Source organism: Ovis canadensis, chromosome 2 (genome assembly GCF_042477335.2).
Source record: "Ovis canadensis isolate MfBH-ARS-UI-01 breed Bighorn chromosome 2, ARS-UI_OviCan_v2, whole genome shotgun sequence".
Classification (NCBI taxonomy): Eukaryota; Metazoa; Chordata; class Mammalia; order Artiodactyla; family Bovidae; genus Ovis; species Ovis canadensis.
This window is the reverse complement of record NC_091246.1, coordinates 123,663,177-123,805,982: the sequence shown is the minus strand read 5'-3', so window position 1 is coordinate 123,805,982 and position 142,806 is coordinate 123,663,177. Positions and strand designations below refer to the sequence as shown.

General features: G+C 51.6%; 1 protein-coding gene, 1 long non-coding RNA gene and 1 other non-coding gene across 39 annotated transcripts; 1 reads left to right on the top strand and 2 right to left on the bottom strand.

Annotated features, from left to right (window-relative positions):
* Positions 1-28,123: 28,123 nt before the first annotated feature.
* TRNAC-ACA (transfer RNA cysteine (anticodon ACA)) lies at positions 28,124-28,195 on the top strand. The gene has a single exon. It is a non-coding gene; the product is annotated as a tRNA-Cys (tRNA).
* A 33,849-nt stretch (positions 28,196-62,044) lies between these two features.
* BIN1 (bridging integrator 1) lies at positions 62,045-117,276 on the bottom strand. 36 transcript variants are annotated; one of them, XM_069576970.1, is made up of 19 exons: positions 116,816-117,226; positions 88,883-88,963; positions 83,326-83,380; positions 83,033-83,127; positions 82,255-82,350; positions 81,241-81,348; positions 80,421-80,513; positions 76,656-76,741; positions 76,393-76,468; positions 74,949-75,031; positions 71,614-71,761; positions 70,242-70,370; positions 67,192-67,299; positions 66,683-66,706; positions 65,793-65,900; positions 64,967-65,035; positions 64,637-64,747; positions 64,310-64,411; positions 62,045-62,674 (listed from the first exon to the last, which is right to left on the bottom strand). In XM_069576970.1, the coding sequence occupies exons 1-19, from the start codon at positions 116,897-116,899 to the stop codon at positions 62,567-62,569; spliced, it is 1,764 nt and encodes a 587-aa protein (XP_069433071.1). In that variant the 5' UTR covers positions 116,900-117,226; the 3' UTR covers positions 62,045-62,566. The 36 variants fall into 36 exon arrangements, with proteins under 36 accessions (XP_069433071.1, XP_069433072.1, XP_069433034.1 ...); XM_069576971.1 differs by lacking the exon at positions 80,421-80,513 and having other exon boundaries at positions 116,816-117,241; XM_069576933.1 differs by lacking the exons at positions 66,683-66,706; positions 67,192-67,299 and adding an exon at positions 73,669-73,713.
* A 12,789-nt stretch (positions 117,277-130,065) lies between these two features.
* On the bottom strand, positions 130,066-142,134 carry LOC138433778 (uncharacterized). 2 transcript variants are annotated; one of them, XR_011254459.1, is made up of 2 exons: positions 141,642-142,134; positions 130,066-130,569 (listed from the first exon to the last, which is right to left on the bottom strand). It is a non-coding gene; the product is annotated as an uncharacterized lncRNA (long non-coding RNA). The 2 variants fall into 2 exon arrangements; XR_011254460.1 differs by having other exon boundaries at positions 141,935-142,121.
* Positions 142,135-142,806: the final 672 nt, after the last annotated feature.

Genomic DNA, 142,806 nt, shown 5'->3' with positions numbered 1-142,806 from the left:
CTTTTGCCAGTGTTTGCAGAGAACATTTTACAGTTTTGTGCGCACTCACTCAGGAAGCACCAGGCATTGAACCAAGCTCGTTACTGTATCATCCGACTAAACTCTCATGACAGCCCCTTGTGATGTTTATGTATTAAAAATATCATTTTCTCCATAGTGAAAACGTGGAATTTTATACTTCTTTTGTGTCTTTACTTTATCTCTTTAGAAACAAAGACCATTCAAAAAACAGAGGGCAAATGCATTTTTTTCACATATTATTTTTGTGTCTAAATTGTCAATATGTTTTAGCAGACAAGAGAGTAATCACATTCTCTTAACTTCACATTTTCCATGGACTTTTGAGAGAGGATGGATGAGGGACCAAAGACCCTTCCCCTATCATTGGAATTTTGTCAGGAAAAATCAACTGTAAGGTAATGCTTAATATCTTTGCTCTAACTCAAGGTTTGATTGGGGGGGCTACTGAGATAAGAGAGGAAATGTGCTGTTATTATTTTAACTTCTCTCAATTTACCACGATATACATGCAGCACAATTCTCAATGCTTTACTCAGAAAATAAAGGAATCTATGTTTAAATAAATGTATAGCTTGTGTCTCTAAAAACCTATTCTTCAAAAACTAGGCAGGAAAAATTTAGAGATAAAAATAAGAAGAAGAATAAAATTTAATGTATAGGTTTGTTTTGAAGATAAGTGAACAGAGCTTTCAAGTCACAGTAACGTATTTTTAATATGCATGCACTGTCTCGGGAATCCGCCTGTCTCTAAACCCTCCTGGATGCCCCCACCTAATGTCTCGAACACACTCCCATTCTCAGCTCTGTGAGCTCATGCCTTTTCAATTGTTCAGTCATCCCCTCAAATTATTACCTTTCAGGAATCCTTTTTTGTATTAACTTGAAGCGTGATGGTAATTTCCTTTAGAATATGTCTGAAACAATCTTTTCAGACTGCGTTTTCTTCACTTGTGAAATGTGAATCTGATTAGGTGTCATCCAGGTCTAAACTTTATGCGTTCCTAGTTGTTCAGTTGCCCAGTCGTGTCTGAGACTCTTTGCGACCCCATAGACTGCAGCACGCCAGGCCTCCCTGTCCCTCACCATCTCCCGAAGCTTGCCCAAGGTTATGTCCATTGCATGGATGAATGCCATCCAGCCATGTTATCTTCTGACACCCTCTTCTCCTTCCAGTATAATGCATAATGTTTCTAGTATAATGTCTTAAATCAACAAACATATATTGAGCACCTACTAATGTCAGGCTCTATATCAGAAACTGAGGGAACCAGCATGCACTCCTTCCCTGCAAACATCTTATTCCGTAGCAAAGGGGAGAGGCTCAGAGATGGCTAATTATCACTCAATACTGAAAATGATAAAAATCAAAGTATGTGCACAGAGACGGAGTGATTATGCTTAAGTAAAACACAAAGAACGTGGCATGCAAGCTGAGCCTTGAAAGGTGAATTAATGGGCCCGAAGATGAAGGAACTTTCTAGATAGAAGGCACAGCACAAGCAATGGCACGGGAGCATGTTGATACATGGGAAGAGCCCAGAGGGCGCGGATGAGAGGGGCAGTGGAGCGGCAGCATGAGGCCCGCATCCTCCGAGAAGTCAAAATCGTCACTGTTACTCACCCAGAGCTGCCGTACAAACGTACTATGACTGGACGGCTTAAACAACGAAAGTTTATTTCCTCACTCTTCTGGTGGCAGGAAGTCCAAGACCAAGCAGTTGGCAAGTCTGGATTCCCCCGAGGCCTCTGTCCTTGATTGGCAGATGGCCATCTCACCGTGTCCTCTCATGGGGCCACTACTGTCTCTTCTTTGGATTAGAACCCACTCTTACTACTTCATTTAACCTCCACTACCTTCTTAAAAGCCTTATCTCCCAATATAGTCAGGCGGCGCCGTAGTAAAGAATCTGCCTACCAGTGCAGAAGACGCAGGAGACATGAGTTTGATCCCTGGGTTGGGAAAATCCCCTGGAAAAGGAAATGGCAACCCGCTCCAGTGCCTGAAAAATCTCATGGACAGAGGAGCCTGGCGGACTATAATCCACGGGGCGCAGAGAGTCAGACACAGCTGGGTATGCACACGTGCCCAATACAGTCACATAAGGATGGGGGGCGGCACTGCTGCTGCTGCTAAGTCGCTTCAGTCGTGTACAACTCTACGACCCCATAGACGGCAGCCCAGCAGGCTCCTCTGTCCACGGGATTCTCTTGACAAGAATACTGGAGTGGGTTGCCATTTCCTTCTTTCAGGGGGAGGTACAATTCAGTCCATAACATACTGCTGGCTGCACTGTTTGGAAAAGAGCAAGAAAGAGCTTCAGGGCAGTCAGAGTGGGTACCACCAGGTACATCAGTGACCTCAGTCATAAGAGAACCCTTATGACGGCCTCACCCAAATGACTACATGCGTAATTTCCCATTCAATTTTGGTTTGTTTTGCTACTTTAGAACTTTCTAATTGAAACTTAGTGTGTGGGAAGCCTCTGGGGGAGACATCAATAAGAAGAAGAAATGGTTACTGACAGATAATATTTTTCAAAGATGGTCCCAACAATCTTTCCCACCCCCTCGCCCTCCTGCAGAGTAACCTCCTCCCTGTCCCCGTCCATAAGGAGGCTCTAAATCTTGTTTCCCTGAATTTGGGGCTGACCTCATGGCTCGCTGTTGCTATTAGAATGGTGTTTTATGGTTTCTGAGGCCAGGAGAAATGCCATGAAACTCCCGCCTGTTTCTTATCCATTTTGGGGCTTTCTCTCTCAGAATCTAGTCACCATGCTGGAAAAATCTCAAACCATGTCAAAAGGCTGTGTGTAGGTGTCCTGGACGATAGTCACAGCTGAGCCCAGCCATCAGCTGTCCCAGCCCAGGTGCCAGACAGGTGAGTGAGTGATCACAGAGAGAGCTCCTCCAGCCCCAGCTGCTTTAGATTCCAGCTACCGAAGTCGCTTCTTGTCGCCGAAGTCTTCCTAGCTGAGAGGCCAGACACTGTAGAGCAGAGAATGCCCTTTTGTATTTAGAATGTCCCTCACGCCCTTTCCAAATTCCTGATTCACAGAATCTGAGAGTGTAATAAACTAATTTTTTTATGTCACTAAACTCTGGGGGGCAAACTAAAGTCTGGTGTCTAGTGCCTAGGAAGACACAGGGCACCATGTTAACACCTGGAGTTTCAGCTCCTCCACCCCTCCTGGAGACCCCTCGGTCCTCTTCCCACCCCTCAAAGGTTCCCGCCCTACAGCCCTTGCAGCTCCATAAAGGACCCCTGTTAGCATCCATTCTAGGGGGCTGGGCCCCCAGCTTCAGACAGGTCAGGTAAACGTGCCCTCCCAGGTATTCCCTTGTACAACTCAAGACTGAAGGAGGGGACTGTTGACTGAAACTGTATCTTTGCTGATCATATGACTATATGCAGGCAGTGTAATTACAGCTGGGGATGTGGTTAAGATTCAGTTCAGGACTTTCCAGTTGTCCAGTGGTTTGGACTCAAGAGTTTCCACTGTAGGGGCACAAGCTCGATTCCTGATTGGGGAACTAAGATCCCACATGCCACAAGGCACAGCCAAAATAAATAAAAGAATAAAAATAAAATTCAACTCAAAATATATGATCCGTACCGTCCAGAATTTATAATCTAGTATCTAGTGGGGAAGACACAGGCTCAGACATTTCTAGCTAGCCATAGTCATTTCTGACTATAGACGTCACATGTTAGTCTTTAAGAATGAGTGAAGTATGACCTGGGGCATCTGGAGGGAGGCCATTGTTTTTGATACTGTGGAGGAAGACAGATCTTACCTGACTCTCAATTTTGATAAATGGTTCTGATTAGAACAGCTAATGCTATGAACTGTAAAATGCTTTTAATATAATAATTCTAATAGTATTTAAGTTATTGGATATACACAATCCAATGTCCTAAAATTCTATTATGCTATGCAGTTGTCTGCTTTTCTTATTTTACCCTTAGAAAGAGCCCTAGAAGTAGGTACTGTTAGTAGGTACTCTGTTTTACAGAGAGAGAAACTGAAGTTTAGTGAAGTGACTTACCAAGGTCACATAATTAGAAAATGGCAGAGTTGGGATAGCCAAAGAGTCCAGGATATTTCAAACTAAATTTTGCACTGTACAATGTCAGGAAAGTATCTGGATTCTTTGCCTCCACAATATAATGATTTGAATATTTAAATATGTTTTTGTGGTCTAGTTTCCCCTTACCCTCAAGAAGAAAAGAAATTTAACACAAGCCTTAATTTATAACTCAAGACCTATCCAATAGAGCATTATCTATATCTTTAGATCTACAACAGAGTATTAGTTGTCCAACAGCTTTTCTAGTTAATTGCTAATTAATTATATATTTCAAATTGCTTGTAATATGTTTGCTTTAGAGCTAGAGAGCTTCATCAGTAGGTTACAATTATGAGATTATACAGTTCCCACCACTGCTTTAAAAATGATTAACGGAGGCTCGTATGGCTGCTAGAATAACTGACACAACCTCGAGTCTTCACAGTTTCTCCTGTCCTTCCTACCCGGGACTGCATTGTGCGGTAAATCACTTCTCTGTAGTCAAGGGCTTGGCAGTAAACAGATGTTGTTTAATAATCATCAGGACCAGGGGGCCTCTATGATCTATTAGTTCCAAAACAATGATGAAAACCTTTGCTAACGTATTCCTGATACCCACGAGACTAGTAGCCCATTCATAAACCTTGACTTAGGAATGCATGTCCGGCCTCCAAGCACCTACTTCCGCACCCTAAGTTAACTACAAAATTATCCAACAGCCCCCCAGGGGTGAGGAATGCAGCTGCAAATGCTTCCAGATCGTTGTCCACCTGATCCAATCCCACCTTGTAAGTTACGGTTTTTTAGTTACTAAGTCCTGTCTAATTGTTTTGCAACCCCATAGACTGTAGACTGCCAGACTCTGTCCATGGGATTTTCCAGGCAAGAATACTGGAGTCGGTGGCCATTCCCTTCTCCAGGGATTGAACCCGTGTCTCCTGCATTGGTAGATGGATTCTTTACTGTTGAACCAGGGAAGCCTTTGTGAGTAAGTTACCGTATAACAAACTTGATCCATTGATTATGTGGAGCTGCCTGCCTCATTTTTTTGGTCTTTCGATGCCTCCTCAGTTTGGTGGATACTTTTGCTCCTTTCCTCTCCCAAAGAGGCTCAGGTTTCAAAATAGCAAGGACATTATTTCAAAAATGTTAATTTCTAGTTCACTGGGGGCAGCAAGAACCTTTTCAGATATTTTATCTTCAAAAGTGTCAAAATTTCCTATACCAAAATACACAGACCATAATTTTTGAGCAAAGACTTCTATGGTACACTAGTGGCTCAGTGAATTATATATCATACCTTATCAACCATTCCACCCACGTGGAGCAGAAACAAGGAAGCTTCTGTAGCTTGTATCAATATTGCTTTCTTTGAAGCCTAGGGGATCATAATTTCCTCTCCATTTGAGAATAGAATTATAGCCTTTATTCAGTAGATTAGTTTATCAACTGATCTTTGGTTTCCAAATTAATCAACAAATACAAAGTAGGGCTTCCCTGTGGACTCAGTAGTAAAGAACCTGCCTGCCAGTGCAGGAGGCATGGGTTCAATCCCTGGGTTGCGAAGATCCCTTGGAGAAGGAAATGGCAACCCGCTCCAGTATTCTTGCCTGGAGAAGCTCATGGACAGAGGAGCTTGGCAGGCTACAGTCCATGGGGTCAAACAAGAGTCAGACATGACTTAGTGACCAAACAACAACAATACAAGTAGGACATAATGCCCGGGAAAAAACAGTGCAAATGCATCTGGTATCCCAGACTGGATTAAGCACATTAGGTGTGCGCTTAGGGTACCACGAAAAGTTAAAACAGCAGATGAGCAATCATTAGCAGAGAGAAGTAGACTTACTGAATATATTACACAGCGTTTATAAATCAGACTTAAAAGTTTTCTGGAACAGGAATGAGAGGTTGAGGGGAGCTGGGGGCATCGTAACCTTTTCAGAAGTTGAGGCCACAAGGCGCTCAATCCCTCTTTATAGCTCAGAGTACAGCAGTTTGGCATAGAATACAGTTGCTCATCCAGAATCCCTCCAAACTCTTCATTTGTAACAGATCCTGGAAACTTTTCATGTAGTTCACAAAATAGTTCTAGTCAACAATGGCATCTGTTCCTAAGTACTTGTCCTTACGTGGCCTTAGTGTTTCAACAGTGGGTTGTTTTGACTGAGGTTTCTATAGAAAAAAAATTGTGGACATGCTTCAGTGGATGGTAATTGAATGAATGAACTAGAACCAGTAGAGCTGGATTCAAAACCCACTTTTTAAAAAATTTCTGACCTGTGACCTTCAATCCCTTGCTTAGGTTTCTACATCTATAAAACGAAAATCATTCCATACTTCAAGCAGTTGTTATGATGCTAAAATGAGACGTTGTGAGATTATCTAGTTAAAGTAGTTGAATCTCTAATTTGGGGATGGAGGGATTAGAAATGAGACACTTATTTAAGGAATTGTATGAAAATCCATCATAACTTCCCCATAATGATTCATTCCTTCAAAGCATATAGAATACCTACATGTCCAGTATTAGGTACAAAGAAGCTTCTATGATAAAACCTTAAGGAATCAGATTTTTTATGTCCATTTGGACAGAGTTTACAAACTACATAGTCTTTGATAGAATCTGCAACCATTGATTGTAGTTTCAATCTAACCATCTCTCACTGGTGCCTCCTCTCCTCTTTGAGAATAAAAAAGGGAGTGCGCTGCTTCCCTGGTGACTCACTGGTAAAGAATCCTCCTGTCAATGCAGGAGACACAGGTTCAATCCCTGATCCATGCTCCACACGCTGTGGAGACAAAGCCTGTGTGCCATAGGGCCTATGCTCCAGAGCCTGGGAGCCACAACCACTGACCTCTCGAGCTGCAGCTACTGAAGCCTGTGCTCCCTGGAGCCCACGCTCTGCCATAAGAGAAGCCGCTGCAATGAAAAGCTTGTGCACCGCAGCTGGAGAACAGCCCTTACAACCAGAGAAAGGTCCTCGCAGCCACGAAGCCCCAGCACAGCCAGAAATAAAATAAAGAAATAAAATTATTTTTTTAAAAAAGAGAGGAAGTGAGAGTGTCTGTTTTAAAATCACCTAATTATTTTCAGAAATCAAAGTTTAATGGCTTGGTACTTTGACAGTCACAATACAGGTGCAAATGTCAAAACTGCCCACCCAAAATGTCATCCCCTCCATGACTCAAAATGTCATATCCTCTTGAAGGCACCCTCCTCTCTGGTCTCTAAGATTTCACAGAGGGCTGGATGGTTCCTCTGTCCTTATTCCCACTGTCTCCAGTCTAAACAGAGGTCTTTCTCACCCTTATACTAGGGTATTAAATGAAATCAAGTTTGGTTTTTTCTTAACTGGAAAGATCATTTAAAATGTATTAGTAGTGGAAACATTCATTCACCTTTGAAGTCAACTCTTTTGCTTCAGGAAAATCTCTAGAATAATTTCATACAGATAACAACCACCTATTGTTCTTGGAGAAAAATGTTAGGTCATCTTTAATCTGAAGGCTAATACTTCAGACAGAGATGTGAAATGAGCCGTGGACGGCTGTACATTTTGTTGTCTTGAGAATAAACTAAACATGTCCTTGAAGAGACAGATAATATTGGTGTTTTTTTTTTCTAACTATGTATTTAATCTTGACCCTGAAACCCAACCCACCCCTGACCTAGGAGATGTGTATATCTTTTATATAAGAACTTTTTCACGGATCGATTTAGAACAGTCCATATCAAGCCTTCACTTCATATGTTGGAGTAAAGATCTGAAATGGCCTTATGGCTGAAACCACGGGGGTTTTTTTAAACTGAATAACCCAGACTTTGAAGTACGTCTTTTAAACCATTGCATTGTCTTGTCTGTTGCCCTAAGGCTAAAGAGAACTCGTTTGGTGAGGGTGAAGGAACTGGGTGTTTCCACTGTCAATCATCCTGGGGTGAGCGAAGAGGCAGGCTTGGGCTCGGACTGGCAGACCTCTTCCCAATTGTAGACAAAGGGGAGGGAAGTGTAAAAACTGCCCCGTGCATGGATGCCTGGGGTGACTGGCCACATGAAACACTCTGACATACAAAATCAATTTTATATATTTTATATACAATATTTAATATTGGTGGAAGATCCTAAGAGCAGAGAGTCACTTTTAGTGGCAGCTGAATTATAAGCACTTTCTATGTTGTGCTTGAGTTATCCCTAACCCGTCAGTGAAGGGTTGAGTATTTCAGGAGACTTGGCTGTGCTCTGGGGAATTAGGGAAGAACTGTGTGCATGTTTCTAGTATGGAGCAGAGAAGAGCAGCAGCGCTGAAAGGCATTTACAGGACATCAAGAATAAGCTGGAGTACAGAGCTGAGGCGTCTAGACCAGGATGTCTGGTCAGCTGGTCAGAGATCATCTAGACGGACTGTGGAACATGGAAGTGCTCTTTGCAGATTTACAGAACTTATTTGGGAAGGAAATCTGGGAAAAGAACAGATGTCCCACAACTCCCTCTGAGGGCTATTGCTATTGTTGGGGGAAATATTGATAGAAAAGCATGTGATTTTTAAAGATTAAAAAGCTTGAATTGCATCCTTCAAATTCACTTTGTCTTTTCTACAAAACCATCGATGTACTGATAATAAGGACTGTGGGTTTTTTTCCTTAAATCTTTACAACATCACAATTTATAGAACAGTGTCTGGAATATAGTGAGTGTTCAAAGATATCTGCTGAGTTACACGTGCAGAAAGTCTGTCACAGAATTTTCTTCAACATGATGAGATGACTTGGGTCAACAGTCATTTAAAACTGGTTTTGAAACCAGAAACTGAAAAACTCAGAAGAAAACACAGGCAGAACACTCTTTGACATAAATCATAGCAATATTTTCTAGATTGGTTTTCTGAGGCAAAGTAAACAAAGCAAAATAAACACGGGGGACCTAATTAAACAGAAACACTTTTGCACAGCAAAGGAGACCACGGGCAAAAGGAAAAGACAACCTATTGAATGGGAGAAAATGTTTGCAAATGATGACCAAGAAGAGGTTAATATCCAAAACATACAATAGCCCACACAACTCAACATCAAAACCCCCAAACAATCCCATAAAAGATGGGCATTAGATCTAAATGAACATTTTTCCAGAGAACACATACAGACGACCAATACATGTGTGAAAAGATGCTCAACATTGCTAATCACTAGAGAAATGCAAATCAAAATCACAATGATATATCACCTCACACTTGTCAGAATGTCTAAAAGACCACAAATAACAAATGTTGGCAAGGATGTGGAGAAAAGGAAGCCCTTGTACCCTGTTAGTAGGAATCCAAATTGGTGCAATTAATATGGAAAACAGTATGGAAGTTCCTCAAAAGGCTAAAAATAGAACCACCATATGCTCCAGCAATTCCATTCCTGAGTATATATCCAAAGAAAACAAAAACAATTTAAAAAGATATACGTATCCCTATGTTCATAACAGCATTATTTACAACAACCAAGATGTGAAAGCAACCTACGTGTCCATCAACAGAAGACTGAATGAAGATGTGACGCAAACACACACACACACACCTGATGGAATGAGATACCACGTAGCCACAAAAAGAATGACATTTGCCACTTGCAACAACATGAATGGACCTGGAGGGTACTACCTCTAGTGAAATAATTGGACAGAGAAAGACAAACACTGCCAACCGTATGCCACCTGTATGTCACCACTTGTATGTGGAATCTAAAAAATAAAGCAAATGGATGAATATAACAAAACAGAAACAGACTCACAGACACAGAGAACAAACTAGTGCTCACCAGCGGGGAGAAAGAAGCGGGGAGGGGCACGGCGAGTGTGGGCGGAGGGGCGCAAACTACAGTGTATTTTGAGCTACTGTGTTGAACAGTTCAGTTCAGTCGCTCAGTCGTGTCCGACTCTTTGCGACCCCATGAGTCGCAGCAGGCCAGACCTCCGTGTCCATCACCAACTCCTGGAGTTCACCCAAACCCACGTCCATTGAGTTGGTGATGCTATCCAGCCACCTCATCCTCTGTCGTCCCCTTCTCCTCCTGCCCCCAATCCCTCCCAGCATCAGAGTCTTCTCCAAGGAGTCAACTCTTCGCATGAGGTGGCCGAAGTACTGGAGTTGCACCTTTAGCATCATTCCTTCCAAAGAAATCCCAGGGCGGATCTCCTTCAGAATGGACTGGTTGGATCTCCTTGCAGTCCAAGGGACTCTCAAGAGTCTTCTCCAACACCACAGTTCAAAAGCATCAATTCTTCGGTGCTCAGTCTTCTTCACAGTCCAACTCTCACATCCATACATGACCACAGGAAAAACCATAGCCTTGACTAGTCGGACCTTTGTTGGCAAAGTAATGTCTCTGCATTTGAATATGCTATCTAAGTTGGTCATAACTTTCCTTCCAAGGAGTAAGCATCTTTTCATTTCATGGCTGAAATCATCATCTACAGTGATTTGGGAGCCCCCCAAAATTAAGTCTGACACTGTTTCCCCATCTATTTCCCATGAAGTGATGGGACCGGATGCCATGAACTTCATTTTCTGAATGTTGAGCTTTAACCCAACTTTTTCACTCTCCTCTTTCACTTTCAACAAGAGGCTTTTTAGTTCCTCGTCATTTTCTGCCATAAGGGTGGTATCATCTGCATATCTGAGGTTATTGATATTTCTCCCAGCAATCTTGATTCCAGCTTGTGCTTCTTCCAGGCCAGTGTTTCTCACGATGTACTCTGCATAGAAGTTAAACAAGCAGGGTGACAATATACAGCCTTGACGTACACCTTTTCCTATGTGGAACCAGTCTGTTGTTCCATGTCCAGTTCTAACTGTTGCTTCCTGGCCTGTATACAGCTTTCTCAAGAGGCCAGTCAGGTGCTCTGCTATTCCCATCTTGTTCAGAATTTTCCACGGTTTATTGTGATCCACACAGTTAAAGGCTTTGGCATAGTCAATAAAGCAGAAATAGATGTTTTTCTAGAACCCTCTTGCTTTTTCGATGATCCGGCAGATGTTGGCAATCTGATCTCTGGTTCCTCTGCCTTTTCTAAATCCAGCCTGAGCATCTGGAAGTTCACAGTTCACATACTGCTGAAGCCTGGCATGGAGAATTTTGAGCATGACTTTACTAGCATGTGAGATGAGTGCAATTGTGCGGTAGTTTGAGCATTCTTTGGCCTTGCCTTTCTTTGGGACTGGAATGGAAACTGACCTTTTCCAGTCCTGTGGCCACTGCTGAGTTTTCCAAATTTGCTGGCATATTGAGTGCAGCACTTTCACAGCATCATCTTTCAGGATTTGAAATAGCTCAACTGGAATTCCATTATCTCCACTAGCTTTGTTAGTAGTGATGTTTTCTGAGGTCAGGGGTGGCAGCCGGGAGGAGCAACCCCACGGCCAAGGAGTGGTGGCTGCGTAGGCGCAGGAGGGCCGAGAGGAACTACTCTACGTTCAAGATCAGGAGGGGTGGCAGTGAGGAGATACCCCTCGTCCAAGGTAAGGAGCAGCGGCTGTGCTTTGCTGGAGCAGCCGTGAAGAGATACCCCACGCCCAAGGTAAGAGAAACCCAAATAAGACGGTAGGTGTTGCAAGAGGGCATCAGAGGGCAGACATAATGAAACCATAATCACAGAAAACTAGTCAATCTAATCACACCAGGACCGCAGCCTTGTCTAACTCAATGAAACTAAGCCATGCCCGTGGGGCCACCCAAGTCGGGGGGGTCATGGTGGAGAGGTCTGACAGAATGTGGTCCACTGGAGGAGGGAATGGCAAACCACTTCAGTATTCTTGCCTTGAGAACTCCATGAACAGTATGAAAAGGCAAAATGATAGGAACTCCCCAGGTCATTAGGTGCCCAATATGCTGCTGGAGATCAGTGGAGAAATAACTCCAGAAAGAATGAAGGGATGGAGCCAAAGCAAAAACAATACCCAGTTGTGGATGTGACTGGTTATAGAAGCAGGGTCCAATGCTGTAAAGAGCAATATTGCATAGGAACCAGGAATGTTAAGTCCATGAATCAAGGCAAATTGGAAGTGGTCAAACAAGAGACAGCAAGAGTGAACATCGACATTCTAGGAATCAGAGAACTAAAATGGACTGGAATGGGTGAATTTAACTCAGATGACCATTATATCTACTACTGCGGGCAGGAATCCCTCAGAAGAAATGGAGTAGCCATCATGGTCAACAAAAGAGTCCGAAATGCAGTACTTGGATGCAATCTCAAAAATGACAGAATGATCTCTGTTTGTTTCCAAGGCAAACCATTCAATATCACAGTAATCCAAGTCTAGGCCCCAACCAGTAATGCTGAAGAAGCTGAAGTTGAACGGTTTTATGAAGACCTACAAGACGTTTCAGAACTAACACCCAAAAGAGATGTCATTTTCATTATAGGGGACTGGAATGCAAAAGTAGGAAGTCAAGAAACACCTGGAGTAACAGGCAAATCTGGCCTTGGAATGCGGAATGAAGCAGGGCAAAGACTAATAGAGTTTTGCCAAGAGAATGCACTGGTCATAGCAAACACCCTCTTCCAACAACACAAGAGAAGACTCTACACATGGACATTACCAGACGGTCAACACCGAAATCAGATTGATTATATTCTTTGCAGCCAAAGATGGAGAAGCTCTATACAGTCAACAGAAACAAGACCAGGAGCTGACTGTGGCTCAGGTCATGAACTCCTCATTGCCAAATTCAGGCTCAAACTGAAGAAAGTAGGGAAAACCACTAGACCAATCAGGTATGACCTAAATCAAATCCCTTATGATTATACAGTGGAAGTGAGAAATAGATTTAAGGGACTAGATCTGATAGACAGAGTGCCTGATGAACTATGGAATGAGGTTTGTGACATTGTACAGGAGACAGGGATCAAGACCATCCCCATGGAAAAGAAATTCAATATCACAGTAATCCAAATCCGTGCCCCAACCAGTAATGCTGAAGAAGCTAAAGTTGAATGGCTCAGTGAAGATCTACAAGACCTTCTGAAACTAACACTCAAGAATGTTGTCCTTTTCATTATAGGGGACTGGAATGCAAAAGCAGAAATTCAAGCGATACCTGGAGTAATGGGCACATTTGGCCTTGGAGTACAAAATGAAGCAGGTCAAAGTTTAACAGTTTTGCCAAGAGAACATTGTCCTAGGCAGGTGGAAATGTCTTTTTCCACTCTCTCAACATTCAGAAAATGAAGATCATGGCATCCGGTCCCATCACTTCATGGGAAATAGATGGAGAAACAGTGGAAACAGCGTCAGACTTTATTTTTCTGGGCTTCAAAATCACTGCAGATGGTGATTGCAGCCATGAAATTAAAAGACGCTTACTCCTTGGAAGAAAAGTTTTGACCAATCTAGATAGTATATTCAAAAGCAGAGACATTACTTTGCCAACTAAGGTCCGTCTAGTCAAGGCTATGGTTTTTCCAGTAGTCATGTATGCACGTGAGAGTTGGACTATAAAGAAAGCTGAGCATGGAAGAATTGATGCTTTTGAACTGTGGTGTTGGAGAAGACTCTTGAGAGTCCCTTGGACTGCAAGGAGATCCAACCAGTCCATTCTGAAGGAGATCAGCCCTGGGATTTCTTTGGAAGGAATGATGCTAAAGCTGAAACTCCAGTACTTTGGCCACCTCATGCGAAGAGCTGACTCATTGGAAGAGACTCTGATGCTGGGAGGGATTGGGGGCAGGAGGAGAAGGGGACGACCCAGGATGAGATGGCTGGATGGCATCACTGACTCGATGGACATGAGTCTGAGTGAACTCCGGGAATTGGTGATGGACAGGGAGGCCTGGCGTGCTGCGATTCATGGGGTCGCAAAGAGTCAGACACGACTGAGTGACTGAACTGAACTGAACTGATATTGAATTGTTTGCCTTGGAAACAAACAGAGCTCATTCTGTCATTTTTTAGGCTGCATCCAACTACTGCATTTCAGACTCCTGTTGACTGTGAGGGCTACTCCACTTCCTCTAAGGGATTCTTGCCCACCATAGTAGATACATTGGTCATCTGAGTTAAATTCACCCATTCCAGTCCATTTTAGTTCACTGATTCCTAAAATGTTGATGTTCACTCTTGCCATCTCCTGTTTGACCACTTCCAGGTTGCTTTGATTCATGAACCTAACATTCCAGGTTTCTTTACAGCATCAGACTTTATTTCCATCACCACTCACACCCACAACTGGGTGTTGTTTTTGCTTTGACTCCGTCTCTTCATTCTTTCTGGAGTTATTTCTCCACCGATCTCCAGTAACATATTGGGCGCCTACCGACCTGGGGAGTTCATCTTTCAGTGTCCTATCTTTTTGCCTTTTCATACTGCAAAGAGATCAAACCAGTCCATCCTAAAGGAAATCAGTCCTGAATATTCAGTGGAAGGACTGATGCTGAAGCTGAAACTCCAATACTTTGGCCACCTGATGTGGAGAACTGACTCATTGGAAAAGACCCTAATGCTGGGGAAGGTTGAAGACAGGAGGAGAAGGGGATGACAGAGGATGAGATGGTTGGATGGCATCACAGACTCGATGGATAGCAGTTTGAGCAAGCTCCAGGAGTTGGTGCCAGGACAGGGACGCCTGGCATACTGCAGTCCATGGGGTTGCAAAGAGTCAGGCACAACTGAGCAAATGAACTGAACTGAGGACAACATGTTGTATTAGAGAATAGATCTCCATAGAACTGTACGATCAGCAAGAAACATGATCATTTGACCTCAGCCACCAGGGACATTTTTACCTATGGTGTATGTCCTCTTTGTTCAAAGTCACCCAGGAGAAGTATTTTTTATTTTCTTTCATTATGGGTGGCTGGTGGCTCAGTTGGTAAAAAATCCACCTGCAATCTGGGAGACCTAGGCTTGATTCCTGGGTTGGGAGCATGCCCTGGAGAAGGGAAAGGCTACTACTCCAGTTTTCTTGCCTGAAGAATTCCATGGACACAGAAGCCTGGAAGGCTGCTGTCCAAGGGGTTTCAAAGAGTTGGACACAACTGAGCGACTTTCACTTTTATTTTTAGTCACACTGCTGAGAACATTGTTTATTTAAGCAATTTAATGTTTAACTGCTGTCTTCCATGGAAATGAAGAACAATGAATAGATTAGATTGCCTGCTTACATATCTTTTTTTTAGTTGTGGACTCACAAATTCGAAACCTAACCTTCTCTCCATTCAGTTCAGTTCAGTTCAGTTCAGTCACTCAGTCGTGTCCGACTCTTTGCGACCCCATGAATCGCAGCACGCCAGGCCTCCCAGTCCATCACCACCTCCTGGAGTTCACTCAGACTCACGTCCATCGAGTCAGTGATGCCATCCAGCCATCTCATCCTCTGTCATCCCCTTCTCCTCCTACCCCCAATCCCTGCCAGCATCAGAGTCTTCTCCAATGAGTCAACTCTTCGCATGAGGTGGCCAAAGTACTGGAGTTTCAGCTTTAGCATCATTCCTTCCAAAGAAATCCCAGGGCTGATCTCCTTCAGAATGGACTGGTTGGATCTCCTTGCAGTCCAAGGGACTCTCAAGAGTCTTCTCCAACACCACAGTTCAAAAGCATCAATTCTTCAGCACTCAGCCTTCTTCACAGTCCAACTCTCACGTGCATACATGACCACAGGAAAAACCATAGCCTTGACTAGATGGACCTTAGTCGGCAAAGTAATGTCTTTGCTTTAGAATATGCTATCTAGGTTGGTCAAAACTTTTCTTCCAAGGAGTAAGCGTCTTTTAATTTCATGGCTGCAATCACCATCTGCAGTGATTTTGAAGCCCAGAAAAATAAAGTCTGACACTGTTTCCACTGTTTCCCCATCTATTTCCCATGAAGTGATGGGACCGGATGCCATGATCTTTGTTTTCTGAATGTTGAGCTTTAAGCCAACTCTTTCACTCTCCTCTTTCACTTTTATTAAGAGACTTTTTAGTTCCTCTTCACTTTCTGCCATAAGGGTGGTATCATCTGCATATCTGAGGTTATTGATATTTCTCTCGGCAATCTTGATTCCAGCTCGTGCCTCATCCAGCCCAGCATTTCTCCTGATGTACTCTGCATATAAGTTATAATGAGCAGGGTGACAATATACAGCCTTGATGTACTCCTTTTCCTATTTGGAATCAGTCTGTTGTTCCATGTCCAGTTCTAACTGTTGATTTCTGACCTGCATATAGGTTTCTCAAGAGGCAGGTCAGGTGGTCTAGTATTCCCATCTCTTTCAGAATTTCCACAGTTTATTGTGATCCACACAGTCAAAGGCTTTGGCATAGTCAATAAAGCAGAAATAGATGTTTTTCTGGAACTCTCTCGCCTTTTCCATGATCCAGCAGATGTTGGCAATTTGATCTCTGGTTCCTCTGCCTTTTCTAAATCCAGCTTGAACATCAGGGAGTTCACGGTTCACGTATTGCTGAAGCCTGGTTTGGAGAATTTTGAGCATTACTTTACTAGCATGTGAGATGAGTGCAATTGTGCGGTAGTTTGAGCATTCTTTGCCCTTGCCTTTCTTTGGGATTGGAATGGAAACTGACCTTTTCCAGTCCTGTGGCCACTGCTGAGTTTTCCAAATTTGCTGGCATATTGAGTGCAGCACTTTCACAGCATCATCTTTTAGGATTTGAAATAGCTCCATTGGAATTCCATCATGTCCACTAGCTTTGTTCGTAGTGATGCCTTCTAAGGCCCACTTAACTTCACATTCCAGAATGTCTGGCTCTAGATTAGTGATCCCATCATCATGATTATCTGGGTCATCAAGATGTTTTTTGTACAGTTCTTCTGTGTATTCTTGCCACCTCTTCTTCATATCTTCTGCTTCCGTTAGGTCCAGACCATTTCTGTCCTTTATCGAGCCCATCTTTGCATGAAATGTTCCTTTGGTATATCTAATTTTCTTGAAGAGATCTCTAGTCTTTCCCATTCTGTTCTTTTCCTCTATTTCTTTGCATTGATCGCTGAAGAAGGCTTTCTTATCTCTTCTTGCTGTTCCTTGGAACTTTGCATTCAGATGCTTATATCTTTCCTTTTCTCCTTTGCTTTTTGCTTCTCTTCTTTTCACAGCTATTTGTAAGGCCTCCCCAGACAGCCATTTTGCTTTTTTGCATTTCTTGTCCATGGGGATGGTCTTGATCCCTGTCTCCTGTACAATGTCACGAACCTCATTCCATAGTTCATCAGGCACTCTATCTATCAGATCTAGTCCATAAATCTATTTCTCACTTCCACTGTATAATCATAAGGGATTTGATTTAGGTCATACCTGATTGGTCTAGTGGTTTTCCCTACTTTCTTCAATTTGAGTCTGAATTTGGTAATAAAGAGTTCATGATCTGAGCGACAGTCAGCTCCTGGTCTTGTTTTTGTTGACTGTATAGAGCTTCTCCATCTTTGGCTGCAGAGAATATAATCAATCTGATTTCGGTGTTGACCATCTGGTGATGTCCATGTGTAGAGTCTTCTCTTGTGTTGTTGGAAGAGGGTGTTTGCTATGACCAGTGCATTCTCTTGGCAAAACTCTATTAGTCTTTGCCCTGCTTCATTCCGCATTCCAAGGCCAAATTTGCCTGTTACTCCAGGTGTTTCTTGACAATAATAATTTAACCTGTCATGATGGCCTACATTTTATAACCATTTATAGTTTTCATTTCTTCTCCCTGAATATAATCAGAGCACAGTGTAATAAAACAATTTACATTTGCTTTAACATCATGTAAAAGTGTAAAAATGCAATGAAGTCATCATTTTTAAGTATCATTATCTTCATTCTCAAGTACTTTCCATTTTTTACCTTATTTTTCAACTTTAAGACCTGAAATACAGTTACTGGGTCACAAATTATAATTATCTTGCCTTGTATCTGAAAACAAAGTGCAAACATAAAGGTTTCTTGCTTTGGTAATTTCTGTAATTTATACATAGCATTGATGAGGCCCTGGGTATAATTCAAATGTACAGACAGCACCCACAATACCATAAACATAAGCTTTTCTCAGAGCAAGTTGTTACCGAAGCACAAACCAGGATAAAAGAATTAATCACTAACTGTTCAGGCAGCCTTTACATTTTCTTTCTGTAGTGTTTTCTATACTCACCGGTACTAGTCGTAATATTGTGCCATTTTTACCAGCTAGTTAAGATTTCATTGTATAAACAGTAGCTGAATATATTCATGTCAAAGATAATCACGCCTTTAAAAGGTTTCTTTGTCAGGTATTCATTAAAGTGGGTTTCACATCAAAATGATAGTCACTAATATAGGGCAAACATCTTACCCATTTGGCAGGTTTTTAAAAATTTTTAATTTTATTAGCACTGTATCAAATCCTCAGCCTATATTATGTCTCCTTAACAGCACAGAAATCTGTTCTATGAATGCACACAATTGGTGGGCATCCAAAGTGGAAATAATCTATGTATCATTTACAAATATGTATTGGAGACCGTAACAGCAATGACGCTGCTCATGAACGCATCAGAAATTCGTTATTAGAAATATCTACTTGCACCAATGATACACCTTGTAAACAGTGCTTCCGCTTTCTTAATAACTGGTCTTCAAAAATTCATTCTGTGATAAACTCTCTAAATAAAGACTTCTTCCCAGCTGATGTTTACCGCTCCGGGTTGCATGAAGCACTGGCATTTTGCTTCAAGACAGGAGGTAACAGGAATGAACACAGCACCAGCAGCTACATTTCCTCCGGATCGGGTATGTGAATGATGTGAACATTGTAATGGGTGGTGTGGGTGACACGGAACTTCACAGAAGCGCACACAGAGAGCAGCCCGTCTTCAGAAAGCACAGGAGACGCTGTTTTGTCTCATTCTAAAGCAACTCACAACCTTCTCCAGTTTTCCGGTGGAAGCTTTCAGACACACAGTTTTTAATCTAAACCTGATGGGATATGATGAATTTTTAGGAGGTAGTTTGATTTCTAGACAGCAGGCGGGAGAATAGAAAAGGGCAACAACTGAGGACACAGCTGTAACTATCTCTGAGATCTCTGAAGGAGTAGAGTGAGACTACCTTGATTTTTAGTCATGTAGACAGTGATAGGGGCTTCCCTGGTGGCTCAGCTGGTAAAGCATCTCCTGCATTGCGGGGGACCTGGCTTCCATCCCTGGGTTGGGAAGATCCCCTGGAGAAGGGAATGGCTGCCCACTCCAGTATTCTGGCCTGGAGAATTCCATGGTCCATGGGGTCACAAAGAATCGGACACGACTGAGCGACTTTCACTCCACTTCACTTCAGGGACTGATAGGCACTAAATTAATGACAATGTAAGATTTCATTCTCACATTTCCTCTCAGGAGGGACCCATACTTGCCCTGGGGGCTTGGCGGCAGAGGGTCAGGGTCAGGGTGAGTCATGAATCCCTCCCCAGGCCCTTCTGTGCAGACACCTGAGAAGACTGTGGACTGTTGCCTAGGAAGCCCTGCGCACTGAGACCTCGCGGGACTCTGATCGGCCGGGCTATGAATGTGTCGATCATGATTGCATATGCAGCGCTTTAGCTGTTTGTGGGGAGTCTTGCAGTGATTTTTAGCTTTGTTTGCTTTTGCTTTCGTTTTTCGCAAGCCAAAGGATATATCTAAGTGAGAGTTGGCTTTCAACATTGCAACCTGACATTTTCCCAAATATTTACTGTCACGGCTTCAGACATTTCTGGGTGTGTCTTTTAGAATTCCCCTCGACTCCAGCGGCACATTTTTTTCGATACAGTGAGTACTATCAGTCTTCATCCTTTGAGGGAAGATTTGATTCTGTTTTACTTACGTGTGTTTGCTTCCCATTGTGGAGAACACAAATAACATAAACTTTGTCATCTTAAAATGCACAACCTGATGGCATTCAGTGTGGCCACAATGTTGTGCAGTTATCACTACCGGTCTCCCCAGAGGCTGGCAAATCAGTCTTTGCACGACGTCTGCCCTCCCTCTTGGTTGCCAGCATCCGAAATAAAGCAAACTTTCCTTTCCAGGAACCTCTCCTCTTTAATGGCTTTTGAGTGGTTAAGCAGCCAGACCCCACTTTCAGTAACAAGCTGAGCTTCCTTTGCTTTACAGCATGTTCCCACCAGCTAGCTAATTTACACACTGCAGCGTATGTATGTCAACCCTAAGCTCCCAATTCATCCCACTGAATGAGACTTTTATCCAGCTTTTGTGAAGGAGGCAACATTTCCTTCTCACTTTGTTGAGTTTTGTTTTTTTTTTTTTTAACTGCCAATGTTTCATAAGATCCTGACATTCTATGGCTCAAATGGTCAAGGATCTGCCTGCAGTGCAAGAGGCACGGGTTCGATCCCTTGGTCAGAAAGATCCCCTGGAGAAGGGAATGGCTATGCACTCCAGTATTCTTGCCTGGAATATACCACGGACAGAGGAGTGTGGCAGGCTCCACGCAGTCGCAGAGTCAGACACGACTGAGCGACTAACACTTTCACTTTCACTAGGACTTCTTTAGTTAGCAGAAGAAGGAGGGAAAGAAAAGAGGCCAGGAGCCCATAACTTGCAAGATGGAAAAGAAATGGGTAGAACTGAATAGTGAAATAAATGGCATAGTATTTTGAGTCTACAGTTATTTAGGACTTTAGCTGAACTACAGTGGGCTTCCCTGGTGACTCAGATGGTGAAGAATCTGCCTGCAATGCGGGAGATCCAGGTTTGACTCCTGCATCTGTAAAGACCCCCTGGAGAAGGAAATGGCAACCCACTCCAGTATTCTTGCCTGGAAAAACCCATGCACAAAGGAGCCTGGCGGGCTACAGTCCATGTGGTTGCAAGAGTCGGACATGAAGTGACTAAACAACAACAATGGTGACGTATATCAGCTAGACTTATTATGGAAACCATTTTGCAATAGATACAAGTATCGAATCATTATACTGTACACCTAAACCTAATATAACATTTCCCTGGTAGCTCAGCTGGTAAAGAATCCACCTGGAATGCAGGAGACCCTGGTTCGATTCCTGGGTCAGGAAGATCTGCTGGAGAAGGGATAGCAAGCACCCACCCATTATTCCTGGGCTTCCCTAGTGGCTCAGCTGGTAAAGAATCTGCCCGCAATGTGGGAGACCTGGGTTCGATCTCTGGGTTGGGAAGATCCGCTGGAGAAGGGAACAGCTCTCCACTCCAGTATTCTGGCCTGGAGAGTTCCATGGGCACTGAAGACCATGGGGTTGCAAAGAGTCGGACACAACTAAGCGACTTTCACTTTCACTTTACATCAATGATACTGAAAAAAAGAAAAAGGAATAAATGTAAAAGTGAAACCAATAGAAACAGAAAGTAAACAACAGAGAAAATAAGTAAAACCAAAAGTTGATTCCTTTAAAAGACTCTGAAAGTCAGTAAGCCCCTAGCTAGATTAACCAAGACAAAAAGAGGAAAGAAAATAAACCATCGAGGAGATACAGCTATGGCTGCTACAGACGCAGAGAAGGTGATGAAGGGAGTGATGGGAGCTCCACGGCGATAGTCAACCGCACAGAGAGTTCCTGAGAAGATGCAGGTCATAACTAACCGAGAAGAAATAGAAAACCTGGATACACTTATGTCCGTCTTTTTTTTCATGTTTTATAATTTAAAACCTTCCTAAAAAGAAAACTCCGGGGCTAGATGGCTTCCCTGGTGGATTCTATCAAAACTTTACACAAACTATTTCAGAAACTAGAGGAGATGAATATATTTTTCAACTCATTTATAAACCCAGCTGAACCCACCAATATATTTTAAGTATGATGAGCAAGTGGGGTTTTTCCCAGGAATATTAAGAAAACAAATCATTGCATTCACACAAGAAAAGAGGAGGGTAATCATATAATCATATCAATCGATGGAGGAAAAAACATTTGACAAAATGCAATATTTACTTGTGCATTTTTCTTTAAAAATCAGGAATAGCAACCTCTCAGAGGGAATTTACAGAAAATCTTCAGTTAACATCATATTTTAAGGTATAAGACTGAATATTTTCCCCTAAGATCAAGAGCAAGGCAAGAATGCTCACTTACCACTTCACTTCAGCGTAATAATGGAAATTCTATCTAGGGCAATGGGGAGGAAAAATAAATGAATAAAGCCATAAAGATTAGAAAGATATTACACTGTCTTTTTTCACAGGAGACATAATTATGTACATATAAAGTCTTAGAGAATCTACAAAAACTATTAAAACTAATGGCTAAATTTAACAAAACTGTAGAATACAAGCTCAGTAAAGAAAACCTGGGGCTTCCCTGGTGGTCCAGTAGTTAAGTCTTCATCCCCCTAATGCAGGGGAGCCAGGTTCGGTCCCGAGTGAGAGAACTAGATCTGACATGCCACAACTAAGAGTTTCCAGGCCACAACTGAAAATGCCACATGCCGCAACTAAGCCCAGGCACAGCCAAATAAGTAAATAAATACCCCTCTGGATTCAATGGACAAACAGATTCTAGGTATGAGATCTGATAAACAGAGTGCCTGAAGAACTGTGGATGGAGGTTTCTGACATTGTAGAGGAGGCAGTGATCAAGACCATCCCCAAGAACAAGAAATGCAAAAAGGCAAAACGGTTGTCTGAGGAGGCCTTACAAATAGCTGTGAAAAGAAGAGAAGCGAAAGGCAAAGGAGAAAAGGAAAGATATAAGCATCTGAATGCAGAGTTCCAAAGAATAGCAAGAAGAGACAAGAAAGCCTTCCTCAGTGATCAATGCAAAGAAATAAAGGAAAACAATAGAAGGGGAAAGACTAGAGATCTCTTCAAGAAAATTAGAGATGCCAAGGGAATATTTCATGCAAAGATGGGCATAATAAAGGACAGAAATGGCATGGACCTAACAGAAGCAGAAGATATTAAGAAGAGGTGGCAAGAATACACAGAGGAGCTATGTAAAAAACATCTTCATGACCCGGATCATCACAATGGTGTGATCACTCACCTAGAGCCAGACATCCTGGAATGTGAAGTCAAGTGGCCCTTAGGAAGCATCACTACAAACAAAGCTAGCGGGGGTGATGGAATTCCAGTTGAGCTCTTTCAAATCCTAAAAGATGATGCTGCGAAAGTGCTACACTCAATATGCCAGCAAATTTGGAAAACTCAGCAGTGGCCACAGGACTGGAAAAGGTCAATTTTCATTTCAATCCCAAAGAAAGGCAATGCCAAAGAATGTTCAAACTACTACACAATTGCACACTAGAGTGTGAGATCACACTCTAGTAAAGTCATGCTCAAAATTCTCCAAGCCAGGCTTCAACAGTATATGAACCATGAATTTCCAGATGTTCAAGGTGGATTTATAAAAGGCAGAGGAATCAGAGATCAAACTGCCAACATCTACTGGATCATAGAAAAAGCAAGAGCGTTCCAGAAAAACATCTACTTCTGCTTTATTGAGTATACCAAAGCCTTTTACGCTGTGGATCACACCAAACTGTGGAAAATTCTGAAAGAGATGGGAATACCAGACCACCTGACCTGCCTCCTGAGAAATCTGTATGCAGGTCAAGAAGTAACAGTAAGAACTGGACATGGAACAACAGACTGGTTCCAAATTGGGAAAGGACTATGTCAAGGCTATATATTGTCACCCTGCTTATTTAACTTATATGCAGAGTATATCATGAGAAATGCTGGGCTGGATGAGGCGCAGGCTGGAATCAAGATTGCTGGGAGAAATATCAATAACCTCAGATATGCAGATGATACCACCCTTATGGCAGAAACTGAAGATGAACTAAAGAGCCTCTTGATGAAAATAAAAGAGGGGAATGAAAAAATTGGCTTAAAACTCAATATTCAGAAAACTAAGATCATGGCATCTGGTCCCACCAGCTCAGTTCAGTCACTCAGTCCGGTCCAACGCGACCCCATGAATCACAGCACACCAGGCCTCTCTGTCCATCACCAACTCCTGGAGTTCACCCAAACTCATGTGCATTGAGTCGGTGATGCCATCCAGCCATCTCATCCTCTGTCGTCCCCTTCTCCTCCTGCCCCCAATCCCTCTCAGCATCAGGGTCTTTTCCAATGAGTCAGTCACTTCATGGCAAATAAATGGGGAAAGAATGGAAACAGCAAGAGACTTTATTTTCTTTGGCTCCAAAATCACTGCAGATTGTGACTGCAGCCATGAAATTAAAAGATGCTTGTTCCTTGGAAGAAAAACTATGACCAACCTAGACAGCATATTAAAAAGCAGAGACATTACTTTGCCAACGAAGGTCCCTCTAGTCAAAAATATGGTTTTTCCAGTAGTCATGTATGGATGTGAGAGTTGGACTATAAAGAAAGCTGAACACCGAAGAATTGATGCTTTTGAACTGTGATGTTGGAGAAGACTCTTGAGAGTCCCTTGGACTTCAAGGAGATCCAACCAGTCCATCCTAAAGGAAATCACTCCTGAATATTCATTAGAAAGATGACACTGAAGCTGAAACTCTAATAATTTGGCCACTTGATGAGAAGAACTATTGGAAAAAACCCTAATGCTGGGGAAGATTGAGGGCAGGAGGAGAAGGGGAAGACAGAGGATGAGATGGTTGGATGGCATCACTGACTCACTGGACATGAGTTTGAGCAAGCTCCAGGAATTGATGATGGACAGGGAAGCCTGGTGTACTGCAGTCCATGGGGTCACAAAGAGTCAGACAATGGCTGAGCGACTGAACTGAACTGAACCTCTCTGGGGAAATAAAAAAAGAAAACTGTTTGTTTCCCTCTTGTCCCACAGGAGTCATTTTCTTTCAAAATTTTTATTAAAGCTTTCCAAAAGTATAATTGACATATAGTAAACTGCACATATTTAAATTTTACAAGTTAGTAAGTTTTGACATCGGTGGTTGGCTTGGATGGTAAAGAATATGCCTGCAATGCAGGAGACCTGGGTTTGATCCCTAGGTTGGGAAGATCCCCTGAGGAGGGCACGGCAACCCACTCCAGTACTCTTGCCTGGAGAATCCTCATGGACGGAGGAGCCTGGCGGGCTACGGTCCACGGGGTCGCAAAGAGTCAGACACGACTGAGCGACCAAGCACACTGAGCACATACACCTGTGAAACCAAAATCGGGATAATGAATATGCCCGTCACCCCTAAAGTTTCAGCGTGCCCCTTTGTAATCGCTGTCTTCTTCCCATACTCCTCCATCTTCAGGCAGCCACTGGACTGCATTCTGTCAGTACAGATGTTTGCGTTTCTTAAAATCCTACGTAAGTGGACTGGCATGTATGTTATCTACTTTCTCTGATTTCATTCGCATAACATAATTATGTTGAGATACACCCTGCTGTAACCATTTGCATATCTTCCTTGGGAAAAGCTCTGCTGAAGTTCTTTGTCCGTTTTGTACTCGGATCATTTGTCTTGTTGTTGAGTTGTTCTAATAGCCCTTCTCTATAAATCCTGTGTATTAACCCCTTCTTGGACATATGATTAGAAGCATTTCTGCCGTTCTGCAGGCTGCCTTTCTACTCTGTTCAGTGTCCTCTGGTGCACAAAAGTTTCTAATTTTGAAGTTCATTTTGTCTTTCGTTTGCTGCCTGTGCCTTTGGTGACGCACTGCCAAATTCAAGGACATTTCTGTCCTGCCTTCTCAGAGTTTTATAGTTTCAACCCTTACGTTCCTATCTTTGCTTTCCAAGTTCATTCTTGTTTATGTTGTCAGGTGAGGCTCTGTCAGCTACGAACTGTCACTTGCCATGGGCACTTGCCGTCTCCCTTTACAAGGGTTCGATTATGTGCTGCTGCAGCCGCTGCTCCTCATCTCCCGCTGAAGGGCGTTCAGGGTGGAGACCATGAATGGGGTACTCTGTGCCCTGGGAACAGGTCTTCAGATAGGTATTTTCAGGAAAAGATTTTTGTGAACCCAGTCCTTTTGTCACGGCTTCCCAGGTGGTTCTAGTGGTAAAGAACCTGACCGCCAAGGCAGGATTCGATCCCTGGGTTGGGAAGGTTCCCTTGGAGGGGGAAACGGCAACCCACTCCAGTATTTTTGCCTGGAAAATCCCGTGGACAGAGGAGCCTGGCGGGCTACCATCCATGGGGTCACAAAGAAACTGAAGTGACTTAGCCCAATCCTTATATGTCCTTGTATCTAGAAAATCATTTAATCCCTTCATGGTGACAGCAGCTCCTTGGGACTAGGAGAAAATTTTGGCAAAGATAAGTGCTTGATTGCATGAACTTCTTCACCAAAATCACATGTATATTGACCATCCCCCTGTGAAATGGAGTATTTCCTGCCACATCAGGAAACAAGGATGTCACGGTCACCAGGGACTTCAGACTTCCGGGTGTGAGCCAGTAAGCCCTAAGGGAGTTCAGAAAGAAGTATACCTGCTATCTAACAGCCATCAGGCTGCAGCCATGCCCTACGAAGGGAGGAAGTGAAAAGTGCAGGGTGTTGGCCCCAGATAGCTGAGATGAATATAAAGATGATTCCAGTGAGCCCAGATGCTTGCCTCTTCCTGTACACAGAAGAGAGCTAAATAACTTGAGAAACCTGGTTTTCCTTAATTAACAATAACCTTTTGATGTTCAGGCTACCTGCCCCTTTGTTGCAAACTTCTATATAACCTGACTCCTTCCCCTGCCTCCATGGAGCAGTTTCTCAGGGCTACTTGAGATGCTCTCGCCCAGGTTTGAAGTCCTAAGAATTTCCCACTGAATAAAACAACTCTCTACTTTCAGGTTGTGACCATTTTTTAGGTCAATATCCTCTACCTCTTGGAAGCAGTTTTCTCAGAACCATCTAAAGTGCTGTCTCCTAAGCTGCAGTCTTAATTTTCCCCTAAATAAAATTTAACTCGCAATTCTCACACTGAGCATTTTTCTAAGTCAACAGGCCCAACTTGATTCTTTTGCATCTGAACATCCAGTTTTCTCTACATCATTTGTTGAAATGTTGTAGCCACGCATCCCCGGAAACAAACTCACTCAAGAAGAACGATGAAGATAGTGGAGGGCAGTTTATTACACCAGTGGGCCCAAGGCAGAGTCTCCTCTTAGCCAAGGACGGCAACTGACTTTTGTGAAAACCTTATATACCTTAAGTGTACGGCTCAAGCCCACATCCCCAAATTCCTTAAACCTAGCCTGGAACGTGTTAAAGGGAGATACGATCGGGTGACAGCTATGATTCATAATCAGAAGGGTCAGCTGATTGAACATTGTAGCCTACTCCAATGGGTGCCGTCAAGATTACAAAGGTGATTGACTGCATAGGGGATCATTACATTCTTTTTGGTGATGCGAAATCTTGGTATGGAATCTGGTGTTTATCAGTCCCGGAGGCCAGTTCAGCCACATGTTATCGCATGCCTACCAGGCACATAGCCCAAAGCTCACTGAAAGTGCAAGATGGACTTTCCTTCTTTTTTCAGAAGGAGTCAGCTCGGTCTGTTCCTTTCCTCCCTCAGAAGAAGACTGTCCTTTCCCCGTTGAATGGTCTTTGCAGTTTGTCAGAGACAGAGGTGCTGTCTCCTGGGTTGTGTCCTCATTTTGAGACTTAAACCACAGGCTTTTTTTTTTTAATGATCGAATGGAATCTTTCTGAATGCTGATGAATGCATGGAACTTAATACAAACAGGTATGGTACTGGAGTTTATCTTTCAAATCCCAAATTGAAAAAAACACCAATTAAAAAATAGAAATATTTAATTACTAAAAAATTTTTTTCTCTGTCATAATTCTTCTGCTCCCTGGACTATGAAGCCGGGAGGTGGGCCTCATCTGTGCCACTCCCTGGATGTCAAGGTCAGGCCTCGGATATAACTGCTGGATGGGTGGTTGAGAACTCAACCTGAGCTCCTGATGCTGGGAGCCATATTGAAACTGATTCAGCTTTCTGACAGAAAATGATTGTTCACAAGCATAGACCACGATCTTTTAACTGAGATGACACTGGTCTCAGGACTTAATGAAGCTCGGGTTCTTGATGTCTCGTCACAGAAAGAATTCAGTGAGAGACAGAGTGATAGGTAAGAAGTGAATTTACTTTGAGAGAATCATACTCTACAGAAGACTTCCCTGGTGGCTCAGATGGTAAAGCGTCTGCCTACAATGCGGGAGACCCAGGTTCGATCCCTGGGTTGGGAAGGTCTCTTGGAGAAGGAAATGGCAACCCACTCCAGTACTCTTGCCTGGAAAATTCCATGGACAGAGGAACCTGGTAGGCTACAGTCCATGGGGTCGCAAAGAGTTGGACACGACTGAGTAACTTCAATGTCAATGTCAATACTCACAGATAGAGTGTAAGTCACTTCAGAAAGCGAAAGTGGCACCAGGGTACGGGGTTGTCAGTTTTTCGTTGCTGCTGTTGTTGTTGTTCAGTTGCTAAGCTGTATCTGACTCTTTGCAACCCCGTTGACCACAGCAAGCCAGGCTCCTCTGTCCTCCACTGTCTCCCGGAACTCGCTCAGATTCATGCCCATTGAGTCAGTGATGCTACCGACATTTGTCTCTCTCTTGAGTATGATATTTTGAGCAGTGAGCAGCCAGACCTCAGTTCAGTCACGCCTCCACTAGTCGCTCCCTGTTCCTTTGTTCCCTTTGCAGCAAAACTCAGAATCACCCACACTCACTGTTCCCGTGCCTCTCCTGGCATCCTTCTTTGACCCACTCATTGGAGTTTCTGTCCCAACCACTCTGCTCTTGCTGCCCTGTCAAGCTCACAATAACTGATGTGGCTAAATCTGATCTCAATTCTCCTCCTCCCCCTCCACTAAGCAGTGCTGGACACGGCAGGGAATCCCCCTCCCTCATGCCCTCTCTTCATTGGCTTCTAAAACATCTAAGACTCTAGCACCAACTCCAATGTGCAGGGGTCTTTTTCCCCCTACACCAACATGCAATTCTCAGACACCAGTTCAGTGTGCTACCATTTAAGTTAGTTCTGACACCATCTACCTGCAGACAGCATCAGATCTCCCAGATGAGGCTCAGTCCTACAAGGCTGCCCTCCTGCCCGACTTTACACGCCAATCGTAAGTCCGGGATGTTACCTGTGATTCTGACCGATCGGCTAGAAGATTGGAGGTTCCCATGGCCCCCTTCTTGGATGTGATTAATTTGTAGAGTGGCTCACAGAACTCAGAGAAACATTTTACTCTCCAGATTCTAGGTTCATTACAAAGGATATAACTCAGGAGCAGCGAGAGGGAAGAGATGCATAGGGCAAAGCATTTCGGGAGGAGGACGAGCTTCCACGCTATCTCTGAGCACGCCACTGTCTCCGGATCTCCCTGGGTTTATCCACCTGGATGTTCTCTGAACACTTTTTGGATTTTTACTGGACGTTCCATTACATAGGCATGGGTGATTACATTTATTGGCCACGGCGACTGATTCAAGCTCTAGCCTTACTACTCCTCCCTCGACGTCAGGGGACTTGACCCTTAAGGTTCCAGTTCTCTCCTCACGTGGCCACCAGCCACCATCCTTAGGTGCTTTCCAAAACCCACTTCATTAACAAAACAAAGACAGGTTCCAAGGGCTTTAGGAGCTCTGTGCCAGAAAAGGGGACAAAGACTAAATATACATTTCTTTTTGTAAATCACAGTATCACAGCTTCCAGCTCTGGGCTGTCCATCTCCATCCCCATTTCCTCGGCTGAGTCTTCCTCTCCCTGGCTATTTCCGGTGAAGGCAAAGCATCCGTCGCCAGTGCCCCTCTCTTTCCACACCCTTTGTGGTCATTCAGGCCATGGCGCAAAGACCACCCTTTTGCCCACAGCCCTTGGATTTAGCTATCTGCTCCCCAGACATCTTCCCAGCACTGCAGGCCACCTGGACTCCTGCCCCTTCCACACCTCCACCAGACGCCTCGTGGGCGAATCATCCCTAACAGGTCCAACAGTGATCTCCGCCAGAGATCAGACAAAAAACCCAGTCAGCTTCCCCCCTGCTCTCTTCCTCTTACAGCCCCACACCTGAACTTCTGGGACATTCTCTTGGCTTTGACTTCAAAACGTGTCTGGAACCTGACCATGCCCACCACCTCCGCTGCTATCTCCCTGGTGCAAGCCTAGGTGACTGACATAGCGTCTTAATGGGGCCCCCTGCTGCTGCGACAGCCAAGGAGAGCCTTCCGAAATTCGAGTTCTATTGTGTCACTCCACTGCTCAGACCCCTGCCATAACCCCCATCTCACTCAGAGTCCTTACAAACGGCCACCACTTGGCCCCACCAGCCCCTCCAGCAACTCTTACTGTCCGCCCCTCAACCTCCACTGCAGCCACCTGGCTGCCTCACTGCTCCTGGGACACCCAGGAACACGCCACCTCCGTGTCTCTGCACCAGCTGCTCTCGATCTGGAACATTCTTCCTCCAGAAAACTCCTCAATGAGGCCTGCCCCAATTACCAAGTTGGATCGTGCACCCTGTCATCTCCTTGCTGTGTCAGGATCTTCCCCTGCGTGGGAGATCTTTAGTTTTGACACGCAGGATCTAGTTGCCCAGAGCTGGAACCCGGGTCCCCTGCATTGGGTGTGCAGACTCTCAGCCACTGGGAAGTCCCTCGCTCTCCTTATTCCTATCACTTCTAACATTTTTGAAAGAAACTGACTACAGTTACTGTCTACCGCCCTCTGCTGGAACATGGGCGCCCGGACAAGGTTCTCCACTTGATTTTTGTTCCCCTGGTTTAACTCCAGCCCGGAGAACAGTAAAATGCATGCAGTAGGCACCCAGTAAATATTTGTTGGATGAATGAATGAATGAGATGAAATCTCTTCCTCTGTTCACTGTGAGGTGTAGACAAGAAGGCTGAAACGTGCTCCCAGCCTGAAGGGAGCGCCCAGGCTTGCCGCAAGGCAGAGCCAAGACAACGGTGAAGACAAGCTGAGCCAGACGCTGGACGGGTCATCCCATTGCGCTGGGGAAACTGCTGGAGATGGGAGTTTCGCTACTAGCAACTACGACCCTTCTGTGACAGGAGGGGAAAGCAGTTGTCTACGAAGGCTGCAAGAAATCGCTCCAGAGGCATATGGAATTATTATTAAAGTTGCGATTGACAGCTGGTGGGTGGGGCTGAGTTGCCCACCATGTCCGCCTGTGGGGCCCCCAAAGGTTTGCTTTCTCCTGCTGACTTCTCTCATCCTCCACACCGCGGGCTCCCACGCAGGATTTGTTCTGATAACATCCTGTGTAAACAACAGCCCTCCTTAGCCTCCATCCCAATTAACAGGCAGGCAGCTGAAAGTAACCCCCACGCCTGCCGTTCAGGAAGTGCAGCCCAGAGGACACGGTCCGCAGTGGATGCGGACACAGGCAGGCAGTTCCTGGAGGGCGCTTCTCGCGTGCGGGCATGGGTTCCTCGTGAAAGCCCTCCACACGGCTTCTCTCCTCCTCACCCCACGGGCCAAGCTGGTGACCCTTCCCTGCGTCCTCCAGCCTCTCAGCCTGCACGCTGCCCCCACTCCCAGCCTGTGGGAGGCCTCCGGTGACGGGCGCACCAGCCCCCAGCCTCGGGGTAGGTCATCCGGATCTCTCACACGCCTCGCCCCGCAGCTCAGCGCTCGGAGACCCCGGTCCCCAGTTCTGGCTCCTCCCTCTCCTCCTGCGTGATCGGGGGTAAGCCCGAGCCCTTCTGTGAGCCTCCATTTCTCTCCTGTGACATGGGCAGGAGCTGAGACTACCTCCGCAGTCTATAGGGCCTGGTCTCAGCGGGGCAAACCTAGAACTGATTGGACAGTTTCATCATTCTGCGCTATCAGCTGTGCTTCAGGTCTAAGCTCCTCTGCCTCATTTTGAGCCACCCCTGACCTGGCCCTCCCTGCCACCCAAGACGGTCACCCACACGCATCCTCCCCACACTCAGCCCAGGCCCCGCCGCCGCCTGCAAGCTCTCTCTCTCCCTTCGCGGAGGCCTGGCCCCTCCCAGAACACTCACCCTCCTTTCTTCCTTCCCAAACACCAACCATCTTTCTCCTTTCAGGGTCCCCCTCATGCCCTGCTTCCTCCAGAAGGCCCTGTGCTCTGGGCTTAGCCTGAGCTCTCCTTTCTCTTTATTAGACTCAGGCCTATTTTCCCCATATTTAGATCACTGTCGATGACAGCATAAACCCTCCACTTAGGTCAACTAGTGATGTGCCTGCAGCTTTCAGAAGTTTGCCAGTCAGGCAGAGCAGTGGCGTGACCAGAACAGAGGCTGTGTGATCTTGAGTCAATTAGTCAACGTCTCTGAGTCCCAGTTTAGTGGTCAAGAAAAACAAGAATGATAACATGGGCTTTGGGGGACATTATGAGAATTAGATGCAGAGGTTAAAGCATCTGCCTGCAATGTGGGAGACCTGGGTTCGATCCCTGAGTCGGGAAGATCCCCTGGAGAAGGAAATGGCAACCCACTCCAGTATTCTTGCCTGGAGAATCCCATGGAAGGAGGAGCTTGATGGGCTACAGTCCACGGGTCACAAAGAGTCTGAGCGACTTCACTTTCACTTTTCAAATATGAAGTACCCAGTACAGTTTCTGGAACCCAATAGGCCCTTAATAAATGGAAATTAATGTTCTAGCCACCATTGAAAGGGGCTTCTTAGCTGTATCACAAAAAGCTATATTCCAACTGTTTTTGCTGGGCTATGCTAACAGAGTCTTTGGATAAAAAAATATTCCAGCATCTACAAAACTGCCTCTTTTTTATGATAATTCCAACTGTATAAGGATGTCATAGGGCATAGCCCCTATCTCCGCCCATTGTCACTCTCTACTGAGCCTGAATCTAGCCTCGGAAACTTTCTCGGCACGGTTTTGGAAGCAGCCGCTAACACATCAGAATGGGCACACGCTGTATAGTAAAGAGGTTGGCTGGTCACTGTCTTAGGTGTCTTGGAAGTAACATCCTTGGGAGTTTCTGAGAAGTAAGAGCATCTTGGTTCTTCACGCTGAGTCCAGTAGTTTATGCTAACAAGGTTAGTCACGTGGGCCCTGAGATAGCTCAGGTTGAGGGAGAGACCAACCCTGTGATTAGAGAGTGGGTTCTGAGCCTTGTGTGATTAAGGGGCTGTGTGCAGCAAGTTCAGCCTTGACTCAGGCTTGGCTGGACTCAGTCAGCTGTGCCTACATAATGAAATCTCAGTAAAAACTTACTGCGTGGTGAACACACTGATGTGCCAGGAGGGTGGCTCAGCCCGGGGGAGCAGAGGCTTCACACGTGAGGCCCTCCCAGACCTGACCCTACACGTGTCTTCATTGGGCTGAATTGTACCATTTAAAACAAAACTGTATTGATAAATCTAGTACTTTCTTTAATTCTATGGGCCGCTCTAGTGAGCTATTGACCCTGAGGTGGTCATGAGAGCTCCTAAATTTGCAGCTGGTTGGTCAGAAGCACAAGTGGCCTGGGAGCCCCAGAGCCTATGGCTGGTGTCTGAAGAAGGGGGAGTCTCATGGAAGAGGGTGCCCTCAGCCTGTGAGGCCTGTGCTAAGTCCAAGTGGTTAGTGCCAGGACTGCATCACACTTCAATCAACAAAAGCAGATCCTGTGGGCCTGGTGTGGGCCAAGGGTGGGGGTGGGGGGTGGGGGGTGGTGTCCTGTTGTCCTGCCCAGAGGTGCTCAAGTACAAAATCCACCCTCAGTCACGATGCTCCACGTGCAGAGTGGGTACCAGGCCTGAGCCTACAGGAGAAGCCTGTGTGTCTGACTCTCTTTGCCCAGGTCCTTAATGGTCCCAAGCACCACCCCAGCCCGTGGGGATCGGGAGCAGTCAATACTTCAGCTCCTGACCTCCCAGTGGACCATCCTTAGCAGTGATCCCATTGCTCACAAAATCCTACCTGATGTGGGCTTTGTCTGCTTCCCAATCTTGGTTTGCCTCATCCCTCTCTCCTGCTTCCCTTTGGGGTCACCTCCCAAGTAAAATTCCTGCAGAGTCTGTTTCTAGGACCACACACATCACTGCTGGGGGCAACTCTGCAGCGCCGTGCTTGGGACCATGTCAGGGCAGCCCGAGGCCTGGTGCAACCTCCATGCCATGAGAGTCTGGATGGACAGAGAATGGCAATGTGGGCCTTTCTGGGGACAAGACAGTCCTGGGCAGGGGGAGGAGGGCTCCCAGAGCCAAGAGGAGAGTTCTGGAGACCCGTGGAGCAGCTTTAGAGAGAGCCACAAACACAGTGGGGGCAGTCTCAGCCCCTTCTGGTGGACATGCGGGGCTGGACAGTCGGTCCCTGTGGGGTGGCCGGGGGAAGGACACAGGGACGAGCAGGCCCTGCATCCTGACCCCCACCCCTGGCAAGCTGCTCTGTCCGGGGGCCCATTGGGTTGGGCACCACCCCAGGCTTGCGTTTTGACCTGCTGACCTAATGTCCTGGGACCTTTGGTTGACCCATCCGCAGGACACTGTCCAGCCCAGGTCAGTACAGACCACACTCTGCCCGAAGGTGCTATTACCTGAAAACTGGGCTGGCCTCTTGATGAGTGTCAAACCAATAGGTACAACCAAGCCAAAGACTGGGAGAAGGAAGGATGGAAGGATTTTTTTTTTTTTACTTGCAGCAAATTAGGAGAACACTGGAGATCTTTTCCAAAGCAGTGTCTTCCTAACAGCAAAATTGAGGAAGTTTTAAGCTAAGGGTCCTTGCATATTCATGGCGGGGGGGGGGGGGGGAGGCAGGGCTTGAGCAGAGGAGAATTTAGCATAGAATTGGGGCAAAGGTCAACAGAGTCCAAGCTTTAGTTGATTTAAGTCAGGAGGGTCAACACCATCATTCCATCCCCCAGCTGGGTGGGGGCTTTGATTCCTCCACAAAAATGTATCATTATGTGTAGTCAATCCTAAAGGAAATCAACCCTGAATATCCACTGGAAGGACTGATGCTGAAGCTGAAGCTCCAATACTTTGGCCGCCTGATGCAAAGAGCTGACTCACTGGAAAAGACTGATGCTGGGAAAGGTTGAGGGGAGGAGGACAACAGAGGATGAGATGGTTGGATGGCATCATCAACTCAGTGGATATGAATCTGAGCAAACTCCGGGAGATAGTGAAGGACAAGGAAGTCTAACATGCTGCCGTCCATGGGGTCGCAAATAGCCGGACATGACTTAGCAGCTGAACAACAAAGTAGTCCCCAAGGAGAAGGAAATGGCAACCCACACCAGCGTTCTTGCCTGGAGAATCCCAGGGACGGGGAATTTGGTGGGCTTCCATCTATGGGGTCACCCAGAGTCGGACACGACTGAAGCGACTTAGCAGCAGCTGCAAGGAGGAACTAGGACACTGCTTTATCACTGCGTCATTGCTGGACTGCCTTTTCCCTGTTCCTGCATTCCTTTGTTCCCTTAAGAGAGTTGATTACTAGGATCCGTTCAAGGTCAAGCATCGTGACCAGGCTTAGATTCCGAAACGGCTTCTCCTATGTCAAGAAAGCTGTGCCTTGTTCTTTCTCCAGGGACTCCCTAACTTACCTTCTTACAGTGCTTTCTGAAGGGTGGGGGCTGGCCCCACTCTGTCCACGTCAGCCAGCGTGCAGGGTGCTCTCCCCTCACCCTCCTCTTCAGGGCACCTCATTCTAACTCACAGATCAAGTGTGCCAGCTGAGGTTCTGACTCTCTCCACCCCAGAGGGGAAGACCGCCAGGTGAAGAGGCCCTGGAGAGTGAGGCCTGGGTCAGGGCCTGTCCAGAATTCATGGCAGACTCAGGCCTGGGTAAAGTTCCAGCACAGGTTTTGGTGCTTGAGAGGGTGTAAGTGAGAGGACAGCTCTGTATGCCCCCAAGGGGGCTGTGGAGTGGGTGTCTCCCCAGACCCTGCCTCCCCAGCTGGCCTGGGGGCTCTCGTTCTCTGAGTGTGGACACTCCCAGGGAGGGTAGGCAACCCAACAAACACCTGGAGGCCTCAGTCTCCACGCTCACTGTGAGAAATCCAAGTTTCTGCACAGACGACCTGCAGTCTTTCTTCTCACACAGCCCAGAAGGCGCTCTGGGCTCTCCTCTGCCTACATCTGCCCTGTCTCCTGTCTCCTTGGCCTTGCTTTCCTTCTGGGCTTTGTGGCATGAAATGAGCACAGCCTTCCACTGAGACACTTCCGATAGTAAGGGGAGGGAGGAGGGGCTCTGTGGTGTTTCAGCTCTAAAGAGGCCCCTCATCTTGTGTTAATGCAAAACAATAGCAAACCAACAAAAAAATCCATGATACACAAAATATAAAAATTTCCATTAAAGACAGGGTCAATATTACTGATTTTTCTTTTCGCCTCAGCTCCAATATGATTTGGCACTAATCTTATCTTTATTTAAAACTTCAAGATCTTTTTAGTTCATCTTGGAAATTTGATCTCAATTTTTATTATTTTTAACATTGTGTTACAATAATACATATCTTGATTTCTGAGTTCTGGGGTGCCGTTTTAAATTTTGCACCCAAAGCAACTCCCCGTTGCCTCACCCTAGTGCCAGGCCTGCCCCCAAACTAACATGGAACTTCTGATGAAGGGGGCTCTAGACCAAGCCATTCCCTGCCACGTTTTGTGCAAGAGGGATAACAAATCAACCTGAACCATGAACAATTAAGACAGTTTTGGGAGAGGAGGTCAGAGAGAGAGAGAGAGACAAAGACACAGAGAGAGAGACATGGAGAAGAAGCAAAGATTAAAGAGAAGAGAAAAGACTGGGGCCAAGCGTATGACGTCAGAAGCTCATGCAAAGGACTCCCCGCCCGCGGTACAGCCTTGCCCTGATCTGAAGGCTTTCTCTCCAGACTGGTAATACTTGCAATCAGCCAGACACAGTAACAGGAACATTTGTTGTTGTTGTTTAGCCACTAAGTCATGTCCGACTCCTTGCAACACCATGGACTGTAGCCCACCAGGCTCTTCTGTCCGTGGGATTTTCCAGGCAAGAATACTGGAGTGGCTTGCCATTTCCTATACCAGGGGATCTTTCCAACCCAGGGATTGAACCCTCATCTCCTACAATGGCAGGCACAGTGAGTAATTTAATAGTTTCCAAAAACAAACCCACTGTTTATCTTGGATGGCCTAAGGAGTGGAAATGATCTTGATGGGGCCGAAACCACATAGAAAAGTTTTAAATACTAACTAATTCTGAGCATGGAAGCCTTGCTCACCTTCCCCACTGTCATCAGCTGGGAGAACAAAAGCCATAGTGTGCAAAAAGGTCGCCTTCTGTGCTCAGGGTCACCAAGTGTTCTAGTTTTCACAGCATTGTCCCATTTGGACTTACTGCCCCTCTGTAATTATAAATATCATACCCTGTCACTCTTAAATCTGGCCCAGCTTGGACCAGTGACCTATGTGAGTCACCTTATCCATACATAATGGCTGCATGAGTTCTGTGAGCCTCAAAGCAACCCTTTGAGGCAAACAGAACAAGTAGAATTATCTCTGTTTATAGAGGAAGAGACTGAGGGTCAGAGAGGTTATGATCCTACTCATAGGACTATTAAGCAGAGGAGCCAGTATTTGAACATTGGTCCACTGTACCAGGCAACTACTCTTCAGGTTCAAGGAACAACTTAAAGCCAAGAAACTTCAAAACCAGATCAGAGCTGTCACAAATGTCAATCCAGAAATACACCCTAAGGTACCAATGACATGTATGGCTCCTGAGCTTTGCAAATCAGAAAAAGGAAGCAATGGTGGATAAGTTCAGTTCAGTTGCCTAGTTGTGTCCAACTCTTTGCGACCCCATGAATCGCAGCATGCCAGGCCTCCCTGTCCATCACCAACTCCCGGAGTTCACTCAAACTCATGTCCATTGAGTCAGTGATGCCATCCAGCCAGCTCATCCTCTGTCGTCCCTTTCTCCTCCTGCCCCCAGTCCCTCCCAGCATCAGAGTCTTTTCCAGTGAGTCAACTCTTCGCATGAGATGGCCAAAGTATTGGAGTTTCAGCTTTAGCATCATTCCTTCCAAAGAACACTCAGGACTGATCTCCTTTAGAATGGACTGGTTGGATCTCTTTGCAATCCAGGGACTCTCAAGAGTCTTCTCCAACACCACAGTTCAAAAGCATCAATTCTGCAGCACTCAGCTTTCTTCACACTCCAACTCTCACATCCATACATGACCACAGGAAAAACCATAGCCTTGACTAGATGGACCTTTGTTGGCAATGTCCCTGCATTTTAATATGCTGTCTAGGTTGGTCATAACTTTCCTTCCAAGGAGTAAGAGTCTTTTAATTTCATGGCTGCCGTCACCATCTGCAGTGATTTTGGAGCCCCAAAAAATAAAGTCTGAGGTCAATTTAGTTTGTCAGAATCCCATGTTCCCACAAATGGCAACCATCCTATTTTCCAAGAGTTAGTTTGGTGATAATCAACCAGACACACTCTCTTTCTCCCAAAGTTTGTATTCTAGGCTGGTACTAATTAACTCCCTTCTTGGCTAAGCCAATTTTCCTCAGTGGAACTAGAGTCAGTGCAGAGAATAGGACAAGGTAAGGCAGGAGCAATGGGCAAGTGTCAGACCACAACAGACCTTGAGGGGCTTGACAGAAGCTATGGTTCCTAAAGGCAAGAGCAATGGACAGCTACTGAGGAACTGTTCACAGAGGGGTGATGTAAGGGGATCCGTGGCTTTGGAAGCCTGTAGGGGACAGAAATGGAACAAAAGGGCAGGCTGGCAATAGAGCGGAAACTGATCAGACTTGGTTGTGATTGGCTCTGGGAGGGAGGAGAAGGAGGTAAAAATATTTTTAGAGTCCCCCTTCTGGATGGAGAGGATATTTGAAGGAGGAGCAGGTTTTGGGGGGCCTCAAGCTCTGCATTTTGTCATATGTGCTGGGTCCAGTCTGAGGTGCCTTTGAAAGATCCGTAACAGCAGATCAGGTAGGCACATTTATGTTGGAGGTGAAAAGAAATGGCCACTTATCTGCATCCACATAGTCCCTGCGCCTGTAGCAGCTCCCAGGATGCAAGTTCACTCAAGGCCATGGCCTCCAGTGGGGCTGGACTGAGACTAGAGTCATGCTGATTCCTTTGCCCAAAGAATTGTGTAATATTGCTCGGAATTTAAAGAAACAATTACCCACCAAAATGTAAATTGGTGCAGCCACTATGGAAAACAGTATGGAAGTTCCTCAAAAAACTGAAAATAGAGTTGCTGTATGATCTAGCAATCCCACTCCTGGGCGTATATCTGGAGAAAATTACAATTCAAAGATATATGCACCCCAATTGTTCAAAGCAGCATTATTTACAATAGTCAAGACATGAAAGTGGAAGTCACCCAACTGTGTCCGACTCTTTGTGATCCCATGGACTATACAGTCCATGGCATTCTCCAAGCCAGAATACTAGAGTGGGCAGCCATCTCCTTCTCCAAGGATCTTCCTGACTCAGGGATTGAACCCAGATCTCCTGCACTGCAGGCGGATTCTTTACTAGCTGAGCCACCAGGGAAGCCCAGACAAGACATGGAAGCAACCTAAATATCCATTAACAGATAAATGGACAAAGAAGATATGGTGCATATACAGTGGAATACTATTCAGTCATTAAAAAGAATGAAATAATGCCATTTGCAGCTACATGGGCAGTCCCAGAAGGGAGAAAGACAAATACCATATAATATCACTTATATGTGGAATCTAAATCTGACACAAATGAATTTACAGACAGACTCACAGACATAGAGAGCGGACTGCTGGCAGTGGGGAAGAGGGTGAAGGAGGGAGGGACTGGGATTTGGGGGTTAGCAGATGCAAATGCTCACATACAGCATGGATCAACAACAGCGTCCTACTGTGTGGCACAGGGAACTGTGTTCAGCATCCTGTGATGAACCGTAATGGAAAAGAAGATGAAAACAAATGTGTCTATGTATAACTGAGCCACTTAGCTGTACAGCAGAAATTAACACATTGTAAATCAACTGTCTTCAATAAAATTAATTTTTTGAAAAAATGTACCCACCAAAACACGCACTTCAGATACCCCTCTCTTTGCTCAAACTGTTTAGTCTTTCTGGGCTATAGTAACTATTTCCACAACACCTCTGAGAGCTGTCCAGACCCCTCCAGCCCTACTTTATCTCTTTTTGAAATTCCTTCAGTAGAGTCTGTTTTATAAGTACTTTCAGTAAAGCTGGGAGCTTGAGGAAGATCTGGAAGCAGGGCACACACCCAGCATGTCTCATTCAGGGTACAGCCTTCACCCAGGGCCTCTCAAGCCAGCCTACAACCGCTTTGGGTTTGCAGCATCAGTTCATTCACTCCTCGCTATCTCCTGGGAGACCACTAACACCCTCATTTAACAGACAGCAAGTCAAGGCACTGCCCTGGGACACAGCTGGCAAGGAAAGAGCTCGCCCTGGGACCCAGCACCTCGGACAGGAAATGAGTGAATCTTGGAGAAATGGCCCTTGGTAGCCACTTGGCAGCAGGCAGGAAGCAAAAATGTAGGACTTTGGCTTTGTTTTCAAAAGGAATTTTTCCACTTTCATTTTCAAAGGGCGTTTTTTAGAATTCTTACTTGTAAAGTTGTGAGCACTCAAGCTGTTACTCAAAAATACTGACACCAAAAGGAAAAAGTCCACTAAAAGTGAACTTGCTTAAAACAGAAACTAAAATTTAGAGGAAGTATTAGGAAGAAAATCTTCTAGTTAGATTTAATTTGAAAAATAAAGCTGAAAATTATAAAAATAAAATTATTTCATTTTATCTCAAATAAAACCTAGTTTACAATTATAATGACCCCTTCTGAGGATTTTTTTTTTTTACTTTTTATTATGAAAAATTTCAAGCAGAACAGTAAACAGAATGGTATAAAAAAAAAACTCCGTGTATCCATTACCTAGACTGAATCATGGTTGACATTTGTTTATGTTTACTTTTTTTGGCAAAGGTATTTTGAGGTCAATTACAGGTATTGTAACATTTTGATGTGAATCTTTTCTAAAAATGACTACCTACCTACATAGACACAAAGCCATCATTAAACCTAAGAAAATCAACAAAAATTTCCTAATATCATGTTATAACCAGAATACATTTAAATGCCTCCCTTTTATACCTCCCCCAAATGTCTTGCAGTTGGTTTGTTGAAATAAAGACCCAATCAAGAACCACTTGTAGACAGGAGAACAAGATGGCGGAGGAGTAGGTGGACGTGTCTCTCTCCACGGATTCATCAGGAACACACCTTCAGACACAGAAGTGCATGCGGAACACCAGCTGAGAGCGGACAGGAGTGCCTGACCAGAGGAAAAGAATATATGGAACCACGCAAAACTCGGGAGGATGAAGGGACTAGGGGGAGACAGGAGCGTTAGTAGGACTGGACCTGCCCTCGGCGGGTGGGGGAACTGAAGCAGGGGTCCAATCCCCACATCGGGGCAATTGTCTGAGTCAGAGGAGAAACGTACAAGGCTGACAGTGAAACAGCTGATCTGCGGCAGCCTCAATGGACGGAAGATAAGACAGTCCTTGCCACAGCCGGGGATAGGGATGCAGTTCCCCTAGAAGGTGCAGCCGCTGGAAACTGGAATTTATATTTATATTAAAAAGCAGAGACATTACTTTGCCAACAAAGGTCCGCCTAGTCAAGGCTATGGTTTTCCAGTAGTCACATATGGATGTGAGAGTTGGACTATAAAGAAAGCTGAGCACTGAAGAATTGATGCTTTTGAACTGTGGTGTTGGAGAAGACTCTTGAGAGTCCCTTGGACTGCAAGGAGATCAAATCAGTCCATCCTAAAGGAAATCAGTCCTGAATATTCATTGGAAGGACTGATGTTGAAGCTGAAACTCCAATAATTTGGCCACCTGATGTGAAGAATTGACTCATAGGAAAAGACCCTGATGGTGGGAAAGATTGAGGGCAGGGGGAGAAGGGGACGAGAGAGGATGAGATGGTTGGATGGCATCACCGACTCAATGGACATGAGTTTGAGTAAGCTCTGGGAGTTGATGATGGACAGGGGAGCCTGGTGTGCTGCAGTCCATGGGGTTGCAAAGAGTCGGACACGACTGATCAACTGAACTGAACTGACCCAGGAACATGGAATATCACTCCATCTCTTTATGTCATCTTTGATTTCTTTCATTAGTGTCTTATAATTTTCTGTGTACAGTTCTTTTTTCTCCTTAGATAAGTTTACTCCTAGATATTTAATTCTTTTTGTTGCAATGGTGAATGAGATTGATTCCTTAATTTCTCTTTCTGATTTTTCATTGTTAGTACATAGAAATGCAAGTGATTTCTGTGTACTGATTTCATATCCTGCAACTTTGCTAAATTCACTGTTTCAGTTCAGTTCAGTTCAGTCACTCAGTCGTGTCCGACTCTTTGCAACCCCATGAATCGCAGCACGCCAGGCTTCCCTGTCCATCACCAACTCCCGGAGTTCACTCAGAGTCACATCCATCGAGTCAGTGATGCCATCCAGCCATCTCATCCTGGGTCGTCCCCTTCTCCTTCTGCCCCCAACCCCTTCCAGCATCAAAGTCTTCTCCAATGAGTCAACTCTTCGCATGAGGTGGCCAAAGTACTGGAGTTTCAGCTTTAGCATCATTCCTTCCAAAGAAATCCCAGGGCTGATCTCCTTCAGAATGGACTGGTTGGATCTCCTTGCAGTCCAAGGGACTCTCAAGAGTCTTCTCCAACACCACAGTTCAAAAGCATCAATTCTTCCATGCTCAGCTTTCTTTATAGTCCAACTCTCACATCCATACATGACTACTGGAAAAACCATAGCCTTGACTAGATGGACCTTTGTTGGCAAAGTAATGTCTCTGCTTTTGAATATGTTGTCTAGGTTGCTCATAACTTTCCTTCCAAGGAGTAAGCATCTTTTCATTTCATGGCTGCAGTCACCATCTGCAATGATTTTGGAGCCCAGAAAAATAAAGTCAGCCACTGTTTCCACTGTTTCCCCATCTATTTCCCATGAAGTGATGGGCCTGGATGCCATGATCTTAGTTTTCTGAATGTTGAGCTTTAAGCCAACTTTTCCACTCTCCTCTTTCACTTTCATCAAGAGGCTCTTTAGTTCTTCTTCACTTTCTGCCATAAGGGTGGTGTCATCTGCATATCTGAGGTTATTGATATTTCTCTCAGCAATCTTGATTCCAGCTTGTGCTTCCTCTAGCCCGGCGTTGCTCATGATGTACTCTGCATAGAAGTTAAATAAGCAGGGTGACAATATACAGCCTTGAGGTACACTTTTTCCTCTTCAGAACCAGTCTATTATTCCAAGTCCAGTTCTAACTGTTGCTTCCTGAGCTGCATACAGGCTTCTCAAGAGGCAGGTCAGGTGGTCTGGTATTCCCATCTCTTTCAGAATTTTCCACAGTTTATTGTGATCCACACGGTCAAAGGCTTTGGCATAGTCAATAAAGCAGAAAAAGATGTTTTTCTGGAACTCTCTTGCTCTTTTGATGATCCAGCAGATGTTGGCAATTTGATTTCTGGTTCCTATGCTTTTTCTAAAACGAGCTTGAATGTCTGGAAGTTCATGGTTCACGTATTGCTGAAGCCTGGCTTAGCGAATTTTAAGCATTACTTTGCTAGAGTGCAAGATGAGTGCAATTGTGAGGTAGTTTGAGCATTCTTTGGCATTGCCTTTCTTTGGGATTGGAATGAAAACTGACCTTTTCCTGTCCTGTGGCCACTACTGAGTTTTCCAAATTTGCTGGCATATTGAGTGCAGCACTTTAACAGCATCATCTTTCAGGATTTGAAAGAGCTCCACTGGAATTCCATCACCTCCACTAACTCTGTTTGTAGTGATGCTTCCTAAGGCCCTATCAAATTACCTAAGTCCCTATCAAATTACCAATGGCATTTTCCACAGAACTAGAACAAAAAATTTCATAATTCATGTGGAAACAGAAAAGACCCTGAAGAGCCAAAGCAGTGTTAAGAAAGAAGAATGGAGCTGGAGGAATCAACCTTCCTGACTTTAGGTTACACTACAAAGCTACAGTCATCAAAAGAGTGTGCGACTGGCACAAAAACAGAAATACAGACCCGTAGTTCCACTGAACAGGACAGAAAGCCCAGAAATAAACACATGCACTATGGGTGCCTTATTTTTGACAAAGAAGGCAGGAATACACAATGGGGCAAATTCAATAAGCCTCTTCAGTAATTGGTTCTGGGAAAACTGGACAGCTACATGTAAAAGAATGAAATCAGAACACTTCCTAAGAACATACACGAAGATAAACTCAAAATGGATTACAGACCTAAATGTAAGACCAGAAACTATAAAACTCTTAAAGGAAAACATAGGCAGAATGCTTGATGACATAAACCAAAGCAAGATCTTCTATGACCCACTTCCTAGAGTAATGGAAATAAAAACAAAAGTAAACAAGCGGGACCTGATTAAACTTAAAAGCTTTTGCACAGTAGAGGAAACTATAAGCAAGGTGAAAAGGCAGACGTCAGAATAGGAGAAAATAATAGCAAATGAAATAACTGACAAAGGATTAATTTCCAAAATATACAAGCAGCTCATACAACCCAATACCAGAGAAACAACCCAATCAAAAAGTGGGAAAAAGACCTAAACAGACTTTTCTCTAAAGAAGACATACAGATGGCTAACAAACACATGAAAAGATGCTCAACATTGCTCATTATTAGAGAAATGCAAACCAAAACTACAGTGAGATATCATCTCACACCAGTCAGAATGGCCATCATCAAAAAGTCTGCAAACAATAAATGCTGGAGAGGACGTGGAGAAAAAGGAACACTCTTGCACTGTGGGTGGGAATGTAAACGGATACAGCCACTATGAAAGATGGTATGGAGATTCCTTAACAAACTAGGAATAAAACCACCATATGACCTAGCCATCCCACTCCTAGGCATATACCCTGAGGAAACCAAAATTGAAAAAGATACAGGTATCCCATTGTTCACTGCAGCACTATTTACAATAGCTAGAACATGGAAGCAACCGAGATGCCCACTGACAGATGAATGGATACAGAAGTATGGTACGTATGCAGAATGGAGTATTACTCAGCCATAAATAGGAACACATTTGAGGGAGTTCTAATGAAGTGGATGAACCTAGAGCCTATCATACAGAGTGAAGTGAGTCAGAAAGAAAGATAAATATCGTCTTCTAACACATATATATGGAATCTAGAAAAATGGTACTGAATAATTTATTAACAGGGCAACAGTGGAGAAACAGACATAAAGAACAGACTTACGGACACGGGGAGAGGGGAGGAGAGGCTGAGATGTATGGAAAGGGTAACATGGAAACTTACATTACCATATGCAAAATAGACAGCCAATGGGAATGTGCTGTATGACTCAGGAAACTCAAACAGGGGCTCTGTATCAGTCTAGAGGGGAGGGATGGGGCGGGAGATGGGAGGGAGGTTCAAAAGGGAGGGGATATATGTATACCTATGGCTGATTCATGTTAGGAATTGACAGAAAACAACAAAATTCTGTAAAGCAATTATCCTTCAATTAAAAATAAATTAATTTAAAAAAGAAGAAGAACCACTCATCACATGTAGCTGCAAAGACTTCTAGGTATCTTGTAATCTAGATGTTGCCCTGTCTAAAATGGTAAACACTGGTTACATGTGGCTCTCTGAATTAACTGAAAATAAAGAATAACAATGAAATAATTTTAAAAACACAGCTCCTCAGTCCAGTGCTCAATAGTCACATCTATGTGAGAGAACATTCCCATCATCACAGAAATTTCTACTGGGCACTGCTGGTCTAGAACATCCCCCTTGCTCTCTCTCTTATCTTGTTATGTGTTGTACTGACCTATATTGGGACATAGATGACCCACCTTTCAGAGCTGTCTGTTGCTTTGTGGTGTCATTTAATTTGTTCCTCTGCCCCCTGTTTTGCCTATAAACTACAAGTTAGAGCTAAGAGCTCAGTTAAATTTAATTCTTGGAATCAGCAGGGTGGAGATGGGGGTGATTCATCTACAAAGTGTGTGCTGACACTATTGTCGTGTGACTAGGCACACTTACCTTCACACTGAACTTGTCCAGTGCAATCATAGACTCTCCTAGAGTCATGGTTTTGATATTCAAATTGTTCTACTTACTGTACATAGGAACTTTCCAAAGTCCTGTGTGTGAAATCTCCCAGAGTCACATCCATGAAATCTGTATCTTCTGCATGAGTGCGTGCTGAGTGGCTTCAGTTGCATCCAGCTCTTTGGGACCCCATCGACTACAGCCTGCCAGGCTCCTCTGTCCAGGGGGTTCTCCAGGCAAAAATACTGGAGTGGGCTGCCCTTTCCTTCTCCAGAGCGTCCTCCTGACCCAGGGACTGAGCTGCGTCTCCTGCATTGGCAGGTGAGTTCACTACTGCCCTGCGTGGGAGCCTAAAAGGCAGGGGGAGGAGCAAAATTTTTCAAATGATTTTAGAAGCCTGACTGTGTCTTTTTTGTGTGTTCTTCTGTCTGTGTGCTCTTCAGGGAAGGCTTCCTATCCCAAAGAAAGTGAATCTCAAGAAGGATGGCAAGACCAAGACGGCCTCCATAACTCCACTTGGAAGCAATGAACTCCACTCCCCAAAAATCAGTCACCTCCACTTTCTCTAATCGCCTCCATTTGCATTGCATATGGTACAGTGGTATTGGTGAGGTCATGGTATCATATATGGGATGTTTTTTTCTGTGCAAATCAAGTACAAGAAGAAACTATGGGACTCTAACTTGGCTTTAGAGAATTTACAGCGGGTTAATAATTATCATCAAACCAGTTGGAATGGGTTGCCATTTCCTTCTCCTTAATAATTACCATCAAACCAGTTTTTAATCATTCTGACTCAAGTGAAAGTGCTCAGAATTTCACACTGTGAATCCACTGTTACAACTCTTACAGGCACTATTTTCTTGCTCTATTTTCAAAGTCGAAATACCTACCCATTTTTTAAAAAAATGGTTATCTATTTGGGAAAAAAAGAAACAGAGTAAAGGGAAAAAGATATTATTTGCTTGAGCTCCAAAACCACTGCAGACAGTGACTTCAGACACAAAACTAAGAGATGCTTACTCCTTGGGAAAGAAAGTATGACAAATATAGACAACCTATTAAAAGGCAGATAACACGTTGTTGAAAAAAGTCCATACAATGAAAGCTATGATTTTTCTAGTAGTCATGTGCAGATATGAGAATTGGACCATAAGGAAGGCTGAGCACTGAAGAACTGATGCTTTCAAACTGCGGTGCTGGAGAAGACTCTTGAGAGTCCCTTGGACTGCAAGGAGATCAAACTAGTCAACCCTAAAGGAAATCAATACTGAATATTCATTGGGAAGATTGATGCTGAAGCTGAAACTCCAATACTTTGGCCCCCTGATGAAAAGAGCCAGCTTGCTCAAACTCATGCCCATTGAGTTGGTGATGCCATCCAACCATCTCATTCTCTGTCATCTCCTCCTTCTCCTGTCCTCAATCTTTTCCACCATTAGGGTCTTTTCCAATGAGCTGGTGAAGGATAGGAAAGCCTGGCGTGCTCGGGGTGGAAAAGAATCAGAAATGACTTAGTGATCAGAAATGACTGAACAAAAACAATGGAAGCAAGACTTCTGTGAGTGCAGCTTGTTAAATAGTTTTTTCTTTGAACTTTAAATATTCTATACAATTTTAAATATTGTAGTCACAAAAGAAAATTTCTCAATTAAAGATTTTAAAATTTAAAAAATAAAAAACTGAAAAAAAAGAAAAAAAAAAAGAAAATTTCTCTTAAAATTTGAAAGTAAACCAAAATGAATTAGACTGACTGCATATGAAGTGTGGCTTAACCACATAAAGAAAACAGTTACTTGAAGGGGCTTTAAAACACAGCATTTTTGCTATACATCCCAAGAAGGAAATATTCTGTGGATAATAAAAAGGGAAGTTATAGGCTGCATCCAATAGTATTAATGTTTTTATTAAGTGATTAATGTTGCCATCATCAGGAACCATAATTTTCACCATAAAAATGATACAGTATAAAACCAAGGACATTAGGCAAAAATCCCAGGCACCCAAAGCAAGTGCTCTGGGACAACCCAGAGGGATAGGGTGGGAAGGGAAGTGGGAGGGGCTTCAGGATGGGGGGACACTTGTATACCTGGGGTCAATGCATGTTGGTGTATGGCAAAAACCATCACGATATTGTAAAGCATTTATTTTACAGCTAAAATCAATTAATTTAAAAACACATCAGAAATAGCAGTAGGAAATCATATTTTTCTCTTAAAAAGTATCTGTTTCCTAGCTCCATCCACTAAAAAGGTCTAGAAGAAATGCCCATACACTATTAGTGAGCACACTTATGGGGCTTCCCTTGTAGCTCAGCTGGTCATGAGTCTGCCTGCAATGTAGGAGACCCCGATTCAATTCCTGGGTCAGGAAGATCCCCTGGAGAAGGGATAGGCTACCCACCCCAGTATTCTTGGAGTCCTCTGGAGGCTCGGTCAGTAAAGAATCTGCCTGCAGTGTGGGAGACCTGGGTTCGATCTCTGGGTTGGGAAGATCCCCTGGAAGAGGGCACTGCACAGAGCACACTTATACCTAGGTCGTGCTCTCCAGACAGCATTGACTAGGGCTATTGACCAATTACACATCTAGGACTCAACGTGTAAAAAGTGAGACTGAGTCATCTTGTAACAGAAAACAAGGGAAAAACTAAACAATAGAACTACCATATGATCTAGCAATCCCACTCCTGGGCATACACCTGAAGAAAACTCTAATTTGAATAGATGCATGCACCCTCGTGTTCACAGCAGCACTATTCACAATAGCCAAGACATAGAAGCAACTTAAATAACCATCACTAGATGAACGGATAAAGAAGATGTGTTACATATATATAACGGAATATTACTCAGCCATAAAACAGAATGAAAAGCGCCATTTGCAGCAATAAGGATGGGACTAGAGATGATCACGCTAAGTGAATAAATCAGAAAGAGAAGGACAAATATCATATGCTATCACTTCCATGTGGAATCTTATAAATGATACAAATGAACTTATTAAGAACACACAAATAGACTCACAGACAGAAAAGAAACATGGCTATCAAAGGGGACAGGGGTTGGGGGAGATAAATTAGGCATTTGGGATTAGCAGATGCCCGCTACTATATAGAAAACAAACAACAAGATCCTACTGTATACCACAGGAAACTGTATTTCATATCTTCGTAATAAACTTTTGTACTGTTCAGTGGTGTCCAACTCTTTGCGATCCCATGGACTGCAGCATACCAGGCTTCACGGTCCTTCACCGTCTCCTGGAGCTTGCTCAAACTCATGCCCATTGAGTCGGTGATGCCATCCAACATCTCATCCTCGTCGACCCCTTCTCTGTCTGCCTTCAACCTTTCCCAGCATTAGGGTCTTTTCCAATGAATTGGCTCTTCGTACCAGGGGGCCAAAACTTCGGAGCTTCAGCTTCAGCATCAGTCCTTCTAATGAATATTCAGGGTTGATTTCTTAAGATTGATTGGTTTAATCTCCTTGCAGTCCAAGGGACTCTCAAGAGTCTTCTGCAACACCATAGTTCAAGAGCAGCAGTTCTTCGGTGCTCAGCTTTCTTTATGGTCCAGCTCTCATACTCATACATGACCACTGGGGAAAACATAGCTTGGACTACACCGACCGTTGTTGGCAAAGTAGCATCTTGGCTTTTCAATGCGCTGTCTAGGTTTTTTATAGCTTTTCTTCCAAGGAGCAAGTGTCTTAATTTCATGGCTGTAGTCACCATCTGCAGTGATTTTGGAGCCCAAGATAATAAAGTCTGTCACTGTTTCCATTGTTTCTCCATCTATCTGCCAGGAAGTGATGGGACCAGAGGCCATGGTCTTAGTTTTTTGAATGCTGAGTTTTAAGCCAACTTTTTCACTCTCCTCTTTCACCTTCATCAAGAGGCTTTTTAGTTCCTCTTTGCTTTCTGCCGTAAGGGTGGTGCCATCTGTGTATCTGATATTATTGTATCAGAGAGTATTGATACCTGTATCTGAGGTTATTGATATTCCTCTCGGCAATCTTGATTCCAGCTTGTGCTTCATCCAGCCTGGCATTTCGCATGATGCACTCTGTATATAAGTTAAACAAGCAGGGTAACAACATACAGACTGATGTACTCCTTTTCCTATTTGGAACCAGTTCCTTGTTCCATGTCCAGTTCTAACTGTTGCTTCTTGACCTGCATACAGGTTTCACAGGAGGCAGGTCAGATAGTCTGGTATTCCCATCTTTTTAAGAATTTTCCAGTTTGTTGTGATCCACATAGTTAAAATTTTTAGCATAGGCAGTGAGGCAGAAGTAGTTGTTTTTCTGGAATTCTCTTGCTTTTTCTATGATCTAGTGGATATTGGCAATTTGATCTCTGGTTCCTCTGCCTTTTCTAAATCCAGCTTGAACATTTGGAAGTTCATGGTTTATATACTGTTGAAACCTAGCTTGGAGAATTTTGAGCACTGCTTTGCTAGTGTGTGAGATGAGTGCAATTGTGCGGTAGTTTGAACATTCTTTGGCATTGTCTTTCTTTGGGATTGAAATGAAAACTGACCTTTTCCAGTCCTGTGGCCATTGCTGAGTTTTCCAAATTTGCTGGCATATTGAGTGCAGCACTTTCACAGCATGATCTTTTAGGATTTGAAATAGCTCCACTGGAATTCCATCACCTCCACTAGCTTTGCTCTTAATGATGCTTCCTAAGGGCCACTTGACTTCACACTCCAGGATGTCTGGCTCTAAATGAGTGATCACACCATCGTGGTTATCTGGGTCATGAAGATCTTTTTTGTATAGTTCTGTGTATTGTTGCCACTTCTTAATATCTTCCGCTTCTGTTAGGCCCATACCATTTCTATACTTTATTGTGGAAACCCTCTCTAAGCTTTCCCATTCTACTGTTTTCCTCTATTTCTTTGCATTGTTCACTTAGAAAGGTTTTCTTATCTCTCTTTGCTATTCTTTGGAACTCTGCATTCAGATGGGTGTATCTTTCCTTTTCTCCTTTGCCTTTCACTTTTCTCTTCTCAGCTATTTGTAAGACCTCCTCAGACAACCATGTTGCCTTTTTTCACTTTTTTTCCTTGGGGATGGTTTTGATCACCGCCTCCTGTACAATGTTACAAACCTCTGTCCATAGTACTTCAAGGACTCTGTTTATCAGATCCAATCCCTTGTATCTATTCAGCACTTTCATTGTATAATTGTAAGGGATTTGATTTAGGTGATACCTGAATGGGCTAGTATATTTCCCTACTTTCTTCAATTTAAGTCTGAATTTTGCAATAAGGAGTTCATGATCTGAGCCACAGTCAGCTCCCAGTCTTGTATTTGCTGACTGTATTCTCCATCTTCGGCTGCAAAGAACAAAATCAATCTGATTTTGGTATTGACTGTCTGGTGATTTCCATGTGTAGAGTTGTCTCTTGTGTTGTTGGAAAAGGGCGTTTGCTATATCCAATGTGTTCTCTCTATGAAACTCTTTAGCCTTTGCCCTGCTTCATTTTGTACTCCAAGGCCAAACTTGCCCATTACTCCAGGTATCTCTTGACTTCCTACTTTTGCATTCCAGTCCCCTGTGATGAAAAGAACATCTTTTTTGGGTGTTAATTCTAGAAGGTCTTGTAGGTCATCATAGAAACATTCAGCTTCAGCTTCTTCAGCAATAGTGGTTGGGGCATAGGGTTGGATTTCTGTGATACTGAATGGCTTGCCTTGGAAACGAATCGAGATCATTCTGTCATTTTTGAGATTGCACCCAAGTACTTAATTTTGGACTCTTTTGTTGACTATGAGGGCTAGTCCATTTCCTCTAAGGGATTCTTGCCCACAGTAGTAGATATAATGGTCATCTGAATTAAATTCACCCATTCCAGTCTACTTTAGTTCACTGATTCCTAAAATGTCGATGTTCACTCTTGCTATCACCTGTTCAACCACTTTCAATTTGCCTTGATTCGTGGACACAACATTCCAGGTTCCTGCGCAATATTGCTCTTTACAGCATTGGACTTCACCTTCACCACCAGACACATCCACAGCTGGGTGCTGTTTCTGCTTTGGCTCAGCCCCTTCATTCTTTCTAGAGCTATTGCTCTGCTCTTCTCCAACAGCATATTGGGCACCTACTGGCCTGGGGAGTTCATCTTTCATTGTCATATCGTTTTGCCTTTCCATACTGTTCATGGGGTTCTCAAGGCAAGACTACTGAAGCGGTGGATCATTCCCTTCTCCAGTGGACCATGTTTTGTCAGAACACTCCACCATGACCCTTCCGACTTGTGTGGCCCTACACGGCATGGCTCATAGTTTCACTGAGTTAGACAAGGCTGTGATCCTTGTGATCAGTTTGGCTAGTTTCCTGTGGTTTTAGAATACCACTCAGCCATAAAAAAGAATGACATAATGCAGCTTGTAGCAACAAGGATGGAGCTAGAGGTTTGTGCACCAAGTGAAGCAAGTCAGAAGGAGAAAGACAAATATGATATCACTTATCCATGGAATCTGAAATACAATGCAATAAACTTATCTATGAAACAGAAGCAGACTCACAGACACAGAGAACAGACTGGTGGTTGCCAAGGGGGAGAGATATGGGGAGGGATGAGTCAGAGGTTTGGGGTTAGCAGATGCAAACAGTTACATGTAGAATGGAAAGAATCAGGTCCTACTGTAGAGCACAGGGAGCCATACTCAATATCCTGTGATAAACCACAATGGCAAAATGATACAAAAAAGCATGTATGTATGCCTGAATCACTCTGCCGTACAACAGTGATTAGCACAGCATTATAAATCAATGATACTTCAATGAAAAAAAAAAAAAAATCCAGGCTGAGACTCATTGTGAAGACTTCCCACAGAAGCTAATTCCAGGGCCTTGGCGATGGCACAGGACAAACTTAAGGAGGCCTGTAAATTAACAAACTTTCTTACTGCACCTATATAAATAATCAGGTCAAACTGAATGAGGCCGTAGTTTTGTGATCAAGGGGAGCTGGGGGTGATGATTATGGTCCTAGAGGAGAAGACAAGACCATTTAAAAAATTGCCAGAAACTTTATTGCACAAAGAAATAATTACTGATGGAATTATGGGTGTCTGCTTGTAAGGGGTACATGCCTGTGACTGACTGTGGCTGCTGTTCTGGGGAGACTGAGTCAGCTTGTGCTTGACAAACAGAGATACATGTGATTCCTGGTCCCAGGGCACGAGAATTTTGTCCAGGAGAGACTGAATCTCTGTCAATTTAGTGCCCATTGAAGCTACCTGGTAGCATCTCACCAGTTCCTTATTAACTGATTACATAAACTGTGTTGCTTTTTATTTGTTTGATATGAAGAGCTGACTCATTGGAAAAGACTCTGATGCTGGCAGGGATTGGGGGCAGGAGGAGAAGGGGACGACAGAGGATGAGATGGCTGGATGGCATCACGGACTCGATGGACGTGAATCTGAGTGAACTCCAGGAGTTGGTGATGGACAGGGAGGCCTGGCGTGCTGCGATTTACGGGGTCGCAAAGAGTCGGACACGACTGAGTGACTGAACTGAACTGAACTGATATGATTTTACCTCTTAAAAAATATTCTATAACACTTCTTATTTCATGCAACAATTCTGCCAATTAAGTATTGTCATCACTATTTCACAGGAAACAATCTGAGGCCCAAGGCAATGTCCTTCCATCAAGGCCACGGGCTTGGAGCCCAGAGCCAGGCTGGGAACAGCCTGGCACCAGCTTGTGGGGGCCTGAATGCCGCCCAAACATCTGCCTTGTCAATGCCCTGGGCCCCTGCCCCTTCTGGAACCACGTGGAATGGCCCTCTGCTCCTTCCTACATATTTTGAACATTTCAGACCCTGCCTCACCTTCACAGGGCTGAGGACTTGAGGGGAGAGGGCCCTTTCCTCCAAGCGCTGTTCTCAGGATCTCTTGCTCCTGGATTTTCTCAAAGCAGACTTGACACACAAAAGGTTCAGAATGAAAGGCAGGATTTTCAGCCCAGCACACAGAACTAGAAGGGCTTCCAAGGTGGCTCAGTGGTAAAGAATCTGCAGGATGCTTGGGGCTGGTGCACTGGGATAACCTAGAGGGATGGTATGGGGAGGGAGGTGGGAGCGGGGTTCAGGAGTGGGAACTTAAGTACACCCGTGGCGGATTCATGTTGATGTACGGCAAAACCAATACAGTATTGTAAAAAAAAAAAAAAAAAAAAAAGACCCCACACAGCTAAACGAATAGCTATGTACTTTAAAGTAAAAAAATTTAAAAAAATAAAAATAAAAAAAGAATTTGCCTGCCAATGCAGAAGGCAAAGGAGATGCCGGTTTGATTCCTGGATCAGGAAGACCCCCTAAAGGAGGAAACGCCAACCCATTCCAGTGTTCCTGCTTGGGAAATTCCATGGACCGAGGAGCTGCAGTCCATTGGGGTGGCAAGAGCAGACGCGACTGAGAGCGCACGCAGAGTTAGAAACAAACTGAATGCCAGTTTCCAGTGTCACAGACGCAGGATTCGCTGCCAAGAATGTTCTTGCCGCTGGTTCTTGGGCCTGACTGCCCTCCGTCCTCAGGCCCCTCTCCCTGCACGCCCCTCCCCACCCCTCTCTCCACCATCCCCTCCTGAAGGCCCCACCCCCTCCCCCTCCCCCACAAGCAGAGGAAAAGTACTCCCTTGTGCAGAACAATTCACCTCTTTGTCTCTTTCCTTCAGCCTGTGAGTGAGGGGAGAAACCGTGGTTAGACCCAAGCAAACCAAACAGGATCTAAAGATGCTTTTTCCAACAAGGGACCTTATTCCTCATTCGGAGGAACGTTTTGCTTTCTCTTAGTTGAATCCTTTCCAATTGCTGACTGTAGACGACTTTTCTGCTGGAAACTGTCTTCTCCCTATCACACAAAACCCGAAATTCCCCAACAGAAGAGGACCGTCTTCCAACACAGAAAACTTCCATTCACGCTGCTGTGGTCTGAACACGCTCCCCGGGAGGAAATCCCAGAACGTGCTGAACAAGTGTAGTCTTTTGTTGGAATAAGGACCATACACCAAATACACTGGTGTTTTTTCGCTGCAGTGCGGTTGTCCGCAATGTGCGTGAGTTTCTACTGTACAGCAGTGGTTCATTATACATATATACGTTACTTTCTACATTATTTTCCTTCATGGTTTACCACAGAATACTGAATATAGCTCCCTGTGCTCTACAGTAGGACCTTGTTGTGGATCTTTTCTATATATTATAGCTTGCATCTGCTAATCCCAACCTCCCAATCCATCCTTCCTCCCCCTCCCCCTTGGCAAAACCACAGGTCTGTTCTCTGCATCCGTGAGTCTGATTGATTCTGCAAAACGCCCTATTTTCAAAGATAAATGTTCACTTGGATGAACTGTTGGCTGAAAAAATTATGGACACATAAAAGTCAATCTTTGCCTAAGGATCTCATGAGCTCTCAAGAAATCCTTGTGAACAAAATAGAGAAAGATTAGCAGATGAAAGGGGGGTGTCAAAGAGGGGAAGCCAGCCTTCCAGAGGAGACCTGGAGCCACGCTTCCTGAGGAGCGTGGAGCTCTGCAGGTGGCTGGCTTTGTTTTTGCTGTTGGTCATTTGTTAAGTTGGTCTGACTTTCTGTGACCTCATGGACTGCAGCACGCCAGGCTTCCCTGTCCTTCACCAACTCCCGGAGCTTGCTCAAACTCATGCCCTTTGAGTGGGTGATGCCATCCAACCATCTCATCCTCTGTCATCCCCTTCTCCTGCCTTCAATCTTTCCCAGCATCAGGGTCTTTTCCAATGAGTCAGTTCTTTACATCAGGTGGCCAAAGTATTGGAGCTTCAGCTTCAGCATCAGTCCTTCCAGTGAATATTCAGGGTTGATTTCTTTGAGGATGGACTGGTGGGGTTCAGAAATTTTATCACAATCTCCTAACTTAAATATGGAGAAGCTGGCTTCAAAGCCTTTAAGCAGACGAGGGGAGGTCCCCTGAGGGGTCTAAGCAGATCGGGAGTTGCTTCCATTGCCCCAGGTGCCAGGCATCACTCACATTAGGACACAGGCTGACATGGACAAAAGTCAGCCGTGGCTAGGTCAGAGCCCACTGAGCGCTGAGACGCCTCAGGCAGGGTGACCGAGGCCACGGGGAAGTGTGGCCAAGAGGATCACCAGCCTGCTCTAGAGTTTTAAAAACCACAGATCAAAACAGGCAAAAATGAAGCAGGTGGCCGGGCCAGGGGGGTGAGAGTATGACTCATCCATTCCAGGTTTACTAAACGATGAGCTGTGGCTTCTGCAATAGCAGACCTGGCAGGCGCTTGGCAGGCACTGAGCCGAGAGTGGGGAAGCCCAGCACTCTGAACGCCCCAGCCTAGACTTCAGGCGAAGCCTCGGGCAGAGGAGCGGACAGTTCCACCCCTACTTATGGTGCAAGTGCCAAGGGCCCTAACAGACAGATGGACCGGGGGGAGGGCGGGGGGCGAAGCTCAGAGGAGGCAGCCAGCACCTAGGACTAGACACACAGATGCTACAGGCTCAGCGGCAGTGGAGGGGGACAGCACATCCCTGCAGGACACTAGGGCACAGCAGAGCGGAGCGGAGTCAACAGCCGGAGAGGCCAGGCAGTTTCCCTGTGTTCCAGGGACAGCAAATTCAAAGCAGAGAGCTGGAGAAGATGGGGTGGAGAGATAGCCAGGAACCAGATCCTAAGGGCCTGGGTGAGGGATTGGCTATGTGGGAAAAACGGAGACCACCAGGGACTTTAAACAGGAGAGTGATTTGATCAGAAACGAGCTCCTGAAAAATCGCACTGGCAGCCCTGGTCTGCTGCAGGCATCAACTAAAGGCAGCAAGGTGGGCCAGGACGCTACGTGTCACATTCCTGCAGGAGGAGGCGACAGGCCTGAACTGGGGGCAGGGTAGGGAGGAATGGGGTTTAGGGCTCTTTAAGATGCCTGCAGAGGACTTGGTCACAGACATAGGAGCACCAAGCCACCAACACCATTCTAGTAACAGAAACCCCACCAACGTGATGGGCTTGCTTCATTCCAAGCAAGGAGAGAGGCAAGGGCCCTTCTTTTTTTTTTTTTTCGGCTGTGCCTATAGCTTGCAGGACCCTCATTCCCTGACCAGGGATTGAGCCCAGTAAGATTGCCAAATTCTAACCACTGGCCCACCAGGGAATTCCCAAGCATCCTTCTCTTAAGAAGGCTTTGACTTTGGGGAAAAAAGATGCCCTCCCTCATCTCGTTGGCCAAAACTATGTTGAAAGGCCACCTATAGCTGTGAGGAACACTGAGTGACTTCAGGGGAGTTGACTGGTACCCTGAACACAATCAGAGTTCAGCTGGGGAGGAAGAGCAGCTGAGTATCGGGGGAGGACCCCGCAGCATCTGGGGTTGGCCCAGCCCAGTTTAGAGATGCATGGCCATCGAGAAGATGGGCAGTTAGACATCCGCACCTGAAGTTTGGGTACAGAGTTGGGTTTGCCAGCTCACAGTGAAGGATGACCTTCTATAAGCTTCCCAGCCCATCCTGGCCTGTAGACCCACCAGAGTAAGAATCAGGCTATCATCCTATAGCCAGAGTAAGAATCATCCTATCAGGCTTCCAAAAGGGGAATCCCACTGCCTTGGCTCTCCGATGGTCTCTGTGCGTGAGCCTTGACCCGCCACGGGCTTATCACCTCCTTGTGGGAAGAGCTGGGCCCCTTTCCTCGTCACCCCAGCAGTTCACACAAGGCAAGGCACAGGGATGTGAGTTGACAGAGCCTCTGCCCACCCTGAGACTCCAAGGCCTGGCATCCACATCTGCCCAGGGTGAGCTGACCTTGGCCGGCCAGGTGCCAGGGAGGCCTCTCCCCACTTCTCCCCACCAGCAGTCAGGATGTCCGTCTCTAATCAGGGGTGTCCAGGAAGGCGGCTTCCGGGCTCACTGTTAGTTACCCTTGCCAGTTTTACTGAGAAGGGCCTTCCTCAGTGATTGGAGCGTCTGCACAGCCAGAGCCAGGCCTGCAGAGGCAGCAGTGGCCCGCCTGTGCTCTCAGGCAGGCCCACAGCAGTCGCCCCCCGGACCCCCAGGAATCCAAGGGCAGGCCAGGCCAGGCCAGGCCCTCTTGCCTGCTCTTTCCATCCTCTCAGGCCTCACCAGCCACAAGCTTTCTTTTTAACTGGAGTAAAATTGCTTTACAATGTTGCATTAGTTTCTGCTGCACAAGGAAGCGAATCAGCCAGATGTATACACATATCCCCTCCCTCTAGCACCTCCCTCCCCCACATCCCCCTCATCCAGGTCATCCCAGAGCACCAAGCTGTGCTACACAGCACCTTCCCACTGTCTGTTCTACAGATAGTAGTGTATATATATGAAGGCAATGGCACCCCACTCCAGTACTCTTGCCTGGCAAACCCCATGGACGGAGGAGCCTGGTGGGCTGCAGTCCATGGGGTCGCTAAGAGTCGGACACGACTGAGCGACTTCACTTTCACTTTTCACTTTCATGCACTGGAGAAGGAAATGGCAACCCACTCCAGTGTTCTTGCCGGAGAATCCCAGGGACGGGGACGCCTGGTGGGCTGCCGTCTGTGGGGTCGCACAGGGTCGGACACGACTGAAGCGACTCAGCAGCAGCAGTGTATATGTCAATCTTAATCTCTCAATTCACCTCACCCCCTTGTCCCCCCACCCCAAGTCCACAGGCCCACTCTACGTCTGCGTCTCTATTTCTGCCCTGCTAATAGGGACCTAGTTAAATTTAAGAGCTTCTGCACAGCAGAGGAAACCATAAACAAGACAAAAAGACAACCAACCCTCAGAATGGGAGAAAATATTTGCAAATGAAGCAACTGACAAAGGATTAGTCTCTAAAATATACAAACAGCTCATGCAGCTCAGTATCAAAACAACAAATAGCCCCATCAAAAAAAAAAAAGGGCATAAGACCTAAACAGGCATTCCTTCCTACAGGAAGGCATTTCCCAACTCCTCAGCATCCCACTCCCACACCTCCTCATCCCCCTCCACTGGGTGCTGTGGTTGGACCGCCCCGCCCCAGGGCTCACCCCTCTCCCAGGTGCCCTCTTCGCGTCCCTGGCCCATCTCCACCCCCTGCACCTCAGTCTGGCCTCCCTCCTGGGCTCCAGGCCCCTCCAATCCCACTGACCTGACCCCCTAGACTCACCTACGCCTCCACCTGCTGCCGTCTGAAGTGGGCCTCAGGTGCCTCGGCTCCCAGGGACCTCCAACAAAGATGCCCCCTCCCACGTGAAGCCAGGTGGTGCAGACCCCCAGCCTCAAGTCTCCAAACGGCTGGTGAAGGTCTCAGTACACACTGTCTCCAGTGGCGGGACAGGTCCTATCTCTGGGGCTGCAGGGGAGGGTCGGGTGAACACCACACCCTGAATACGAAGAACAGCCTTTCATGGGTTGTGTTTGCCAGTCACATGCTGACCTCATTGAGATCAGCCCGAGACAGACTGGATGGGGTGAATAAAAGCCGGGATCTCCCAAGTGTCAATAACTCTCCCTCACACAAACACACACACACATTCACACACACACACACGTTCACACACACGCACATAGTCACACACAGATTTACACACACACATTCACACATTCACACACACACATTCACACACACACACATTCACAACACTCACACGTACACCCACACACATTCTCACACACACATTCACACACACACAGAGTCACACAGATTTACACACATTCACACACACACATTCTCACACACACACATTCACACACACACACCTGTGGTCTCCATCCAGGCACGTTTCCTGGGTCTCAGGGGAAGCCATCACAGAGCGCACAGTCAGTGGTTGGAGCTCCCCAAACCCATCCCTCTTCTTGGAAGCTATATCCAGATTTTTATTCAAGTGTCCTGTCTCCCCTAGCCCAGCCCCATTTCCATGTCCAGGCCATGGAAGTGGTCCACCCCAGAGGTCCCACCCCTGGTTCAGCACTGGGGACCTGACCCAATTCAGGCCAATGAGACAAAGGAGATTTGCTGGGGGCTTCAGGGAAGGAAGTTCCCCCAAGAGCATCTCAGAGGGCCTGAGCTGCAGCCCAAGTGCCCACCCACCTCAGACACTGAAGACAGCCAGTCGAGGCTTGCTGAGCCAACAAACCCGAAGTTCGGTCACAACATCCCTGCATAGTTAGAGCCTGGTGTTAGTGGTGGGGGAGGCTCGAGGTGTGAATACGAAAAAGTTCCAGAGGGAGGGCCAAGGCTCTGCAGGCCACTGGAACCAAGGGGAGTAAGGCCAGTGTGGTTACCAAATCCAGCCAAGAATGAAGAGAAGGGGACCAGTAAGCTGGACAGTGTCCAAGTCACTGCGGAAGGCCTGGGAGCTGGCTGGAGGGAAGTGTGGCTAGGGGAGGCCCTGAGATGGGCCAGGGGCATCTGCGGCCCTGGGAATGGAGAGAGAAGACCAACAAGTGTGGCCTGCAGACTCTTAGCTCTCTCGGACTGACACACACCTAGAGATGCACCAGCTCCCAGACACTCAGTGTAGCTCAGACCTCTAACCTGCTGCTTACTCAGTTGGGCGGGACCACCACACCAGGTCCTACCCCTGGAGCTCTCTCTGCAGAGCCGGCTCCCACCCCCCTCCCACAGGCCCCACCTGACAGAGCAGGGCTCTTCCAGGCACAGTACCCCACCAGCTGACACATCTTTGAATCTCATCTTGTGAGGAACCTAATGTGAATATTTCCTACTGAATAAAAATTTCTCATCACGACATAAAAGTGAAGACTCCCATGTTGGCACCTTGGAGGCAGATCCCCCACATACCCCAGGGCATGGCACCCCAGGGTTTTGGAAGCTCAGTGGAGATTGCTAGGTCTGGGCTTCAAGCTTGATTCCACCACCAATGAGCTGTGTGGCCTTGGGCAAGAAAATTACCCTGGCAACGTGGAAAGAAGGAAGGAAGGGAGGGAGGGAGGGAGGGAGGGAGGAAGGGAAAAGCTAAGTTTTCTAACAGGGACACCTAGAAATGAGCTCCCCACAACCCCTTTCCTCACTGCTCTGCTCCCAGGAATCCTGGCTGACAGAGCCAACGCTGTCGGCCACAGGACAAGGCAGACCTCCAGCAGCGACAATGCTGCCACCCGAAACAAAGCTCAGGGGTTCCACCCAAAAATAACACTAAGCTTCTGACAGGCACCCCCTTCACCTGCTTTTCCCATAGAACACATCTATGCAGACATAAATCCCTGCCACTGGAAGCCCAGGCTGGCCCCCAACTCCATGACCCCCAGAAAGGACCCAGGCCGCTGCTGTGTGTGTAGCCCAGGTGCCCCGATGGCGCTGGAGGCCCGGGCTACATGCAGCGCAGGCCCTGCTGCTGGAAAGGCAGGCAGGTGGGGAGAGAGGGAAGGCTGCCACCACGCCCAGGCCTCCTTGCGCCTGGGGGCCAACTGTCCAGGTTTACCCCCACCCTCCTTGAGCCTGATACCACATCTGTGAAATGCAGTCCTGGGACTGCCTCCTGAGTTCTCCCTGTTAAATAATGTTACTAAGGACAGCACCCAACAGCCTCCTTGGCACCCTTATCTGCCCTTCCTGTCAGCTGGTCCCCATGCCCTGTACCCCAGCCAACCACCAGTGAAAACATCAGTGAATGGGGCCGAAGCCCAGGGGAACTCAAAAGGAAGTGGAGGTCACACGCCGGTTGGGGGCTGTGCAAGACAGGGCCTGCTGGGTGGGCCGTCCCAGGACAAAAGCACAGATAGTCACAGCTCCACTGCACAGTGGACGGAAAGTGAAAGTCGCTCAGTCATGTCCGACTCTTTGTGACCCCCATGGACTATACAGTCCATGGAATTCTCTAGGCCAGAACACTGGAGTGGGTAGCCTTTCCCTTCTCCAGGGGATCTTCCCAACCCAGCGATCAAACCCAGGTCTCCCGCACTGCGGGTGGATTCTTTACCAGCTGAGCCACAAGGGAAGCCCATGTGGTGGACGCAAATGGAGGGGAAAGAAAATAAACACACGCTTTCTGAGGGCTTCTGTCAGTTTCTGTTGGTTTCGTTTTGTTTTGAACACTAAGATTTATTTTCAAACAGCACACAGACACCTGTGGGGCTGGGCCGGGCCAGGCTGGTGACTGGGCCCGAAGTCTCTGGAGACCCTGGAACCCACCCACAGCAGCTGCCAGGAAAGGAGCCCCTGGCCCAGGCGGCACGGCCCAAGCTTCAGGCAAGCGCGGTGGCGTGGTGCCCCCAGGCCCCGCCCCGTGGCCGGGTGCACACGCTGTGGTGGCGGTGACACCCCGTGGGCGAGGGCGGGGAGGCGGCCAGGAGCTCAACTAGGGGACACAGCAGCTTCGGGAACACTGGTGACTCTGCCGGACTCGCCGAAACCAGGCTCTTTGGAAAACAACCTCATCTTTGGGAGAACACCTCCTGGCTTAGGTCTCTCCTCTCAGTTTCCCTTTACTTCTCAAATATTTAAAAACAAAACAAAGAAAGAAAACACACGTTTTTCGGGAGAAGGTGCTGTTCTTCGCGCGCAGAGCTCCGCCAGCCGCGCTCTCACTGTACTCGCTCGGTGAAGTTCTCGGGGAAGACGCCCCGGTACTTCTCCAGCTCCTTGTGCTGGTTCCAGTCACTCTCCTTCACGCCCATGAGCCAGCCTTCATCCTAAGGGGGAGCGAGCAAGGTTGCATGGGGAGGAGGGCACTCACACCTACAGGCTGGGCCCTCCTTCAGCGGGCTCATTTCTCCTAGGCTGTCAGACCCGCCTTAGGACGCCTCTGCCAAGCAGCACTTCCTGCTTTTCCTCTCAGGACCCAAACTGACACCCCCTACCCCCAGGAGCCATCCCAGCCTTCAGCAGGCAGACTTAACCCTTTGTTGTTTGGTGAGTCCTCCTCACTGCAGAAAGACGGCTTGACTGTCGCACTGGTCCAAACACCTCTAAACAACTCCCTCAGTCCCCACCAAAGAGCTTCTCACTGGCTGGTGCCCACAGAGGACAGAGCGATCAGCTGTCCTCCCCGCCTTCTACAAACAGTGCATTGGCCGCTTAAAAGCTTCCAGAGTGACCTGAGGTGTTCCACCAAGCCCTCCAAGCTGAACCTGACCTTTGCCTTAATCCTGACCCCTCACAGGGATCATCCATTCAAGCCCTGACAAGCCTTGACCCTGGGCCTGCGGTGGCCACATACCCTGCCTGAAGCCAAGCCCATTGCTGCCCCTGGAGCTGGGCCATCCCTGGGACCTACGCACATGGTCACCTGCCTTGTCCTACACCCGACGCGGGTCCTATGTGAGCCGCGTCTACCCATCACAGACGGCTCTCGCTGTGTGCTGGGGGACCAGGACTCTGCTCTTGAGAGCCCCACCCAGCCCAGGGCTGGCCCACCAGGGAGATCAGTGGAGACCTGGGGCTTTAGGAGAAGTAACTAATTCAGCACCAGGCCCAGGAAAGCCTTCTTATTCAAACCTCCCAGCCCAAGGTGGGCTCAAAAAGTACCCAGTAGCCTCAAGCTCCAGCCCAGGACGCCCCAGCCAGGTTGGCCTCACTCCACACCCGGCCCTCCTCCCCGACTCAGTCACTCTGATAACTAGATCACACAGACGTGTTGATGACTAAAAGCTCAGGAGTCCCGCCAGGTCTGCTCCGCACCATAGCTGCCACCTGGATATCCACATGGGCACCCCCACGCACCATCAATGCCCCACAATCAAGGGCTCCTGCTGAGGGGCCACGGCAATCTGAACTAAGCAGCCTGCCTGGAACCTAGCAGGGGCAATTCTGTCCCACGCTGAGCCTCCCAGGATCGCTGGGACCCACTCTGAGGACGTTCACTAACAAAGCAAGGCCGCAGGAGGAGAAGGGTCTGGGATGCTTCGGGGTGAGGACCAGCTGGGGACAGGGCCGGAGACTCAGGGGTCTCTCCCTGTGGGCAGGGACGTGTGCGGTCCTTGTGGACAGGGCAGGGGCAGCGGGAGGCTGCAGCGCAGGCTGGGCGGTGGGGGAGGCCCATGGAGAGGCAGCCAGGGGTCCTGTCCTGGAAGAGGGTGACCGCAGAGGGGCAGGGAAGGGAGAAGATGACGAAGGAACTGAGATGCAGAGAGCCCAGAGGAAGGCAGACGGAGCCTGAGGAGAGGAGAAAGCACGAGGCGAGAGACTGAGGTGGGAAGAAGAGGGTCAACAGCCCAGGGGGGCTGGAAGGGAAGGAGATGCTCGGTGGTGGGCAGAGGCCACAGGTTGGCTGGCGGGGCTCTGCTGCCCCCTGCTGGCCGCCGTGCCTCCCGCAGAGCCAGCCTCACCTGCTCCTCCGGGTTCTGGAAGGGGATCACCAGCACCACATCCCCAGCCTTGAGCTGCAGCTCGTCCGTGTCAGTGGCCGTGTAGTCGTGCTGGGCCTGCACCTGCAGAGGGTGGGGGAGAGCTGACACCCCCTCCCTCGGCGACCTTTGTCCCCCCTGCAGTCCCATGGGCGCCGGGAGCAAGTGAACGCAGCAGGAACAGGGCTGAGGCACCACCTCACAACTGGGGAGCGGGGTGGCGGGGGTGGGGGGGGAGGCGTGGGATGGTTCTGGCCAGCCCCATAGCCGAGGGCCCAAGGAGATTGCAGGTCAGCAGGCCAGACTCACCTTGAACATGAACCCTGGGGGCAGGTCCAGACGTCCTGCCCCGCTGCCACTCTCCACCGTGCCATTCACAGTTGCCGAGAAGGTCTCCACCACCACCGCGGGGAGAGAGCTCTGGCGGGGGAGGAGAGCAGGTCAGTGACGGCGGGGAGGGGGCCCCGGAGGGCGGGCCGCGCCGGCAGAGGAGGGGGGTGTCTGCGCCTGACGCCAGACCAGCGGGCCTCCAGGTTCCTCGACAGGAACTGTGACCTGGACCAGCACAGAGCAAGACACGGGCTAGGGAGCCGCGAGCGGCGGGGAGGAATCACAGGGCCTGGGTCCCTGGCATCTTACGGAGGCTGCTTCACTTGCGGTCGTCTCCCCGGGCTCCTGGGCTCCAGCCGCCTCCGAGGCCTCCGCTGGCTGCAACATAAATGCCACGTGGGGTCAGACGCAAGACAGGGCGAGCTGGCCAGAACAAGGAGACGCTGCAGAGGGCCAGTGCCTCTGTCCAGTACAGGGAGGCCCTGAAGGAAAGGCCCTGGGCATGGGAAGCAGCTGGAGAAGGCGCTGGCAGGCACACAGACCCCGGACCCCAAGTGACGAGCTGCTGAGAAGCCCAGCACAGGCCCCTGGGCCCCCTCACAGGCTCTGCCTTCTAAGCCCAAACCCTGGTCAAGCCTCGGCTTCCTTCTTCTCACCTGCCCAGCCCCACTGGCCCCTCACAGGTGGCCCCCATGGTGAAGGCCCAGGCAGGGCACCGTGGACGCTGCCTGGCTGTAGTCAGGCCGACCTGGGTCTGCCCTGAGACTCAGCCATGTCTGAGTTCTGGGAGCAATCACTCAACCCTCCTGGCCCCCAGGAGGAAATGTCTAGGTTAGGCTGAAGATTAAAGGAGAATTCTGTAAAGTGCCCACTGTAAACCAGGAGGCCATCTCAACATACCTCCTTCCCTCCGCGGGGGGCCTGAGCTAGGAGGCTGGTGCTGGCCAGCAGACGAGGGGCTGACCGGATCTGCACCCCTCCAGCACCAGTGACCGACAAGCCCTGTCCAGGGGCCTCCTCGCTAAAGGCTCACCCTCAGTCCCGTGGTCCCTCCTGCGCCCCTTCCTCCGGCCTCTTCCTCCATGCCACACCCCCAAGAGGCAGGGGAGGGGAGGCACGCTGACAGGGCACTTACTTGGGCAGGCCCCGGCTCGGCCGTCTGGCTGGGCCAGGCCACAGCAAAGGTGCCCTCGGCAGCGCTGGGCTCCTTGGAAGGCAGGCTGCCGGCTGGATTCTCTGTGGGCTAGTGACGGGGCCAGCGGGGGGAACGGGGAGGGAGGGCCGGGGCCGGCAGGGGTGGCGGGTGTCAGGCGGGGTGGGAGACAAGAGAAGAAGGCGGTGAGCGGCCAGCGTGGGCCAGCTGAATGCCCAGAGGGCAGGGAGGTGTGGATGTGCCGCAGGAGCGCAGCCCCTGCCAGGCAAGCGGCACTGCCCGCCGGCGCCAGACTTCCGCGGGCCTCCCCCAGCGGAGCTTCGCGAGCCCCGGGCCTGGGCTGCCGGCACCTTCACGCCAGCCCCTCCTGCTCCTGCAGGAGCTCCATCGCCGGCTGTGGGCATCCCCTGCCCCCCGAGCCTCCGTCCCTGAGCCCCCAGGTGACGGCGGGCCCCGTCCAGCCTCAGGCCGCCTGTCCTGCTCCTCGAGTTGCCTCCCCTCTCTCCTGTGTCCCACCAGCTCGCTAGTCCCACTGCCCTGTGGGGCCTCTGCGGACAGAAAACCCCTCCACCCCGAGACCCCCTGCACCCCAGACCTGGGCCCAGTACGGGGACACCCCATCCACCCTGGGGACCAGCTGGTGACTATCTAGGGCCATTCACAGCCCCTGAAAACTGGGCTGCACCCTGGGGAACTCTTCAGAGGCTGAACTGAGGGGCCCTTTCCCAAAGGGCCTGGCCGAAGGCGCAGGGTCCCTAAGGGCGGGCGGCGCGGCCGTGCGTGCACCTGTGAACAGTGCGGCACGAGGCGGCACGGGCCGCACACGGCGCAGCGGCTCCGCTGAGGGCGGGCACAGAGCCAGCACAGCTTACCTCCCAGAGGTCCCAGGGAATCGACTGAGCGCAGAGAGGGGAAAAGGACAGTTAGCATGGAGGTTAGAGACAGGCAGGCAAGCAGTCCCCGGGGGCCCCACCCCAGGCCCACCCCGGGGCCCTCGAGCAGGCAGGTGCGGGGCAGAGCAGCGCTAGGCTGAGGCCTCCGGAGGACCGAGGCCTCCAGAGGACCGAGGCCTGGACACCTTCAGGGAGACGGCGGCCACAGGCCAGGGCGCGCCCACACCCAGGGCTTGGACGGACTGTGTGAGCTGCTAGGCGGGTATGCAGCTGACCTCCTGAGGGGCCTCTTACTGACCTGTTGTCAGGACCAAGGGAGGTGACAAGAGCGGGGACCTCCAGGGGAAGACCTCCAGGGGAAGGGCAGTGAGTGGGAGGAGAGCCCAGGGACCCCAAAATCCCCAAAGGAGGTTGGTGGGCAGACGTGAACCCAGGCCCCGGTGCCCAGAGGCCAGCCGGCCCATGGGCGGTGGTGGGCTCGCACCAACCTGACCGGAGGGCGTGGGCGCTTTCACAGGGCTTGCCACAGGCGGGAGGGGGTCAAAGTCCAGGTCCAGCAGACTGGCCTGCTCCGAGAAAGGCCCCGGGGCCTCAAACTTGGCAGCAGCGGCAGAGAGGAAGGCAGTTAGTGACGGGCAGCAAGCGCTCAGCCGGGGCGCGCACAGCAGGCTCCTCTCCCAGACACACCCACCGACACACGGACAGGCCCGTCCCACACGCCTGGCACCAGCCCACCCTCACAAGGACACACCTGGGGCCAGCTCGCCCTCAGCTGGGCAGCTACCCCCAGACCAATGCCCACAGGCCGAGGAGATGTCCCAGTGCGCACGCCCAACAACTCCCCTGATCTCGTGCTCCTTCCAGAAGTGGCCCAGCCACACTCCGGCCTGGACAAGACCACGCAGCCCCTCTGGCTCAGAGGAGCTTTACACAGGCACGGGCTGTCCCAGATGGACAGGTGGTCCCCCAGTGACCCCTACCCCCAGCCCGTTCAGGGCCAACCGAGCCAGCACACAGTGCCCGGGAGCCCCATCGTAAACACGGGGGTCCCCAACACGGGAGCACCATGTTCACAGTGCAGGGCCCTCTCCAGCCACCCACAGTCCCTTCAGCAGGGCTGAGCACAGCCCAGGGATGTGCTTGGAGCAGGCACGGTCCCCAGGAGACCGCAGTGCGGTGGCACTACCCACACTGCGAGAAGCCAGCAGCTTAGTAAGCGGGGCCAGACGACCACGGAAGATGTCTTCCCAGAGCCGGCCCCAGTCCAGTGGACACACTGCCACCCTACGCGGATGGCTTGCTCAACTGCATCCCCGCCTCATACAAGGGGCTCCCGGGACCGGGAGTACTCTGCCTGCCCTGCCTTGGCCCAGGGTGCTATCCCTAAAGCAGAGCTGAGAGGGCCACAGCCCCACAAGCCCAGGGCAGCCAGCTCCCTCCCTACCCCCTTGATGGTGCCCAGAACTGATGGGACTCGCCCTCCAGCCCAAGGCACCCGAGATCCTCCATTTAGAAGGGCCCAAGACCTGGGAGCATGGGCAGGGCACTCCTGGAGGGCCTTCCCAGCTGAGCTGTGGCCTGTCCAGGGAGGCCAAGACCAGGGTCCTGAGAAGGACTGGAGTTGCCAACCCACAGCTCAGGGGACAAGGGGCTGAGCTCAGAAACCCCAGACCGAGCGGACTCACTCCTGCCCTGTGGTCACCCCCAGCCACAGACTCCCCTTTAGGTCAAGCCCTGTCCAGTGAGCCTGGGAGGAAGGTCAACACTGTCTCTCTGGCATCAGTCCAGGACTGTGGAGGCTGAGCTCTGAGTGCCCTCCAGCCAGGGACAGGTAGCATTTCTCTCCCCAAGGTCGCCCCACCGCACACCCTCTCTCAGAAGTCAGCCAAGCCCAGACAGATGGCCCCTCAGATTCCGAGTGGACAGGGTCACCAGGCCGAGGGCAGGCTGCGTCCTCTGCCCCACCTCCCAGCAGTTCAGCCTCCCCCCACTCAGGCCGGGAGCTGTCCCCTGAGCGTAAGGACACAGGCTACTCAGCCCTGGCCAGCAGAGCAGCCCCATCAGCACAGCGTCATGGACGGACCAGTCCACCCCCGCCCCAGGTAACAGAACCCATGGGGGCACTGCCCAACCCACCAGGCAGGGCCTCAGCTCCCAGGAGTGGGCAGAGAGACAGCAGGAGAGGCATGCAGGGAGCAGGGCAGGGCAGACCGCCTGGCTGCAGCTGAGGCCCGCAGTTCCTCACCAGTTCAGTGGGAACAACCCCTCCCAGGGAGGACTGAACACTGAGCCGGGCCAGAGGGTCAGCAGCTGGCTGCACTCCCCGTGCAGCGTCTACCAGCCCTTACGTGCCCCTGAGGCGGAGGCGGGCTCCAGGCAGTGAGCACCCCAGCCGCAGTCTGCCCGCAGGTCGTGGTTTCCCCAAGAGCCCAGGAGCACCTTGAGCCAGCCTCAGCTACGCTCTGCAGAGGGGCTCCCTCCCAGGTCCCCAAGCCAGGGCATCACCCGCCTGCCCCCAGCCATCTGTACCGAAAGTCCCAAGCTTAGTCCGAAGCCCTCCTGCGGGGGCTTGAAGCCCACTCGGCCACGGCCCCTTATAGCAGGAAACACTGTCCTGTGCTCCCAAAGGCCTCTTTGGCCACATGCACACACTCCAGTCCTGCCCCTCCCTCCAGGCCTCTGAGCTTGTGCAGAGGAAGACCCCTGGCAGGGAAGGCCCACAGGAGCACCGCAACGTGGGGCCCAGCGCAGCTTGGGACTGGCTGGCCTACACAAAAGGTGAGCGCGGCATAGACAGGGAGGCCTGGAAGCCAGGCTCAGAGAGGTCGGCGCACTGCGGCCTCTGTGAGCTGATCTGACCGCGGGCAGCCCACCTCCTCTGCCACCACAGCGACCTTCCCTGCTCCGCCCTCCCTTTGCCTTCTGGGAATGCACGTTGCACGCCTCCGAGGGCGGCTACAGCAGCCTCCCTGCTCTGTGACCCGGCCACCGCTGCACCCCTGTGCGGTGACGGCACTTCTGGAAGCTGGAGTCTTGGTGCCTTGGAGGGCTCCCGAGCTGTGCACTGGTCCGGTGGCCTCCTCACCTGACGCTGACCTCATGCCCTTCCTGAGCCTGCCTCCCACCCCTCCCAGCCTACATACGAGCGGCCACCTCTGGCTACACACTGCGTCTGCTCATAGCCACTTGGCAAACTTCACCTGCTCCAGGAAGTCTTCCCTGATTGGCCCAGGTCCTCTGAGCCGCCCACCCCTCTGGGCCACAATGTCAACGGACACTGGAGGCCACTGTTGAGTCAGCCATCTCTATAAGGATCATTTGCCCATGTCCCTCCGTTAGCCACATGCTCAGAGAGAAATGAAGAATGATGGGCGGGGGAGTGGGCGGATGTGCGAGAAGGAGGCTCAGAACCAATCCCTGCAGTCGGCCTCCTGGCTTCTGAGGCAGAGGCACAGGGCATGGGATGGAGGGGAAGGCCATGCACACCCCGAAAGAGCAAGAGAAGGTGGAGAGCTGGGCCGCGGTGGCCGCGGCTGACCTGGGAAGGGGTGGTCACGCTGATCTCGGGGACAAACGTGTCGTCAAACAAGCTGAGGATCTGCTCCTGCTTGACCTCCTTGGACGGGGTGTGTTTGGGAGGCGGAGGGACTGGTGGGCCTTTCCGAAGCTGTGGGTCGGCAGCAGGTGAGGGGGCCGCGTGGAAAGGCGCAGCGGAGCGTGGGAGTGGGGGAGACAGACAGAGACAAAGCCACCGTTAGTCAGCTCCCGGCCACGGCCCCGCCAGCAACCGAGGAACACGGACGAGGAAAGTCACTGCCCCCAGAACTCCGACACAGAGACCAAAAGGGCCCCGGGAGCAGCTGAGGCCCGGCGGTCAGGAAGCCTGCAGAGAGAGAGGAGGGTCGGAGGGCAAGGCAGTGAACAACAGGAGAAAGGGAGAGAGCAAGGCAGAAAAGAAGGCAGGACGGGCCTGCCAGGCTGCCAGGGGCTGCGTCGGAGGGTCCGGCTCTCGCTGCTCTTGGTGGGGAAGCCGAGGAGAGAAATGGGCGCTGCGAGAGAGCTGGCACCCAGGCCCCCTGCCCTCTGCCCAGCCTCCTGCCCCCGCCCCCGGAGGAGCTGAAGTCCAGACTCGGGAGGCCGCCGTGGAGGCAGCATGCAGCCAGGGCCCTGCCGAGGGCCACACACCTGCCCACCAAGCCTGGGTTTCCTCACTCGTCAAGTTGAGGCGATAAGAGTATCCACCTCACAGGCTAGTGTGAGGACAATGAATGAAGATACAGAAAGGCTGGCGCGGGGTGCGGCCCAGAGTAAGTGTCTGAGTGTGGGCTCTCATCACCCTCTCAGCATCGCTCTCCTAATCAGCTGTGAAGCCTGCAACCGGCAGAGCTGCGGCCGGGAGCCTAGTGGCTGGTTGCAGGTTGGGGGCTGGGGGTGGCAGTCAGCCCGTCAGGGCTCAGACGGGGCTGCACAGTGGACCCCACTCCTCCTTTCTCCCTTTCCGGCTCCTGGGGACGCTGCAGAAACCTGGAAGAAACTGGGTTAGGGGAGGGCCCTCACCGAGCCCCTCCTCTCGCCGGCCCTTTCAGGGTCCTGGGTGCCCCCTACCCCCGCAGGAAAGGAGGTGAAGCAGAGGAAGAGGCAGACCCGGATGCTCTGGGGGCTGAGGGCCCTGGAGCCTGTGTCTCCGCAAGAAAGAAAGATGGAGAGAGTTCAGCAGCCCAGAGGCCAGGGAGAGGGAAGAAGGGGAGCTGCAGCAGGGTGGGGGCGTCAGACTGTCACAGAGGCCCCTGGGAGGGGCCGGGACCACAGAGAGGAGCCTGGGCCCACAGGGACAGGGACTGGAAGGAGCGGGATGACGGCAGAGCAGGAAGAAGCAAGGGAGGGGACAGGCCACCAAGACAGGTACCTACCTGAGACGGGGACTTGGGGAGGGCAGCCCCGGGGGTGGCTGCGCCAGCCGGCTCGGGCTCATGGTTGACCCTGATCTCGGGCGTGGCAGCAGGGGAGCCGTCGGGCGGCGGCGAGGGGCTCTTGTTCCCTTTTGCAGGCACACTGTCACTGCAGAGAGAGGAGGGAGAGCGAGCCCGATGGAGGGAGGCGGAGGTGTCCGAGAGAGAGCGGAAGCGTGTGTGTGTGTGGCAGGCTGCGTGCACCCACCGGTGCCCCGGGGACCCGCGCGTGGAAATGTGCACGCACGTGTGTGTGTCCATGTAGATCCTGGGAGACTGAGGGTGCTCGTGTGTCCACAGACTCACTGTGAAAATATGACGCCCGTGTGTGCTTGAGTGCGTGTCCCCACGCATCCATGTGTGGATGCGCAAGAGAGCAGGTGGAAATGAGGCACACAGGCATGAGCACTGGGGACACGCAGGCGTCTGCAGCAGGGCCTGCCCTGGACACAGTGACAACCCCACCCCAGCTGGAGGAGCAGGGCGGGTCCCCGGGAGGCATCACCAGGCGGGATCCCCAGCCTCGTGCAGGGGCGCTGAGCCCACAGCAGGAGAAAGCCAAACATCGTAGAAGCAAAGAGAGTATCATCCGACACGGCACGCAGCAGCCCCTGTGCTCAGGGCGAGCCTGCTCCTCAGCCTGGCCCCAGGGGCCTCTGGGCCGGGCTGCCTGCCATTCGCCCCTCACCCCAGCCAGCCCCACCTCCAGGGCCCGGCTGCCCACCACACCAGAGGGGCTGGCTCCGAGCTTTTGCTCCTGCGGGTCCTCCCAGGTATCCTGGGTGACCAGCAGAGGCCACAGGCAGAGGGGCTAGATAAAGGGGGTGTCTCAGGGCCTGGATGAAGAGGGAGAAGCCATGTCAAGTCTCAGTACTGACAAGGACAAACGGCATGCACAGCCCACCACTTGGGCGCAAAGCGGGCCGAAATAAAAACGTATGTCGTGCTTGCCTGGAGAGACTCTAGAACAGTGCTGACCGAGACTGACCTACAGGGGGCTGCTTACATTGATGTTTGAAAAGTGAAAGCGAAAGTCGCTCAGCCGTGTCTGACTCTTTGCGACCCCATGCACTATACAGTCCATGGTATAGTCCATGGGATTCTCCAGGCCAGAATACAGGAGTGGGTAGCCTTTCTCTTCTCTAGAGGATCTTTCCAACCCAGGGGTCGAACCCAGATCTTCTGCATTGCAGGCAGATTCTTTACCAGCTGAGCCACAAGGGAAGCCCAAGAATACTGGAGTAGGTAGCCTATCCCTTCTCCAGGGGAACTTCCTGGTCCGGGAATCGAACCAGGGTCTCTGGAATTGCAGGTGGATTCTTTACCAGCTGAGCCACAAGGGAAGCCCAAGAATACTGGAGTCGGTAGCCTATCCCTTCTCCAGGAGATCTTCCCAACCCAGGAATCGAACTGGGGCCTCCTGCATTGCAGGTGGATTCTTTACCACCTGAGCTATCAGGGAAGCCCATATTTTATGTTTCTATGAAATAAAAATGCAGCTCCTCGGTCACACAGGCTACATTTTAAGTGCTCCCCGGACACATTGGGCGGACGGACACAGTGTTGGATGGGGCAAGTCCAGAAGGACAGACAGAAACTAGGAACCCTGTCGCCTGCCTGGGGGGTCTTTGCCTCCTTAATGACTGCATATACATCCAGTATATGAACACGCACACAGGCACAGATTATATGAACACGCACACACGCACACGGAATTCCTACAACTTAGCATGCTGCAGCGACTCTCTCCCCGAGCCTCCCAGGCCTCCCTTCCGGCGGATCCTGCACTCCTGTTCGGGCTGCAGCCCGAGAGGAACGTGCTCAGGTGGTCTGCCCACCCTCCCCGCCACCCCCGATGCCCACCGACACCTCTCTGCCCTCTGCCACCCCAACACACACCACACGAGGGAAGGCGGGTTAGGGGTTAGTGGCGCCCTCGGCTGGGCCAGGCACATGCATGGGGGGTCTGGGGGCTGTCCTCAGAGGCCCCCACAGCACGGCACTCCCTACTGGTACCTGTTCTTCTTTCTGCGCAGCCGGGAGAACAGTTTAGTTTTCTTTCTGTGGGGGTGGATGGGACGTGGAGGCCTTCATTTCGGGGAATGAGGATGTGGGACTGGCCTGATCCCTTCCCTCGCTGGCAGCCCCTCTGTGCTCGGAGGAGGACTAAGGGCTGAAGCACCCCCGACTCCCTGGGGGTGAAGAGGCCCCAAGCCTGCCCACGATCCCTGCTGTCCAGGGCCAAGGCGTTGGCATCTGGCCAGGCGCCCCGAGGTGATGTTGGCAGAACGAGCAGCAGATGTCCCCTGAACAGAACCTGGTGGGTGGCTCTTGGCGGGACAGCGCCAGCAGCCCTCCCTGCCCGGGGTCCAGCCACAGGAGCTCAGGACCCGGGAAGGAGCCGGGTCAGCGGACCAGCACGGGGCCCTGGGAAAAGGCCACTGGGCTGCCCTGGGGGCCACTCTGGAGTAAAGGAGGCTCACGAGCCTCCTCCGCAGCTTGTCCTTTCCTCTCAGACCAGCTGTTTCCCAAGGGCAACCCGGCCCCCACTGCCTGCACGGCCCCCCTCCTCAGCCACCCTGTGTGTGCCGCCTTGATCTCCAGGCAGGAAGGTGACCTGTGAAACCGACGCCCTGGGGCCTTCATTTCCTGCAGGGCAGCCTGTGGGCTGCTCCCGCACTATTTTCAGGGAGAAGTGGGGCAGTGGCAGTCACGGAATACTGACTGCCTTCCTCCTCCCCAGTTACCCCAAGAACCCGATGCAACCACCCTGCGTGGCCGATAAGGAGAGCGAGGCGCACCGCAGCTCCACCCCATGCTGCGACGCACGGCACCTCAAGGACAGAGATGAAGGGAAGCCCCAGGCTCGCTGTGGTTTCCCGGGGGCTGCGGGCCAGGCGCATCCCCTCCTCCCTCGAGGTTTACCCCTCAGGAAGCAGGGCTCTCCTCCGTGCAGTGAGTGGTGGAAGGGGGCTCCCCGCTCCGAGGATCCCCTGAATCCTTCAGTCCCAGTCCTGCCTGCAAAGCAGTGGAGGCACCGCTTCTGGGCTCCACAGCGGAGGAAGCCAGGCTTGCACTGGGGGAGCCACAGACTGCCCAGGGTCGCTCCTTCTCAGATGGGGCACAGCCAAGGAGAAGGGGCGCAGCCAAGGAGAAGGGGCGCCTTCGCCTGTTCCCCTGAGCACAGGGAGGCCAAGCCAGAAAGGCCCAACCCACAGGGGACCACAGGAAGACGCCTTGCCCCAGCCGACCGACACCTCCCTCAGCCCCCCAGCGCCCTCAGGGGACTCACACACCTCGGCTGGGCCTTGACTGTGAACGTGTTGCTCCCATGCTGCTTCTCCAGACTGACGAGCACATCGTTGAGGTTCTGGTTGAGCTGCAGGAGGGGCAGCAAGCAGGTTGGGTGGGGGCCGCCAGCCAGCCCCACCTCCCAGCGACCTCCCTGCTTCTCTTCTAGCCTAGCCCTGCCCTGTGCCTCTGTCTGGACCAGAACAGGCTCGTCTCTCTCCATCAGTGGGAGCTGGGAGCCAGCACACAACCCCAGAAAGAAGACCAAGGAGGAAGTGGGCTGCGCTGCTGAGCAGTCATGGTCTCCGGGGACCCTCTTTCTCTTCTTTCTGCTCATAGGCACTTCCTAAAATGCCACATAAAGCTTGTACTGTGGCGTTTTGCTTGTTTTTTTTTTTTTTCCAACTTTGCAAATGAACTGTGGATCCTAACTGCTGAAGGCATTTGCCAAGATGCTTTTAGGCCACGTTACAGCTGACGGAGATTTCACCAAAAGCACCAGCAAGATGAGGGACTGACCCCGTGCATCTTGTGGTTCTGCTTACTGAAAATACTTCCCTCTCCTTCAGCCACTAGGAAGCCCAAAGCTGAATTTTCCTCCTGACTTTACAAATATTTTCTTCCCAAAACACATCTCTGCTTTTTTCTTTTAATTTTTCACAAGTTGTCTCATACTGAAGGGAAGAAGGAAAAGGGGAAACAGGAAAAATCAGGCAGAAAACAATGCTCAGGGTGGTCCCTCAGGACAGGTCCCAAGGTGGCCAAAGCTCTTTTCCTGTCCTGGGCCTGGAGTCCCCCATGGTCTATAGCTTCATTCTTCTGGGCCCTGGGGACAGTCAGGCCCACCCACGGCACAGGGAAGGAGGAAGTTGCCAACATGAAGTTTTTACACCTCAGCTTTGCAGTTTAACTGCCATTTTCATCAAAATGAAAATACAACAACATAGGAATTTAAGCTAATCTGACCCCGTCTTACATCAGATTCCAGTAGGTAAGGCAAATCTGCTTTCTTGTCTTAAGGAATATTTTAAAATTTTTTAATTGGAAAAATTTTACTAATTTATTTATCTTCAGCCTACAAATTGGGAAACCACCACCGTTTTCTAACACTGAGCTCCTTGGGCCAAGGCTGCCTGAGAACATTTCTCCAGTGTGAGGGCCACTGGCCCTGCCCAAGCAATGAGAAGAGAACTGGGAACAGGGCAGGGGCTAGGGCTAGACCCGTGGGCTGGCTTGCAGCCTCCCAGTACACCCAGCAGCTCCTACTGGGCCCTGACCCTGTTCCTCAAGGGCAGGGGCTCAGAGAGGGGGCGCTGCGGTAGCCTGCGTCTCTAACCCCGGCAGGGAAGAGGGAGCCGGGCCACCCTGTGCCTCTGACCCTGACCCTCGGCAGGTGTAGCATGGCCCAGGGTGAGGGGGTGGGGTCTGCAGGGGAGGAAAGGGACCTACCTTACTCATTTCCTTGTGGAAGTTTTCCTCCAGGCCCGCAATGCTCTGAAATGTGTTGACATAGAAACCCACACGGCTGCAGGACAGAGGGAAGAAGGGCCAGGTGGATTGCAGGTCAGGGTGGACAGCCCGGGAGAGCCACGCGGGCAGCCGCACCTCCACCCTCACCAGCCCCAGCCCCGGGAGGGCGTGGAGCAGAGCAGCGCAGCCCCGCAGCCTCCGGAGGGTGGCCGAGGCTCTGCCCGCCCCCTCCAGCCCCGCACCTGTTCCACAGGGATGGCAGCTCCTCTTGAAGATCCACATTCATCTCCTCAAACACCTTCTGGGCTTTGATGAGCTCCTCCTCGGCCTGGGGGGTGGGATGGGTCACTCCCCTCTGCGGGGCCTGAGTCCCAGCCAGCCCAGGCTAGGCCAGGCCCCCACCAAGACCTACTCTCCCCAGCGCACTGGAACCAGGGCTCCGGGCAAGACAGGCTGAACCTGCCATGGACGCCTGGGCAGACCTCCCCGAGCTCCTCCCCCGCACCCCGGGGGCGCGCTGGGCAGGGGCCAGTCAGCAGCCACGGCCAAGGAGAGAACCCCCATCTGATCCAGGTGCCCCAGGGGGGACCCAAGGAAGGAATGGAGCACACGAGAAGGCGCCAGCCAAGGGGACAAGGGGGCTGAGGCCCAGGCCGGCCACAAGGCCAAGACCCAGCCAGCTGGGACCCTGTCCCCTCACACTGGAGCCCCTCTCAGGCTAAGGGTCTGTCTGCTGCCCAGCTCTCTGGCCCTGGCCCATGCCGGCCCTCTGACTCCCCCTTCCCCTTTCCCAGGGCCAGCCTCCACCCCCAGGCTGACTTCACCTCCATGGGAGAAGCTTTCCGACCCTCTCCTCTGGCCCCTCTCTCCTCTGACCCCTCTCTCCTCTGACACTTCCCCAACAGAGGCAGGAGCTTGGGGACATGCGGAGAGCAGGGGAGAGGGCAGGCGAGGAGGGGGCTGGGCTGCTGGGCAGGGCGCCTGTGCCCCCTCCCGGGCCGGCCCGCGCCCTCCATGCCTGCACACACACCAGTTGGTGGCACTAAGGCCCCATGGCAGAATCCTAGAAAGGCGGGAGCCGGGCGGAGGGCAGAGGTGAGTCACAGACCCCGGCCCCAGAAAGGGCTCTGCTGGCTTATTCTGGAGAGCGCTGCAGGAAACGGTGACTCAGGGGGGTGACTTTGATTCGGGGTCTGAGTCACAGCCCAGGAACGTGGTGGCCTCGCCCAGGAGAAAACTTCCCTCCAGCAGCCTCATGTTCTCAGGCCAGCTGGCCTGAACGCCGAACTGCTGCGGAGCACACCAGAGCTGCCCGTCCCACTTAAGCCCACCCAGCTGTCCACGCAGCTTCAGGCACCAGGATCAGCCCAAGTCACATCCTATTCCTTCTGTGTCTGGCCCAGCCAGGATGACTAGGGAACTGGAGGGGAGAGGGGCCACTAGGCTCCTGACTCCATCACCTTCAGGTTGTTGGAACTTGCTAGACGGAGCATGAGCATCTCATCTAACTTTTTTAAAATCTCATTTAAAAGTTAAAGGGAGTATAAGAAATCAAAGAAATGTCTCTAAATATGCATGCCTCCAGCCACACCTAGAATGGATCAGACCTGGGGTGCCCTTCAGGCCAGGAGCCAGATTATCCCTGCCTTAATTCTCTGAGAACCCCCGTGCCTGATGGAGGCTACCACCCTCAAAGCAGTGACTCCCACACTTCCAAACGCCAGAGCCTCACACGTCACGTGCACTTCCCATTCAAGTGCCTGCTGGCTGGTTCAAGTCCCACCTCCTCCAGGACACTGACCTCCCTGGCTTCCGTACCCACAGAGACCACCCCTCTGGTCCCCACGATGCTGGTCCCAACTCCCCGAGTGGACAAGCATGGCTAAGACGGTGCGGACGGCACAGCAGTTCATAGCTGGACACCAAGCCCTGTTCACAGAGCTCAGCAATGCTACAAAGGGCAGGGTGGCTTCGCTTGAGAGTTCCTAGAAGTCAGGGCCTGTCCTTTATTTCCTTTGAGTCACATACTTCATATTCTGGCTCTTTCAGAAACACTAGGGGTGGCAGGAGGCGGGGGGAGAGCTGCCCCTTGCTGGGGAGACCTTGCAGCCTCCGTGGCTCCACCACACACCTCCGCACACGGAGAGCAGCAAGACAGTGACGCCCTTGCCATGCAGCCTGTCACCAGAGTCCTGCAGGCAGCTTTGAGGAGAACATGACGTGTGGAGAGCAGCTTGGAACCAGACCAGGGAACACCCAGAGCTGGCCAGCTCAGGAGAACACAGGCTCCGGAGCTGGTGCTGTCCCTCCAAAGTCAAGTCAGCCAGCAAGGGCGGCACAGGGCCCCATGTACCCCAGCTCCCTGCCAGCCAGTGGCCTGAAGGCTCCCCAGCCCCCAGCCAGGGGTGAGGCAGGGTGAGGAAGAGAGAAGAGACGCTCAGATGAAAACTGGATCCAAATGGGAATGTCAATTTGGCCAAAAGGCAAAACATCTGCCGTCCAATATCCAGAGACGAGATCCCTTGGCCTCTCCTGCCAATCCCCCAGGGTGGGGGGTGAAGGGGGGGGATGGGACCCTCCCAGCTGGATCCCCAACCACACCCATCCCAGGAGCCCCAAATCAGCCACAGCCACCACCCCTGGCCCCACAGTCTCCCAGGAGCTTATCCCACTGGACTAAAATGGGCATCCTCCCAAACCCATTTCAGGGAACATTATGCAGAAATCCTGGCCCTGGGTCAGTGGCCCCATTATTCCCCCTCCAGCCCGAAGTCCTGAACTCTACAGGCGGGCCAGGCCAGTCTCCCGCAGGCTGACCTAATCCAAGCCATCTCCCCCAGAACCAAAAGAGGTGGAGCTGTCACTCAGAGCCTCTAAAGTCAGCCCACAGCTCTGGCCTAAGAGAAATCAGGCAGCAGGGTGAATAAGAAATTGGGCCACGAGCCCATGCTAAACCCAGCGCTCTCCACATCACAGGTATTCAATACGTGTGAGTTGAAGATGATGAAATCAGAAGTGGCCCAGAAAACATGGGGCAGCTACCTGGATAGAAACCCAACCTCCTGAGTGGGGCCTGTCTCTCGCCCCCTCCCAGGACCACAAAGTGTTGCTATAGTCAAGTCAGTGTCACTGACTGAGAACCATGAGGCTACCTCTCCCAGGACACTGCTTCATGGTGCTTACCAGGACCCAGCCCACTCCCAAGTATTGCCAGGATAGTAGTATCACTTTTGTGCAAAGGGCCTCCTCCAGGAAGCCCTCCGGGACCACTGTGATATAGACTGTTTGCCCTCCGTGGAATTCCTAAAGAGCAGGTCCTTTCGGCCCCAGGTCTCAGTATCCCAGCCAGACTGAAGAGCCCTCTCAGCATCCCCCCAGGGGCACCCTGGGGCCTATAGGTCCAAGGGTCACCATGACTCTGGCCAACTGTGGCAGGACCACCCACTGGGACCCCCAGTCCAGGGAGCTAGGAGAATGACCCAGGGCTTGAGGTGGGTGAGCCCCAACTCAGTCACTAAACGACTCTGGGAACTGGGCAGGGGATTCTGCCTCTCTGAACGGGTTTGTCTCCTCAGCAAACCCAGGTTAACCTCACAGTTCTTATGAGGTTTGAAGGACAACGCATTAAAGACACCACACCTGTCCCTGCAAGAGCCCTCACAGAGGACAAACAGTCTGAGGCTTTCCTGGGCTCCTGGAGGCTAGGATTTCAGAGTTGGAGCCGGGATGACCAGAGGTCCAGGCGCTAGGACAGAGAGGGGCCATCCCTGGTTAACCGGAGCCCCTGCCCCCATCCGCATCCTCCTTTCGACCTCAGCTCTCTGAAGCAGGAGGTCTCCCAGCACAGACATTTGAAAACAGCCCTGCCTCCCAACTGGGGAAAGAGTCGCGCCCTCCCCCACCCCACCGTGGGGCTGGGCAGACGGGCACCCAGCACCACCCAGCACCAAGGGCAGGACAACAGACCAGAAGGCGCCAGCACGTGCAAGGTTAGAAGCCAGTGTCACCTGATTTCGGAGCAGGTTAGTTTGAGCTACGAGATGAGCCTGCAGTTTGCCTTGGCACCACTGGGGGGCGGCTTTCTCAAGCAGCGAGACAGGCTAGGGGTGGGGAGGGGAGGTCAAGGCCAAGGAGAGTAGAGAGAGAGGAGGGAGACGGGGAGAGAGAAACGACACAGACATTAAACACCACATCCAAATGTCTCCAGGGCAGTGACAGAGCCCTGCCACCCTCCAGAGGGCCAGCCCCCCACAGCAGGTAAAGGCCCCTGAGGCTGAGAGAATTAAGGGGAGCCCGGAGGAAGTGGGTGAACTCCAGCTGCAAAGCAGAATATGAAAATCGTTAGCAAGGGCAGACGGACTCAGCAAGCAGGTCCTGCCCTGGGGGCGCTCACTGTGGTGGAAATGTGGGTACACCCCCCCACCCCCACCCGACCCGGCTTGTTCCAGCTGAGACAGGTTCATGTTAGATCTGGTGGTGGAATTCCACTCGGAGCACACCAGGCCAGGAGGGGCTGGGCCAGTGAAACCCAAGCCAGGCCTGCTCTCATCCTGGAAAGCGGCCTCAGGACAGGCGGAGGGGCCAGGGGACGGGCCAGGCGGGGGCCCCACCCATCAGGCCCAAGAGGGCTCCTACTCACTCGCCCTGTGACCTGTGACTCGGAACTAGTCACCGGCTGTGAATCCCGCTGCAAAGGGGGCCGAGGACCCCTGCCCGCCAGGGCGCAGTGACAAGCCTGCAGAGGGGGTGGTGGACCAGCACAGGAGGAAGGCCCCCTGCGGAGACTCCCAAAGATTCTCCCCCAGCAGCCACCACGGCCAGCCCTACCTTAGCAATTTTGGCTTCATCCTTCTTTTTGGCGGTTTGAAGGGACTCGTAATGGTGCCGGGCACTGTCGTAGTCCACCAGCTTCCGCCCGCGCTTGGCGATACGCGACTGAAGTATGGAAGGAGGAGGCGGCTGAACAGGGCCTGGAGCCCATGCTGAGATGCTGACCCAGGCAAGGGGGCCTGGATGAACCCGGAGGGCTCAGGGCCGCCGACCCCTGAGCTGACCCCTGAGCCGACCCCAGGCTCAGCAAGTCTGTCTCACAGATGCCCGAGACACTCATGTGAACATTTCTGGCAGCAAAGAGCTCACCCCTTCAAGGCTTCTCTCCTCCTGAGCCACCCCACCAGCCTCCCTCCTGCACTCCCTGTAAAACTCCTTCAGGAGCCTTTGCACTGTGTGGCCAGGGGCCAGCATGGAGAGTGGCCCCTCCAGAGGATGGGGCCCAGCACCACGGTCACTACCTGAGCTCTAGAGAGCTCTGCGTGTGTGTCGGGAGCACCTGGGGTCCCAGCTGCCTCCGTGGAGATCCTGACACACCGACCAGTCCTAACTCACCTGGGCCCGGCAAGGGCAGCTGGCGTTTTGAACACACGCAGTCACACAGATACATCCAGATAAGAGGCAACACACACAATGATACACACCTTCCCTTCCAAGCACACAGAGTCTCATACAGGGCATACAACGCCCAGGCCTTCCAGCCCCTTAATACACTTCATCAGCCCCAGAGTCACTCCACAGTTACACGGCCCCACACGCACATGCTCCACGAGGTCTCTTTCCATAGTCCGGAGACCCACAGGTACAGGATTTCCAGCTCAGAAAGGCCCAGGCCTGGGGACTGGAAGGCTAGCCTCAGAGGGAGCAGCTCCGGAGGATGAATGGGGAGGCGAAGGGGAGGCCTGCCTCCAGCCCTGGGCTGCCCACACACCCCTGCACCCCTCTCCCACTCCCGCCCCCCGACACAGGCTGCCAGGCCGCAGCAGGGCGGAGGGCCAGAGCACCGCTCACCTTGATGTCAGGGAACTGGCCCAGGTACGTGTCCATGGTCAGCAGTGCCTGGTCCACCAGCTTCTGGTGGTAATCCATCCAGAGCAGGTCATTGTTCTGCAGAAGGCGAGAGCACAGGCGCACACACCGGGCGCTGGGCTGCAGCAGGCCAGCTCCCCCTCCCGGGGGCCCAGGGGCCGTCGCCCCACAGCTGGGCGGCGCCTCAGAACCTCAGACTGGTGGTAGCGGTGGTGGCTTAGTTGCTAAGTCATGTGAGACTCTTGCAACCCCATGGACTATAGCCTGCCAGGCTCCCCTGTCCATGGGATCCTCCAGGCAAAAATACTGGAGTGGGTAGCCATTCCCTTCCCCGGGGGGTCTTCCCGACCCAGGAATCGAACCCGGGTCTCCTGCATCGCAGGCAGATTCTTTACCAACTGAGTGATGAGGGAAGCCCAACCTCATCTATAAAACGGGGTCACAAGTCCTGCCTTTTCACAAGGTGACCTTGAGGATGAGATACGCCCAGGGCTGGTGGCGCCAGGGAGGGAGGCTTCCTGAGCCAGGCAGTACCACTCAGAGAGGAGAGATGCCTCCAGACACCACAGGAAACGCATCTCAGCCTGACGGTGTGTCAGAGGAGAAAATGACCCCCAGAGAGGGGAGGAGACTTGCCCAAGAGCACCCGGCACGTGGGAACCGGAAGGGCTGTTCCCAGAGGGTGCAGGGTGCGACGGGCGGCCAGTTGAGGCCAGAGGCCCCTCAGGGCAAGGACCAAGGCCGCTGGGCCCACACTCACCTCAGCGATTTTGCTTGCTTCATCCCTGCCAGGCCAGTCGGGCTCGTACACCTCCTGCAGACACTCGTTCAGCTTCTTGGAGGCCTCATGCATGGCTAGTGGGCAGACAGGCCACACTGCAGGCAGGGCTGGTGGCGGGGGGTGGGAGGGCAGGGGGTACCCTTGCCACCACCCCTGAAGGCCCGGGAGGTATGTGGACATACCTGGCAGCCCTGCTCCCCTTCCCAGCTCTGCACCCATCAGCTTCCTGTGTCCCAGGAAGCCCACCCGGCCAGGCCGGGTCTGCCCCTTACCTTTGACCGAGGCCAGGTAAGTCCGGAGGTCCTTCTGCAGGCGGGTGCCCTCGGTCTACAAAGAGAAAGAGGAGGAGAAGGGAGGGCCTGGAGCACAGCCCACACCTGCCCTCTGCCTCCCACACCCTGGGGACACCTGCCACGGAGGGGCTGCCCACTGCAAAGCATCAGGGGCCTACAGGAGACCACATAGGAAAATACTGTGGGTTTGGGGTACAGCGGCTACTGCCTCTCTGGCCACAGACACACACTGAGCTCCCACCTGGGGAGCCCTGTGCCTGAAGGGACATTCACCTTCTCTCCCAGGCACTATTCTCAGCCCTGGAAGGAAGGCAGCAAGACAGGGACCCTCCACCCTGGATGAGACACTGGAGCACAGCCTGTGTGTATGATGGGACCGGCGGGTGGCAAGCCTGCCCTCGGGCAACCATGAGCACAGGAAGATGATGGGGGTACAGGGACCACCCAGCACCTGGTCCTGAAAGCTTGGGTTCTGCCTGAGGCCAGTTGGCTTCCAGCGCATCCCACCAGAGATGGGGGGCCAGGGGCAGGCCTTTACAGGGTCAGGAGGGTTCTGATGGACAGAGGACGACCCAGTGGGGAGAGGAGAGATCCAGAAGGGGAGGCCTTTGAAACGAGTGCAGAGAAGGGTGGGGTCGTGTCCAGGCCTCACAGGACACCGGCCCTGTTGAGAGGGAAGATGCAGGGGAAAGGGGAAAGGGGGGAGTGGCCCAGGGAGTGAAGCCCTCGGAGCTGGGAGGGCAGCCTCAGGGGCTTCCTGGAGCAGTAGGGCCAGCAGAGCGGTGAAACCACAGGCGCAGCCCCAACTCCCTCTGGCATCAGCACAAGGCCGGAGCAGGAAAGCTGAGCTCCAGGTGTGAGGACAGGTGAGCTGGCTGAGGCCAGCAAGGAAAGTCTGAGACTCCCGCCAGGGAGATGCTGAAGTTTCCAGAAGCCGTGTGGAATGCAGGAGAAAGCACACACAGGCTGCAGGGCTGTGGAGACCCAGCTCTGTCCCTTACTAGCCACACGTGTGTTCAGGCACTTCAGTCGTGTCCAACTCTGTGCGACCCCATGGACTGTAGCCCGCCAGGCTCCTCTGTCAACGGAATTCTCCAGGCAAGAATACTGGAGTGGGTTGCCATTTCCTTCTACATACTAGACATGTAACCCTAAGAAAGTTCCTGAACCCCTCAGAGCCTCAGTCTCCTCATCTGTCAACCGGGTCAAATGACCCTGGCCCGGGAGACCGCAGGACGTGTGCACGGAGCAGCTGCAGGGCGCCCGGCACATCGCAGGCGCCGGAAGTGGCTTCACTGTGGCCATGAAGAGCAGCCTTGGGGGGTGGGCTCTACACTGGGCACCATGATGGGTGCAGAGGGGCACACAAGGGAGCCAGCCCTCTGGAGGGCTGTGAATGGCTGAGCCTGGGGCTGACCTCCCAGGCCCCCGCCAGCCCACGCCTCAGGGACACCTTGTTTGGAAGTCCCGCTCTCTGAGGGAGGCCTAAACAGACCACGGCAGCAAGCCGTAGTCCCAGGAGACCTGCGCCCCTACAGAGCTCCACCTGCCAGCCTAGAGCTCCTGCCTGAGACAAAAGTGGTCTCCACCCCGGTCAGTCAAACAATGCCCCTGCCAAGAGCAGGCCAGGATGCGGGCCCCGGGCATGGGCCCACCGCAGCACCCTCAAATCTCTCCTGTCCCCCTGCAAACAGGGACCCTCCTCCTGGCCAGAGCCCTCTCCTGCCCTGAAGTCCTCAGAATTGGGGCAACAGTTCCTCACTGGGGCCAGAACATCCCACACATAGCCTCTCGATACCAGGCGCCACCTGAGGAAAAGGAAGCTGAGAGGCTCCGAGAGTTGCCCAGGGGCACGCTGGCGCAGGCAGAGCTGGTGAGGACCTCCAAGGCCCGGGCACGTGGGCCGCAGTTTGCTGAATCAGTCTTGACAGGGCCAGGAACACAGGCAGCTGCCTATTCGTTAAAACGAATGCAGCCGTGGGACACCACACAGAGTGGGTTGCAGGGCATCACACTAAAAACGGAGACCCTCTCCCAAACTCCTTCAGTCCCCATGGAGTATACAACGCTGGCCACGTAGGAATCTCCCGAACGTCCTTGTTCAATGCTGATTAGAGTAGGAAATCAAGGCCAGCCTCCCTGGAAGCACTCACACCTCCCTGGAAGCACTCACACCTCCCTGGAAGCCCATCGGGGTCACGCGTGGGCCCGAGACGGGGGCAAGAGGAAGGGTCTACCCCACTCCCTAGGTAGCCTCCCCAGTCTTAGCAATTAAGTGCTGTGGTGGTAGAGACGAGGATTTAAGTGTGTCTATGATGCGATGCTCTTGTATTCATCCGATGTCAGAATCTTCCAAACCCAGCTTCTCTTCCCACCAAGCCTCATCAGCTTGCTCCCCTCCCCACTGTCCCCCAACATCTGTCTACAAGGCGCCCAGAGAAAGGGGTCACCCACAGGGCGGGTTGCTGTGCTTGCCCAGGCTTCAGGCTGTACCAGGGCCCCTTGTGCTTCCCAAACAAGGCCACGCTGTGAGCAGGCACACTGGGCACAGATGTGCAAGGGACGCCCGCAGCCCTGCCTCCCCTGTGCCAACTGCAGCTGGTCCCTAATGTCGACGTCCCCCCCGCCGGGGCCCCCAGCCAGCTGCTCCCTCAGGCGGCCCTGCCGGCAGGCTGCCCTCCACCCTGGCTCTGAGAAACATCTCTCCGGAGATCCCTGAGCTCTAACCATATGCCTTGCAGAGCAGCTGGGGGAAGGAGAAAGTTCTGGAGCCACTGCCCTCAGCCTGCTCTCCTGGCAGCCCAGGACTAACACCAGGTGTGGCCTCACAAGCCGGCCAGCAGGCACTCCACACCCCCCACACCTCCCTCCAAAGGCTGTCCCCCAACTCCCTGACATCAGCCCCCATCTTCCAGGGAAGCGCTCCCTGCATGGACCCCTCTGGCTCCAGCTGGACTCCGGCACCTCCGTAGTCAGTGCCGGAGGATCTCCACATGAGAGCCGGGGATGCCCACTTGGAGGAGAGCCCTGGGTGGGCCCTGAAGAATGAGAAGGAACCAGACCTGCCCTATCTCATTGACAAATAGCAACTCTGAGCCCTGGGGAGCCAGGTCCAGGCGGTCCCCTAGGAGGATGAGGCTGGGCCATCTGGAGGACCCAGAATGGCTCCCAAGAATCTGAGCTGGATTTAAAGCACTTGAGTAGGTGAGAGTGTGAGTGAGCCCTCCAGGGCTTCACAGAGAGGACAGGGCCAGGGATGCTAGACCTGAAGTTGAGTGGGCTCAGAGGGGCCATGTAAACTGGGTCCCTGTGAAAGCAGGCAACAGCAAGGCGACCCACCTCCTCTCCTAGGGCCCACCCCCAGAAGAAGGGCTGGGGGACGCATGTCCTTGAAGCCCAAACTCCCGCCATCCCTGGCCCCGACTCGCACTGGCCCACTAGGCTTGGGGTTTTCAAATGAAGAGTAGGGCTCCTCATGCCCAAGCTCACCTCGCCTCTCCCAGGGCTCCCCATGCCCCGCAGCTTTCTGAAATTCACTTCCCTGAGAAGAGTGATCCTCACTTAGCAATCCTTTCTAAATCCTGAACCTCACCCCAGGTCCTAGACACCCCCACACACCAACCAAATCCAGAACTGTCCAGTTGCCCTAACTCCTAAGGGAGGGTTACCCTGAACCTCAAACGAGACCTCATATTTGCCCACTCCTGCTTCTGCCCTCGGCCCCTGAGAAGCTGACCACACCACCCAGAGCACCAGCTCAAATGACCACCGTATCCACGGCCAGTGAGCCCAAAGCACTGGCTATCTTTAGCCCTAGCTTCACTCCCCAGCTGCTCTGGGCAAGGATCAGTGACTGCCTGCCAAAAGCCAGGGAGCCGGAGGGGACTTCAGTGTTCTTCTTCAAGCCTCCACTTTGAAGGTGAGAAAACTGAGGCCCAAGGGGCGAGCGGTCACCCAGAGCCAAACAAGCAGTCTCTGCTACGGGCTTTGAAACACCTCCCATTACTGGCCTCGGGGGACAAGTGGCCATGGGGGCTTCCAACCCTGCTCTGAGGAACCCCTCAGTTGAGCTTCTCTGGCAGGTGAGGGCAACTTGGCCCTGGGCCCTCTCCCAGCATGTTCCCCTACCCTCTCCCAGCACGCACACTTGCCCTATCCCAGCATGCCCTCTGATCCTCTCCCAGTAGGCTCCCCGGCCCTCTCCCAGCATGCTCCCCGGCCCTCTCCCAGCATGCTCCCCAGCCCTCTCCTAGCATGCTCCCCGGCCTTCTCCTAGCATGCTCCCCAGCCTTCCTACCATCATGCTCTCTGGCCCTCTCCCAGCTGCCCCCAGCCACGGGCCAGTGGGCTGTCAGAGTTTTTCAAAGGAGGCCCTTTCTCCCAGGGGTTCCCTTCCAGCCACAGAAGCATTGGTGGGTATCTTCTGTGCTTTCTGAGGCCTCAGATGTGGACCAGGAGTAGGAAGAGGTCTGGTCCCTCCCAGCCCCCAGAGTAGGCCCACCAGCCCCTTTCCTAGCAAAGCTTAGATCTTGACCTCACTGCCAACACACATGCCCATTCCTGTGGCCTCTTCTGACCTCCATTCCTGTCTTTCACTCACTGGGACTGGTCTGCAGAAGCCACAGAGCCGTGGCCCAGCTCTCTGTCCCTGCTGCCTTGGCCTTTCCCCGGGAGGACAGAATCACCAGAGTCATTTCACTCCCAATTTCTACTGTCTTCAGATACAGTCAGCAAAATGGCTTATTCTAGACTTAGCACATCTGAGGGGGGAATGTCTCAGGTACAACCAGTCAAGGTATTTAGGGCCCTCCGGGGTCAGGATGTCCTCCCTTGGATATAACCACTGCCCCCAGGCTGTCCACATAATTAAGGCCCTTCTGTCACCAGCACTTCGTCTATAAAAGGAAATGCTAAGGATGCTGCTTAACTCACTTGCAGTTTTTAGGACCAGAGAAGTATGAGTCTGAATCCACTCCCAAAGCTGCAAGGCCTTGGGCAGATTAACCAACTTCTCTAAGCCTCAACTGCTTCATCTATGAAAGGGAAACAGTGGTGCCAGTTGCCTTACAGGGGTGTCAGAGGGATCCGCAAGCCATCTACAAATGGCCCGGCCTGGAGCCTGCCACTCGGCCAAGCACAGTCGACACTCAGCGGGTGCCCAATGAAACCCAGTCTGCTCCGCTCCCGTGTTAAACCTTGCAGATGCCACTCTCCTCACAGGACACTTCGAGAGAGCCCACCTGCCTGGACATTCAAGGTTGTCCAGAATCTGGCCATGATCTGACGCTCGCTCCCACTCCCACCCCGCCCCAACCTTACATCTTACCTAAAGTAAACCCCCACACTCCCCCCCTTCCCCTAGTCCATAGCCAGCGCCAGTGCCCCCTCCTCCAAGAAGTCTTCCATGACTCACCAGCCCACACTGATCCCCTCTCAAGCTCCTCTACTCCACAAATTCATCTCTTGACATGTCCCACCTGGCAGCCACAGTTCCATCTTCACAAGCTCCCGAAGGCCAAGGGCCACCCATACTCACCAGCTGCTTGTTGAAATTCTGGACACACTGCTCAAACTGCTCATCCTTCGTCTCATCTGCCTTCCCCAGTTTCTGAAGGACCTTCCAAGGCAGAGGGAGAAGGGAAGAATGTTACATTGAGAAGGAAAGTGGCCAAACCAAGAGCACCAGGTCACCAACACCACCGACTCCTCTCCACCCCAGCGGGGCTCTGGGGGGCCCACCGCCAGGATCGCCCAGCCCAGGCCACTGGGACCACCAGAGGGCTTGTGGTTGCTGTGACCCCCAAGGGCAGCACTGAGATCTCTCCCTCCTCTCCTCAGGGCTCACCCATCTGTTAAGAGGGGGCGCACAGGACAGGCTTGCTGTAGTGACGGAAACCAGGAGTACGAGGGGTTGGGTGCCCATCCCAGCTGGTAACACACCACAGCCCTGGCTGCTACACTCCAACCTGGCAACTGAAAAGTGAGCCAAACACCAGGGGGCCGGCAGGGGTGGCCCCACCTCCCCACACGACTCCATTTCTTGGGCCCACTGCTAGCAAATCCCAGAGGGAGGTCATCACTCCAGGACCAGGAGGGGCGGGAGGGCTGGCGGAGGGTCACTAGCAGTCAGCTTCCAATCCGCCTAGATTTCCAGTTGAGACCCATTCTAGCCCGTATCTAGACGCCCTCCCACCCCCCGGCACTCACACCAGCACACACACATTCACGCACACAGAGGCACCCAAGAGCACGTACACACGGGCTCACAGACACACACCCTATTCCCGACATCTCAGAGGCTGACTCTCCCCTCGGTGAGTCACGGCTGTCCCTTCTTGGCGGGGTCAAAGAGAGGACGTGGCAGGCACAGGTGGGAGATGAGTGGGTGAAGGCAGAGAGCGACCCAGAGTCTGGAGAGGGAGAAAGCTCTAGAAAAAGAAGAAGGTGGACCGGGAGCCTGAAGGCCCCGAGCAGAAGGGCTGGCCCACCAGGTTCTCCCAGACTCCCAGCTCCCAGCTCCGCTGCCTCCAACTCCAGAGTTCTCTATGGTCAGAGAGAGAGGGAATGCAAGAGGCAAGGATGGGTGAGGGCAACAGGGGGAGAGCAGAGAAAAATAAGAGGTGGGACACAGATTAGGCAGGGAGAGGGTGAAGCGTGCAGGGAGAGAGAGGGGCAGAGGCTCCCCTCCACAGGCCTGGGCAGGCACGTCCGCAGGAAGCAGAAGGGACGACATGGAGATGAAGGTCAGCACAGAGTGACCCAACCAGCAAGAGCAGGAAGGAAGCAGGTGGCTCTGGTCAGGGGCGGCAGGGGGAGGAGAGAAACAGGTGAGCCCCCAGCAGGGGTGAGCTCAGACGGGGTGGGAACGCCAGGTCAGGATCCTGGACCGAGGAATGCCCAGTCTCAGAACAGAGCCGGGACCCTCCCGAACCCCGACTGACCCTAGGATGGCCTGCGCTGCCCTGCTCCCCTCCCGCACCCGCCCAGGAGCCACAGTGGGCCAGTCAGCTCTCTGACCCTCTCTCTCATCATGTAATGAATTCGGCCATCTCTCGCCAGGCACTTGCTCTGTGCCCTGGGCATCTCTGCTGGGGAAGCAGATCAATCAGACAAGGGTCCATTCCCAAGACAGAGGGAAGTACATGAGATCGTATCCAGCCTGGGTAATCAAGGAAAACTTCCTGGGAGAAGTGGCAGCTCAGACTGAGAGGAGCGCGGGCCGCAGGAGGACCAGAAGGATGAGGTCCATCGTCAGGGAATTTCAAGATGCTCAGGGTGGCCAGAGGTCGCAAAGGATGGAGAGGAAAGGTGGTGGAGCGGTGCACACTGGGGAGCGGCCCCCAGTAACTCTGCCAGGACACTGTCCATCAGGCAAGGGCAACCGGATGCCAAGTGTGACAGTGAGCTGAGGGGAAAAGCAAAACCAAACCACGAGCAAGGAGACAGGCCCTTCCCTCAATCCAGGCTCCCCCTTCCCTTGGCAGCCCCATGGGAACAGGGTGGAGCTTCGGGGGTGCCTGGCCCACTTGACCCTGAGCACGGGCAGGTGGCTCACCCCCATCCACGCCAAGGAGAGAAATGGACCGCCAGGTGGGAAAGAAAGAACTTCCAAAAGCCAGCACGGCCCACCGGAGCAAACCAGAAGCTCCTAGGGAGCAGGACCAGAGCCTGGCCGGCCCTCAGGCAGGAGGACTGGGAGGTGCCGCTATCTACCCACTGCCTCTCCTCCCTGCAGAGATGCTCGTGATCAGAGGAACTGCCGGTCCCCTCCCCGCCGTCGGGGTCCCGAGGAGGCCAAGGCCCCAGGTGTCCACACCTGGCTCCAGGCATCAAACACAGCCGCGTGGTTCACCGGCCAGCTGTAGCCACCAGTGAGACCTTCAGGCCTCGAGAAAGAGGCCAGCCACGGTGACAGGCAGTTAGAAGAACCCTGAGAAAAGGGACTCTTACCGTCTCTCTGAATCTCAAGCACCTTGTCAAGAAACAGAACATTAGCACCCACCTTAAGGCTCACGTGAAACACGTCTCCATATCTAGCCTATAACAGGTACTCAAGTACAGGGCTTTCAGAGCTGTCTCTACACAGCTGAGTGCTGGGCCTGACATGAACCCACCCTCCTAGTCCAGACAGATGGCACCCCAAGATGCCAGACAGAAGGCAAGTACGCACACTCTGTACTCAAATACACAGGCAGGCAGGTGCACAGAGCCGACTCCTGCTCATCCTTCAACACCTCGCTCAGGCGACACGTCCTCTGCGAAGCTGCCCTCCCCCTCCTCCCCCCAGTCTACCACTTAGGGCCTGGGTCCAGCTCTCCTCATTGCCTGGGGGTCTGCCTCTGGCCCCACCCAAGCCTGCACAGCCTGAGGTCGAGGCCAGTGTCCAGCCTTCCTGCGTCCCCAGCTCACCAACAGGGCTGACCCCAGGGCCGACACACAACACGTCCTCATCTGAGCTGTGAACTTTGAGGTCAGAGTCACAACCTAGAACAAAAGAGCCCGTCTCTCAGTTTCCTGTTACGTAAAATGAGAGGGTCTATATGGAGAACACTCGACCTGACACGCAGAGAGCTCACCACGAAGGTAGCCATTAGGATCAGGGGCTAGACCTGGCATTCACAGGAATCTGAGGCCTGGTCTCGAGGAATCAGTTGGCTCCAGCGGGTCCCACTGGGCCTGCAGGACGCTGCAGATGGGGGTGACCAGCACAGCTCTGCGTGAGCTCCAGCCAGCTGCTCCCCTCGCCTCTGATAGCTCAGTGCCCGCCTGTGACACGGGGGTGACAACTGTGCCCACGGCACAGGGAGGCTCAGCGCGTGTGTCTTGTTTCCTCCTCACTGTACCTGCCTCGCGCCACAGAAAGGAGGAGGAGGGCACACACCCTGCGGCCCTGTCCTCGGGGAAGCTCCCAGTGCGGCTGCGGGGAGAAACAAGCTGGGCACCACCCACCCCAGGACAGAGGCCGGGACTAAACTTGGTGCAGTGAAGCCCCACAGCCCCGACGGCTGCGTGCTTCCCACCCTCAGAGCGCGGCTCCTGCTGCACCTCAGACGCTGGGAAAGAGGCCTTTCCCACTGGCCCCGGGGGCACCCAGACCACAGCCTATCCTGCCCTGCCACCTAACAGCTGCTGAGCCCTGCGCGATCTGTCCCCACACTCACAGACCCCAGGGCAGCTCTGGCCAGCCGCCACCAGGGCCCTCACCTGGGACACACACACACGCTCAGAGCCCTCGCCACGCCAAGAGGGGAGCCCTGGCCATAGGCCTGGGGGACACAGATGCCATGCTCCGTGCATGGGGCCACCCTGTGTGGGGCTCGGCCAGCCACTGCAGGCAGCGGGCGGGCCGCCGGGGCTCAGGGGATGCCTGGCGGCTGAGCCAGGTATCGGAGGCCGGGCAGGAGTCAGGTGAGGAGGGGCCTGGAGGCAGTAGGCTTCCTGATCCCTGCCTGAGGCTACAGAGATCCGTGGGGGCGAGGCAAACACCCCTAAGTCACACTAGTCTCGCTTGTCTCCCTCATAATAAACAAAGGGACAGTGTGACAGGGGACGGATCACAGCCCCACCACACCTAGGTAGGAGCTGCTCAGCCCCAGCCCAGTGCAGTCCAGGAAGCCTTATTGGTGGCCCTGCTCCTCTCAACACATCTTCAGTGCAACCACGGCCGAGAGGGCCTGAAAACCTCGGTATGACCAATCCCCAGCAGCGCCGAGTGAGGGGAGCGGTGGCAGAATGAGCCTCCTCCTGACAACATCTGCGGGCCGGCCTGTCAGAGGCTGGGCTGTGACTCAGGGCCGGGGGGCCCTCCCAGGGCAGGGCAGGAGGCCCACAGGACACGGCTGAGCACCTCTGAGTACCAGGGCTCAGGGACAGCTTCCTGCGTGCCCCTCCCCAGCCTCTCCCACAGCCCACAGGCCTCGGCTGCGGGGTCTTTCCAGGCCCGCTCCTCTGCTCCTGGCCAGCCAGTGAGCCAGAGGACAGGCCACCCATGGGGACAGCTTCCACACAGCTGTGCTGCGCACCCGGCCACCAAACCCAGAAGGGGCGCCCAGGGCTAGTGTCCTTCGAAACAGGGGCAAGTTATCACTCACTGCTCACCCAGCCAGCACTTTACAGACCACACACACCCCTCCTCCCAGCTACGGTCTCTACCTTCGTGGGACAGACGACAGGCAAATCAGGACACCTAGGGCCTCTCACTCAGGAGCAGGCAAAGGGCTTCTCCCAAGCTCCAGACTGGAAGAAAGGCACCCAAACTGGAGGGGGGGGGGGGCACCCAGCAGACCTGGCCCTCTCCACGCCACCCCAGCTGGGCCAGCAAGGGCAGGGGAGCACGCCCACAGGTCCTCAACCCTAGGCTGACCCCAGGAGCCCTCTGGGACCCCTCTTTGCCCCCAGAGCATGGCCAGCCCCCTACCTGTGTGGGAACACATGCCCACATTTGGGCATGTGGCACAAGGTAAGAATAAGCACTTTCTAGAAGCCAAGGTGGGGGAAAAGAGCTGAGCCTGGAGGCCCAAGAGGGAAGCCCCGGTCCCCAGGCTCTGGGCCAGACAGGAAAAGCTCTTCTAGCGACCAGCAGAGATGAAGGACCACCCCCCATCCAGAGCATCCCCAGCACCCCCGTTCACACTCTATCTCACACACACACAGACAGCTCCCCCGGCACCCACCACCCAGCGGCTGAGACCCCAGGGGGCCTTCACCTTCCTCATCATCTCCAGGCACTCCAAGGCCAAGGCCTCAGTCGAGGTTGGTCGCAGAATGAGCTGTGCCGGGCGGCTGGGCGTCTCTATTGTACTTCCTCCTCCCCCGCCGACAGAGCCTGCGGTCGGGACCACAGCAACAGGATGCACGCCCTCACAGGCTCACAGAGGCTCCCAGGTGGGCAGGGGCGCATGGACAGACACACAGCCTGTCTGGGTGATGGGTGGGCAGGTGGAAGGCTAGCCTTTCCCATGGGTCACACAGCTGGGATCCATTTGGAGGGAGACACCTCAAGAGGCAAGAGGGGGCCACGAGAATTGGACCAAAGGCCACCTGGTGACTGGAGCTGTCCCCTCCCCTGGTAGACATGCCAGGGTAAGACACTCCGCCCCAAGTGCCCACGGCCTCAGGGTCTCTGGCTCACTCCCTGACATCTGAGGGGTCCCCCCGGCTCCTGCCTACCTGCTCGACCCTCCCGCCCACACACAGAGTATCAGCCTTGCCCGAGAGCTATGCTCACAACTGGCCTCACGGTCCTCCTGCCCAGATGGTGCCCAGGCACCTGGCCCCCATGATGGACACTCAGTCCCACACTCCTCCCAGCTTCCCAATAACCCAGGAGCCAAGTGGGCAGGGCCTCAGCAAGGCCAGGAGAGAGTAGGGAGAGGTAAGTCCCAGCCCACCAGGTACTGCCACATTGCATAGGCCCCCTCCCCAACTTCTAGTCTCAAATATAAACCCTATAAACCGCAAAAGAAGTTGGAAGAATAGTACGATAGACTGCCATCTGTCCTGCCCTCAACTCACCAACTGTCACCAGGAGGCCACCTTTACTTTCTCTCTATTTAAATAGTCTGGTTCGTTTGTTTATATGTGAGCCCAACCCCTGGAAAGGAGCTGCAGACATCATGACCTTTAACCCAGTCCTTCACGCCTAACTACTTTGGCACATTTCCAAAGAATAAGAATATTCTCCTAAACCCCCGTAATACCAGAGAACACCCAGTGTTCACTCTTGTTACTATCATCCAACACACGTCCACGTGCAAACACTCCTGCTTGTCCCCTACATCTCCCTTATGTTTGCGTTACTTGTTTTTTCATCTGGGATCCAAATGTGGTTCACACACTGCTTTTTGAATTGAAATATAGTTGATTCAATCCTAAAGGAAATCAATCCTGGATTCTCATTTGAAAGACTGATGCTGAAGCTGTAGCTCCAATACTTTGGCCACCTGATGCAAAGAGCCGACTCATTAGAAAAGACTCTGATGCTGGGAGAGACTGAAGGGAGGAGGAGGAGGAGACGACAGAGGACGAGATGGTTGGATGGCATCACTGATTCAACGCACATGAGTTTGAACAAGCTCCGGGAGATGGTGAAGGCCAGGAGCCTGGCGTGCTGCAGTCCATAGGATTGCAAAGAGTTGGACAGGACTGAGCTACTGAACAACAAGAATGGTTGATTTACAATGTTGAGTTAGTTTCTGCTGTAAAGTGATTCAGTTACACATATATATATGATTCAGTGTATATATATATATATGATTCGATATATATATACATACACCCACGCATTCCTTTTCATCCTCTTTTCCATCACGGTCTATCACGACATATTGTGTAGAGCTCCTTGTGCTATACGTGCACGGATGCATGACCAGTCTCTTCAGTCGTGTCTGCCTCTGTGCGACCCGGTGGACTGTAGCCCACCAGGCTCCTCCATCCGTGGGATTCTCCAGGCAAGAATACTGGAGTGGGTTGCCATGTCCTTCTCCAGGCAATCGTCCCAACCCAGGGATACACCTGCGTCTTTCGTGGCTCCTCCATGACAGGCAGATTCTCCACCCACTGAGGGATGGCCCTCCGCTATACAGTAGGACCTTATTGTTTACTTAGAGCTGGTCTGCTAACCCGGAACTCCCGATGGCCCGCCGCCTCGTGCCCTCGCCCTCGGCAGCCACGAGTTTGTTCTCTGAGCCTGTTTCTGTCTCACAGGTGGGCTCGTTTGTGCCGTATTTCAAGTCCCATGTGGGTGATGTCACACGGCATTCACCTTTCTCTTTCTGACTTCCTTCACTCAGCGTACACACTGCACCAGGTTGTCGTCGTGTCTCCTGTCTCCTTCAATCCAGAATACTTCCCCACACCTATTCACTGTGCATTTTGGTTCTCTTTCATTGTATCGACAGTGTTTTACTGGAGCAAAGTTGACTTACAATGTTGCGTTAGTTTCAGGTGTACAGCAAAGTGATTCAGTTGTAAGATATATATATATACTCTTTCTCAGATTCTTTTCCTTGTAGGTTATTACAAAATACTGAGTATCGGACCCTGTGCCAAACAGACATTTTTTTAAGCATGCAAATCAGTCCCGTGGAGCATGACCTACACTCTAGGTTCATCTGCTCACTTCCTCGTGATTGAGTCCAGATTAAACATTGTTTTGGCAAGCATACTACAGAGGCAACGTGTCCTTCAACAGCATCACCTCGGGGCGTCTCCGGCTTCCGGTGCTGATCTTGACCACATGCACAGGTTGGGCAGTGTTTGCCAGACCTCTGGTGTGACTAAGGTGACTTTCCTCTAGGTAATTAACTAGTCATCTGAGGGTCGATACATCATCCCTGCATGAATGTTTACAGCCAGTAACTTTTTACCTGATGCCTTTATGTCCATTTAATACTCTACTACTCAAAGTGGGGTCCATGAACCAACAGCATCACAGCCCTTTGGTCATCTGGCAGAAATGCAGAATTTCAGGCTCTGTTCTGGAACTGTTGGATTTGACAATGCGTTTTGACAAGACCCCTTATGCCCTGTGTGCAAATGAAAGTCTGAGAGGCTCCGCATCTCTCATCTCTGCCGGGACTAACTGTTATCGAGGGCCTCTACCCTCCTCTGTATTACCTGGTGTTTATACAGGTCATGTCTTTATAGGGACATCATTACGGACTCTTGCCTCCATTTTGCATTCAATGTTTTATAGCCTATTACTATCATTATTCATTTTGATGTTCAAACTGTCCTAAATTTGGCCAGTGGGAGCCTGAGGACGTGCCTCCACTAGTCTTTGGGCATGCCCTTGTTTCCTGACACTGCGAGATGTTCCAGGCTCAGGGGGGTATGTCCCTGCCCTGGGCCTACAATCAGCCCTTTCCCAAAGAAGCTCGGGTTCCCTTCAAGGAGAGGTGTGCTCACTGCTTCTGGGCATCCCAGTCCTAGTCCTTTCTTGCCATTTTTATGCCCGGCCTCCTCTGAGTATTCTCACCCCTACTTTAGAGATGAGAAAAGGAAGGAATTTGGCCACCGCTCGACCCCAGGAGAGTCTGGTAGCTTTGTGGTCGCCAACCAAGTGTGGCTCAGATCTCGTCTGCTGTGGCAAGTGGGCTGGACTCAGGGCCCTAGCAGCTGCCCGCTGGGTCCGTCACTGGGTCACGGTTGAGGCCACACCGCCCGCTGACTGATCCCTGGGGATGCAGAGGCGCCTCTGGCCCAGGCAGCTGGCCTGGCTGACCCCATCTGGGCACTAAGCTGCAGTCTGGGTCCCTGGGCCTCTTCCTCCAGCAGGCCTTGGCACCCCCATTTCGAGTGAAGAGGCTGTGGACAGGCCAGGACTGGGCCCAGGGCTCCTGGCTCCGAGGCCCTTTTCACTGAATGCCACTCTTGGGGTACAGCTGTTGCCCGCAGCCTGGCTAGTCACTGCACCGGGGGGCAGCTTCACCTTGTCATCCAGCAAGGAAAACTCTGCCTCTCCCTCTGAGGGCCCACGAGCTCACGCACACGGACATGCTGGACGTCTCTGCCACCAGAGACACAGTACTTACGCCTGAGACTGGCGATCTGCTGGCCAGGGGGACACAGTTTGCAGCCTGGGAGCTGTCGCTGTGCCCTGGCGTTGAGAGGGGACCAGGCAGAGAGGGGCTAGATTGAGGGGCCTGGCCTCCCTGGCCCAGTTGTGAACAACAGTGGGGAGAAGCAGCTCAGGCTTCTTCTGCCGGGGAGCAGAGCCCAGAACACAGGGCTTCCAGAAGGCACAGCAAGAGGCCTGGCCGATAAGACTCCTCAGCCCTCCTGCGGTGCCAGACTCAGCCTGTCGACTTCCCAAAAGGGCAGTGACTTTTTAAGAAAGATAAATGTTAAAATGCTGGCCTTGGGCAAAAGCCAGGAACAGCATTCCACCCCCAGGAGGCAAGAATGTCCCCCAAACTAGGCCCCCCAAGTGGGCCTGTCTGCACCCTCACGTGTCCACACGCTGGTGCTCACCGACTTGTCTGCACAGACACACACACGCTCCCTGACACGGCTCCTGCCCATGACCCTTCGGTCGACTCCAGGCACAGTGGGAAGGTGGCAGGAACCATCCAGAAGCCACAGAGCCAGGCAAGAAGCTGAGTAGGGGCCAGGAGACATTGTGGAAGAAGAATCCAGAATGCAGAAGGGAGCTGGAGAGAAAACCAGAGAAAGAGAAAGCAACAGGCTCCCAGGGGAACCAGCCGGGCTCAAGGCCCGGGAAGGGCCGGCTCTGGGCAAGAGCATCTCAGAGGAGACGGGAACCTTCTGACTCAGATCCTTCTCCCTAATCCAGTACACACACAAGGCTGTCCCCAAGAGAGAGACCCCTCCCCTGATTCCTCTGCACCCCCATCCTTGGACCTCCATCTTCCCAGGCTGGTGGCTAGAAGGTGGTGATGTCATCCCACCTTCCTCTTGGGGAAGTGCTCTGAGCTCAGCTCACACTCTTGAGGGGACCTCTCATCATGAGATGTCACCTCTCAGCCACCCACCTGCCAGGGAAAGCTCCCCTTGAATTGCAGCTGCTCCTCCTTCAAAGCTCCACAAAAAACCACACTGCAAGGCACAACCCCAGGGAGCTTGCACCAAGGATTCACCTTGAGGGGGCTCAGCACCCTTGACACTCCCTTACAGGCGGGCTCATATCACCAGGACATCCAAAGGTGTGACTTTGGGTCTTATTTTACAGATGAAAAAACAGGTTCAGAGAGATCGCTCAGCTAAAGAGCGGCCGAACAAGGACCCCAGGCAGGATGGATTTCAACGCCCAGACCCGACTGATGATTCTTTTTTTCTGCCAGGGGCTGCAGCTCGCAGTTTGTGGTATCTTAGTTCCCTAACCGGGGATCAAACCCAGCCCCTCAGAGCAGTGACAGTCTTAACCACGGGAGTGCCAGGGAATTCCCTCGACTTTTGATTCTTAAACGGGGATGACAGGCAGCATGTCTGCCCACTCAAACATTCCTGCCCCACCTGTGTTCCAAAGATTTAACTGGTGAAGAAACCACTTTTGTGCCATAAGCAACAAAGACTGTGTATCAGAATGCAAAGTTTGCAAGGATTTTTGCAATGAAATATAAAACAAAAAAAAAATGTTTCCAAGTCCCACCCACCCTGAATCTCCAAGGCCTCATCCCACAGTAATCTTTTTTTTTTTTTTTTTTTCACAAGTCCTCGTGTTCTGGAAGTCGTTGTCCCCTGACACCAGTCCACAGAGATTCATCATCCTTTCCCGTGGGCCCCTGGTTGAGAACGGCTGACCTACTGAGGAAGCCAAAGGGCCTTTCTTGGGAGACTGTCACTCTAAAATTATCTCCTTCCTCTTTTAGTGATTTTCCCTTTCCTTTTGAAATACTGGTGAGAGTAAAAAGTGACGTTTGGTGTTCTTTTTTTACGTCCTTAACTGGTACATAAAGACTTGGCTGCCGTGTATGTCAGTCCCACAACAATGGCTTGAAATACAACTGTCTGGTCAAAACCAGCCTCTCCCAGCCTCCCAGCTAGGCCCCTGGGAAAGGTAGGGACTGGGTGGGGGTGGTGATGGGGGTCTCCTCCTGCACACCCACTGCCAGGTGGAAGGGAAGGGCTCTGACCCCAGGTAAGAAGTTTCCAAATGATTCCAGCTGAGAAGCTGCCCTCCTCTCCTTTCTCCCCCCTCCCCTTCCCAGGAAGCCTGACATTCCAGCCTATTCAGCAGATAAGCTAGTGGCCAGCAACCAGAGCAAGGCCACCCAGACCCCAGAGGAAGCTAGGGTGGGCTGCGGTGGGTGGGGGAGGCTGGAACAGCTGAGAACAGAGGCAGGGGAGCAGAGGGGCAGGGGCCAAAGTGGGGAAGGGGTTGGGAGTTCCAGGAGGGGGCTGGGCTGGGCCAGTGGGGTGAGGTGGCACCCACAAGGCAGAAGTAGTCGTTAATCCACAGGCATCCCCAGAGGCTGCCAAGCATTCTCTAAGAGAGGGAGGTGTTCAGATGAGGAAACTTGAGCCTAACATCCCTGGTCCCGGGGTAAGTAAACAGGATCTAGAATCTGAACACAGCCATCGGTCCCCAAACCCCCTGGCGCAGAAGGAGCCCCCTTCCATGCGTGGGAGCCTGGGGAGGGGAGTCAGGCCACAAAGGGTGCCCTAGAGCCCCGAGAGGGTGCAGGAGCGGCCCAGGCTTGGCCATGACTAGCCTCCTCCCCTCAGGACCACCCATCAGGCTGAGTGCATTCCTAGATGTCAACAGACCCAGAACCTCCAGGAGAGGCCTCCATGAGGATAGGAGGGCTTCTGGAAGGGCCAGGGCCACCCAGAGGGGAAAGCCACCTCCTTCAGCACTCAGGCACCACCCCGCCGTCCAGACCCCACCCTTCCAGCCTTCACCCCACCTGACCCACACTCCAGGGCAACAAAGAAACTTTTCACCAACTTCTCGGGGTGGGCCCAGGCTGCCCGCTCCTCACTGCCCGCTCACCCCACACCATCCCCCATGGGTCTGGCCCTCACAGAGAAGGGGAAGTGGACTTGGCCCCTAGGCGCCGAGGGCTGGGACTGGAGCTGAGGCTTGGTGGTCTGCGACGCCCTCCCCCAGCTTCCCGGGTGTGCTCTACAGTGAGCAGAGCAAGATCTCTGCCCTGGAGGGGTCAGTGCTCCAATGGAGGCATGTCCAGTGGCAATCGAACAAAAACAGCGCAGGGCACGGAGAGGGTGGGGCTCAGGAAAGTGACCTGATGAAGGAGAGAGAGCATGCTAGGCAGGGGCCACAGCATGTGCAAAGGCCCTGGGGTGGGAAGAGCAAGGCTAGAGTGTGAAAGAGGACAGGAGGGTGGGCGGAGGAGGAAGATGCCCTGGAACGCAGGAGTTGAGGCCTTTGCACGATTCCTCAAGCAATCCCCTCTATAACCTCACAAAGCAAGTACTACTATTACCCCACTTTGCAGATGTGGAAGCTGAGGCACTGCCTTAAAAACTCCACGGGGTCACACAGCCAGGGAGCCTGGCTGCAGAGGCTGTAAGCACTGTATGAACTGCCTTGCAGCCAGGGCAGGGCCATGGGGCTTTGAGACTCCAGCGGGGAGGAGGAAGTCTGGAGAGCTGTGCTCTGACTCACAGTTTTAAAGTCCCAGGCTGCCCAGACCTCAGAGCAGGCTGGAGCAAGGTGAGGAGGGGTGAAGGATGGGGTGACAGGGAGAAAAGAGAGGGGGACAGCGGGAGTGAGCGACGAGAGGAAAGGAACCTGCGGGTCACTGTGAGCTGGATGTCCCCAGAGATGCTGGGGAGGGAGGTGGGGACGGGAGGCCAAGGCAGGCCCACCGCTGGGCTCTTGAGGCCCCCCTCCTCACCCACGGCCCCCCAGGGGCTCCCACCCCTGGCAACCAGCTCCAAGTCTGGTCTGGCCGGTGACCAAGAGAAAGGAAAGAAAGGAGGACCCTCGGGACCCCTGCTGATGGGGAGAGTCGAAGGTGGGGCGGGAGAGATAGGGAGCAGGTCCAGGCTGTGCATCCCTGCGCAAGGAATTCCATCTTTCGGAGCCCTGAGTCTCATCAGTAAAACTGAGCCAAGACCTCTCCCTCAAGGAAGTGTGAGGATGAACTAGGGCTGTGTAGGTCAGAGGGTCTAGCACAGAGCGCGGCACTGGCCTCCCCCGACCCCCCGCCGCCCCTTGACCCCTGCTGACCTAGGACTGTGCCCACCCAAGCCAGTCCGCTCTCCCTAACCCCTGTCCCTCCCCAGCCCAGCCCACACATGCCTTTCTGCGCTGGTGCCTGGTGCCCCGAGCTCCCCATGACTCACCCAGGCTTACAAGGAGACAACTCGCCCCACCATGCCCTACCTCCCGCTCCTGGCCCCACCTCCCTCAGCAGACTCCCCCCGACACCCCCCCCCACCCGGCTCTGCAGGGACCCTGCCAGCAGCCCCACCACTATGACCCTGCTCCTGAGCCCAAACAGCAGCTGGAAGTTCTGGCCTCCGAGGCCCTGCAGCAGCCACCACGCGCGGCCCTGGGGCGCCCTGATCCCTAACCTCCCACGCTGAGCCCGGACACAGCCCACGCTACAGAGGAGCCAGGGAGGGCTCCCAGCCAGGGCGCCCCGGATAGCAGTGCCACAAGCCCACCCGCTGGCCCTTGAGGAGGGGCTGGGTGGGGCTGGGTGAGGACACCGCAGCCCTGCCCCGGGCCCAGCCCTCCAGGCCACCTGTTCAGAGATGTCAGCACCGCGCCCCCCCCACCAGAGCCACCGCCCGCCCACCTGTCCCCTCCATGCAAGTGTGGGTGCTATTCTCAGCTCCAGGCAGGCGCCAGGACGCCGGCCATCAGCAGAGGGGTGGAATCCGCCCCTCGAGCCCGGCCACCTCCCACCACCCCTCATCAGCTGCTTCCTGGGCTGGGTGAGGGGCAGCCCTTGTGGAGCAGCAGCAAAGCAGGAGCCCACCCCCAGCTCAACAGAGCACAGAGCCAGAGCCCGGGGAGGGCAGTGGAAGGTCCTGCCTCCACGCACCCCCCTGGGGCCAAGTCTGACCCAGGAGGGACCACGGGCACCCCCGCAATATTCATTAAGAAATCTCTTCCCCACTGATGCCAGGCCAAGTCACCTCCTCCATGTCACCTCCTCCAGGCAGCCTTTCCTGATCTCACCTCAGGTACATGAACTCACTCAGTCCTGTAAATGCCCTCAGCCCTTTGCCTATGTCTGTTCAACCTAATGTGCGACCAGGCTATTCCTTCATTTTACCACTCGGAATCGTCCATAGCCACATCTGTGAACCGGGAATGGTTAACAAGTACCTAAAGGACATAAGCCGTGGTATTTTTTCCCCAACACGGTATTGCTTTTGCTTATTATTGTCATTCACAGGAGCTGATGCCCAGAGTCAGCTTTAAATAGTTCCACCCGGTCCTGCCAAGCAAAAGCGCAGGCACACACCCCGCCCACAACACTGCAGTGGGGAGGGCCTCCACCCCTCCCCACCCTCAGTCCCGCGGTCACTCCCAGGCCCCCGGCTGCCCAGGGGGCAGCCCCAGGGGCTCCCCTACCTCTGCCCCTGGACTGATTCCAAGTCCCCAGCACCTGTGAGGACGCGCCACTTCGCAGATGTGGTGGATCAAAGGGTGGGGACTCACAGGTTCTCACCGGTTCAGAACAAGGTGGTCCTCTCCCAGCCCAGGCCCAGGCCCACTGCTTTCCCCTGGTTGGGGGTGGGGCAGCTGGAAGAAGGCTGGGAGGGGGCTGGGAGGGAGCACAGACCAAGCGAGGGTGAAGGTGAGCACGGGAAACAAGAGTGGCCAAGAAGAGATGGGAAGCTGGGCGGCAGTCACCCCGGCAGATGCGGTGACTGTTCAGGACACCAGGAGGGCTTTCCCAGGCTCTCTCCTGCTAAGCCTGCACCGCTATTCTTGGGCTGGGGCGGAGCAGAGAAACAGGGTGGGCAAGGCGAGGCCTGAGGGGAAGGTCCTGGTCCTCCCAGCCCAGCAGACGCAGGAAATCAGGAGCTGGGGCCTTCCTTCCCAGCCTGAGACCACAAGGGACAATGAGGGGGCTGCTAGAAGCCTGGGCAGTCACCACTCAGGGTCCCATCTCTACCCTCCAAGTGGAGAGGTGAGGATCAGGTGGACGCAAAGGGCCCCTACATCTCTGACTTATCAGGACACAGGCCGAGCATCAGCCCTGGAGTCTATCTTGCAGTCTAGAGAAGTCCTCGGGGTGAGACCACATCCCTCCCTGAGAGGAGCTGAGGCAGCTTACCTGGCCATTTCCTCCCCAAGGGCCCTCCTTCCCGAAAGAAACGCGATTCAACAGGAAGGGAAAGCTGAGCTGCAAGAGTCACCAATTTAAAAAAAAAAGACAAAATCACAGGAAAGTGTCAAAGAACAGAAAGGAGTGGAGCAGGGCATGGCTTGAGGTGAACACCCAGGGGCAGATCCCTAGCCAGCCCATGGTATGACTCTGGACACTTACGGAGCAGCTGAGAGCTGCAAGGGACTCCTGCTACCTACAAGGAGCCTGGGTCGTGGGGGGGGGGAGGCGCTGAGCACGACGGGAAGGGGTCCAGGTGTCACCTGGCCCCTGCCAGGGCCCCTCTGGCCCTCCCTCTCTCTTCTTCCCCCACGGCCTCACCATCTGGATCCCAAGCTGAGCCAGCACACCTCCGCCACTGCTGGGCCAAGGCTGGTCCGGACTCGGGCAGGAATGTCCAACAGGACCCGCAAGCAGAACGCCCCATGCCCGCTAAGGCACCTTACACCCCCACCCCAAACTGCAGTGTCCTACGGCGTGAAATGGAGGCACGTGTCCCCCATTAAACCCTCACACACAAGAGCACCGAGGCTCAGAGCGGACAGGTAACTTGCCCAAGGTCAAGGCCTTGGGAGGAGCAGAGCTGGGATCTGAACGTGGGCTTTCCACCCGCCACACTGTGAGAGATACTCTGCTAAAACTTTCCCGTTCCTGGGGCACATAAGCCCCTCACCCCAACTGACTGCGCTAAGGGCCTACTATGCACACTCGGGTGCAGGGTCACAGACTCCACCGTCCAAGGCTTGGGCCTAGCAGGGGGCACTGTCACCCTGTTTTATGGAGAAGCAAATTGAAATGAGGTCAAGTAAGTGACCCAAGTCCCCAGAGGGGGGGAGAGGAGGGGATCAGAAGCGACTTGCGCTGAGAGCCGCCTCACACCCCGGCCCCTCACCAACCACCGGGCTCCGAAGAGCCCTGCGCTGGCTGCAGGCTGTGGGGAGGCCTGCCCTGGTCTCTCAGCGCACACAGCAGGACAGGGTGACCTGAGACTGCAGTGACTCAAGTCAGGGCGCAGGCACCGGCTTCTGCCCGCTGCTGACCACGGGCTTCCTGCGGGGCTGACTCAGCTCTCCCGCAGGCCAGGCAGCCCAGCACCCACACCTCGGGGCAGCGCCCCTGCTCTGGTACCAGGCCGGCCCCCAGCTGGCCCACCAGCTCCAAGGCAGCACCACCCCCAGCCCACAGGAAGGGCCCTGACCCCTCTCAGCGGTGGCCCACTCCAGGCCCACGGCCCCCTCCAGCAGGAGGCCTGGGCTGGTAAACCTGGGAAGACGGTGACATTCCAGCTCAGCCAGGCCCACTTCCAGAGCAGAGTGCTCCACAGAGCCCATGGTGGGGATACACGCACACACAGGCACACACACACTGGCACACACACACACACACCCTCCTGGCTTAAGTTATATTTCAGGAAAACATTTTCATCTTGTCCCAGGTTCAGCAAATGCAGCCAATTAGTTGCGGATTCCGTCTCTCAGTTTAGATCAAGATTCAACTTGTATTTCTGACCATTAATTCCTCTTCAAGTGTCCCTACCCCCCCCCACCCCGCACCCTGGGTCCCCAGCCCCACTCCCGCACCCTCCCCAACTGTTTCCCCACCCCCACACACATCCCCCTCTCCCCGCACAGCGCTGGCATCTGGGACTCTTTCTACCGAGGCCCCTAAGGAGCGCTGTGTCAGGCCAGCCCTGCCCACATCTGACGTCGACCTTCTGGGGTCCCCGTGACTCCTCTGTGACGCCAGGTTCCCCCACCACCATGGTGGAGCCAGAGGAGAACCAGGGGCCATGTGAAAAGCTCCAAGGTGGCTTTTCTGCAGGGTCACCTTCTCCTCCAGCGTGTCAGCCTCCTCCCCAACCTCCTCCCCCCACCCCCCATCCCCCAGGTGTCTGCCCCACAAAGGCAGCCCGCACAATTTGGCTTTCATTTGAAAGCACTTAGGCATTCACATTTGCACTACAACAGTCTATTTCCAGCACCACCCAACCACCTTCTCCCCCATTCAGGGGTGGGGGTGGTAGCTCCCAGGAAAGGCCAGCCTGCGGCCAAGTCGGAGAACAGGGGGCGGGGGGGTCCCAGGGCTTCCTTGAGCTCCAGCGTTCTCATCTCCCCAGTGGTACCATAATCCAGTCGTGCCGACCACACTGGTCAATGAGAAGAACACACAAAAAATGGCAGGTGGGAGGGCTCTGAGTAAACCCACGAAATGCCACAGAGATGCTCACCTGTCCTCCCTTCCAGAATCACCCAAACCCAGCTGGACCCAGTAGAACTCTGTTCTGCCAGGGGAATTTCATGCTTCCTCATTCCCAGATGAGCAACTGAGGCTCAGCGGCCAAGCCAGGCTTCCACCCAGGTCTCTAAGCTCGGGTTCTCCTTTAGCTGCACCTCCAACTCCTCAAATGAATGAGTGAATGAGGGATGGGAGACCCCTCAACCCAGCCCACCTGGAACCATTTGCCCTCCCCTGCCCCAACCCACTCAATCAAGCTCTGGCTCAGGGGGCGCTTTGACTTCCCTCCTGTGGGAAACGATACCACCCTTCCCAATTTAGCGTTTTCAGACTATACGGGGAAAAAGCGAACAGAAACTGCACTGCAGTTCAACTTCAAGAATCTGGTCATCAGCAAAGAGAAACAGCTCAAAACACAAAAGCCAGAACAGTCCCTACCTGTGGGTTCCCAGGGGTTCCCCAAGATGTTCCCTGGAACAGAACCTGCGTTTCCCCCCCAGCAGGCCCTGATCATATCACCTCCTCCTGGACTCTCGCCGCAAGTCCATGGGCAGGAACCCCCGTTCCCATTTACAGAGGAGGAAAGGCGGGCTCAGAGAAGGCATGACTTGCCCAGGACCCCAGAGCAGGCGGGTAGTTCCTGCGATCAACCTCCTTCTTCCTCGTTCCTTGTTCAATCTCTCTCCCTGACTCTTGCCCACATGCCAGGGGCCCAACCCAGGTCACCATCTTCGTCCACCTTATCACCTACATCTGGTCCCAAGGTAGTTGTTGATAGGCTGGACGACATGCCTTGAGAGAGGTGGTGCTGCCTCAGAACAGATAAGGGGATGGGGGGCCACATGGGGGCGGAGAGGGAGCAACAGGGGTCCCCTAGAGGCGTCTCTGCAGCCCTGCCCCCTGGGGCCAGGTCTGACCTCAGTGCCCAGTGCCAGGCCTCGGCCCGCCCAGGGCTCCAGTGTGTTGGCTGCAGTCCCGGGGAGAGGCTGAGCTGAGCAAGGGTCCAAAGAAAGTAGCAGCAGCTGTTGGAAAAAGGGCTGGCAAGGCTCTCCGCTCACTCCAGCCCCCTTCCGGCTCCACAGTCTCTGCAAAGCTCCTCAGGCACAGGCCTGGGTGGGAACCCAGACCCCTCACCAGCCAGCCGCTCGCCCTGAGCCTCGTCCACTCCTCACCCAGCCATCTGCGCTCAGAGCCAGGATCCCAACCAGCTGGCATGACCCCTCACCCTCTGAGGACCCAGCCGGGCTCTGATCCAGGACCAAGGGGGCCTCCACTTGGCCATCTGCTCTGGTCTCAAAAGGCGAGTGCAACGGGGTGCCTGGCCCCGGGGGTGAGCTGACCCACTGACCCCTCGCAGCTGTCCAGCTCTGCCAGCTTAGCAGCGTCATCCCCTCCACGGTGCCACCCTGGGGCCTTGAAACACAGAAGGGCAGGCCTGCATGCAGTGGGAGGGGATGCAGGATGCACAGCAGCCTTCCGGGAAGGCCACGACCCCAGCCCTGACGTAGAGGATTCCAGGACACCAGCCCTGCCTTCCTGGGCACAGCTGGATTCTGGCCGCCTCAGGAGGGCAGGCCACTTCCTCCAAGCAGTCTTTCCTGACGGCCCAGGCCTTATGGAAGGTGCTGGTGCCCTTCCCCCAGCTCTCCCCAGTGCTGCGATGGGCACGGAGTGTGGGGCTGGGAGCTCCTTGAGGGCAGGGCCCGTTCTCCTCCTCTGAGTGCCCTCAGCAGCAGAGAATGGCAAGGGGAAGAGAGGCGACAGGATGCCAGGAGCTGGAGCAAGGAGCAGCCCGAGTATCCCTAGGAAGGTGCCCGGGGGCTCCAGGATCGGGGGGCAGCCTGCAGGGGCCCTGAGAGCCCCAGCCCAGCCCGGCAGTGACAACAGTGGCGAGTCCCTGCCCCCAGCACTGCGGCGGCGGGTGGCTGCTGCCTGCCGCCGGCTGCCACCCACTCACTCCCCAGCCGCTGGGGCTCAGCTCCCACCCTGCTGCAGCCTTCACACTGCACAGGCAGGCGCGTCTCCAACTCGCCACCCATCCACCGAGCCCCTCGTCCACTGAGCGGGGCCAGCAGCAGGGACCCAGCCCATCACCACAGGCTTGGGCACAGCATATGGCAGTCAGTCAGTCGTGCCCAACTCTTTGCAGCCCCATGGACTGCAGCCCACCAGGCTCCTTAGTCCATAGGATTCTCCAGGCAGAAATACTTGAGTGAGTTGCCATGCCCTTCTCCAGGGGATTGTCCCAACCCAGGGATCAAACCTGGGTCTCCCGCATTGCAGGCAGATCCGCTGCTGTCTGAGCCACCGGGAAAGCCCCTGGGCACAGCATAGGGGGACACACATGCCCCCGCCCAAGGGCACCGTGCGCAGCACCAAGGTCAAACCCCAGCACCAGGCTCCAACCCCCACCGTCCATCCAAGCTGTGGGCTCGCTCCTATCCCATCTGGGGTGGCCCTGGGCCCTGGGTCACAGCCTGGGCCTGAAGGTGAGGTCCAGGAGGCCGAGGGGTCTGAGTGCGGCCGCGAGTCTTGGGGCTGGCAAATCACAGAGACCCTCAGGTCAGTAAGCCCCAAGACCCCGGTCACCCCAAAGCTTTCTCATATCGGAAGAGATGACCCAGGCCAACGTCTCTTTGGCAACTGGCGCAAAGCCAAGCAGGGCTCCTCAGCAGGGCCCAGCCCACTCCTAAGAAGGCCAGCATCTAGGCCCAAGCCCTGCAACCTGTGGCTCAGGTCAGCATCATCACAGCCCTGAGACTACCGTGGGAGGAAGTTCTGTGTGTGGTGCCCAGGCCCCTGGGGATGGCCTGTGCCAGGGCCATCATACACCCACCCACCCCCGAAACTGACCCCAAGACCTGGGCTCTGACACCCCTTGTGCTCGCTGGAGGCGTGAAATCCTGCAGCCACACTGCCCCTACCCCTCCCAACCCACACCCGGAACACACGACCTCCAGGACCTCTGCCAGCCATCTGCCTTTCTCCATCCCCCTGAAGAATCCAGGCATCAGGCAACACGATGCACTGAGCGCCTACTGTGCGCACAGCTGGGGGCACCGTAGTGACTGCAGCAGACAGCACCCAGCCGCGCGGAGCAGATGTTCCAGGGGCTTGCTGAGCCACCGCCGAGCTTCAAGCGCGGACCAGGAGAACAGCCAACCCACCCCAACTCCTGGCGACCAGTTCACAGGGTAGGCAGCAAACTGCCCCAGGGCAGGAGGCCCCCAGACATTTAGATTCCACACCAGGAAAATCTTCTCAGCTTGGGGGGGCAGGGATCAACACTGTGACCATTTCCTCCCCAAGAACATAGGAAACAGCTAGTAGTACCATCATTCTTGAGAGAAACACAGCTTGAAAAATATCAACAAAAGTAGGTACAACCTCAGGATAAAGTGCGCTCCTTTATATTGAGCAAAGCAGACAGCCTTCATATCTGGGAACACACACACAGCCCCCCACCATTTGTCCCCCTTGCAGGAACTCCTGTCCCTAGACTTGCCCCACGAAACCCCAGGCTGTCCCCTCACCTCGTCCATCTGCCCTGAGTCCCCTTAGTCATATCCGACTCCTCGTGACCCTGTGGACCATAGCCCGCCAGGCTCCTCTGTCCATGGGACTCTCCAGGCAGGAAATCTGGAGTGGGTTGCCATTTCCTTCTCCAGGGGATCTTCCTGAATCAGGGATCAAACCCGTGTCTCTTATGTCTGGCAGGCAGATTCTCCACCACTAGCACCCAAGGCCTACCAAATACGTCCAAACAGAAAGACCACACTCTGAAGTATAAACTTAGACGCCAGGTGGGGACCCGAGGACACACAAGCAGCCTCAGACCTCATTTAACGGGGGAGAAGGTCTTGGGACCCAAATCTATCAGCTGACACTGCTCACGCCGCCTCCTGGGTGGAGACCCACGTCTTATTTGCAGTGCGTGTCTCGGGCGTTCCCCCAGCCTGAGGGCCTAGTCACCAAGGGAGACGCAACCTCCCAGACAGTGGACCAGAACAGCCCATGGGCAAGCGACACTTGCTTGCTCTGAGCCTCAGTTTCTTCATCTGCCAAGTGGGAGTCATGATGACCTCCCAGGCTGCAGGGGGGATGAGAATTCTCACCAAGCACCTGGCACTCAGCAGGTCTGCAACAAAATCAGGCTATTTTTAAGTTAATATTTGACAAAGGCTTCCCTCGGAGCAGGAAGAGCCTGTCTTTCTCCTCTCAATTCCCCAGCCCTGACCCCTGCCAGCCCTTGGCACTGAGCCAGCTTCACAGCCTCTCTGGGAGCTGGCAACCTCTCTGGGGAGGCCCCAGGAGCCCAGGGTGCCAGCCAGCTCCCGGCACAGGAACCACCAGCCCTGCCCCTCGCTTGTGTGTCCAGTTAGTTTCACAGCATCCTCTGCGGCTCACTCCACTGACTTCAGGTGAGGAAAGTGAGGCTCAGAGCGCTCAGCGCAACCTGCCCAGGGAGGTAACTGGTGGAGCGGGATTCAAGCCCAGCTCTCTAGAAACCGAGTGGTTGTCACTACCTTGCATCACTACCTCGCGTTGCTGCTTGATGTGGAAATTTTGCAAACGGTCCTCCACAGGCTGGGCCGTCTTCAGTGCCTGCCCCTTCCCTTTTATTGTCCCCTCCTACCTCCCTTCTTACAACCACCAAGCTGCCCTGGCCTGCACCGTCAATGCCCTGCAGGGTGGTTTCAGCATGAGTGCCCTTTCCTTTGCCTTTTAATCCCAAAGGGAGACTTGCCAAAAAAGGAGCTTACGTATGGGTGACCTACCAGGGTGACATCCAACAGGAAGCCCTGGTCCCCCAGGTGCTCTCTCACCTGGAGACCAGAAGCTTTGGCCCAGCTTCTCCAGGACCAGAGGCTGCCCTGGTGGCTCAGCGGCAAAGAATCTGCCTGCAATGCAGCAGCTGCAGGAGACGCAGGTTCAAATCCCGAGTCAGGAAGATTCCCTGGAGGAGGGCACTGCAACCCATTCCAGTATTCTTGCCTGGAGAAACCCATGAACAGACGCGCCTAGTGCTATAGTCCATGGGGTCACAGAGAGTCAGACATGAGTGAAGCGGCTTAGCACACACCCACACACCCGCACGCACACACACCCTCACCAATCCCTTACACCATGTGAGCACTGGCCCTGGCATCCTCGGGAAAGACTGCCCTGAACCATCAAATTCCACTATGGAAAGGCTACCCTGCCCTGTATCTACCTGCCACCATACGTTTCGTTTCTAGACTGCCTACCCCCTGGGAGGAGGGGAGAGCACCCGCTCCAGGTGGTGAGGACTTGGCTTTGCTCAGCCCTGTATCCCCCTCGCCACATAGCGCCTAGCGCACAGTGGGTGTTTAGTATTTGTTTTCGGAGTAAATGAAGACGTAAACCCTGTGGTTACTTTACTGATGGTCAGAGGGAAGCCTGGGGACGGGGGGGAACACTTACCCAGGGCCACAGGATTTACACGTACATGAGTTCAGATTCCCACTCCCACCCCGACCCGGAAAACTGTGCGATGCCCTTCCCCATCACATGCTGCCCCTCTGCACATACACACGCAGACACGGGCACCCACACATGCACACACTCCACCCTGGGCTGATCCATCCAGTGCTCAGCAGGGATTAGCTGTCTGCAGGGCCCTGTAATGGACACTGCAGGGAGAAGGGCAAGGAGGAGGGCCGGGGGAAGGCAGGCCTCTGGGCCACGGTGCGGCTCGGGCCACGGTGTGGCTCTGCCCACTGAGACTTGGTCTGTGGCTGACTGTTGTCCAAGGCCCTCCTCTCCACAACAGGTGTGGGGAGGGGACCATTGTTATCACCTTCTCACACAGAAGAAACCGGCCTCAGGAGGGTCCTGAAACTTGCCCAAGGTCCCAGCTCGTCGGAGGAGCCCAGAGCCCTGCGCCACTGCTGCCTGCCTACCCAGCCCATGCCTGGGCTCTGCCTCGGACATACCCACCCCAAGACCCAGGGGGGAAGGACACAGAGGTTCTAGAACCTCAGGGGAAAAGTACAGGCAAGGCCAGGCTAAGGCAGGCAGGAGGATCAGAGGCACAAGTTGTGCGGGCCAAGCTGAGCGGAGGGTCAGGAGCCTGGGCAACGCCAGAGAGGGCAGGTTAGAAGGGGACCCAGCGGGGTCATCTGAGAAGACAGAGGTGAAGAGTCGAGGCCTCAGCCTCTCTGAGAAGCCATGGAATTCACAGATCCCACCGGCGTTCAAGATTCAAGCAAAGCCAGCCCAAATCTACCCCCCAGCCACCTCCTGACACACCCCATACCTTCCATTAGTGACCAGCGGCTCACTCTCCCACTCCACACACACTCCCTGGCCCACAGCTGTCCCCCACCCCCACCCCCACCCCCACACCGTCCCCAGGCCCCAGGCAGCCCCATGAGCCAAACTGGGCAAAACAGCCTCTGCCTGCTTTGGGCCCTGCATGAACCAGCAGCGTCGACAGAGGAGGGCCTCAGCTCTGCCTGGGCTCAGCCCAACCCAGCCTGCTGGGGCCCAGGAAGTTTGGAGGCCATGCTTGCAACTTCCCCACACCCACGGACCTCAGCCAAGTGTCCACTGAGCCCCCAGAAACACCCCACCCAGAGATGACGCCTGGCTGGAGAGCCTTCCCTCCAGCACTGGCAAGAGGAACCAACAACGTAAATAACTCGGGTTCAGAGAGAAGCTGATCCGAGCCTGGAGAGGTGCAGAAAAGCGTGTGCAGGATCAGAGCAAAGAGACAAGAGCAGCGAGGCAGAGAGATGGAGGCAAAGCCGATGTGGGGGTGGACACGAGAGAGGACACTCGGGGGTGAGAGAGAGGCACCCCGACTGGGAGGGCAGCGGGGAATCTGAGGGGAAGAGAGTCACTGACTGCAGCCTGGGGCCTCAGACCCGGGCGGGCTCCCTGCCCCCCACCCTCTCTGGCTCCTCTCAAGGCCACTCTGAGCATAAGGCCTGGTTGCAAAGGCCTGGCTCCTACTGAGGAGGTCCATGGCTACAGTGTGGGAGACCTTGGCCATCCAAATGAGCGTGGCACCGTCACAGCCACGTGTTGGGTTCCTACAGATAACTGCCACTGCACCCTCCCTCTAGGGAGCATCAGCTGTGACCCGCCAGCGCTATTCTGTCCACAGACAGCCCTGGGCCCTAAGCCTCCAAGCTGGTCCTCCCCACTCTCAGCAATTCAGGGCTGGCAGTGAGGGGTGGTGCGGTGCAGAGTCTCCTTTCCTGCACCCTTCATGGGTCTGGCTCCTCGAGCACAGTCTGGCCTCCCCCGCACACGCCCCATGAGGACTTCTGAGCAGTGGAACTCAGGGGCAAGCGGGCCAGATTCTACCCCCACCCCAGCTGTCCCTTTTCCCCAACTGTCCCATCCCGTCCCCACCAAGACCCAGCCGGCCAATCCCTAATCCTCTCTGTCATCTGACCCAGGCTCCACCCCAACTTGACTCTGCCCAGCCACCTACTGAGGCCCAAAAATGGAGAGAGTCATTTATAGAGGGTCCGACAAGCCAAATGCACGAAGGGAAGATGACCTCAGGGTACTGAGCACCCTGCGGGCAGCTGGGGGCTGGGAGGTGAGCCGTGACAGTGCCGTGCTGGGCTGCAGACCCCAGGGAGACCCCCAGTGTAGTCTTGTGAGCGCTTCACACCAGGGCCAGAGGCCACAGGCCCTTACAGCAACAAGTAGCTCCCTGCTGGCCAGAGCCACGTGCACCCCGCTCCCCTTGGCACCCCGGACCCAGTCAGGCCCAGGCACTCCACACAAGTCCTGGTGGGATTTGCTGAATGAGGGAAGGCTGAGGAGCACTCTGGTCAAATCACCCACCCAGCATCAGGGCTCCCACACCAAGCCCCCAAACACCGCTCTGTGTTCCTAACCATCGCTCAGCACTGGCTGGGCCAGGTGAATGTGGGGTACGCACACAGATCTGCCCAACCCCCAGGGAGCACCCAGACCAGCGGTGGAGGCTGGCAGGTGGAGGAGCAATGGCAAGCCCCCGGAGGGACTCACTGGACTGGGGGATAGGATAGCTGGTTCCAAAGGCGCCAGTGAGCAAGCTTTCCTCCCCCACTCAGTCCCCCTCTGAATCCTGGCGGACTGGGCTGAGAGGAGATGGGGCGAAATCGAGGGCAAGGAAAAGGAGAGATGGGGCCCTTCTGCCTAGGCCCTCCAGCCAAGCTCCTGCTTGTCCCTGGTCAGGAAATACCCCGACATGGCAACAGGACAACTGGAATTGCCCAAGGTAAGGTGGGGGGGCGGGCTGCCCATGAGACCACTGACAATGTGAGTTACATGTGGCCCTGAAGGCTGCCGGAAGATGCTGAGGAGGCAGCCAGGCCAGCCGCCGCCAGGCTTCGACACAGACTGAGCCGCTGAAGGGCAGAGGGGAGAGACTGGTGTAGGTCGAGGCACCCGGCTTCCTGGACCAACAGGGGAGGTGACTCTTCCAGACTCAGCCAAGTGGCCTGTGCTGCCGCTCTGGCTTCTGGAGGGGAGGGTCTCCCCAGCCAGAGCCCACGGGGCAGAGAACAGCCACAGCGCTAAGCAACTCCAGTCCCACCAGGCCCAGGCTCTGGCAGGGCCAGCCCTTGGCCAAGGCCAGTATCTACAGCTGAGCAGCTGTCAGCCAGCGGCCCAAGGCCACAGAACAGAGGCTAAAGACGGAGGGGCGGCAGCTCAGGGGAGTCAGTGGGAACATGTCACCACACACCCGCAAGGGATGTGGACGGCCCAGGCCTGCCACCCCTGAGATCCCTGAAAGATGCTGCTGCAGAAACAAGGCAAGCAGGGCAAGGGGGACACAGCAAGAGCGAAGGGAGGGCTGGGACATCACTGGAACGGAGGCGAGGAAATGGCCTCAGCCATTCATCTTCCTCAGCCCCTTAGGTGCAGGAAGCAGGCTTAGACCCAGGCACCTAAACGGATTAGCCAGTCATGGGGGGAGGGGGGTGGGAAGGAGGGAGCAAGAGCAGCCGCATCTGCCCCAACCCCCCAATCTGGGCAACTGAAGCCGTCCCAGCCTCCAGCCAGCTATCTGTGGGGCTCTAATCCCTCCGCCCGCCCTGGGGAGGGGAGGAGGACAGCTGGGGCAGGCCAGATCTGGAGTCTGGTTGAGGGCCCTTCCCTCTACTCGACCCACCACCTCCTTAGTCCGGGACCACGGGGATGAGAGGCAGACTCTGAGGGAAGCGCGGGGGAAGCTCCAGCGGCCGCCGCCGCCCCCCACCCACGACGATCACGTGGCTGCATCCTTAGGGAGCCCGCAGGTCTCAGCTGCAAAAGTCATTGTTTATAAACAGCCACAGCCCGGAGAGGGGAGGCCGGCCGGTCTCCGGGTTCCCACCGGCCGTGCGTCGGGCGGGAGAGGGGACAGACCCGGCCGGGGGTTGCTGAGGGGGGGGCCACCCCGGTAGGATCACAGATTCTGCGATCTCAGATTTCAGAGTCGGAGTCGGCAGGGGAAGTGGCGTCAGCAACTGGCGCGATCCAATTCAATAAACCAGAGGTGGCTGGGGATGGAAAGCCGGCGCGCGCGGACCCCCGCCCCCAAGCCCTGCATTTCCTGCACAGTCAGGTTGCCACGGGAAGCCCCGGCTCCATCCCCCAGCCTACGACCAGGGGCTCTCCCGGCCGAGGGGTCGTGTTTCCTGCGGCGGCCTGCCGCGCCTTCTCCGCTCCGGCTGGCTCCTCACCCGGCCGCGGGCTCCCAAAGCCAAAGCCGACACCCTCACCGCGGGCGCCGGAAATGCGAAGCCCCTTCTGGGGCGAGGGCACTTCCCCAGGGGCCCGCAGCTCTGCCCTCCCGCGGGAGCCGGACCGGAGCTTCCAGGCCGCGGGCACCCCTGGTGAAAGGAAACCTGGCCGCTCCCTCAGCCCGCGGGGACAGGAGGTGGAGAGGCGGGTGGAGAGGAGGGCACGGCGGGCGCAGGAAACGCTCAGAGGCCTGGAGCCGCCGCGCCGGCACTCGCGAGCAGAGGGACAGTCTCGGGAATCCCGGATCCCAGCGGCCCTGGGAACGAGGGCCCGACACCCGCCCGGCTAGCGCCGGCCCCGCCCGCAGGGAGGGCCAGGAGCGCCACCGCGCCTCCCAGCCGCCCGGCCTCGGCCTCCAGGCGGGGTTAGCCCGGACCTCGCGCCCCGAGAGCCGGGGCCGCCTCTCCGCTGCAGACAAGCAGCAAAGATACAAAGCGGCGGGAGCTGCGGGGGGAGGGGAGGGGGGAGGGGGAGAGACAGCTGCGCCCTCTCCTGCCCCCGCCGGGGGTGAAGAGACGGCGGGCGCGGACGCGGGGGGACACCCAGAGCGCCGCGGGGCGCAGCCTGTGGGCCCCCCAAGGTCCTCGGCAGCCCGCGTCTGGAGGTGACAGCGCCCGGCCGCGGACGAGGACCAGCCCCCGGCGCGGGGGCAGGGGACAGGTGTCCAGGCGGCGCGGGGGCAGGGGCTCGCGCTCCCTCACCTTCTCCTGCGCCCGGGTGAGCTTCTTCTGCACGTTGCTGGCGATCTTCCCCGCCGTCACCCCCTTGCTGCCCATCTCAGCCATTGCGGCTCCGGCTCGCCGGGTGGCGGGGCGGATCTCCCAGCCCGCAGCCCCGGCCCCGGGCTCCCGCGCCGCGCCGCGCACTAGACCGCCGAGCCGACTGGCGGAGGCGGAGCGTGCGCCCGGCGAGCGAGCGAGCGACGCGGGGGCCGAGGGAGGGCCGGCCGGCCGGAGGGAGGCGCAGGGAGAGAGGAGGGGCCGGGCCTCGGGTGCCGGTCAGCGCCCCCCGCCCGCCCCCGCCGGCCGAGACCCTGCCTTTTAAAGGGCCACCGCGGACGCCGGACCCGGTCCGCCGGCGGGGAGGCGGCGGCGCCCGCCGTCGCCGCGGCTGCAGCGGCTGGCGGGACTCCCAGGACACTTCGCTGGCACCGCCCCGGGGCGGGAACTAGTACCACCGCCCCGGGTCCGCCGCCGCCGCGAGCCCTTCTTTCCACCCAGGAGATACCTCCCGCGGCCCAGGAAGAGGCCGGATGGACGAGAAAAGTCCTTTCACAAACCGAAGATAAAGCGGGTGGCGATTGCTGAGCGCCCCGGGAATCCGGGAGCCTGCGCAGGAGCGCGCTCACCGAGGGTCCCCTTCTTGACGCTTGGCCTCTAGGTTCACCCTTCTCGACCGGGGTTCTCGGGACGCCACCGGGGAACTGTTCCTCTTGCCTAGTCACTTGCTAACCAGACGCTGGGTCTTCTAATCTGCGGATAATTATTATGATAACAACAGCCGAACGGTACTGAGCGCTGAGGAGTGCCTGGCACTCTGTTAAGTGCCCCCTTGGCAACAGCCCTATGGAGTAGAGCTATTATTTTTCACCTTTTACAAGTGAGACACAGAGGCCTGGAACCAGACCTCTGACTCCACACCCCAGGCTTTCCAAACACTCTATCCTGGGTGGTCGGTCTCCTATTCCGTGCTAGAAGAAAGATGAATGGTCATTATTCAAAGGAAAGAAGGTTAACCTACCAATGACAACTGTGCCAACAGACCAATGACACTTATTCGAAATTAATAAATATGCATTGGGTTTACTGATCCCACCCCCACGGCTCCCCAGAGTCATGCCAGGGGCTTGGAAGGATGCTACAGCATTTTGTTGCCCCGGAGGCCAGTGCCTGTCCCAGGGATGTAGGCTGAACTGAGTAGAGAGAGGAGTTCTGGAAGCCCTCCTGAGGAGGCCTGGACACATCCAGCACCCCACAGGAGCCAGGGTAGGGGGCACTGGCAAGCTTCCAGGAAGAGTAGCAAAGGCTTTTGCAGATCACCCACCAAGCTGAGACCCAGCAATAGAAGGTTCCTCCTGGGCTCCCTGGGAACAAGTTCCTCTCTAGAGCCTGGCTTCTCCTCCACTTTTTCCTGCAAGACTGCTCGGCACCTCAGTCCTCCCAGCCTATTCTTATTCCTATTTTGCAGACAGACAGGCTGAGGAACTGCAGCTGCTGAAGGTCAAAGAGATAAGCAGAGATTCAGACCTAGACCCTCCTGCACCAGAGCCCTCAGCTAGTACATGGACCTGCTTTCGAGGAAAAGCACCAAGCACACAGAAGCAGAAAGCATTTTGTCAAAATTATTATTGTAAATTCGTGCTTGATTCCTGAACTGCAAAAACAAAACCAAAGTAGTGCAGTTTCTCAGGCAGCTTTCTCCTAAATCCTCATCAGCTTTCACCTTATAGTCGTTCTTCTAATTTTATGCATGGCGCTTTTCTAACCATTCTCTAAAGAGCGATTTCTTCCAGCCCTCCTCTGACGAAAGGAGAAAATGTGCAAAAGTCAAATCAGATTACAGTCAGCCCCCAGGGAAAGTGGGAGATTCTGCTTCGCTGGACTTGGGTCACTTGACAGAAAAATCGGAAGCAACTTGAATGGTTATCAATAGGATAGGGTCAGCTAGACAGCAAAGCAACCAGAGACCATTAAGGGAATCATTTTAAACAATTAAGGAGACTGTGTAGCAACATGAAATAATGCTTAGGTATAATTATGAGTGAAAAGGAGAAGATAGGAAATTTCGCATGTACTGCCTTCGCAACCACATGAAAATAAATATAAATGCTCATGATCAAAGACTGGAACAAACCATGCACAAGGAAATAGATGTTTTAAGGTCAAGGCATCATGGCTGACTTTTTTCCCCTTGTGTGCTAAGTCGCTTCAGTCACGTCCAACTCTCTGCAACCCCATTGACTAGCCCACCAGACTCCTTTGTCCATGGGGCTTTCCAGGCAAAATTACTGGAGTGGGTTGCCCTTCCCTTTTCCAGGGGATCTCCCCAACCCAGGGACTGAGCTCATGTCTCCTGCGTTGGCAGGCAGGTTCTTTACCACCAGTGCCACCTGGGAAGCCTTTTCCCCCTTAACTTCCTAAATATTCTATAATACGCTGTGTTGCCTTCAGAAACACACATGACTTTTATCTTTAAAGAAGACAATTCTTTGATCTGATCTCTAGTTTGGAAATACTTTTTTAAGCACAAAACCATTGGAGGAAGTTTTGAAATAAAAAATACTTGTTTGGGGGTATGTAAAAATTCAATTTTTTTAAACCTCAACAAGTAACATTGACTCATAGGACAAAATTTGGAAGGAAATGCTCCCAAGATGTTATTATAAGGCCAAAGGCTAGGAATATAGGGGATTTTTACTTTCTTTATGGTTTTCTATAGTGTCTGATATTTTTAGCAGGACAGTCCATTGTTTTTACTCTCAGGAAAAAAGATTATTTACATTTTGAAAAGAAAGTTGACATAAAAAATTAAAGTGTAAGAAGTTAGGGGAATATTTTTGAAAATAAAGCTCTCATAATTCATAAGAGAAACACTAAGATTTTCACAAATAAATGGCCAAATGGTAAAAATGGACAGTTCACAAAATTGGAGATTCAAATGATCAATACATGAGTATTAAGAGTTCAGTCTTACCAGAAAAACAAAATTGCTTCTTAAATCAATGAGATACCATTTCTGCCCTCACTTTCATCAAATCAGCAAGTCATTTTTAAAATTATGTTATTTAAAACCAGAGAGGCAGACACATACTGCTTCTGTGAATATAACAGATACAGGGTTTCTGGAAAGCAATCTTGCAATATGTATTAAGAATTATCAAAATACTCTTCAATCCTAGAATCCCAAGTATAAGAAACATCTCAAAATTTTAGCAAAGTTTAATCACGCAGATGTTCATCCCATTATGATAATACAAAATTGACAGTATGTTGGCTATTATTATTGTCCTTGTTACTACTATACTAATATACATATTCCCCCATTCCTTCAGTCTCTTGACTTGCATTTCAGTTATATCTGACTCTTTGTGACCGTATGAGCTATAACCCACCAGGTTCCTCTGTCCATGGGATTCTCCAGGCAAGAATACTGGAGTGGGTTGCCATGCCCTCCTCCAGGGGGTCTTCCCAATCCAGGGATCGAACCAGCATCTCTTATATCTCCTGCATTGGCAGGCAGGTTCTTTACCAGTAATGTCACGTGGGAAGCCCCTGCTTACTGAGTACCAGTCCTGGGCTTAGTTCTGCCAGTGGTGCACGCAGTGAATCCCCTCCCTCAGGAACTCACTATGTGGGGGCTAGATGGGGCCCGGGAGGGCTGGGAGGCTCTCTGAGGGAGTGATGTTGACCACTGGAAGCACTGACAGGAGAACAGGGAGGGAAGCCTGCTGCCCAGCAAAGCCCTCCAATACGGAGGCAGGAATAAAGGGACAGACAAACAAGTGGCCGGCGTGTCACCGGTCTGCCTTTCCTCTGTCCTCTCGGCATCCAGGTCTCCCAGTCCCTGCGCCCCTCCAGCTCTCCACAACCCAACCCCAGGCCTCTGCACAAAGTCCCTTAACCAGATGTGATTAAGCTGCAGAACAGCCAAACATGAAATGTTTACCAAAACAATAACACTCGTACATCTTTGTGATGGGGAAACGCTATAACGTGTTGTTAATAGAATAATGCAGGATATGAACATGTACACTGGTATGGTGCCAATGGATATTCAAATATGGCTGGTATCTCTGGGTGGAGTGGTAAAAAGGTGGGTTGGTCTTTTTTTTTTTCTCTCTTCTTCCTTTTTTATTTTGCAAATTTTGTTCATGTACTATTTTTGTAATCATCAAAATCATCAGGGATAGCTGATAACTCAGTTGGTAAATGAGTTACGTCCCTGCAAGGCAGGAGACCCTGGTTCGATTCCTGGGTCAGGAAAATCCGCTGGAGAAAGGATAGGCTACCCACTCCAGTATTCCTGGGCTTCCCTAGTGGCTCAGACAGTAAAGAATCTGCCTGCAATGTGGGAGACCTGGGTTCAATCCCTGGCTTGGGAAATCCCTTGGAGAAGGGAAAGGCTAGCCATTCCAGTATTCTGGCATGGAGAATTCAAGAGCTGCAGAGAATCAGACATGAATGAGCGACTTTCACAATCCTGAAGAAATGCTGTTAAAAACACAAATTGAAATGAGGACAGTGTTCCCTGGTTGGGAAACCACAGTGTTGTGGAATGTGTTCCATGCCTGCTGGTCTGCATGTCTGAATGGTGATACCTGGGGAAATTATTTTTTAAACCATGAAGGACTCAGACTGGGGCAAAGGGCAGTCCTCCTGTCCCTGGGAGAAAAAGCACCACAAGATATTTTCCTTCTAGCCTCCAAAAATCAAGTAAGAGGCTTGAGCTGGCACTGTGACTGTGGTCATCACCAGCATCGTTCTATCTCACAAAGCGAGACTTGTTGTTTAGACTCATTTGACTATCACAGGAATCCTGTGTTCAACAGCAGTAGGGCTTTTCACGGTTCTCTTTCAGGTGGAGACCTGGAGAAGACAGCTTCGCCTGAAGGCACATGGTTGCTGGGTCCTGTGCTGGGATCACCTGGCACCTGGCCTTCTTCAGAACTGGGAACAAAACATCTTCTTACTTATTCCTGGAACAGCAAGCTTCATCTTTTAGAGAGACAGGGAGTGTGCAGAAGGGTCTACAGGCAGAACCAGAGGGGATACGTATTTCCAGAAGCATTATTTCTGGACAGCATATATGTGACATAGTGTCCAAGAAGGGCCCCCTGACTCAAATTATCCTCACCCCTTCTCACATATACAGTGTCACCATGATGTGGTGGGAGGGCTGGTCAGCCCTGGAGTCGGAGGTCAGCTCCACAGTTCACCTCTTGGGTATGTCATATACACTGTTCCAATGCTATCTGCATTATGGGAGGTATATTACACTCTGTAGATTATTGTACAAATAGAGAACAATAGATGTAAAGCCCCTGGAGTGTGAGAAGCGACTCTGTAAATGGTGATTCTATGTAGTGACTAGCAGATGCTGCAAACTTACTCTGCCTGGCTATTGTCCTTCGTCCTTAGGATGTCCGTCCTTGTTTGGTGTGGCTTGATGCTGTCTTGTCCCTTGTACCAGGATGAGTACATACTCCAAGCGGGCCATTCACCCAGGCCACACGATTGGCTCAGACATGAGCACATGAGCCCAGCAGAGCCAGCAAGAGTCTTCCCTGGCCTCATCGGTGTGTATCCCTGCAAGACACAGAAGTTCCTCTTTCTGCTGGTTTTGCTAAGAAGACACGAGGCATGAGTGTGGAGCTTCCAGAAGTCAGCTTGCTCACCGTGTGAAAGAGCCAGCCTAGGAAATAAAGTCAAGAGTTGAGAACTGGAGAGATGGAGACAGAGAAGCAGAGACAGAGAGACAGATATACCAATATTGTTGGAGTACATGGCTTCAATCCTGCCCACTCCCGCCTCCCACTGTCCAACTAAGCAAACCAATGCACTTTGTTCTTGCTAAAGCCAACGTGAAGGCACCTGGAACTGTCATGACTGATATATTGTTATCAAAATAATATCCTTCTGAGAGACAACCCAATGAGTCCCTAATGCTCTAAGTATCCTGGATGTAGAGTTTCCCTTGAGCTCATCTGAATTAAGATGAAATGGCCAAACTTGTATAGCTTTGAGTGAAAGTGGGGGAAAAAAATAATGACACTGGCCTAAATGGCATTAGGCCTAAACCAGGACTGTCCTGGGCCAATTGGGACGTCCACGTTCCCGTTACAAGGTGAAAGTGAAAGTCGCTCAGTCGTGTCCAGCCCTTTGTGACCCCATGGATTATACAATCCATGGAATTCTCCAGACCAGAGTACTGGAGTGGGTAGCCTTTCCCTTCTCCAGGGGATCCTCTCAACCCAGGGATCAAACCCAGGTCTCCCACATTGGAGGCGGATTCTTTACCAGCTGAGCCACAAGGGAAGCCCAAGTTACAGGGTAGACTTTCAGAATACAGGTGGCAAGAGGCCAAGGACGTGCCATTCACATGCTGGTCCTCGGTGCTCATGCCCTTTCATTCCTCCCTTCTCTACAAATGTCCCCTCCTGGGTGGTGGACGGGCACAGGAGAATGGACGGGTCTTGCAGGAGACTTTTACACAGATGGGAGGGCAGCCCTCCAGGGGACCTTCTGAAAGGAGAGCTGTCTTCAGGCCCAACGTCCTGGCTTCCAAACCTACTGACCCAGATGGTCAGATCTAGTTCTTCATCCGGTCCAACCAGGGCCTGCAGGAGGGGCTGGGGAGCAGGCCAGTCACCAAGCCGCCCACCAACCCAAGGATCGCTTCAAGACTTCCAGCAAAAATGCTCACTCCCTTTGGCCACAGGCAAATGAAGTCTCCAAGAGAAAAATAGACTTAAAGATAACTGACTTCTTTGTGTTCCTCCCCAACGTCTTGAAACTTTTGTTGACCGCCTGTGGCCTTTGGTGTGGCTGAAGGTAATAAAGAGCCCAAGAAGATGATGGCAAACAGCACAGGCTTTGGGGCCAGAAGACCCAGCTCTGGTACTATTAGTGGTGTGACTGACCTTGAGCCTTCTCCTTTCAAACGAAGCAATAGGGACTTCCCTGGTGGTCCAGAGGCTAAGACTCCATGCTCCCAATGCAGGGGACCCAGCTTCAATTAGCTAGACCCCACATGCTGCACTAAAGATCCTGCATGCTGCAACTAAGACCCAGCACAGCCAAATAAATAATAATAAATTTTTAAATAAATAAATGAAACAAAAATAACAAGAGGCAAGGTCGTTGCTGAGGATTAGAGGTAACCTAGCTGTTCCTGCCCAAGACTTAGTGGCCTCGGCCAGTGGTTACTGTCATGACATCCTGTCCTGAGGGTCAGGAACAGGGGCTCTGGTTTGGGTCCCTCTTTGCTAGTAACAGGCTTCCCTGGTGGCTCAGATGGTAAAGCGTCTGTCTACCATGCAGGAGACCCAGATTCAATCCCTGGGTCGGGAAGATCCTCTGGAGAAGGGAATGGCAACCCACTCTAGTACTCTTGCCTGGAAAATCCCATGGACGGAGGAGCCTGGTAGGCTACAGTCTATGGGGTCGCAAAGAGTTGGACACGACTGAGCGACTTCACTTTCTTTTCTTTCTTTCTTTCTTGCTAGTGACACACAGTCGGCTGACTTTTGCCAGCTTTACAGATGGGTAAGTGAGGTGCAGGAAAGCAAACAGCCCTTGGCCCAGCAATACTTCAGTGAATCATGGCTGAGTTCCTTTAGAAGTAAGATACTAGCCTTTGGAAATATTTATTGGAAATTTGTTATAATTGTCTTTAGTGGGAAAGAGTTTTACTAGACAAAGTGTTGTGGCAAGATTGCACATGTATGTTTTTAAGCATTTCTAAAGATTCATTTATCGATAAACAAGCTAGCATGCTATGGGAAGAAATACTAAGAAGACTGGACGGTTCCTTGGAACTGGGCTTCACTGACAGCATACGAGGAACCCTTCAGTAGTGTGTAACAGAAACCTCACAGAAGCTGGCACCAGAAAATGCATCTGCACTACCCTTGGAACAGTTATACATATAATGACATTCCTTGCAAGAAAAATCGTGAAAAGTTAGAGCCAGCCTAAATGTCCAAATGTGGGTTGGTTAAATAAGTTAATTTCTAAAATTGTGGTATATTTTGAATATTAAGCTACCATTAAAAATTGATAGATAGAATTTCTTCAAAATCTAAAAAGTCTTTTCTTCTAAAGATACCATTATGAAAATGAAGAAGTAATCTCCTCCGATAAAGCTACTCGTGATACATATATCTAACAAAGGACTTGGATCCAGAATATATAAATAATTATTGTAACTCAATGACAAGAAGTCAAACAATCCATTTTATTTAAAAAAAAATAAAATAAAAGCCATAGAGAAAAGGGCAAATGATTTGAAGAAATCTTTGGCCACAGAAGGTGGCAGTGGGCCCAAGAGAAGATGCTAAGCCTCATTCGTCCTTGCGGTGGGCCATGCTTAGTCACTCAGTCATGTCTGACTCTTTGCAACCCCATAGACTATAGCCCACTAGGCTCCTCTGTCCATGGGGATTCTCCAGGCAAGAATGCTGGAGTGGGTGGCCATTCCCTCCTCCAGGGGATCTTCCCAACCCAGGGATCAAACCCAGGTGTTCCGCATTGCAGGCGGATTCTTTACCATCTGAGCCACCAGGGAAGCCTGCATTAGTCCTTAGGGAAATGCAAATTAAAACCATAATAAGCTAACACTACACACTCCCCAAAACGGCTAAAACTAAAATGACTGACACCACCAAACGTTCATGAGAAAGTGAGGCGTCTGGAACTCTCCCCAGAACCATTTCTCCCCTCATATCAGACTTCTCCTCTTTTCTCATAGCAAATTTTCCTTTTTCTCCCTTTCTTTTCCTCCTACCTCTTCTCCTACTCAGGTTCATTGTTTATGCCTGAAAGCTACTTGTGGGCACAGCTGCGTGGTTCACGCTGTGAGTCCTGGATGCAAACACCTGCGTGGAGAGCAGTTGCCCTGCTCACCCAACTATGCCCATGCAAGCTCCAACATGCCCTGGGGCTCTGAATGTGTCCCTCCTGAGGCCCTGTACTCACAGACCCAATACTGCTGCCCTCATTTCCTCACCTGGCTACCTGACAACCCCTCTTCACCCTTCAGTACCAGCTCATATGTCACCTCCTCCAGGGAGCCTTCTTCCACCCACTGAACCCAGGCAAGGTTAAGTGACTTGCCTCCAAACTCCCCAGAATCCTGTGCTTGCCTTCCCCACACACCTAGCATGCATGGGTGCTAAGTCACTTCAGTCATGTCCGATTCTTTGCAACCCCATGGACTGTAGCCTGCCAGGCTCTGTGTCCATGGGATTCTCCAGGCAAGAATACTGCAGTGGGTTGCCATGCCCTCCTCCAAATAATTTTCCCAGCCCAGGGATCGAACCTGCATCTGTTTCCTGCATTGGCAGGCAGGTTCTATACCACTAGCACCACCTGGGCACCCACCTCCCCAAATGTCTTTCTGTAATAGTGAATGAAAGGCTCTCTGGGACCCAACTCTTCACTAACACAGTTAACACCCACTGTGCTCCCCCTGGTCATGGTGATGACCAGAGCTAGAAGAGGTTATGCTCTTTGGAGGGAAGAATCATTCCTTGCACAGACACCAAGAAGTGACAACGCCTGCGTGAAACTGTGGTTGCCTCTGAGTGGACCTGATGCCCAGGCTGAGAACCATGGCCTCCAACTGAGATTCCTGAGACTAGATTTAAGGAGCTCTGACCTCCAATGCCCTCCATCAGCAGAGTACAGATCAGTCACTCAGCATATATAACCGGGATGTGGCCACTGCAGTTGGCCCTGGGCACCATCCCCCTATCCCCAAGTTCAGGAAAGACGCTTAGCACCAAAGGGCAGAGACCTACCTGGAGCTGATGGCTCATCAGTGGGCAGGCAGCATTTATTCAAAGTCCTCTACTTTTTTTGTCTTTCAACATATGCCCTGCCCTTGTCACCTCCTCTCTTTCCCTTACTGACATTTGCTTCATTAAGTACGTCGCATTTGCTTGTGGCTATACGTCTTTGACTGTGTGTAATTGACTTATTTCCTCCTGATCTGTATTGCTTCTGAAGCCAGCTTCTACCACTGCAGCCTGGTTCCTGGCCCCCGGGAGCTGGTGGAAGCACCGGGGACACGGCCGGGCTCTCACTGGTGGACCTCTGGGGGTAGGGGTGTGGTGGACAGACAGTGATGCACATTCAGAGGGTGCAGGTGGCTGGCGCCACTCTTGCAATGAAATCATGTTTCTTGCATTTTATATTTTACAGAATAGGACACAGAACATAATAATAGTTTTTGTTCATTCTAAGTAAACATCTGACAATGTCCAATTCAATGGGCTCTGCCCCCCAAACAAAACAATGCTTTCTTAAATTAAAAAATGCCAGAAAAGAAGTGCAATCAAAGGTAGTAGGGACAGATTTTAATCCACAGTCCTGGATGTGCAAGGAAGAACCAACATCCTTTACTCTTCTCTCCCAACCCTTCTTTCCCCGGCACGTTCCCTGGCAAGTCTCCAGATACGCGAAGCTCTGGTCCTCACACGTGTCCTACGGCAGCTTCCACACCCTAGCATGGTGTTCCTTCCCTTCTCTCCAGCCGGGGGTCCTTGTGGCACCCACCCACCTGCATCATGGGTCTGTTCCTGAGCGTGAGAGAAGCAGCCCCCTCCTCTTGTGACTGGATTTCAGGATGCCTAGCTTTGGCAACCTCTGGGGCAGACCTAAGGATTTGCTTTGCCTCTTCCTCCATGCTGGGGCCATGCAGAACCTTCCGAAGCTTCCCTGGGGCCCGCTGCCCAGACAGGACGCGCAGGTTTCTCCTGCCTTACGCGTGACAGCTGAGGGACTCTGGGCGAGGTGTATTCTGCTCTCGATTCTCCCGAACGTGGCTTTCTGTCAGCCTCACTGTCCCCGCAGATGGGTCCTGGCAGCAGGGTCAGGGCCTCTTTCAGAACCTAGATGCAGCCGTGTTCTCCTCTGATCCTCCACAATCTCACCTTCAGATTAGCCCTCTGATCTGACAGGAGGAACGCTTGCTCTAGCCTGTTTCATCCGGTACCATTCCAAGTCTACTGGCTTATAAACAGGTCCAGACGTTTAAAAGTCAAAAGCCAACAGCCTAAATGTTCATCAACAGATGAACGGGTAAAGAGGATACGCGATGGAATACTAGCCAGGCGTAAAAAAGAGTGGGATCATGCCATTTGCAGCAACACGGGTGGACCTGGAGATTACCATACTAAGTGAAATAAGAACAAAAGAGGCAAATGCCTTACGACGTCCCTCAGACCATATGGAGTCTAAGAAGTGACACAAATGAGTTTATCCATGACACAGAGACAGACTCACAGACACAGAACAGGCTTGCGGCTGTCAAGGGGTGGAAGGATGGAGTGGGCGTTTGGAATCAGCAGATGGAAGCTATTCTATAGAGAGAATACTAATCAACAAGGTCCTGCTGCATTGCACAGCGAACTGTATTCAATATCCTGTGATAAACCATACTGGGAAGGAACGTGAATAAGAATCTATTTATATGTATAACTGAATCACTTTGTGGCATTAATACAACAGAAATTAACATAATATTTGTAAATCAACTACACTTCAACAAAATAAAAAAATTTTTTTAGTAAAAGTCAAAAGCGAAGAATTTGATCCATTCCTTAAGGTGATGAAAATTCATCCATTTGAACCAGGGAAGGTAACGGGTAACAGAAATTGTTGATGAAAGAAGCAATGGTTAGCATTCCAAACACTATCCTGTGTGTATACACACACACACACACACACACACACACACACAATACAGTTTACATGAGCCCCACTGTAAACATGAAGCTGGGAGGTGTTTTTTATAGCCTAATACAGCCCCAGCACAGCCTACCTCTAAGTGCAGAAACAAAGGCTGCTGACAGTGGGTTCAGCCTCCCAAGCAGTGAAATCTCCAGTCAGTGCTCAGCCAACGCTGAGCCAGCAGGCCCTGGTTGCTAGGGGTTCACAGAGAGGAGAATCCTGCCCACAGTTCCCTGCCCACAGGTCCCTGCCCGCAGGGAGTCTTCAGGCTGGAAGGAGACAAACCACACCCTATAAAGCACCCACAGGAGACGATCATCTGTGACATTGTAAAACGCTGTTGCCAAAATTGCTACAGGTGGGAAAGAAACCCTAACAAGAGTACACACACCCTTGGAAGCACTGCAGTTCCTAGAGGTGGGGGAGAGGAAGTCCCAGCAGCAAGCATCTTGCTGGATCCACTCTAAAAGCTCTGACCCTGTGCAAGTCATCTGCAGAAACTAAGACATTCCCAAGCAGTGAGCAGACTCCTGGCCCAGCAGCTCAGAGGAGGCTATGAGGTAGCCCAGGGCTGGGTCCACCCTGCCCCAGGGTCCAGGCGGGGACAGTTTGGCAGACCTGAGGAAGCTGAGTTCCAGGCATTCTTGGAGGGGGCCTGGCCTGGGCTCTGGAACCATGGTATCTACGTTGCATCTACGCAGCCCCTAGGTCTGTCTCCCTTTGATCCCTCCACCTGGTGCCCATAGCCTGCCCTCCTCCAGGGTCCCCACCTTTCACCTGCACTGTCCTCTGGCTTGGCCTTTCCACCCTCCAGGCTGCGCTCTCCACTGCCCAGGGAGATTGTTTTCTGAATTATTCATAAGATCGTGCCATTCTCCTGTCCTTTACTGCCTCCCCAGAGACTGCAGAATAAATTGCAAATCCCTTAGATTAATACACAGCGCCCCGGAGGCTCAGCCCCCACCTGCACCTTCTTTTCCTGCATGCCCAGCCCTTTCCACCAACTCTCACCTCCAGGGCTCGGCCCCAGCTGTCCTTTCTAACCAGCAGCCCCTTCTTTGCCTCACTGGTTCCAGCTCATCGTTCTAGAGCCAATTCAAGACTCCTGCCACCCAGGACACCTCCCCAGGTCGGCCAGCTGGGCCAGCATCTGCGTTCTGATGCTCCATAGCTCTTCTTCCGCCGTCTTATCGGTCCCTCCGAGGAGGAGGCCTCTGCCTTATTCATCACCGTGTCCAGCAGCACTGGTGCACTCCGTGCTTGGGAGAAGCAGAGGAGAGTGGGAGGCAGAAGACAGGGTGTTATATTACCCAGACTCTTGTCAAGACGGTACTCTCCCCTGGGGCGAGCGCGGTTGGCTGCATCAGTGCGCCCGCCAGGCAACCACACTGTGCCTGCGCCCACTGAGACGATCCCAGCCCCGCCACTCCGTCTCCATGATCCTCCCTTTGGGGTGGTGGGCCCTAATACGTTCCATCCTAACAACTTTTTTCCGAAGATTTTATTTTGCCATCATTTTTTCTTTACTTTTATTTTTTTTCCTTAATTTAAAAAATTTTGTATCGCAGTATACTTTGCTTTACAAGGTGTGTTAGTTTCAGGTAGCAGAGCGAATCAGTAATACACATACGTACATACACATGCACACACATATATATATGTCAGCTGTGTTTGAGAGTTGTTTTCCATACAGGTCACTACTGTTTTTCAGAAAACCATTTTTAAAATTTGCTTATTTATTTTGGGCTGTGCTGGGTCTTCATCGCTGCGTGTACTTTTCTCTAGTCGTGGCGAATGGGGATTACCCTCTAGTTGAGGTCCTCGGGCTTCTCTCGTTGCAGAGCAGGAGATTTAGGATGTGCAGGCTTCAGAAGGTGCAGCACGTGGGCTCAGGAGTCGCAGCCCCCAGGCTCCAGAGCACAGGCTCGGTAGTTGTGGCCCATGGCTTTAGCTGTTCCGCAGCGTGTGGGATCTTCCCTGACCAGGGATTAAACCCCTGTTTCCTGCATTGACAAGCAGATTCTTCACCACTGAACCATCAGGGAAGCCCCTAGGCCATTACTCTTTACTTTTAATTTTGAAATAATAACAACTTCACAGAAAGTGGCAAAGTAGCTGAGATCCCATGTGCCCTTCACCCCATTTCCCCCCAGTGATATCTAACTGTGATCCACTATGAAACCAGGAATCTGCCTTTGGTCCAATATACGTGTATCAGCTCAGTTCAGTTGAGTCACTCAGTCGTGTCCGACTCTTTGTGACCCCATGGACTGCAGCACGCCAGGCTTCCCTGTCCATCACCAACTCCCAGAGCTTGCTCAAGCTCATGCCCTTCAAGTTGATGGTTGATGCCATCCAACCATCTCCTCCTCTGTCATCCCCTTCTCCTCCTGCCTTCAATCTTTCCCAGCATCAGGGTCTTTTACAATGAGTCAGTTCTTCACATAAGGTGGCCAAAACATTGGAGCTTCAGCTTCACCATCAGTACTTCCGATGAATATTCAGGCCTGATTTCCTTTAGAATTGGCTGGTTTGATCCGCAAGGGACTCTCAAGAGTCTGTATGTATGGGTATCGTTCTCTGCCGTTTCATCACACTTGTAGACTCACAGCAACGATCACCGAGGTCAGGATGCAGGGCGGTTCCAGCCCACAGAGTCCTCCCTGATTCTGTCCCATCACCCTCTCCCATCGCACTCCTCCACTCTGGCAACCGCTAACCATCGTCCAGCTTCACGATATTGTCATTTCAAGACTGCTGTATAAATGGAATTGCAGACGACGTGATGTGCTGAGACGGGCTTATTGCCTCCATCATCCTTCATTGTCACCAAGGAGTACTCCATGACGTGGCTGCACATACGGCACCTCTCTTAGCGTTTCTCTTATTCAGGGCCATCTGGGTTGACTCCAGTTCGTGACGACTACAGATAAAGCTGCTATGAACAATTGTGTACATGTTTTCGCATGAACATAAATTTTATTTCTCTGATATTTATCCCAAAGTGTTGATACCTAGGTGTGCAACTGACAGGTCATATGATAAGAATATTTGTGGTTTTTTAGGAAACACCAAACTATTTTCCAGAGTGGCTGTTCCATCGTACCTGCCTACCAACAAAGTATGCAAGATCAAGGCTTTCTGCACCTTTGCCAGCATTTGGTGTTATTATTTTTCTTTTTTTAATTAATTAATTAATTATTTCATTTTTAGCTGCACTGGGTCTTCCCTGCTGTGTGCAGGCTTTTTCAGTTGTGGAGAGTGGGTGCTCCTCTCCAATTCCGGTGCACGGGCTTCTCACTGTGGGGCTCCCCTTGTGGCAGAGCGTGGACTCGAGGCTGGCAGACTCAGTAGCTGTGGCACCTGGGCTTGGCTTAGTTGCTCTGCAGCAGGTGGGATCTTTCCGGACCAGGGATCAAACTCGTGTCCCCTGCAGTGGCAGATGGATTCTTATCTACTGTACCACCAGCAAAGTCCTGTTTTTTCATTTTAGACACTCTGATTGGAGTATACTAAAAGCTCCAATACTTTGGCCAACTGATGGGAAAAACTGACTCTTTGGAAAAGACCCTGATGCTGAGAAAGACTGAAGGCAGGAGGAGAAGGGGACGACAGAGGATGAGATGGTTGGATGGCATCACCGACTCGATGGACATGACTTTGAACACGCTTCGGAAGTTGGTGACGGACAGGGAAGTCTGGCATGCTGCAGTCCATGGAGGTTGTAAAGAGTCAGACACTACTGAACTACTGAACTAAGCAACTAAATAGCTCATCACAGTCTTCATTCGCATCTGCCTGGTGGCTAAACATGTTAACATCTTTTCAGTGCTTCTCAGCCATCTGTACATCCTCTTCCGTGAAACATCTCTTAACATCTCCTACCTGTTTTCTAATCAGATTGCGTATTTTTATACTGTTGACTTTTGAGAGCTTTGTATGTGTTCTGGATCACTGTCTGTTGTCGGACATGTGGTCAGTAAATGTTTTCCCATGGTCCAGTCTGTCTTTTCCTCCACGTAAAGGGTTTTTGTTAAGTCTTTCATATGTGTTTGTTTGGCTGTGTCAGGCCTCGGCTGCAGCACCCCGGGCTTTCGCTGTGGTGCGCAGGCTCCTCTGTCTGTAGTCTGTGTGCTCCTCTCTAGCTGTGGCACTCACGCTCTAGAGTGCACCGGCCCAGCAGCTGCGGTGCACAAGCTTAGCTGCGTGTGTGAGATCTTAGGGGCGTCCCAGGTGTCACTAGTGGTAGAGAACCCACCTGCAATGCAGGAGGCATAAGAGATGCAGGTTCGATCCCTGGGTTGGGAAGATCCTCTGGAGAAGGGCATGGCAACCCACTCCAGGATTCTTGGAGAATTCCATGGACAGAGGAGCCTCTTTGCATCCACAGTGTTGCAAAGAGTCAGACTTGGCTAAACCAACTTAGCACACACACACGTGTGATCTTAGTTCCCTGACCAGGGATTGAACTCCAGCCCCCTGAATTCAAAGGCAGATTCTAAACCACTGGGTCACCAAGAAAGGCCCTTAACAAAGACTTTTAATTTTGAAGTTAAATTTATACTTTTTTTCTTTCAGAAATTACATTTTTGGTGTTATATTTAACTACCCTTCACCAAAGCCTTAGTCTCAAAGATATCCCCCTATATCATCTTCTAAAAAGTGATAGCTTTATGTTTAAATCTACAATCCATTTTAAGTTAATTTTTGCAAAAAATGTGAACTGTTGGATTGATATTGATATCCCATTACTCCTGCACAGTGGTGTAATGGTCTTTTTTTTTTTTTTTTTCGACATGTTTCCTTGGCTAGATCTTCTAGTTCTATGCTGAGCAGCAGTGGCAAAGATGGACATCCTTGACTTGTTCCTTATATCCCAATGCTGGGAGGAAAGCATTATCTTTCACCATTAAGGAGAGAAGAAAAGCCTTCCTTGGCAATCAAAGCAAAGAAATAGAGGGAAATAACAGAATGGGAAAGACTAGAGATCCCTTCAAGAAAATTAGAGACACCAGGGGAACACTTCATGCAAAGATGGGCACAATAAAGGACAGAAATGGTGTGGACCTAACAGAAGCAGAAGATATTAAGAAGAGGTGGCAAGAATACACAGAACTGTACAAAAAAGATATTCACGACCCAGATAACCATGATAGTGTGATCACTCACCTAGAGCCAGACATCCTGGAATGTGAAGTCAAGTGGGCCTTAGAAACCATCACTACGAACAAAGCTAGCGGAGGTGATGGCATTCCAGTTGAGCTATTTCAAATCCTGAAAGATGATGCTATGAAAGTGCTGCACTCAATATGCCAGCAAATTTGGAAAACTCAGCAGTGGCCACAGGACTGGAAAAGGTCAGTTTTCATTCCGGTTCCAAAGAAAGGCAATGCCAAAGAATGCTCAGACTACTGCACAATTGCACTCATCTCACACGCTAGTAAAGTAATGCTCAAAGTTCTCCAAGCCAGGCTTCAGCAGTACATGAGCCGTGAACTTCCAGATGTTCAAACTGGTTTTAGAAAAGGCAGAGAAACCAGAGATCAAATTGCCAACATCCACCGGATCATCGAAAAAGCAAGAGAGTTCCAGAAAAAGATCTATTTCTGCTTTATTGCCTATGCCAAAGCCTTTGACTGTGTGGATCACAAGAAACTGTGGAAAATTCTGAAAGAGATGGGAATACCAGAACACCTGACCTGCCTCTTGAGAAACCTGTATGCAGGTCAAGAAGCAACAGTTAGAACTGGACATGGAACAACAGATTGGTTTCAAATAGGAAAAGGAGTACATCAAGGCTGTATATTGTCACCCTGCTTATTTAACTTATATGCAGAGTACATCAGGAGAAACGCTGGGCTGGAAGAAGCACAAGCTGGATCAAGATTGCCGGGAGAAATATCAATAACTTCAGATATGCAGATGACATCACCTTTATGGCAGAAAGTGAAGAGGAGCTAAAAAGCCTCTTGATGAAAGTGAAAGAGGAGAGTGAAAAAGTTGGCTTAAAGCTCAGCATTCAGAAAACGAAGATCATGGCATCCGGTCCCATCACTTCATGGGAAATAGATGGGGAAACAGTGGAAACAGTGTCAGACTTTATTTTTGGGGGCTCCAAAATCACTGCAGATGGTGATTGCAGCCGTGAAATGAAAAGACGCTTACTCCTTGGAAGGAAAGTTATGACCAACCTAGATAGCATATTCAAAAGCAGAGACATTACTTTGCCAACAAAGGTCCGTCTAGTCAAGGCTACTGTTTTTCCAGTAGTCATGTATGGATGTGAGAGTTGGACTGTGAAGAAGGCTGAGTGCCGAAGAATTGATGCTTTTGAACTGTGGTGTTGGAGAAGACTCTTGAGAGTCCCTTGGACTGCAAGGAGATCCAACCAGTCCATTCTGAAGGAGATCAGCCCTGAGTGTTCACTGGAAGGACTGATGATGAAGATGAAACTCCAGTACTTTGGCCACCTGATGTGGAGAGCTGACTCATTTGAAAAGACTCTGATGCTGGGAGGGATTGGGGGCAGGAGGAGAAGGGGACGACAGAGGATGAGATGGTTGGATGGCATCACCGACTCAATGGACATGGGTTTGGGTGGCCTCCAGGAGTTAGTGATGGACAGGGAGGCCTGACAGGCTGTGGTTCATGGGGTCACAAAGAGTCAGACTCGACTGAGCAACTGAACTGAACTGAACTGATTAAGTATGATGGTAGCTGTAGGTTTCTTTTAGATGTTCTTTATCAAATTAAGGAAGTTTCCTCTATTCCTAGTTTTCTGAAAAGGTTTTTTTTTTTTTTAATTGTGAATGGATGTTGAATTTTGTCAAATGCCTTTTTCTACTTTAATTGATACAATCATATACTTTTTCTCCTTTAGGTTATTAATATGATTACGGCTGTTGATTGACTTTTTTAAATATTGAGCCCGTTTTGCACCCTTGGAACAAATTACAGTTGATCATGGTGTATAATTCTTTTTATATATTGCTGAGCTCTATTTGCTAATATTTTGTTAAAAACCTTTGCATCTACATCATGGCACGTGTGATAATCTGTACATTTAGCATCAGTATATTCTGGCTGTTATACCTCCAGTTTTAGTTGGGGACAATGGGAAGAGCAAACAGTAAAGGCTGCATGCCCCCCAAGTATGTCCCTTGTGCAAATGTTATCCAGAAACCCCACCCAGTGAATCATCTTACTTTAATCCCATTGGCCAGAACTGAGTCACATGTGCTCACCAACAGGGAATTTGGGAAAGTGCGTATTCAAACTGACCCAGTGCTGTAATGAGTATGTTGATAGAACGAGGCCCACTGGGCAAGCCACGTGTGTTGGTGCCTGCATTATCTGCATGCCACCTGGCCACTTATGCCTGCCAGCCACAGCAGGCTGGAAGCTGTGTTCCCATTTAGGGTCATCCTGTCACCAAGGACTGTATCTCATGGTAAACAGAAAAGATTTTATGCATCACTGTGAGCATCAGGTCAAGAGAAAGCCAAATAACTGCATGCTGCTGCTACTAAGTCACTTCAGTCGTGTCCAACTCTGTGCGACCCCATAGACAGAAGCCCACCAGGCTCCCCCGTCCCTGCAATTCTCCAGACAGGAACACTGGAGTGGGTTGCCATTTCCTTCTCCAATGCATGAAAGTGAAAAATGAAAGTCGTGTCTGACTCTTAGCGACCCTATGGACTGCAGCTCACCAGGCTCCTCCGTCCATGGGATTTTCCAGGCAAGAGTACTGGAGTGGGGTGCCATTGCCTTCTCCCAACAACTGCATAACGCCGTGTAAAATGGTTTAACGATGGTTTGAGTAGGGAAAGTACTTGGACAATTGAGCCTTCTCATGACACTGTTCCATGGACATGCAGCACGCAATATTAATATAGCAGCAAGAGTGCTACCAAGTGCTACCCTGCAAGGCATGAACATCCCTCATCACATTGTCCGTTTACATTGTTACTTTGATTTTACAGTTTTTCCAACTTTTCTTAAGGGACAGTTTCAAAAACAAAGAAAAATGGGAAGAATAATACCACAGATCCTCATATACCCATCACCTCAGTGAAAGAATTGTGAATTCTTTGCCACATATATATGTAGTAAAAAAATTATATATGCATTGTATGGATATAATATATATATCATATATGAATTTTACATATAAATCATGTACATAATATTATACACATTATATATGATATTATATATTCAGTTCAGTCACTCAGTCATGTCCAGCTCTTTGCAACCCCATGAACTGCAGCACACCGGGCCTCCCTGTTCATCACCAACTTCTGGAGTCTGTCCAAATCCATGTCCATTGAGTCGGTGATACCATCCAGCCATCTCAACCTTTGTCATCCCCTTCTGCTTCTGCCCGCAATCTTTCCCAGCATCAGGGTCTTTTCAAATGAGTCAGCTCTCCACATCAGATGCCAAAGTACTGGCGTTTCAGCTTCAACATCAGTCCTTCCAATGAACACTCAGGGCTGATCTCCTTTAGAATGGACTGGCTGGATCTCCTTGCAGTCCAAGGGACTCTCAAGAGTCTTCTTCAACACCACAGTTCAAAAGCATCAATTCTTCGGCGCTCAGCCTTCTTCACAGTCCAACTCTCACATCCATACATGAGCACAGGAAAAACCATAGCCTTGACTAGATGGACCTTAGTCGGCAAAGTAATGTCTCTGCTTTTGAATATGCTATCTAGGTTGGTCATAACTTTTCTTCCAAGGAGTAAGCATCTTTTAATTTCATAGCTGAAATTGCCATCTGCAGTGATTTTGGAGCCCCAAAAAATAAAGTCTGACACTGTTTCCACTGTTTCCCCATCTATTTCCCATGAAGTGATGGGACCGGATGCCATGATCTTCGTTTTCTGAATGTTGAGCTTTAAGCCAACTTTTTCACTCTCCTCTTTCACTTTCATCAAGAGGCTCTTTAGCTCCTCTTCACTTTCTGCCATAAGCGTGGTGTCATCTGCATATCTGTGGTTATTGATATTTCTCCCAGCAATCTTGATTCCAGCTTGTGCTTCCTCCAGCCAGCGTTTCTCCTGATGTACTCTGCATATAAGTTAAATAAGCAGGGTGACAATATACAGCCTTGACGTAATCCTTTTCCTATTTGGAACCAATCTGTTGTTTCATGTCCAGTTCTAACTGTTGCTTCCTGGCCTGTATACAGCTTTCTCAATATGCAGGTCAGGTGGTCTGGTATTTCCATCTCTTTCAGAATTTTCCAGTTTCTTGTGATCCACACAGTCAAAGGCTTTGGCATAGTCAATAAAGCAGAAATAGATGTTTTTCTAGAACTCTTTTGCTTTTTCCATGATCCAGTGGATGTTGGCAATTTGATCTCTGGTTCCTCTGCCTTTTCTAAAACCAGCTTCAACATCTGGAAGTTCATGGTTCATGTATTGCTGAAGGCTGGCTTGGAGAATTTTGAGCATGACTTTACTAGCATGTGAGATGAGTGCAATTGTGTGGTAGTTTGAGCATTCTTTGGCATTGCCTTTCTTTGGGATTGGAATGAAAATTGACCTTTTCCAGTCCTGTGGTCACTGCTGAGTTTTCCAAATTTGCTGGCATATTGAGTGCAGCACTTTCACAGCATCATCTTTCAGGATTTGAAATAGCTCAATAGGAATTCCATCATCTCCACTAGCTTTGTTCGCAGTGATGCTTTCTAAGGCCCACTTGACTTCACATTCCAGGATGTCTGGCTCTAGGTGAGTGATCACACCATCGTGATTATCTGGATCATGATCTTTTTTGTATAGTTCTGTGTATTCTTGCCACCTCTTCTTAATATCTTCTGCTTCTGTTAGGTCCATACCATTTCTGTCCTTTATTGAGCCCACCTTTGCATGAAATGTTCCCTTGGTATCTCTAATTTTCTTGAAGAGATCTCTAGTCTTTCCCATTCTGTTGTTTTCCTCTATTTCTTTGCACTGATCACTGAAGAAGGCTTTCTTATCTCTTCTTGCTATTCTTTGGGACTCTGCATTCAGATGCTTATACCTTTCCTTTTCTCCTTTGCTTTTTCCTTCTCTTCTTTTCACAGCTATTTGTAAGGCCCACCACTGCAGGAGGCGCCTAAAATATCAGCTGATCCCACTGGTTTGGCTAAGGTACAGACAGCCTGCTCTTCCTAATGTGAAGGTATGTTTTTGTCTTGCAATTAGCAGATGAGAGGCAAGATGGTAGTTTGGCTCCATGCAAGTCAATTTATGGAGGTTTAGCATCTATTGATGACCCATTCCCAAATCAATTTTTTCACTGGGGATTGCAAAATAATTGTTCTTTAACATTCTTCTTACATTTCCTGCTAAATAAATAGTATAAATGTTTAATTCTTTCCCTTTATTTCCAGAATAAGGTATTGGTGGAATAGTCATAGTGAAGTCTCTCTGACTCTTTGCGACCCCATGGACTGTAGACTATTAGGCTTCCGCGTCCATGGGATTTTCCAGGCAACAGTGCTGGAGTGGATTGCCATTTTCTTCTCCAGGGGATCTTCCCAACCCAGGAATCAAACCCGGGTCTCCCACATTGCAGGCAGACACTTTCCCTGAGCCACCAGGGAAGCCCAAGAATAGTCATAAATGGTAGCAAAAGAGGTGGGCTTTTTTCCTCCTTTTTAAACATTGCTATGGGCTTACGCATGCTCAGTCACTCAGCTGTGTCCTGCTGTTTGCAATCGTATGGAATGTAACCCACCAAGACCCTCTGTCTCTGGAGCTTTCCAGGCAAGAATATTCAAGTGGGTTGCCATTTCCTACCACAGGGGATCTTCCCTCCCCAGAGATCGAACCCGCATCTCCTGCATTGACAGGTAGATTCTTTACCAATAAGTCATGCTGGAAGCCCATGGGCTCATGGGTTTTATTTATTAGATGTTTTTAAACAATTCAATTTTTTATTCTTTTTGACACTCAAATTGTCCCAAATTTGGCCAGTGGGAGTCCTTTTTAGCTGACTCTTTGTCCTTTCGACACCTTCTATTAGTCTTTCAAGGTGTATCAGTAAGTGTTATCCTGAGAAACAGAATTAATTATGTATATGTCTGATTTATTTTAAGGAATTAGTTCACATAGTTGTGAGGACAAACAAGTTTGCAATCTGTAGGGTAGGAGAGCAGGCTGAAAACTCAGGCAGAATTTTTATGCTACAGTCAAGCAGGTGGAATGCCTTCTGATCCATTTTTTGTTCTTATGGCCTTCAACTGGTAGGATGAGGTTACCCACATTATTGAGGGTAAGCTCCTTTAGTTAAAGTGAATTGATTGTAGATGTAATTATTATACATCTACAAGACAATTTCACAGTAACATCTAGATTAACATTTGACCAAACAATTGGGCGCCATAGTCTAGCCAAGTTGACATATAAAATTTACCATCGCAAAAGACTTTCTTTCTCACATAAGAAATTCCAAGCTCACCTTGTATTTTCTCACTCCATTCCTAGAGTCAGTCATTTCTCTGAAAGTTCTCATTTCTTTCCATGGGAAATGGTATTAGAATCCAGAATCTGAGTGCTGGGTGTGTTCATTGCTACTGAGATATGATTGCTCCCAGGCCCTGTCAGTGGGCAGAGCTAGAAAATTCACATTTTTTAAAAAGCACATGTTCTTATTGATATTTTCAATTCAAATTTAATTTTAGAGGGTTTTTCCTCCCTCTTTGTTTTAAATTTGTATCTTTTCCCCTTAAACTGAAATTTTTATTTCATTTAGTGTATTTACTTACTTTCTCCTATAACATGCATCAGATAATTTCAAAATCACATTATTAGTAGTACTTGGATGACTAAAACTATTAAACAGAGTTTAAGATTTGTTTTCAATTCCTTTATTGTTAGAAGTGTAGGCATGCTGAATGAGACAAAAGAAAAAACAAAATAAAGCCAAATGTCCCCCAGTCCGATTGTCATTTTGATTAATTTTCAGGAAGACATTATCATCCCTTATGTTAAATTAATGGTATTTTTGATTTTATTGGTTTTGTGATGTTTATATGTGATGTCCACATTTGTTTTGGTTTCATAGTAGTATAAGAGTTCTCAGTGTAAGAAGTTTATGCTTAATTTTATATTTGTATCTATTTATGAAACACTATTCTGAAAACAAGCTAGTCCTTCATTTTAACTAAAGTCTTATAATGAAGTCAGTTGTAGGCTCTTCTTTTTTGAATTGCAAACAATGCTGATTTGATCCCATGATCAGGAAGATCCCCAGAGGAAGAAATGGCAACCCACCCCAGTATTATTGCCTGGGGAAAATCCCATGGACAGAGGAGTCTGGTGGGCTACAGTCCATGGGGTTGCAAAGAGTTGGACATGACTAAGTGACTGGGAATAAGCACGCACAAAGTCACCAAAAAATAGCAAAAATTCAGTTTTTATACTTTTCCATAATGAGGCACTTTTTTGTAAGCCTATGTCATTCTCACAAGCTAAAAAAAACGATGCATAAAAAACAAAGTTATTTTTTAAAATTTAGTCTCATGCCTGAGGTAAGGGAGAATTCCTTTGAAAGATGGCAAATCCTGCTGTAAGCCCCAATTTGGTTTTTAGAAAAGGGAGAAAATGCAGATGAGCTCCATAAAGAGTAGATGTCCCCTATTGCTTTAGAGTTAGTGATAAGTGAGTGCCTGCCTAGCGTAAAGGGGCTGGAGGGGGGCGTCCAGACCCCCTGACTCATCCTCGGGACAGAAAATGAAGGGCTGACCCATGCCGCCTTCTCTGCCCCATGCTTCGGTCCAGCTAGGGAGCTGGAACCATCTCTGAGGCCCAGGTACCACCTGCCTTGGTGTACTGCCCACCAGGAGGTACTGCTCACCTGTGGGTACTGCCCACCCGAGGGCACTGCCCACCTCAGGGTACTGCCCATGGAGAAAGTACTGCCCAGCTGGAGAGCAGTGCCAGCGGGAGGTACTGCCCACCTGGAGACACTGCCCACCCCAGAGTACTGCCCATGGAGAAAGTACTGCCCAGCTGGAGAGCACTACCAGCGGGGCGTACTGCCCACCCGGGGGTACTGTCGCACACAACAGCCCACTTTCTCACCTCTTCCTTGGCTGGCCCAGTGCAGGGGATACTTCAGTCCAGCATTTTAGTCCCGGTCCCCTACAGACATGTCTACAGTTCTGCACACCTATACACACGTTTGTTTCTAACTTTGATTTCCCCCACGTGCTTCCTTCCCCTCTGACTTTCACACGATGACCTCACGAAGATAGATCATGAGAGCCATAAGGCCCTCAGACACCACCTTATCCAGCCACCTCACGAGCAGCCTGGGAGCCCCAGTCCAGAGAGGGCCATGGGCTAGTCAACAGCCACTCTACAGTCACACAAACCTCCTGTCCTCAGGCCTGAATCCTGCTGCTGACCTTCCCTCTGATGTACTCCAGGTGCAGTCCTCACAAAAGGCCTCTGTCTCACAATTTCGTCAGAAGGAGGAGAGCAGGAGGGGCAGGACTGGGGTGGGTTGCCACTGCCTCTCCCATTAGGGTTTTTCCCCTTGCTTCTTGCTGCCTCCCATACAGAGCCTGAGAGAGTTAAATATTTACTTTACCCCTCCAACTGAGTGGACATTGGACTTAGAAATGGGACGTAAGTGAAAATTTTCTAAGATTGGTAAGGTTTCTGCTTTTCTTGATTAAAGGGCTTCCCTCATACCTCAGTGGGTAAGAGTCTGACTGCAATGCAGGAGACCTGGGTTCGATCTCAGGGTCAGGAAGATCCCCTGGAGAAGGAAATGGCAACCCACTCCAGTATTCTTGCCTGGAGAATGCCATGGACAGGGGAGCCTGGCAGGCTACAGTCTATGAGTCACGAGAGTCGAACACGACTGAGCTACTAAGCACACACATGCAGGGCTTTCCTGGTGGTCCAGCGGTTAAGAATCCACCTTGCAATGCAAGGGACACCAGTTCGATCCCTGATCTGGGAAGATCCCACATTCCTCAGGAAAATTTGCACAACCCAGCACAACTACTGAAGCCCGTATGCATGCCCTAGAACCTGTGCTCCACGAGAGAAGTCACCATGAGAAGCCCTCACACTGCAATTAGAGAGTAGCCTCCACACTCTGCAACTAGAGAAAGCCTGCACACAACAGTGAAGACCCAGCACAGCCAAAACTAAAAATAAATGACAAATGTGTGGGTTCTTTTGAAATGGAAACATGCAGCTTTTCCTCCTTCATGCTGCCTTGAACACGAAATGT

Bases quoted from the DNA above. Each gene is read 5' to 3' on its own strand.
- BIN1 (XM_069576970.1), bottom strand. From the start codon at position 116,899: ATGGCTGAGATGGGCAGCAAGGGGGTGACGGCGGGGAAGATCGCCAGC. The intron at 76,469-76,655 runs GTGCGGGGCTGG...TCTGTCCTGCAG, and splicing joins CTGCCATCCCTGTGGAACAG to CCGTGTGGGTTTCTATGTCA. The intron at 70,371-71,613 runs GTAGGTACCTGT...GCCGACCCACAG, and splicing joins TCCCCAAGTCCCCGTCTCAG to CTTCGGAAAGGCCCACCAGT.